Genomic DNA, 144,179 nt, shown 5'->3' on the forward strand with positions numbered 1-144,179 from the left:
AAGTTCATCATGCGAGAGAAAGTCGGAGGAGCGTTGACGAGGCCAAAAGACATGATAGTGTAATCGTATGAAACATAGCTTGTTCTGAAAGCCGTCTTGGGAATATCTTGCTCACGGATTCGAATCTGGTGATAACTCATACGGAGATCAAGCTTGGAGAATAATTGGGCACCTTTGAGTTGTTCGAACAGCTCGTTGATGTTGGGAAGTGGGTACTTGTTCTTGATAGTCTTCTTGTTCAATGGACGGTAGTCAACACAAAGTCGGTCCGTTCCATCCTTCTTCTTCACAAAAAGTACTCCACAACCCCACGGGGAAGAACTAGGTCGGATGAGACCCATTCACTCTTGAATATCGAGTTGCTTCTTCAGCTCCTTCAACTCTTCAGGTCTGAGCTTGTAAGGACGTTTGCACACCGGTTCCGTGCCAGGCTCAAGATCGATGACGAATTCAATTGGCCGGTGCGGAGGCATTCCTGGAAGCTCTTCTGGAAAGATGTCTTGATACTCGCAAACGACTGGAATTTGGGAGATGGCATCCAGTTCACCCTTATCGTTGAGAGAAAATAGACGGATTGTATTATCCTTAGCGGCAAAGACAATTACATCCTCAGACAAATGAGTTAATTGAATCTGCCTGGCTGCACAATCAAGCTGAGCCTTGTGCTTAGAAAGCCAGTCCATTCCCAGAATAAGATCAATATCCGAATTACCAAGGACCATTGGAGAAGCTAGAAACTTGAAATCACCCATCATGATAGAAATATCCGGAACCATCATACTAGAGCTCAGACGCTTAGCCGGAGAGATGACTTGCATAGCTCTAGGTAATGCCTTAGTACTAAAATTGTTCTCCGATGCAAATGGGAATGACATGAAGGATGCGACGCACCAGAGTCAAAAAGTACTTTAGCTGGAATATCGTTAACAGGAAGGTTACCCATGATGACATCTGACGAGTCCTCTGCCTGAGCTGCATTCACCATGTTGACCTTCGCGTACTTGGGGTTATGCTTGACCATAGCTGTACTTGGCGATCTCAAAGGAGGAGGAGGAGGGAGACGCGTCTGGTTGAAGAATTTGTTGGCATAGTGACCCTTCTGTTGGCACTTGTTGCATGTGACCTCTGAAAGCGTACGGTGATACGGAGCACTCGATCTTGAAGCTTGAGACGAAGTCTTGTTCTGAAAGCCAGGGTTGGGTGGGTGGGAAGATCCACTGCCACCTTTGCTCTTCTGCTGATACGACTGATGGAACGGAGGAGGAGGAAGCCAATACTTCTGCTGCTTAGCCACTTGAGTTGAGGAATAAGGAGTAGCATCTCTGACTCGCTTCTTGGATTCATCACACTTCAGTTGGGCAGCCTCTTGCTTCAATGCCATGTTGTAGAACTCATCGTACCTCAAGGGCTCAAAGAGAACAAGAACTAGCTGGATTTCTTCTCTGAGACCACCCCTGAACTGGTATATCATGCTCTTCTCGTCAGGGACGTCCTGCTTAGCAAAGTGGCCGAGCTTCTGAAACATCTTGTTATACTCGTAGACAGACATAGAGCCATGCTTCAGGTTGCGGAATTCCTCACGCTTTCTTTCAACCACGCTCTGAGGAATATGATGAGCTTTGAAGTCTTGACGAAATTCATCCCAGGTAATCACACGGCCTCCTCTCGAATCTTTGTACTGCTGAAACCATTCTACAACTTGGTCTTTGAGTTGGAAGGAACCGAACTTGACAAAGTCCTCAGGCCTGACGTTACTGCACTCGAAATGCTTGCATAAGTCCACGAGCCAATCGTCAGCATCAGTTGCCTCAACACAATTGCTGAAGGTCTTTGGCTGGTTAGCAAGGAACTGGTTGAGTGTAGCAAAGTGATTCTGATTGTTGCCCTGGTTGCCTTGGTTCGCTTGGTTGCGCTCTTCAAGAATTTGCACGATCAACTACGTGTTTGCATTGGTAGCAGCCATCACAGCTTGCCATGCCTCCGGAGGAGGAGGTGGTGGTGGCGGGTCAGGATTCGGAGTGGTGCGCGTTGGAGGAGCCATCCTGAAGAGGTTGACATCCATTAGCACATTGATAGACGAATATTGAAGCTGAACCAAACGGGTTGAAATTGCAACATATAGTCTTCACATCCGAACAAAATGAACGAATGCATTCCAATTGAAATGGTCACATATCCATAAATTGAGAAGCCACTTGGAATTTAGGTAGAGGAATAAAATCAACAAGGTACGGAGCAAGAACGAATACTCGGTAAGGATCACCCAATCTCAAACCAAATATCCGTGGTAGAAGAACTAGAGCTACAAGAATTCCCACCTATGAAACTCGCGAACCTTTCCGGTTATGCAATCAGGTGTTGGGGATACAGGGGAAGCATAATATCTCACCCAAATCTAGCAAATCCTACATCCCGCTGTATCCATCCTTCAACACATAACCGAGAAAAACTTCGGAAATCGTCTACCTCAACCTTCGAAAAGCATCCGTTATACAAGTTATGGCAATACTCCAAAACTCCCGCGCTAGTACTGGGTGGCATCGAGGTTATCTCACCAACAACTGCATAAAAGAGATTTTTGATGTCGGCAAACTAAACTCAGGTATTCCAGAACTGCAACGATAAAATTGTGACGACAACACCTCGGAGCTCAACTCCCCGGGACACTGCCACAACCCCTAAATGACAGGAGGCACCAAGAACAATGTTCTCGTCCCAAATCGATCGGAACGATTCCAAGATACCCGCGTGATCCTAAATTTTTTTAGTGAAATTTGAGAAGAGAAGAGTCAAAACTCTACGTCAGGATGCCTCACCAGAGCGATGAAGGGACTGGGGAGTAAAAAGAATTCCTAAACTCTCCGATATATAATTCCTAAATGACTCAATTTTTTTTCTAGACTCGACTCGTCCGCTAATTCGATCAAGCAATGGGGCTCCTAAGGTCGGGGAAGGCTCTGATTACCAACTTGTAACACCCTCGATGTGGCTATATCTCCTACGTGTCGAAGCACCATTTAGAGGCATAACCGCATTGAAAGCAATGTCGCAAGTAAGGTAATCTTCACAACAACCCATGTAAATAGATAATAAGGGGAAAGGTACATAGTTGGCTTACACTCGCCACGTCACACAAAGTACATAAATAGCATTACAATCATCCAATACACTCATGGTCCGACTACAGTACCAAAATAAAAGATCAACCCCAACAAGCGACACGGTCCCGATCGCCCCAACTGGGCACCACTATTGATCATCAGGGAAAGACACATAGTAACGGCGTGAGTCTTCGTCGAACTCCCACTTGAGCTCAAGCGCATCATCTGGAACGGAGTCATCGGGCCCTGCATCTGGTTTGGAAGTAATCTATGAGCCGCAAGGACTCAGCAATCTCGCACCCTCGCGATCAAGACTATTTAAGCTTATAGGTAAGGCAAGGTAAATATGTGGAGCTGCAGCAAGCGACTAGAATATATGGTGGCTAACCTGTTCGCAAAAGACAGTGAGAAGAGAAGGCAAAGCGGGAACAAAGAACTAAAGAACAACCTACGGCAAACATTAATCCAACACCGTGTTCACTTCCCGGACTCCGCCGAGAAGAGACCACCACGGTAACACACAGTTCATTCATTTTAATTAAGTTAAGGTTCAAGTTATCTACAACCGGACATTAAAAAATTCCCATCTTCCCGTAACTGCAGGCACGGCTTTCGAAAGTTCATATCCCTGCAGGGGAGTCCCAACTTATCCCATAACAAGCTCTCACGGTCAACGAAGGATATACCTTCTCCCGAGACATTCCGATCAGACTTGGCATCCCGGTTCTACAAGACACTTCGACAAGTTAAAACAAATCCAGCAACACCGTCTGAATGTGCCGACAAATCCCGATAGGAGTTGCACATATCTCGTTCTCAGGGCACACTCAGATGAGACTAGCTACGAGTAAAACCAAACCTCAAGTTGCCCCGAGGTGGCCCCGCAGGCAGCTCAGTCGGACCAATACTCAAAGGAGCACTGGCCCAGGGGGGTTTAAATAAGATGACCCTTGGTCTCCGAAAACCCAAGGGAAAAAGGCTTGGTGGCAAATGGTAAAACCAAGATTGGGCATTGCTGGAAGAGTTTTATTGAAGGCGATTTGCCAAGGGGTTCCCATTATTACCCAACCGCGTAAGGAACGCAAAATCCAGGAACATAACACCGATATGACGGAAACTAGGGCGGCAAGAGTGGAACAAAACACTAGGCAAGAGGCCGAGCCTTCCACCCTTTACCAAGTATATAGATGCATTAATATAACAAGGTAATATAGTGATATCCCAACAATAAAATAATGTTCCAACAAGGAACGATCTCCAATCTTCACCTGCAACTAGCAACGCTATAAGAGGGGCTGAGCAAAGCGGTAACATAGCCAATCAACGATTTGCTAGGACATGGTGGGTTAGAGATTTGACATGGCAATTTGGGAGGCATGACAAGCAAGTGGTAGACATCGTAGCATAGGCATAGAAAAAGAGCGAGCATCTAGCAAAGCAAAGATAGAAGTGATTTCGAGGGTATGATCATCTTGCCTGCACAGTTGTCAGAGTTGACTGGATCCTCGAAAGCAAACTCAACGGGCTCCTCGTTAGTGAACTCGTCTCCCGGCTCTAACCAAACAGGACAAACAAGCAAAAGGGACACAATCAACCATGTGCAAAGCTCAAACAACATGATGCAAACATGGTATGCTATGCGGGATGCGAAATGTGATGCATATGCAATATTTGACAAGGAATGAAAGAACCTAGCCTCAACTTGGAAATTCAAGAGTGCCACTGGAGAGGTGAGGTGATTTCGGTTGAAATCGATATAAAGAATACCGGAATCGGATGCACGGTTTGGAAATGGCAAGCTATTCAAATATGGCACCGGTCTACGATAAACAGCAAGTAGCCATATAAATGCAACAAGTTAAATATACTACAGCACTCAAACATGGCAACAAAATACATGGCAGGGATCCACTCATGATGCTTGACAAAAGATGAACACTGAGCTACGGCCAATTCATCAATGAACAGGTTCAAACAAGCATGGCAAAAATGCAAACGATAACAGGTTTCAGACTTAGTGAAATTAACACAAGCCTGGAATTTCAGATCAGGTAGCACACTTTGGAGCAAGAAAACTATATGCTACAGGAACTTAACATGGAAAAGAAAGGCATGACATGAAGCTACTCAAAGAGCTTAACAAAAGTCCCTTAGTGACCTTGAGCCAAAAGGGATCAGAAAATACAATTGCAAGCATGTGAACATGGTAAAAACATAATCAGCTCTCAGACTTAGTGAAAAACTAGAGCATGCAAATCTGTTAACGAGTAAGAAAACTATATGCTACAGGAACTTAACATGGAAAAGAAAGGCATGACATGAAGCTACTCAAAGAGCTTAACAAAAGTCCCTTAGTGACCTTGAGCCAAAAGGGATCAGAAAATACAATTGCAAGCATGTGAACATGGTAAAAACATAATCAGCTCTCAGACTTAGTGAAAAACTAGAGCATGCAAATCTGTTAACGAGTAAGAAAACTATATGCTACAGGAACTTAACATGGAAAAGAAAGGCATGACATGAAGCTACTCAAAGAGCTTAACAAAAGTCCCTTAGTGACCTTGAGCCAAAAGGGATCAGAAAATACAATTGCAAGCATGTGAACATGGTAAAAACATAATCAGCTCTCAGACTTAGTGAAAAACTAGAGCATGCAAATCTGTTAACGAGTAGGCATGTTCACGAGCTCGATGCACTCGCTACAGAGCAAGGCATGACAAACTAAGCATACACCCATTAAGAATACACATTATATAAGCTAGACATGGCAAGAACAACAATATAGAATGCACGGATCAACTACAACATCCTCAGCAAAATCGCTAACAAGTACACAATCTGCCCAGATTCACGAAATAGCAAAAGTAGAGCTCGATTGACTCAAGCTAGGCTGCTCCATAATTTCAAACAAAGAAATGGATGGATAGAGCACCACAATATTAACAAATCATCCTTACTGATCATCCTCAAAAGAGGCACGGATCACTTGGAAACAACATGAACATATGGCATATTGATAAAAACAGATCAAGGACTTAGTGGAATTTCAAAGTCCCTGAAATCAGCATTAACGAATGCACCACTTTGCAAGCTTGTGCTAGTCACCAAATATATCACAAAAATACATGGATAGCACCTCTGTAAAGATGGCAAATCATATAACAAAACACATGTAGAGCCCATGAGCATATCATGCACACAATAATCTTGGCAAAAATGACAAATAGCTATTTGGTGCAGCAGATCTGACAACTAACTCAAATAGCTCCCTTCCAACAGCATTTCGGGCATCAAGATGAGCTCAAATGAAAATGATGCAATGAGATGAAATGATGTACTCTCTGAGACGAACATTTTGATATGCTACACGCCCAAAACGGAGCTACGGTTGCGGAGTTATGATGCGTCAAACTTTGCCAAAAATACTGAAAACTGGGGACTTAGAGAAAAAATATACCCTCCGGATCTAGGGTTTACAGTTCACCCGATCCAGATCCACTGTTCACCGACGAGATCCAAGGTCGCCGGCGAGGACCTCTGTAACGCCCCGAGACCGATGTGCCAGGTGTCGTCCAGTTATTCGCTGACATTGTCTTGTCATTTGCTTGCGTGTTGCGTTTCATCATGTCATCATGTGCATTGCATCATCTTGTTTTAAAACTTGCATCCGTCCGGATTCCCCCAGTTCTGTCTGTTGTCCGTTCTGAGCCCAACCACACTCGCACGCGCCCGCGGCATGTCCGAGATAGTATTTTATAAGTGGCCGGAAAATGTTCTCGGAATGGGATGAAAGTTGGCATGTGGTGTTGTTATGTTATTAGTAGGTCGCCTGCCAAGTTTCATCGCATTCGGAGCTTGTTTGATAGCCCAACCGTGAAACTATAGCGGCATTATAGCCGGTGTAATGTCGGACGTTTTCGGTCACCGAAAACTGTTGCCGGGTCTCTCTCTCTCTCTCCCTTCTCTCCCGCAGCCCTCGGCCTTCTACACAGTCACAATCATCCCACCTAGGCCTACCTATCCCCCCCTCTCGATCGGATACATCGGTCGCGATTAGAGGATCCGAAACCCATCCTAACCCTGCCTCCGTGGCCTTTTGTCAGAATCCCTCTTTGCACAGTGCATCGATACCCTTCGCTACCATGTCCGAAACTTCCCCGAATTCGAATCTGCACGGTCTTGACTAGTGGGTCCGGAACAATCCCGAGTTATCCTAAACATCTTCCGTTCTTTGTTTAGACCACGCGAAGTCGTTCGATAAAAAATCTAGAGGCTCTAATCCCCTCTCTATTAGCCACCTACTATATATAGCGGGCAACCCCTAACAAAATCAGACCAAAACCCTAAATTTTAGGGCAATGTCCCATACATTCCCCTGCCCGCCGCCACCTACCTACCTCTTCCTCGGGATCCCTCCCGATCTCTCTCCCAACCAACCGGCTGCCTCCCTCTCCCTCATCTTGTGTGCCCGACCAACCCACACACCTCGCCTGATCTTCCCTGCCTCGGCTGTGTGACCCTTCCGGGCCGCCCGAACCTGCTGGAGTCGTCGTCGCCGACAGAAAGCCAGCAGCGCCCGGATCCAGACCGTGCATTGCACTGCTCCCTGAATCTCTCTTTCTTCGTGCCTTCTTCCTCCCCTGCCTTAATCGTCCCTGTTCGTTTGCTTCCCTGCTAGGCAACGAGCGAGCCTCGACGCCCGTCCGCCAGAGCAGTGCCTTGCCTCGACCTCGGCGGTGACCATCTGTGCTACGGCACAACGATAGGAGCTCCATTCCCCAACGCCATGGCTGCCCACGACCTGAACTCCTCCTTCACCCGCGCGTCGCCAAGGACCCGTGCAGGCCACCTCCGCTCCTCCTCTCCTCGTTCGCGTCGCCGGGATCGCGTCAAGTCCGCCACCATCTTCCTCTCTCGGGAACGAGCTCGACACCTGCGTCCTGTGCTGCCTCCTCAAACAATCATGCGCGCCGTCACGCCCTCTGCCATGGAGCTCGCCTATCAGCAGGAGCTCCCGAGCTCCTCCGCCCTGCCGTACTCTGCCATGCTTGGCCTCGTCACCACGCCGCTCCCGCGACAACCAGCCCCACCAGCGGCGCCCTTCCTTCTCACCGCCGGCAAGCCCCTCGGGTGAGCCACGCCTCACTGCCCCGTTGTCCTGCCTCACCGTCTGCTGTTCTCCCTCTCTGAACCTCCTCCTTTTCTCATGTGTACAAGAAGCTGCTCCTCACCGGTCTTCCCAGCACGTCCGCCGCCACAAGCTCCGTCGCCGCTCCGCGCCAAGTCCCTCGCCTTGCCGCCCCTTCGCCCATCGTCGGAGCTCTGTTCCAGCGCCGCGCCGCTCCTCTATTCTGTTCGAGTAGGCAACAAGCAGATCCGTTCGCGTTGACCACGCCCTCCCTCCTAGTTGATTCGTTCGCACCAAGGCCCAGCGCCAAGCCAGTCGGCCTCCAGATCCACCAAACTGGGCCACCTCCATCGACAGGCGCCAAGGCCCAGCTCCTCTGCTTCGCTCGCAGCCCAGATGCCCAGCGCCTCCTCAAGCCCAATGTGAGCAGCCCAGTCCTCCCAGATTCAACCCGTTGACGTTTTTTTTCATGATCTGCGAATTTGTCTATTTATCCAGAGTTTGCCTGTTTACAGAGAACCCCTTGTGCTTCATGCATATAATAACTTAAAAAAACGTGCATCGGTTTAAAATGATTTATATATGAAACTTGCTTAGATTTTCATCTAGTTTAATAATATGCCACTTTCACCCATGTTCAAAAATGTTTAAAATGATGTTTATTTAAATTTGCCCCTATGCCATGCTAAAATGACTTAATTCATAACTAAATTACCGTAACTCCGAATTTAATAAATTTTATATGTAAATGTGGTAGAATTTTGCCTAGTTTATCATGGTGTCATTTCTTTGCATGTTAAACAACTCAAAAATATTGTTTAGGGCAGAACATGACCTAACCTAATATATGCATATGGGGATTTATCGGATTCGTTATTTGTTATATCCGGCCCCATTTAAATTGTTTAGATGGTGTAGTTTTGTTATGCCTCACCTCTTTCCATGTTAATCAACATTTAATATTGTTGGGTACATAAACGAGATTGAACTAAATAACTTGTCGTGGTGTTTCATCAATATGCAACTCGTTGCATGTTGAGCTCCACTTAATTTGTAGGATTGCTTGTGCACTTTGCCATGTCATGCCTCTTTAATCCGGACATGCATCATACTTGTTTGTGCATCGTGCCATGCTTATGTGATGTTTGTTTACTATGTTGTTTGCTTTCTTTCGGGTGTACTTCTTCTCGGTATCTGGTAATGTCGCGTTTGTGAGGATCCGTTCGTCTACGTCCGTTTGCCTTCTTCATGGACTCGTTCTTCTTCCTTGCGGGATCTCAGGCAAGATGACCATACCCTTGAAATCACTTCTATCTTTGCTTGCTAGTTGCTCGCTCTTTTGCTATGCCTATGTTGCGATACCTACCACTTGCTTATCGTGCCTCCCATATTGATAAGCCAAGCCTCTAACCCACCATGTCCTAGCAAACCATTGTTTGGCTATGTTACCGCTTTGCTCAGCCCCTCTTATAGCGTTGTTAGTTGCAGGTGAAGATTGGAGTTTGTTCCATGTTGGAACATGGTTATTTTGCTGGGATATCACAATATCTCTTATTTAAATTAATGCATCTATATACTTGGTAAAGGGTGGAAGGCTCGGCCTTATGCCTGGTGTTTTGTTCCACTCTTGCCGCCCTAGTTTCCGTCATATCGGTGTCATGTTCCCGGATTTTGTGGTCCTTACGCGGTTGGGTTATAATGGGAACCCCTTGATAGTTCGCCTTGAATAAAACTCCTCCAGCAAGGCCCAACCTTGGTTTTACCATTTGCCACCTAGCCTTTTCCCTTGATAGGTCATCTTTATTTTTAAACCCCCGGGCCAGTGCTTGTCTAAGTGTTGGTCCAACCCAGAGCACCGTGCGGGGCCGTCCCTTTGCAACTTGGGTTACGTTGGCTCCCGTACGCTTAGCTTATCCGGTGTGCCCTGAGAACGAGATATGTGCAGCTCCTATCGGGATATGTCGGCACAGCGGGTGGTCATGCTGGACTTGTTTTACCATTGTCGAGGATGCCTTGTAACCGGGATTCCGAGTCTGATCGGGTCTTCCCGCTAGAAGGAATATCCTTCGTTGACCGTGAGAGCTTGTGATGGGCTAAGTTGGGACACCCCTGCAGGGATTTAAACTTTCGAAAGCCGTGCCCGCGGTTATGGGCAGATGGGAATTTGTTAATGTCCGGTTGTAGAAAACCTGAAGTTGACCTTAATTAAAATGCATCAACCGCGTGTGTAACCGTGATGGTCTCTTTCCGGCGGAGTCCGGGAAGTGAACACGGTGTTGGAGTTATACTTGACGTAGGTTGTTTTAGGATCACTTCTTGATCATAGTTTCTCGATCGTTCCTTGCCTTCTCTTCTCGCTCTCTTTTGCGAACAGGTTAGCCACCATATATGCTAGTCGCTTGCTGCAGCTCCACATATTACCTTTTACCAGTCCTATAAGCTTAAAGAGTCTTGATCGCGAGGGTGTGAGATTGCTGAGTCCCCATGACTCATAGATACTTTCAAAACCAGATGCAGGTGCCGAGGATACCGTGCAGATGGCGCAACCGAGCTCAAGGAGGAGCTCGTTGAAGATCTTTTCCTGTGTGTTGTTTCGTTCTAGTCGATCAGTAGTGGAGCCCGGTTGCGGTCGATCGGGAATCTTTGTAGCATTTGGGGTAGTCTTGTTTTATTTTGGTTCCGTAGTCGGACCCTGATTGTATATGGATGATGTAATTCTTTATTCATGTATTGTGTGAAGTGGCGAGTGTAAGCCAACTATGTATCTCTTTCCCTTATGTATTACATGGGTTGTGTGAAGATTACCTCATTTGCAACATTGCTTTCAATGCGGTTATGGCTCTAAGTCGTACTTCGACACGTGGGAGATATAGCCGCATCGAGGGCGTTACAACCTCCTACTCCGGCGAGGAAGGGACGCCGCTCCTGCGTGGGGGAGCCGGATTCGGCGAGAGGGAGGACGGGGGCGGTGACGGCGGTCGTCGGGCGTGGCCCTGGCGCGGCGGGCGGTGGAGAAGAAGCCCGCTGGAGCGAGGCGGCGGCAGGCCGGCGAATGGATGGCAGCGGCGGTCCGGCGCCGGCGCGGGGAGAGGAGAAGCGGCGCGGGGCGCTCGGGCGACGGTTGGCGGTTGGGCCACGGGGGCCCTCCCCGGGCCGAGCGGGCCGGCGGCGGCAGCGACCCGGCGGCGACACGTGGCGCGCAGCTAGTGGACCGGGGCGGCGGCGCGAAGCGTCCGGCCGGGTACGGACATGTCCGGCGTGGAGCGAGGCGATTTTTAGGGTTAGGGGGGAGAGAAGACCCGAGATTTTGGAGGGGGGTTCTTTAAATAGGCATAGGAGGAGCTAGGAGAGTCCAAATGAGGTGCGGTTTGCGGCCACGCGATCGTGATCGAACGCTCTAGATGATGGAGAGGGTTTTGGGCCAAATTGGAGGGGTGTTGGGATGCAATACACACAAGGCCTTCTCGGTCCCTCGGTTAACCGTTGGAGCATCAAACGAAGTCCAAATGGTACGAAACTTGACAGGCGGTCTACCGGTAGTAAACCAAGGCCGCTTGGCAAGTCTCGGTCCAATCCGGAAATGTTTAACCCCCACAAATGAAGAGAAGGTAGAAATGACCACCGGAGGAGATAGGAGCACCGGAATGCAAAATGGACAACGGGGAAAATGCTCGGATGCATGAGATGAACACGTATGTAAATGCAATGCACATGATGACATGATATGAGATGCATGACAACGACAACAACACACGGAGACAAAAACCCGAACCCATGGAAATAAAATAACTTAGCGCCGGAAACGGCAAGAGTTGGAGTACATATTAGGTAAATCACATCCGGGGTGTTACAGCATTATAAGATGATCTCTCACTAAATTTCAAGGTACAAGTGTTCTCCCTGAGTATGCACCGTTGCGAAAGTTCGTCGTGCTGAGACACCACGTGATGATCGGGTGTGATAAGCTCTACATTTACATACAACGGGTGCAAGCCAGTTTTGCACATGCAGAATACTCGGGTTAAACTTGACGAGCCTAGCATATGCAGATATGGCCTCGGAACACTAGAGACCGAAAGGTCGAGCGTGAATCGTATAGAAGATATGATCAACATATTGATGTTCACCATTCGAAACAACTCCATATCATGTGATGATCGGACATGGTTTAATTGATATGGATCATGTGATCACTTAGATGATTAGAGGGATGTCTATCTAAGTGGGAGTTCTTTAATAATTTGATTAACTGAACCTTAATTTAGCATGAACTTAGACCCTGATAGCATTTTTCATGTATATGTTGTTGTAGATAGATGGCCTGTGCTGTTGTTCCATTGAATTTTAATGCGTTCCTTGAGAAAGCAAAGTTGAAAGATGATGGTAGCAATTACACGGACTGGGTCCATAACTTGAGGATTATCCTCATTGTCGCACAGAAGAATTACGTCCTAGAAGCACTGCTAAGTGCGAAACCTGCTACTGGAGCAACACCAGATGTTACGAACGTCTAGCAGAGCAAAGCTGATGACTACGCAATAGTTCAGTGTGCCATGCTTTATGGCTTAGAACCAGGACTTCAACTACGTTTTGAACGTCATGGAGCATACGAGATGTTCTAGGAGTTGAAGTTAATATTTCAAGAAAATGCCTAGATTGAGAGATATGAAGTCTCCAATAAGCTCTACAGCTGCAAGATGGAGGGCAATAGTTTTGTCAGTGAACATATACTCAGAGTGTCTGGGTACCATAACCACTTGACTCAACTGGGAGTTAATCTTCCTATTGATAGTGTCATTGACAGAGTTCTTCAATCACTGCCACCAATCTACAAGAGCTTCGTGATGAACTATAACATGCAAGGGATGAATAAAACAATTCCCGAGCTCTTCGCAATGATAATGGTTGCGGAGGTAGAAATCAAGAAGGAGCTTCAAGTGTTGATGGTTAACAAGACCACCAGTTTCAATAAAAAGGGTAAAGGTAAGAAGAAAGGGAACTTCAAGAATAACGGCAAACAAGTTGCTGCTCAAGAGAAGAAACCCAAGTCTGGATATAAGCTTGAGACTGAGTGCTTCTACTACAAACATACTGGTCACTGGAAGCGGAACTGCCCCAAGTATTTGGTGGATAAGAAGGATGGCAAGGTGAACAAAGGTATATGTGATATACATGTTATTGATGTGTACCTTACTAATTCTCGCAGTAGTGCCTGGGTATTTGATACTGGTTCTGTTGCTAATATTTGCAACTCGAAACAGGGACTACAGATTAAGCGAAGATTGGCGAATGACCAGGTGACGATGTGTGTGGGAAATGGTTCCAAAGTCGATGTGATCGCACTCGGCAGGCTACCTCTACATCTACCTTTGGGATTAGTATGAGACCTGAATAATTGTTATCTGGATCTTGTTTGATGCGAGACGGTTATTCATTTAAATCAGAGAATAATGGTTGTTCTATTTATATGAGTAATATCTTTTATCATCATGCACCCTTAAAGAGTGGTCTATTCTTTTAGAATCTCGATAGTGGAGATACACATATTCATAGTATTGAAGCTAAAACATGCAGAGTTGATAATGATAGTGCAACTTATTTGTGGCACTGCTGTTTAGGTCATATTGGTATAAAGCGCATGAAGAAACTCCATTCTGATGGACTTTTGGAATCACTTGATTATGAATCACTTGGTACTTGCGAACCGTGCCTCATGGGCAAGATGACTAAAACGCCGTTCGCTGGAACTATGGAGCGAGCAACTGGAAATCATACATACTGATGTATGTGGTCCGATGAATATTGAGGCTCGCGGCGGGTATCGTTATTTTCTCACCTTCACAAATGATTTGAGCAGATATGGGTATATCTATTTGATGAAACATAAGGCTGAAACATTTGAAAAGTTCAAAGAATTTCAGAGTGAAGTGGAAAATCATTGTAACAAGAAAATAAAGTTTCTACGATCTGATCGTGGAGGAGAATATTTGAGTTACGAGTTCGGTCTTCATTTGAAACAATGCGAAATAGTTTCGCAACTCACGCCGCCCGAAACACCACAGCGTAATGGTGTGTCCGAACGTCGTAATCGTACTTTACTAGATATGGTGCGATCTACGGGAACACGAAGCGCAAACGAACATGATCTTCTATACCGAATTCCCCGCTGGCCATCGGGGACCTAGTGGTAAGGCCATGATCCGCAGGGGAAGGGATCACTCATTCTTCTATTGGGGACAGGTGCACGAACGGGTGATGTACGGCCGACTAGCATCACTCTCCACCTTGCTGATCAGGATCCGACAGACATTTTGGGTGATATCCCTGCGATAGTTGGTAACTTCGCATTTCCAGTTGATTTTGTTGTCGTGGAGATGTAGGATAAGAGCTTTCCTATTTTTTTGGGAGACCTTTTCTAGCAACCGCAGGGATGTCTCTTACTGATTTGCCGCTATCATTTTGGGGTTATGCTTTAGAGACGGCTGCATTCACATTAAATAGGGCACCATCTAAATCCGTTGAGACAACCTCTTATGAACTATGGTTTGGCAAGAAACCAAAGTTGTCGTTTATTAAAGTTTGGGGCTGCGATGCTTATGTGAAAAAGCTTCAACCTGATAAGCTCAAACCCAAATCGGAGAAATGTGTCTTCATAGGATACCCAAAAGAGACAGTTGGGTACACCTTCTATCACAGATCCGAAGGCAAGACTTCTGTTGCTAATAATGTATCCTTTCTAGAGAAGGAGTTTCTCTCGAAAGAAGTGAGTGGGAGGAAAGTAGAACTTGATGAGGTAACTATACCTGCTCCCTTATTGGAAAGTAGTTCATCACAGAAACTGGTTTCTATGACACCTACACCAATTAGTGAGGAAGCTAATGATGATGATCATGAAACTTCAGATCAAGTTACTACCGAACCTCGTAGGTTAACTAGAGTAAGATCCACACTAGAGTGGTACGATAATCTTGTTCTGGAAGTCATGTTACTAGACCATGATGAACCTACGAACTATGAGGCAGCGATGATGAGCCTAGATTCCGCAAAATGGCTAGAGGCCATGAAATCAGAGATGGGATCCATGTATGAGAACAAAGTGTGCACTTTGGTTGACTTGCCCGATGATCGGCAAGCCATCGAGAATAAATGGTTTGTCATGAAGAAACAGACGCCGATGGTAATGTTACTATCTACAAAGCTCGACTTGTTGCGAAAGGTTTTCGACAAGTTCAAGGAGTTGACTACGATGAGACCTTCTCACTAGTAGCGATGCTTAAGTCCGTCCGAATCATGTTAGCTATTGCTGCATTTTTATGATTATGAAATTTGGCAAATGGATATAAAGATTGCATTCCTGAATGGATTTCTGGAAGAAGATTTGTATATGATGCAACCTGAAGGTTTTATCGATCCAAAGGGTGCTAACAAAGTGTGCCAGCTCCATCGATCCATTTATGGACTTGTGCAAGCCTCTCGGAGTTGGAATAAACATTTTGATAGTGTGATCAAAGCATATGGTTTTATACAGACTTTTGGAGAAGCATGTATTTACAAGAAAGTGAGTGGGAGCTCTGTAGCATTTCTAATATTATATGTGGATGACATATTGTTAATTGCAAATGATATAGAATTTCTGGATAGCTTAAAAGGATACTTGAATAAGAGTTTTTCAATGAAAGACCTCGGTGAAGCTGCTTACATATTGGGAATCAACATCTATAGAGATAGATCAAGACGCTTAATTGGACTTTCACAACGCACATACCTTGACAAAGTTTTGAACAGTTCAAAATGGATCAGGCAAAGAAAGGATTCTTGCCTGTGTTACAAGGTGTGAAGTTGAGTAAGACTCAATGCCCGACCACTGCAGAAAATAGAGAGAAAATGAAAGATGTTCCCTATGCTTCAGCCATAGACTCTATCATGTATGCAATGATGTGTACCATACCTGATGTGTGCCTTGCTATCAGTTTAGCAGGGAGGTACAAAAGTAATCTAGGAGTGGATCCCTGGACAGCGGTCAAGAACATCCTAAAATACCTGAAAAGGACTAAGGATATGTTTCTCGTTTATGGGGGTGACAAAGAGCTCATCCTAAATGGTTACGTTAATGCAAGCTTTGACACTGATCCGGACGATTCTAAATCGCAAACCAGATATGTCTTTATATTGAACGGTGGAGCTGTTAGTTGGAGCAGTTCTAAACAAAGCGTCATGGTAGGATCTACGTGTGAAGCAGAGTACATTGCTTATTCGGAAGCAGCAAATGATGGAGTCTGGATGAATGAGTTCATATCTGATCTAGGTGTCATACCTAGTGCATCGGGTCCAATGAAAATCTTTTGTGACAATACTGGTGCAATTGCCTTGGCAAAGGAATCCAGATTTCACAAGAGAAACAAGCACATCAAGAGACGCTTCTATTCCATCCGCGATCAAGTCTAGGTGGGAGACATAGAGATTTGCAAGATACATACGGATCTGATTGTCGCAGACCCGTTGACTAATCCTCTCTCATGAGCAAAACATGATCACCACCAAGACTCCATGGGTGTTAGAATCATTACTATGTAATCTAGACTATTGACTCTAGTGCAAGTGGGAGACTGAAGGAAATATGCCCTAGAGGCAATAATAAAGTTATTATTTATTTCCTTATATCATGATAAATGTTTATTATTCATGCTAGAATTGTATTAACCAGAAACATGATACATGTGTGAGTACATAGACAAACAAATTGTCACTAGTATGCCTCTACTTGACTAGCTCGTTGATCAAAGATGGTTATGTTTCCTAACCATAGACATGAGTTATCATTTGAAAAATGGGATCACATCATTAGGAGAATGATGTGATTGACTAGACCCATTTCGTCAGCTTAGCACTTGATCGTTTTAGTTTACTACTATTGCTTTCTTCATGACTTACACATGTTCCTATGACTATGAGATTATGTAACTCACGATTACGGAAGGAACACTTTGTGTGCTACCAAACATCACACTGTAACTGGGTGATTATAAAGGTGCTCTACAAGTGTCTCCGATGGTACTTGTTGAGTTGACATAGATCAAGATTAGGATTTGTCACTCCGATTGTCAGAGAGGTATCTCTGGGCCCACGCGGTAATACACATCACTATAAGCCTTGCAAGAATTGTAACTAATGAGTTAGTTGCGGCACGATGCATTACAGAATGAGTAAAGAGACTTGCCAGTAAGGAGATTGAACTAGGTATTGAGATACCGACGATCGAATCTCGGACAAGTAACATACCGATGACAAAGGGAACAACGTATGATGTTATGCGGTTTGACCGATAATGATCTTTGTAGAATATGTGGGATCCAATATGAACATCCAGGTTCCGCTATTAGTTATTGACCGGAGATGTGTCTCGGTCATGTATAAATAGTTCTCAAACCCGTAGGGTCCACACGCTTAAAGTTCGGTGATGATCGGTATTATGAGTTTTTGTGTTTTGATGTACCGAAGGTAGTTCAGAGTCCCGGATATGATCATAGACATGACGAGGAGTCTCCAAATGGTCGAGACGTAAAGATCAATATATTGGACGACTATATTCAGACACCGGAAGTGTTCCGGGTGATTTCGGAGAAAACCGGAGTGCCGGAGAGTTACCGGAACCCCCCCCCCCCCGGAGAAATAATGGGCCTTACGGGCCATAGAGGAGAGAGAGGGCTGGCCTAGGGCAGGCCGCACGCCCCTCCCCCTCTGGTCCGAATTGCACTAGGAGAGGGGGGGCGCCCCCCCTTTCCTTGTCCCTCTCCCCCTTCCTTTCCCCCTCCTAGTAGGAGTAGGACTCTTTCCTACTCCTACTAGGAGGAGGACTCCTCCTGGCACGCCATAGATGGCCGGACGGCCTCCCCCCTTGCTCCTTTATATACAGGGGCAGGGGGGCACCTCTAGACACACAAGTTGATCATTGATCCCTTAGCCGTGTGCGGTGCCCCCCTCCACCATAATCCACCTCGATCATATCGTAGCGGTGCTTAGGCGAAGCCCTGCGTCAGTAGCAACATCATCACCGTCAACACACCTTCATGCTGACGGAACTCTCCCATGAAGCTCTGCTGGATCGGAGTTCGTGGGACGTCATCGAGCTAAACGTGTGCTGAACTCAGAGGTGCCGTGCGTCCGGTACTTGGATCGGTCGGATCGTGAAGATGTTCGACTACATCAACCGCGTTCTCATAACGCTTCCGCTTACGGTCTACGAGGGTACGTGGATGATACTCTTCCCTCTCATTGCTATGCATCACCATGATCTTGCGTGTGCATAGGAAATGTTTTGAAATTACTACGTTCCCCAACAGGTTGTACTGGCCCACGGCGCTCAACGACGCCGCCGAGCTCGTGAGGTCCTGCGAGGCATGTCAGTTCCATGCCAAACCAATCCACCATCCTGCTCAGGGCCTCTAAACCATGTCGCTCTCATGGACAATCGCGGTTTGGGGCCTGGATGTCTTGGGTCCCTTCCCCCGAGCAACCAGAGGCTACCACTACCTCTACGTCGCCGTCGACAAGTTCACCAAATGGGCGGAGGTGGAGCCCATGTGCACCATCCCGGCTGGGTCGGGCGTCAAATTCATCAAGGGCCTCTTGAGCCTCTTTGGGATCCCCAACCATATCATGACCAACAATGGCTCTCAGTTCACGAGCAACCTTTTCAAAACGTATTGTGCTAACCTTGGAACGCAGATATGCTATGCTTCGGTGGTGCGCCGACGGAGCAATGGCCAGGCCGAGCGCGCCAACGCGGAGGTCCTGAGGGGCCTCAAGGCAAGGAGCTTCAAGAAGAAACTCGAGGCCTATGGCAGGGGTTGGCCCGACGAGCTCCAGCCGTGTTGTGGTCCATCCGCACCACCGCGACCAAGCCCATGGGAGAGACCCCGTTCTTCCTCGTCAAGCATCGCTCCCCGTCGGTCCTGGCGTTTGACGAGGCACACCAAGATTCCTCACGGGGGATGGACCTCATGCTGGGGGAGGAGCGCCGCCACCAAGCCTCGCTCCATGTTGCGAGGTACCAACATGCGCTGCGGCGGTACCACTGCCGTAGCGTTCGCTGCAAGAACCTTGAGGTGGGCGACCTCGTCTTGAGGCGGGTGCTCTCCAGGGAGAGGCTTCACAAGATCTCACCCATGTGGGAGGGCCCATTCAGGGTCACCGTGTCTCCAGGCCTGGCGCCTCGGGCCTCGAAACGTAGGACGGGGTCACCATCCAGAACGGCTGGAACATCCAGCATCTCCGGAAGTTCTGTCCGGTCAAGGTCTCCGCTCGTGACACTCTGATGTAATAATGAGTTGGGGCTGTACACGCCCCTTAGTCTCCTGAGTGCCGCCCCTGGGCCTCACAGGCGGCTCCCACCTGCATCCTTGTAGAGGCCCCATGCTTCGCGCTGGTGGGAAGACAAGAAGACTATTATAGGTGCCGGACGCGGCTGTTCTTTTGCTCGTTTTCTGTAGCTGGTTTGCAACTTCATGAATGAAATTTGAAGTTTTCGCTTCTCCTTTTTGAGAGGGTTGGGAAATTTTACTCCTTGCATAGTTTTCTCTTCTAGGTCTTGCCTCAAGAGGAGTGGCAGTTGCCCGTCGCTCTTCCTTGTGCGTCTCGTGCGTGGGGGCTGGGCACTGTGTGCGCTTGAGCCCGCCCGCGAACACACCTCACCAGAGCCTCAATGTCCTGGCCTTTGACATCTTTATCCTCGCGCGGCGCTCTTGAATGAGCTCATAAGCACAAATGCCTCATTTTGAGTCCGTGCCTGCGGGCATCGCGAGGTAACATGCCAGCGGGGGCCGGCCCACGCTAGGGGGCTCGCATAGGGTGTGACATCTATGGAGGATTCCTAATCTTGCAGCCACAGGGTGCCTCCCAAGGCTCGGCAACCTCCAAATCCTCAAGAATGAGGGGCGTGCAGGAAATCCGAGTCCTGGAGAGGCACGCCTCCATGCCAAGGAAGTCTACCAGAAGCATACTAAGCTACATCACCCCCGTCATGATCAGCAGCAACATGGATATCGCGATACAATATAAAAACGATAACGGCGCAAGAGCCATAGTTCATTACATGCCCCGACAAGGCATTCTACTTTTTTCAAATGCAGGGCAAAGAAAGAAACAAAAGCAAACCACGTGACTACAATGGCTCTTAAGGCCTGGAGCCAGCGATGCCTGAGCTAAGTAGAGCCCTATTCTTGCTTCACCGGGGCGCAGTGACGACGCAGCTCTTCACTATCGCCAGTCCGAGCCTGGCGGTGCGGAGGCTCACTGTGGTCGCCGTTGCTTGTGCTCTCCCCGGAGGAGGAGCCACCACTACTGGAGGCGGCGCTACCGTTGCCAAGGGCAAGCTCACAGCCAGCGATGGTGCTGCCCCTCCTGCTATCTCCATGGTCATTGTTGCTCTCCGGGCAGCACCCCAGGCGCCGGCCGTATTCCCCGAAGACCCTTGCCGGTGTAAAAACAGCCCGATCACGGGTAGGGGCTCCCAAACTATGCATCTGAGGATGAAGGGTAACAAGGGACAAGTGTGACCCAATGTTTACCCAGGTTTGGGCCCTCTTGATGGAGGTAAAACCCTACGTCCTGCTTGATTGTATTTGAAATATGTGGGTTACAAGAGTTGATCTACCTCGAGATCGTAATCGCTAAACCCTGGCTGTCTAGCCTATGTGATTTTGATAGCCTCTACGGACTTAAACCCTCCGGTTCATATACACACCGGAGGGCCTAGGCTTTGTACAAAGTCGGTTTGTGGGGGAAGGAAATAACATATCCAGACACCAATCTTGCCATCCACGCATAGGGGAGTCCTACCCGGACACGATGGAAATTCTTCTGCTTGTATCTTCACGGCCCATCAGTCGGCCCATATCAAATAGCCCAAACACTCGAGCCCCTGAACTAGTCTTCGATGATGATGTGTTCGGCACACGGATTGTCTTCGGCATTGCAAGGTGGGTTCTTTCTCCTGAAGACTTTAAAACAACTCCCTGAACAAAGGAACTATATCGGGCTCTGTATAATTGACACAACCCTTAGCCACAAAGGCAAGATATCCAAATAAAATAGTGTCTTTTTACTGAAAACTTTTTCAGCGAAATGTCACATCTGGCCCTTTAACATTTGGATCTATTTTCATGCCTCGCGCTTCGCATTTTGAAGAATGGCCTCCATCGCCACGTCTTGTCAAAACAGACATCGTGCCTGCCCATTGCGGGATCCTCATCAATACGTTTTTGGGTAATCAAACCATGCCATTCGCACGGTCTCTTTAGGAACAGGCAAGTTTTAAGGCTTGAGAGGGGGGCGTTTGGTATTTCACCGCCTATAAAAGGGTAAAGTATCCTCCTTTTCCCCCACTCCTTTCTCCTAGCTCCTTCCTTCCCTTCCTCTGAGATCTAGCGCCCAATGTCTCAATCTTTCCCATCGCCACTAACCTCCCCATCCATGTCAGGATCTGGTTCCAAAGGCAAGTGGGAGGCCTCCACCATCACCAAGAAGGACGTCAAGGAGCTCCGAAGTGCGGGCTACCTTTCCACGGAGATCGCGCATAGGCTTCCTGCCAAAGATCTGGTGATCCCCACTCTGAAACCCAGCGAGAGGGTCGTATTCATCCCCCACTTCCAATGAGGGCTAGGGTTTCCCCTCCACCCCTCTGTCCGAAGTCTCATGCTCTACTATGGGTTAGTTTTCCATGATCTATCCCCAAGCTCCTTCCTCCACATATCAGCGTTTATCGTCGTGTGCGAGTCTCTTCTCCGTATCCCTCCACACTTCAGCCTGTGGCTCAAGGTTTTCCATCAGAAGCCGAAGGTGGTCGACGGTCAGCATGCGGACTACGGCGGGGCCATGGTAAGCAAGCTCCCTAATGCCGTCTTCCCAAAGGGTACTTTCATGTAGACAGTCAAGGTGTGGTAGCAGGAGTGGTTTTACATCACCGAACCCCGCGGTGCCAAGTGGGCGCCACACCTAACTTCAGATCCGGACCCCCTAGGAGACTCACCTCGTGGTCTGCCAAGGGCCTTAACTGGGGGGAACAACCGGAGGTGATGATGCTGCAAAAGCGCATCACCAATGTGTTGGGCAAAAATACTGGTCTCACAAACGTGATCGAGGTGATGCTCTTCCGCCGTGTCCTTCCCTGCCAACTCCAGGCCTCCCCCATGTGGGAGTTCAATCCGGAAGAGCCTCGGTCCTTGAAGCGCTTCTTCGGCACCACGCACAAAGACATATGGAAGCAGTTTCTTAATGCCCAAAAGAGTTGGTCGATGAAGACCAAAGGCATCGGACTCGACAGCGAGAACCCGGCCTCGGCAGTAAGCACAACCTCTCCGAAGACTTATTTGGCTAACGCTTCAGATGATGATGAAGATTTACATTATCCTCTTTCTGCACAGGTCTGGACGGCAAAGGCGGAATGGATCAACTGTCCGGCGCCGCTGCCGGAGAACCCGGCCACCTCCCAACTAATGCAGATGCTAGTACCGGCGTCGTACCAAGCACAAGAAAAGAAGGCCCAGAAGAAGCAGGGCAATGAGGCCAAGGGCGGCCCTTGCCACAAGGGTCCTTTGGACGCAATGTCTAGAGAGACCGAGGCCCTCTCATCCCACCAGGGAGATGAGGAAGAAGAATAAGAAGAGGAGGAGGAGGAAAGTAACTCCCCTCGTAAGGGGAGGAAGAAGAAGAGGGCGACCTTAGAAGACCTGAAGGGGGAGGCGCCCAAAAGGGGGAAGGTGATCCTCCAGGACAGTTCAGAATCAGATGCCGAACTGGTACCCAAAAGGCAGAACTACCATGGTGTTGTTTTTGTGCAGAAATACATGTTCTCGGAATGGAACGAAACTTTTTGAGGATTTTTTATACCAATAATAAGAATTTCTAGAGCCAAGACCCACCAGAGAGGGGCCCCTGGGTGGGCACAGACCACCAGGGCGCGCCCCTCCTCTCCTGGCGCGCGCAGGTGGGTTGTACCCATGTGGTGGCCCCACTGATGACCCCCTGATACTATAAATTCACATATTTCAAGAAAAAAAATCAGGGAGAAATAATTATCGCGATCCATGAGACGAAGCCACCACCAAGCCATGTTCTTTCTCGGGAGGGCAGATCTGGAGTCCGTTTTGGGCTCGGGAGAGGGGGATCTTCAATCTTCATCATAACCAACCTATCTCCATCGCCAATTCCACGATGCTCCCCACCGGGAATGAGTAATTCCTTTGTAGGATCGCTGGTGGGTGAGGAGTTGGATGAGATTCATCTGCAATTGAGTTAGTTTTGTTAGGGCCTGATCCCTAGTATCCACTATGTTCTTGGATTGATGTTGCTATGACTTTGCCATGCTTAATGCTTGTCACTTTGGGCCCGGGTGCCATGATTTCAGATCTAAACCGTTTATGAATTCATCATTATATCTATGTTTTAGATCCGATCTTGCAAGTTATAGTCACCTACTATGGTTATGATCCGGCAACCCTAGAGTGATAACAATTGGGCCCACTCCCGGTGATGACCGTAGTTTGAGGACTTCATGTATTCACTATGTGTTAAGGCTTTGTTCCGGTTCTCTATTAGAAGGAGGCCTTAATATCCCTTAGTTTCCAATATGGACCCCGCTGCCATGGGAGGGTAGGACAAAAGATGTCATGCAAGTTCTTTTAATAAATCACGTATGACTATTTACGGAATACATGCCTACATTATATCAATGAACTAGAGCTAGTGCCATATCCCCCTAGGTTATAACTGTCTCATGATGAATATCATCCAACAAGTCACCCATCCAATGCCTACAAATTTATCCTTATTGATCTTGTTGCGTTACTATTGCTATCATCACTGTTACCATTGCTATTGTCACTACTATCAAACTACATTTCTACTTATCATATTGCTGCAGATAATTAATCTCTAGGTGTGGTTGAATTAACAACTCAGTTGCTAATACCTTCAAATATTCTTTGGCTCCCCTTGTGTCCAATATATAAATTAGGGTTGAATACTCTAATCTCGAAAACTGTTGCGATCCCCTATACTTGTGGGTTATCAAGAACTTTTTCTGGCTCCGTTGCCAGGGAGCATAGCTATATTTGTTGAGTTACTTTGGATTATTATCATATTATCACTATGAAGAATCTGAAGGATCCAAATACTAAGATATTTCCCTCAAGGATGAGGGGAGGTAAGGAACTTCCATCCAGTTCTGCTTTAGATTCACCTTCTATTACGAGTAAACTTGCAACACCACCACATGCTATTAGTTCTGATATGTCGCAAGTTATTGATGATGCTACTTCTACCATGAATGATGCTTATGATGATGCTAATACCTTACTTGACAATGATGATGTGCCACTTGGTGAATTTCTTGATAAACAAATTGCTAGAGTTATACAACATGATGTTGTTGAATCTGATGATGAGCTTGAAACTGAATCTCCTGAAACACCTTCTAGAACTAGCCTTCCTAGATATGAATTGCCTAAGTTACCGGAAGGTTATGTTATGAGTGAAGAAGCAACTAGAGATATTCTCGCTTGCAATGATAAATATGATCTAGAGAAATTAATATACAAGTATAAAGAAAATTCTTTGAATGCTAGAATGAAATGTGATCCTAAGTTTGCTACTTCACCTATCTGTATTGCTGATAAGGATTATGAATTCTCTGTTGACCCAGAGTTAATTACTCTGGTTGAATCTGATCCTTTCCATGGTTATGAAACTAAAACTGTTCTGGCACATCTTACTAAGTTGAATGACATAGCTACCCTTTTTACACATGATGAGAAAACTGATTAATACTTTATCCACAAATTATTTCGTTTTTACACATGATGGTACAATACTCTCGATCCTGGTTGTGTGCGTAGTCCCCAGTATATGGTTTATTACTTCTCTAGAAAAAAATTCCTGCTCATATGAAACAAGCTGCCTTACAGGAAATATTTAACTTTGTGCAAACTAAAGAAGAGAGTATCCCACAAGCTTGGGGGAGGCTTTTCCAGTTGCTCAATGCTTTGCCTGATCATCCTCTTAGGAAAAATGAAATACTTGATATCTTCTATAATGGACTAACCGATGCTTCTAGGTAGTTCCTAGATAGTTCTGCTGATTGTGCTTCCAGGGAACGAACTATTGCTCAAGCTGAAGAATTATTGAATAACATATTGAAAAATTATGATGATTGGACTATTCTTGAACCACCGCCTAACCCTACTCTCAAGAATAGGGGTATATTATATCTCAGTCCCGAAGATATGCAATAGGCAAAGAAATCTATGAAGGAAAAAGGTATTAAAGCTGAGGATGTTAAAAATTTACCTCCTATTGAAGAAATACATGGGCTTAATACACCACCAATGCATAAGGTGGTAGACGTAAATTATCTTATGAAGTTTAATGAAAATGATAATCCTCACAATATGCATCCTAGTAAATGCCTCTATGAGTTTGAAAACTACATTAGAAAACAAGACCACTTCAATGAAAATGTTATGAAACAATTGAAATATAATTCTGATATGATTGCTCGCTTGAGTGACTTGTTATTTAGAATATCAAATGATGTTAGATGTGTTGGAAAACATGTTACTATGGTTCAAAGTCAATTAGAACAAGTTGCTAAATCTCAAAGAGAATTGCTTGATGAAATGAATCATAATATGCATGACTTTGTTGTTAGAGAAGCAACTAGAGGAGGTAAAATGACTCAGGAACCACTTATCCTGAGGGACACCCTAAAAGAATTGAACAAGATTCACAAAGATCCAACACTAGTGCACGTAACCTTCCAGGAAGAAAAAGAAAAAAGAAAAAAGATAGGACATTGCACACTCCTAGTGAACCTGAAATAGAAAAGCCTCCTAATAATGAAAATGAAACTTCAACCACTGATGCTAAAACCCAATCTGGTAATGAAAACTCACCTAGTGATAATGAAAAAGATAATGATGAGGTTCATGAAAACTCTCAACCAACAAACGATAAAGAACCAGATAATGTTATTGAGATAGAACCACCTATTGATCTTGATAACCCACCAGCTAAAAATAAAAGATATGACAAAAGATACGTCATTGCTAGAAAACATGGTAAAGAAAGAGAACCGTGGGTTCAAAAACCTATGCCTTTCCACCCAAGTCAACTAAAAAGAATAATGATGAAGAATTTGAATGCTTTGCTGAAATGCTGAGGGCAGTCTTTTTGCGTACTTGCTTGACTAATATCTTGAAAGTGCCTCCTTATGCAAAGTATATGAAAGAAATCATCACAAATAAGAGAAAAATAGTAGAAGGTGAAATCTCCACTATGCTTGCTAATTATACTTTTAAAGATGGAGTACCTAAAAAACATGGAGATCCGGGAATACCAACTATACCTTGCTCTATCAAAAAGAATTATGTGAAAATGCTTTGTGTGATTTAGGAGCTGGTGTTAGTGTTATGCCTTTCTCTTTATATAAAAGAGTTGACTTGAATAAACTCACACTACTGAAATATCTTTGCAAATGGCTAACAAATCAACTGCCATACATGTCGGTATCTGTGAGGATGTGCCCGTTGTTGTTGCTAATGTTACTATTTTGACTGACTTTGTTATACTTGAGATGCCCGAGGACGACAACATGTCGATTATCCTTGGTAGACCCTTCTTGAATACTGCAGGGGTTGTTATTGATTTAAATAAAAGCTAGATCACTTTTCATATTAATGGTAATGAGCATACGGTGCACTTTCCGAAGAAACAGTTCCAAGTGAATGGTATTAATGTTATTGAAAAATCTTCGGCAATCACTATTGGAAGTTTTCAAATACCTCAACCTACTGTCAAAAAGAAATATGAAATGCTTATTGTTGGGGAAATGCATATCCCCATAGAGGTAACCTAGTGATTTACGAAAGTTCTTTGGTTTCATGCTAATCAAAAGTGGTTGTTAATAAGACTTGATAAACGTTATTAATGAATCATTTTTGAACGGTAAGAAGTTGATGAATTTAGTAAGCACTGCTTTCTGTTCCTACCTTTTTTTTCTATTTCTTATTAGTTAAATAAAATAAAATGCCATGTTTTGTCTGTTTTCTGAATTTTCCGTGCAATAAAAAAATGACCCAAAAATAAAAGTTCTCGGAAAGCCCTGAAAATTTTATATGATTTTTCCTAAATATTTAAGATTTTTTTGGTGCAAAAATAACGAGAGGGGGTGCACCAGGTGGGAACAACCCACCTGGGCGGGCCAGCACCCCCTAGCGCGCCCTAGGGGGTTGTGGTCCCCACGTGGGCCCCCTCACTTATCTCTTCGTCCCACATTGTCACCTACCTCTAGAAAAAAATCACTCTCCCTCTCTCTCCCTAGTTCTTGGTCATTTTTCTGCCAATTTCGATCTCTTTACTCGAAGCTCCATTTCTGAAACTGCTTGGGAGATTGTTTCTTGGTATGTGACTCCACCGTTTGTCTAATTAGTTTTTGTTTTAGTGAATTATACTTTCAATAATTGGCTACTCTTGGTGCTGCTGTAGATGTGCTTGCATGTTGAATTCTTAGTGTTCTAAGTTGATTGAATGCTTGTTATGGCCTCTATGTATCCCTATGAGTAGTTTCTATCAATCTTACAAAGTTTTGTTGACAAATTTTTGTCACTCCAAAATTTATATTTCCAGAAAATTGTACGCGGACATGATAAACCTATTTGGAAGGAGTTCTTCGAGGAGATGATCCTCGGGGGCATCCTCTAGTGATAGTTCTGCCCGCCGGTCTTACGTTGAACCAAGTGAAAGTTCCACGCGAGTTGTAGCCACCAAAACATGCTTATGGCCTTGCGATGAGTATATGATGCATGTGGGCATCGAAGAGGAATTTGAGCAATATGAGCATAATTCCGGTCTCGGTCCTTACCTATCAGATAAGTGTGCACAACACCATCTTCTCACTGAATCGTTTGTCAAAGGATTTAAATATTTTCCACCTGAGTCTAGGGTGTCTTTATGCTTTATGATGAGCCATTTACTATTCCACTAGAAAATTTTGCTTACCATTGCAAACTTCCATTTTGGGATTCGCTTGATGAGCCAGCAAAGGTTAAGTATGAGACCTTCATGACTAGCCTTTGCTATGGTGAAAATAGGGGAGTAAGACAAGGAATAATAAAGAGCATTCACTTTCCCGCAATTCAGTACCTTGCATTATTTAACAGGAAATGCATAGTAGGCAAGCAAGACTGTAGCATACTTTGTTCGCCAGACTTGAGCCTCGTTCACACCGCTCTCACTGGTGAAAGGAATTATAACCTTGGAGCGATTGTTGCACGTAGACTTCAGCATAACGCCAAAAGTGGCTGGTTCTATGGTGGAATTTATGCCACACATTTAGCACGAGGACTTGGTGTTTCGCTGTTGCCCTTTGATCCTATCCTTCCCACTCGGTATTTAGATTTTGATGCTTTAAAAGAGCATAAGATTCTCTTGGGAAGGGCTAATAACATCACTTACACTTTGTTGTTTAACCAATCACATGTTGTGGACACATATTTGCCCCACCCGCTCTCTTTTACTATCACATCAAGGAAAGATATTTTGTTCTTGAGAGCGAGCCCGAGCTCACAACGCAGTAGTGTCGGCGGCACGACGTGCTGAGGCCTCCACACTGAGGGCCTCCGTGAGCTACCATGCCGTCTACTACACTCCAGGCAACTGATTCACTACCAAGTTAGTCCAAAAGCCTAAGCTTGGGGGAGTACGTGTTCTCACCGACTTTATATTCATGTTCACATATCATTCCATTTGTCGGTGTTCACACTTTTTCATTGTATCACCCATGCTATTTTAGTGTGTTTCTGTGAAATGTTTTTCTTTTATTCGAGTTGTACCGGGGAGAAGACAACAATGAAAATGTTGAGTGGATCTCATATGAATAACTGTTGAACTAATAAGAGCCCATTTTACCTTGTCTTCTCCTGCCGAATAATTTTTTTTGCAGATTCCAGCTTAGTCCATGGCACTCTTGCACTATTATTATTTTCGTATCATTCAGTCGTGCAAGTGAAAGGAAATAATGACTACATTCTATGAACTGGCCATGGCAAAGAGAAACTGGTATGAACTCGACTTGTCCTGTCTGTGTAAATATGTTTAACCTAGTGCCCATGCTTCAGCCCATTATGATTAAGCATGTTTTCAATGACAATTAGAGATTATATTTTTTCATGCCATGCATAAGTAGCTGGGAGTTAATAATGATTTATCTTGGATATCAACATAGCGTTAAAATGATTGTGATGTAGTATGATGATATGGTATCCTCCTCTAATTGTTCGAGTGGCTTGACTTGGTATATGTTCATGCATGTAGTTGAATGAAAACCAACATATCCTCTCTAATGTTTATGTTCATGGTGTTCATATCTTAGTCATGCTAGTGTCCAATGTTACTTATGCATAATGCCTGGTCATGATTGCTATTGCTCTCTAGCTGGCCGCTTCCCAACCTTAAAATTGCTAGCCTTCGCCTATACTAAGTGGGGATTCTGCATGTACATCAAAAACCATGAACCCAAATTTATTCCAGATGAGTCCACCATACCTACCTATATGCGGTATTACCCTGCCGTCCTAAGTAAATTTGCATGTGCCACCTCTAAAAACTTCTAAAAAATATCCGTTTTGTGTTCCTGGATCATTCATGGAACGATAGGTGGTGGTCGATATCTTCCATGCTAAGCATGTTATCCTCAGGTCAAGTGTTTATTCACTCTCCATCGCACGAGGAAATGGGCGGTAATAGGGATGCCTAGTCCCAAACTGAAAAATACAAAAAGAGTTCATCTCTTACATAATCAAACAAAAATTCCCAATGGAGCCAAAACCTTTACTTTCCGCTTGGGAACCACCACTAGCATACTTAGCATGGAAGATGTCGATAACTGATGGTCGTGAAGTGAATAAGAAGGGTGCATGTCTCAAAATATCATTTATCTCCGTTTTAAAAATTGAGCTCTGGCACCTCTGCAAATCACTGCTTCCCTCTGCGAAGGGACTTTCTATTTACTTTTATGTTGTGTCATCACCTTCTAGAAACAAGCGCCAGAAACTGAGTGGAGCACAGTGGTCATGATTTATGCATTGTGTATAGCTAATGTTGGGTGCATCATGACTGGATCTTTTCTACCATGGATTACTATGTTTAGTCGTTGCTTGAACTTCGGAGGTGCTCTGCATTTATGTTTTGCGGTCGCACAAAGGTCTAGCGAGATACCATTATTGTCATATTATATCATGCTTGTTTTGACAACGTGTTGCTGTTTGAGATATCTTATTATTGCTCGCTAGCTAATTATGTCATATATATGAATCATTATAATCTTTGAGAGTTATTGTTGACATGGTTAGTTATAATGTTGAATGAAAACCTGGGTATTGTTTAAGCTTATTCATGCACACAAGAGCAAAAGAGTTCGTAAAAGTTTTTCTTTCTCACTTTCAGTTTATCAACTGAATTGCTTGAGGACAAGCAAAGGTTTAAGCTTGGGGGAGTTGATACGTCTCCAACATATCTACTTTTTCTCACCCTTTCCTCTTTTTTGGACTCTAATTTGCATGATTTGAATGAAACTAACCCCGGACTGACGTTGTTTTCAACAGAACTACCATGGTGTTGTTTTTGTGTAGAAATAAAAGTTCTCAGAATGGAACAAAACTTTTTGAGGATTTTTATAGCAATAATAAGAATTTCTGGAGCCAAGACCCACCAGAGTGGGCCCCTGGGTGGGCACAACCCACCAAGGCGCGCACCCCCTCTCCTGGCCCCGCTGATGACCCCCTAATACTATAAATTCACATATTCCAAAAAAAATCAGGGAGAAAGAATTATCGCGATCCACAAGACGGAGCTGCCGCCAAGCCCTATTCTTCCTTGGGAGGGCAGATCTGGAGTCCGTTTGGGGCTCCGTAGAGGGGGATTTTCGATCTTCGTCATCACAAACCTATCTCCATCGCCAATTCCATGATGCTCCCCATCGGGAGTGAGTAATTCCTTCGTAGGCTCGCTGGTCGGTGAGGAGTTGGATGAGATTCATCATGTAATCGAGTTAGTTTTGTTAGGGCCTGATCCCTAATATCCACTATGTTGTTAGAGATTGATGTCGCTATGATTTTGCCATGCTTAATGCTAGTCACTTTGGGCCCGGGTGCCGTGATTTCCGATTTGAACCATTTATGAATTCATCATTATATCCATGTTTTAGATCCGATCTTGCAAGTTATAGTCACCTACTACGGTTATGATCTGGCAACCCTGGAGTGACAACAACCGGGCCAACTCCTGGTGATGACCATAGTTTGAGGAGTTCATATATTCACTATGTGTTAGTGCTTTGTTCTGGTTCTCTATTAAAAGGTGGCCTTAATATCCCTTAGTTTCCAATATGGACCCCACTGCCACGGGAGGGTAGGAAAAAAGATGTCATGCAAGTTCTTTTAATAAAGCATGTATGACTATTTACGGAATACATGCCTACATTATATCGATGAACTAGAGCTACTGCCGTATCGCCCTAGGTTATAACTGTCTCCTGATGAATATCATCCCACAAGTCACCGATCCAATGCCTACGAATTTATCCTTATTAATCTTGGTGCGTTACTATTGCTGTCATCATTTTTACTGTTACTACTGTGACTACTATCAAAACTATCAAACTACTTTGCTACTGATCATATTGCTGCAGATAATTAATCTCCAGGTGTGGTTGAATTGACAACTCAACTGCTAATACCTTCGAATATTCTTTGGCTCCCCTTGTGTCGAATCTGTAAATTTGGGTTGAATACTCTACCCTCAAAAACTGTTGCGATCCCCTATACTGGTGGGTTATTAGTTAATACCTCGGCTCTGGGATTAGGCGAACAACCCCCTATGAAGGAGGGGGAGGAGCATCAGCTCCAGCGGCGACCTCCACTAATCCAGAGGCGCCGAACGATCTAGAGGAAGCACTGCAAGGTGCTTCCGTCATAGAGGAGCACGACACCCTGATGGGTGTGGTGGTGGAGAAGGTTTAGTATGCCAACAGCAGACTGAATGAAGCTTTACCAGCCTACTGACAGGCTTCGAGGTATGCAACGTAATGCTCTAAAGGCTTTTCCATATATAGAGGAATATACCTATATACAAATAGTAGCCCCTAAGGCTTTATCCGGTGTAAAAGAGACCGGACAAAGGATCCACATAGGATTCGGGAAAGCTAACATACCTATCTGTTTGTAACAGGCTTCCCTGTTGGCAGCAACCGCCTAGGCCGCAGAGGTTTTCGAACTCAATCGGAAGCTTAAGGTGGCCGATGAAGAAATCGACTACATTAATAAGTGGTTCAATGAGACGCAAGGTATGAGTATAGTGTTAAAAGTTTAGTTGTATATCATAACTGATAGCTATATTCAGAGGTTAAGAACCTCAAAGGCGCCCTTTCCTAGGCCAAAAAGGAGGCGGAGGCGAATAAGGAAGCTGCTGACAAAGCGGCTGCCGATCTAAAGACCGAACAGGCCGCCGACCGCCGACCTGAAGCTAGGGTAGCCGAAGTTGACCCAGAACTGAAAGATGCCATCAGCAAGTTCGAAGATTTGGTGGAGAAGGCATCGGCCTTGGCGACCGAACTCGCCAAGGCTCTCAATGATGCCAAGGAGGCACTGGTTGAATCCCGAAGTGCTCGTGAGGAGATCCATCAAGTAAAGCAGATAGTGGCTGGTAAGGCCTTTCTTTGACAGAGTATTTTTGGAGGTCAGAGGTATGCTTTGCTCACATGAGTCTGGAGTTCTCCATATGCGTGTGCGGATCTTGCGAGGAGCGCCGTTGATGCCGTGCAGTTCTTCTGAGCCTAGGAGGGTAACTCTACCGAGAAGTTGTTCTGGTCGCAGTATCTTGCGTTGGAGCACCCGACACCCCTGAACAACCAGCTGAAGCAGCTGATTCAGCTGCATAGGGTGGCCGGTTTGGCCATGAAGGATCTAATAGTCCATCTTTGGCCGGCCAAACCCATTCCCAGTAGCTACTTCAGTTTGGTGAGGCGGCTCGTTGATGCGTTACCTCGGATTGATGCCGTGAAGCGCTCAGCCTACATATAAGGTGCCCAGATGGCCTTCGCCCGCGTCAAGATGCAATGGGCAAAGATGAGGGCCACCGACATGGCGACCGCAGGCCCGCCCGAAGGCATGGATCATCAAAAGCCGGAGAGATACTTCGATGATTTCCTAGATGGTGCCCGAATATTAGAGGACCAATGCTTAAAGGACGTCATATTTGATTAGATGTGTGCAGGTTGTAAAAACTATGTTATGAACCCACTCTTGTAATATATATGGCCCTTATATCTAAAGTTATTTTCCTCCTGTGCGGCCGTTTAATTCTGGAAGTTTGTCATTCGTTGGCTTTAGCCCCCGCATAGATACTACGGGGGTGTTCAGCATAGCATCTTACCACACTTTATCCAACATCTTGGTCTGTGAAGGAGGTGTCTGCGAGGTGAACCAGGAAATCAGACTATGAGGCTTTATTACTTTCACTTAGCCATAGGAGTTTGACGGTGGGGCTAAGTACTAGCCCTTTGTGCATGTGCGGCAATCCAAACTAGGGTGCCTTTTCCACGTGGTTGGATGATGACCAGCCCCTCATATAACACGACGTAAATCACTAATGATTTGTAGTAAGTCACCGAATCGCCGACCAGCTTTGGCTTTATCATGACAGCAGATTTCGGCTTTCTGTACTAAAGTATTTGACCGAATGAACCAGAAATACAATCGCAGTAGTTCTCCCTTTACTACGTTAGCCGAACGAGCGGAACATAAGGTGGTAAGCATAGGAGCCGGGCAACCCAACTATAGACCAAAGACATGATTCGAAGCCGATGCATATAGTGCAATATTCGGGACGCCGAAGAGTACCCTACAGGTGTTCGGACTTGAAAACGTGCGGAGCGGCATACAGCCCTCGGCGTTAAGACCGGACTAAAGCACGCGTGGCAATCTGAAGTAAGGAAGGAATGCAGATGAGAAAAGAAGTCAGTACCAAACAAAAGTGGTGACCAACGGTTTCCTTTATATCCTGTATATTACGTCAAGACGTGCTATTACATATAATGCCATGAATATCAAGGCTATTTTACATGCCGAGAGTTTACACAAGGGAAAGTTTTACAGATGGCTATGTGAAAAAAAGTTAGTGGCTTTAAAGATTGTAATGATGCCCTGCTGCACGTCTGCGTCGTTTCTACTTGGTGAGAAATCCCTTGAGAGGAGGAGTTGATGGTCGTCTATAAGAAATGGAGCTTGGAGAGGAGCCCCTGTAAAACCGTAAAAGTAGGTAGGTTTTAATGAACCTGTAGTGAAAGAAAAAAGAAAAAAGAAAGGGAGAAAGAAGGTTAAGGTCCGAATAGGGTCAAGCCGCACATTAGACCCTTTTCGCAGTATGCCTCTGGCGCTTCCCAATGTATTTTAAGTGCGTAATTATGCACACGCGGTACGTATGACGAAACCTTATAGGGTGATCAGCGGAGGCTGAACTGCTATTTAAGCGCTGGATCGAACTCACTTGGTAGTGTCAGGGGTCTTGATGACCGTTGAATTGTTCAGCTTGATTAGGCCATTCTGTACCTCGGCCGCTAGGGCCGCAGTGTGCTCCTTAGTACAGACAGAGCGCTCCATATTTCCATTAACTATGATAACGCCGCGCGGTCCGGGCATTTAGAGTTTTAATTAAGTATAATGCGGGACTGGATTAAACTAGAGAAAGCAGTTTCTCCAAGCAGCGCGTGATAACCACTCCAAAAAGGGATGATGTCGAAGGTCTAGTCTTTGCTTCGGAAGTTGTCCGGAGAACCGAAGACTACTTCCAATGTTAGGGAGCCCGTACAGTGAGCCTCCACACTGGGAATAACTCCTTTGAAGGTAGTATTTCTGGGCTTGATTCTTGACAGGTCAATACCCATCTTATGGACAGTGTCTTGATAGATCAGGTTCAGACTGCTGCCACCGTCCATAAGGACTCTTGTGAGATGGTATCCATCGATGATGGGGTTGAGTACCAGGGCCGCCGAACCTCCATAAAGGATACTAGTTGGGTGGTCCCTTCGATTGAAGGTGATCGGACAAGCCGACCATGGGTTGAATTTTGGGGCGACAGGCTCTACGGCATAGACGTTCCTTAGTGCGCGCTTGCACTCCGTCTTTGGGATATGCGTGACATATATCATGTTCACTGTTTTCACCTTGGGGGGAAACTTCTTCTGTCCCCCTGTATTCGGAGGGAGGGTCTCATCATCATCCTCGCTTTGAGGCCCTTTCCCCTTGTGTTTGGTAATTAATTCACCGGCCTGTTTAAAAACCCAGCAGTTTCTGTTGGTGTCTTTTGCAGGCTTGTTAGGGGTGCCATAAATCTGGCAAGGTCTATCTAGTATTTTCCAAGTTGGATGGACCGTCTCTATTTCCTTTGAATGCTTCTTCCGCTAACCGGGTTTGGAGCCGCTAAATCTGGCATTTACCGTTGTATCCTCAGTTCCTTTGTTGTTGTTCCGACGTTTGTTCTTGTTACGTTGTGGCCTTCCACTGCCATCCCTGGCTTCGGAGGTGCTGGGGTCACTGGTGCTGTTGCTTCTACCAGCCAACTAGCTATCTTCACCCGCGCAGAAGCGGGTCATAAGTGCAGTATGAGCTACCATAGTTTTTGGCTTTTCCTGACCGAGGTGTCGGGCCAGCCATTCGTCACAGATGCTGTGTTTAAAGGCCGCTAAGGCTTCGGCGGTCGAACAGTCGACGGTTTGTTTTTTTAATTAAGAACCGAGTCTAGAGTTTGCGGGCTGACTCTCCAGGTTGTTGGACTATGTGGCTAGGGTCATCAGCGTCCGGTGGCCAGACATAAGTTCCTTGGAAGTTGTCTTGAAAAGCATCCTCCAAGTCCTCCCAGCCTCCTATGGAATTCTTTGGGAGGCTATTCAACCAGTTTTGTGCCAGTCCTTTTAGCTTTCGGGGAAGGAATTTGATGTCGTGGAGATCATCTCCGCGAGCCATGTGAATGTGGAGAAGAAAATCTTCAATCCATATGGCGGGATCTGTTGTTTCATCATATGCCTCAATGTTTATGGGTTTAAACCCTTCCAGAAACTGGTGCTGCATTACCTCATCGGTGACACAAAAGGGGTGTGCAGCACCTCTATATCGGGCAACATCACGACGGAGATCGTATGGCATCCGTGTTCCGTTCTCGTCCCGAACTTGGTTATTCTTGTCATGCCAGGCTTGATGGCCGTCTTCTCGTGTTGGAGCACGACCCTTGATCCATAAATTGATCTAGTCTGGCCAGCTCTATTTTAAGGAAATATGCCCCAGAGGCAATAATAAACTTGTTATTTTATAATTCCTTATATCACGACGAATGTTTATTATTCATGCTAGAATTGTATTAACCGTAAACTTGATACATGTGTCGATACATAAACAAAACACCGTGTCCCTAGTAAGCCTCTACTAGACTAGCTCATTAATCAAAGATGGTTAAGTTTCCTAACCATGGACATGAGTTGTCATTTGATAACGGGATCACATCATTGAGTGAATGATGTGATGGACAAGACCCATCTGTTAGCTTAGCATTATGATCGTTTAGTTTTATTGCTATTGCTTTCTTCGCGACTTATACATATTCCTCTGACTATGAGATTATACAACTCCTGAATACCAGAGGACCACATTGTGTGCTATCAAACATAACAACGTAACTGTGTGATTATAAAGATGCTCTACAGATGTCTCCGAAGGTGTTTGTTGTGCTAGCATAGATCAAGATTAGGATTTTTCACTCCGTGTATCAGAGAGGTATCTCTAGGCCCTCTCGGTAATGCACATCACTATAAGCCTTGCAAGAAATGTGACTATTGATTTAGTTCCAGGATGATGCATTACGGATCGAGTAAAGAGACTTGCCGGTAACGAGATTGAACTAGGTATGATGATACCGACGATCGAATCTCGGGCAAGTAACATACCGATGACAAAGGGAATGACGTATGTTGTTATGCGGTTTGAACGACAAAGATCTTCCTAGAATATGTAGGAACCAATATGAGGATCCAGTTTCCAATATTGGTTAGTGACCGGAGATGTGTCTCGATCATGTCTACATAGTTCTCAAACCCGTAGGGTCCGCATGCTTAACGTTCGATGACGATTTGTATTATGAGTTATGTGTTTTGGTGACCGAAGTTTGTTCGGAGTCCCGGATAAGATCAGGAACATGACGAGGAGTCTTGAAATGGTCGAGAGGTAAAGATTGATATATTGGAAGGTAGTATTCAGACACCGGAACGGTTCCAGAGTGTATCTGGTACATATCGGAGTACCGGAGGGGTTACCGGAACCCCCCGGGGAAAGATATGGGCCATATGTGACATAGGAGGGAGGCTAACTGGCCCAGAAGGGGCTGGTGTGCCCCCCACAAGGGTTGCGGCCGAATTGGACCAGGGAAGGGGGCGCCACCCCCCTTTCCTTCTCCTACTCCCTCTCCTCCCCCTTTCCCCCTCCATGAGAAGGAAAAGAAGGGGGGCCGAATCCTACTAGGACTGGGAGTCCTAGTAGGACTCCCACCTTATGGTGCGGTGCCTAGGGCCGGCCTCCTCCCTCTCCCTCCTTTATATACGTGGGAAGGGCACCCTTGGATACACAACAGTTCTTTCTTAGCCGTGTTCGGTGCCCCCCTCCACAGTTTATTCCTCCGGTCATATTGTCATAGTGCTTAGGCGAAGCCCTGCGCGGATCACATCACCATCACCATCACCACGCCGTCGTGCTGAGAAACTCTCCCTCGAAACTCTACTTGATCAAGAATTCTAGGGACGTCATCGAGCTGAACGTGTGCTGAACATGGAGGTGTCATATGTTCGGTACTTGTATCGGTTGGATCATGTAGACGTTCGACTACATCAACCGCGTTAACCTAACGCTTCCGTTTTCGGTCTACGAGGGTACGTGGACACACTCTTCCCTCTCGTTTCTATGCTTCTACTAGATAGATCTTGCGTGATCGTAGGAAATTTTTTGAAATTGCATCCTACGTTCCCCAACACTATTGTCCAGGTCCACACGTAACTCGTACGTGTAGCCTGGTGTTGCTGCCTCTTTTCCTCTACGGCGAGGTGGCAAGGGCTGGTGTTCAGCATAATTGGCTGCTTTGTTCCGTCCACGTGGTGGTCGGTCCGGTTCGTCAGCATGATTATATCTTGATGGTATTGGCTCAAGGGCCTTGTCGTCGAATTGTGGTAGTAGCCTACGCTTCGGGTAGCTCTTTGTTGGGCGCTCGACGCCGTGTTCTTCGGCCGCCAGGAACTTGGTCCATCTGTCGTTGAGTGTATCTTGTTCGGCTTGAAGTTGTTGTTGTTTCTTTTTCAGGCTCCTTGCCGTGGCGATGAGCTGTCGCTTGAAGCGTTCTTGTTCGAGGGGTTCCTCTGGCATGATGAAATCTTCATTGCCGAGGCTGACATCCTCTTCGGAGGCGGGTAAGTAATTACTGTCTTCCGAATCCTCATGATCAGCGTGTTCGGGGCTGTATTAGCTGTCGGTGTTCTGGGAACGGGGGTCCCCAGACTTGCCTCCCTGCGGCCCACAGCGTGGCTCCACCAGCGGCCCTGTAAGACCCATCTTCACCAGCAAACACTCAAGACCCTCACGAGGGGCCGAGACTCGCGAGGCGGACCACGCAAGACCTCCTCAGGGGCAGCCTCACCAGGCTGGCTCGCGAGGGGCGAAGAGATCAAGGCACAAGACACCTCGCGATGTTCCTGTGACGCAAGCCATGACGACTGGAGCCAGGAAGGCACCAGGCAGGTGCTAGGCGGGCGTCAGCGCTCGCAGTGTCCTCGTTTCCTCTTTGGCGCTAAAGGGGCAAGCGCAGGCGAGGAGTCTCGAGGCATCAGGCAAAGGTTTCCATATCGGTGCAACAAGACCAAGACCAGCAGGACGGAGGTCACCGTGGAGCCCAAGACGGCGTCATCACTAGAGCCTTTGGTAGGCGAAGACTACTTTTGTCAGGATAGCTTGTACTAGTTGTCTCCCTTCCAATTTGGCCATTGTGGGATCCCTGCCCGCTCAATATTTGGGAACAGGACCAGGACCTCTATAAATAGGACTAGCCACCACCATAGGGAGGCATCTGATTCAAACTCGGATCACCCCGAACCACACAAGTTCATCAAGCACAAGAACACCTCTCCTCAGGAGGCAGTTCTTCCTCAGCCCAAGAGGCAATCCACCACAGCACACTGGAGTAGGGTATTACACCACAACGGTGGCCCGAACTAGTATAAATCTTGTGTCTCGTGTTCTTTGGGTTTGTCAAGCTAGGCCGTGAGATCATAGAGTGTGCGAGCTAGAGAGGGGGAGAAATCTTAGTGTGCATCCCATTGTTCGAACCTCAAGTGTTTCGCTAGAACCTGAAATCCGACATTTGGCGCGCCAGGTAGGGGTGCGCCGGAGCTTCTCTTCCCCCTGTTGATGCACCGACGCTCTGTGGTCCCGATGTCCAGCGACCCAAGGATCGACGCCGACCGCTGGGCAGCTTGGTCAGCCCAGGCGGCGCCGTCTGCCCAAGAAGACATCAACCCAGTGCCCCAGGCGGCGCGCGCACAGCCAAGCGCCACGGGTCACGGGTGGTGCAGTCAAACGCCATCCACGCTCACTCCACAACATGTGCGGGCGGCCGCTAGGGCCTCAGGCCACGCGGCGGCCATGGCGCCACACACCCGACGGGAACAAGAAAACATGGGGGCCGCACTCACAGTGGATCGGGAGCTGCTGCGATGCCGGTTGATGGAGAGCGGCCGGGATGCATTGCTGGAGCGTGTCGCCGAGCTGCTGCATGCCGTAGCCTCGGGAGCACCGCCCTTCTCCTCCTTGCTCATGCCTCAGGCCACGACCGGATCGCATGGCGGTCCTCGCCGCGCTAGCGCACCCCCAGGTGCGCCAGGGGGCTTCATCAACACCGCCGCGACCAGAAGCGCTGGACGCCCACTCGCGCCCGCGCCACCTCATATGAGCACAGGCACGAGCATTGCCACCCGCGGCCTCGGCGGAGTGCCACCCTACCACCCTCAGGGCAGCGCAACGTGGAGCGTGGGGCACTTCGGCGAGGTCTTCGGGGAGGCGGCCGCGGAGGCCTACATGCCCCGCATGACAGACCAGGAGTATGCACTGGAAGATGACCCTGGCTCGTTCCTCGAGCCAGGCTGGGATGAGGAGGCGTTGGAAGCTGAGGCCTTCCAGGAGCTCCGCGGGCGCTCCGTGAGCCTCACCAACCATGTCGGCGACGACAGCTATAGGGTACTACTAATCTCTCAGGAGCATGCTTATGCTAACCATGGGTCGTAGGCGGACCAGGTGATAACGGCGGACGGTGTCCCCAGCTCAACGGCCTCCATCCTACCAGTAGGAGGGCACTGGGGGTGCAGGGGAGAGGCCGGGAGCCAGGCCCCTCCCCGCATCACGCGGAGCAAGGCGCCCCCTGGAGGTAGGTCCTCTGTGGGGGAGGTGCTGGTGATCCTTCCCTTGGCAGAGGACCCGTGGTCGCCGAGGGCGCCGCTGGCGTCCCTTTGCCCCTTGGCTACGTCCTGGTTTCTGGTCGAACCAACGGTGGTCGAGGGTGGCGCAAGGTGGGGCCCACGTCTGGCGATATGAAGTAAGGCTCATGCCTGTGAAGATCTCCGCTCGTGACACTCTCATGTAATAATGAGTGGGGCTGTACATGCCCTGGAGTCTCAGGAGTGCCGCCCTTGGGCCTCGGGGGCTCCCTCCCATGCCTAGTGGCAACACTTAGCTCCGCGCTGGTGAGAAGACAAGAAGACTAGACTAGGTGCTGGACACGGCCATTTGCACTTAACCTCTTTTATGTAGCCCTGTTTCTGGCTTTGGATTTAAGTTGAAGTCGAATTTTCATTGCTATGCGCGGGGGGTGACTTTTCTCGTTTGTTCGGTTTCTTGCCATCTAGTTCCTTGCCCCGACTCGGAGTTTGCACCTGCTGCCTCCCCCCTCGCGGGTCCCTCACGAGTGGGGGCTGGGCGCGGCACGCGCGTGCTACACGCATGCCCTTCCATGGCTGGCGATTGCTCCTCGTGAGGCCCTCTTGGATGGATCGTCAGGCCCCTCAGGAGCTCACGACCACATGAGCTGGCCGTGAGCCGGTCCTAACTAAGGTAAATTTCAGCAGTAAGCTCACGGGAAGACTCATGGGCCCATAAAAACACATCTTCAGCTTGGCCTAATGAACGCTCTGACTAGAGCAACCACATTGTCCTCTACCCAGCGCGCGAGGTTGCCCCGAATGGCCTCGGGAACAGGGCCAATGGCAGCATCGAAGTCAAAGTTGCGGTAGGTGTTCTGGAGCTGGCTGAAGACATGGGAGAACGCGCCCTTGAGCAGGCCGCGACTCCTCTCCTCGACAAGCACGTGAGCCTTCTCGGATTGATTCTCCAGGCGTGTCACCGTGTCGGTGAAGAAAAGGAGGTGGCTGGCGTAGTCGTTCGAGTGGGGATGAGGTGCATTTTCGTCGCAGATGGCGCACAACACCTTGTTGGCTCTAACCCTGAGGTTTTGGAGCATGGGGGCGTCCTCTCGCTCTAGTGTCCGCCGCCGGAGCGTTTCCTCCCTACTCTGCCACGCAGAGCATTCGGCGCCGGTGACCCGCTGCTGAAGGGAAGACACCTCGGCATGAGCGGAAGCCAGCCAGCTTGCACTAAGGACAGTGTGGCTGGGGCGGCATTCTCGCGATGTTCCACTTCGTCCAACCCTGAACTAAGGGCATTAGTCCTGCCCACAACATCGGCTTCCACAAGCTTCAACTTCAGGTCGTACCTGCCCACAAGATCTGCGCGAGCCTCGGCCACCCGGTGGTCGACTTCTTCTTGGGCCTTGGCCTCGCGTGCACCGACAGCATCCTCAGCTTGGGCAATCTGGCGCTCTCTCGTCTCCAACCGCTCAAGCTCAAGGCTGCGCTCCGCGGCTTCCAGTGCCAGCACTTCCTCGCGCCTCAGGACCTCTTCCTTCTCAGCAGGCCTCCCCTTCATCGACGCTATGGCGGCCTTGCGTGCCTCCACTTGCTGCTCCAAAGAGGCGCTCTAGGCTTGGAGCTCCCACACGCGCTTCTCTGTGATCTCGCGGCGTCGATCAGCTTCCCGGGCTTCTTCCAAGGCTCGGGCGCAAGCTTCATGTGAGGTCGCAAGAGACGCCTCGGCCTTCGCGTTATCAAGCTTGCGTTGGTGGCGCCCGAGGCTGACGACCACCTTCAGTTTATGCCACTCTTCCACCAGCCGAAGGCCCTCAGTTTCAATGCGTGCATCTACATCCGCGAGCTCCCCGTCAATGCGGCTCATCGCGCCCATCGCCTCCCGGAGGAGCTCGTGGCGGATGACGCTCCGTTCATGCGCAAACTTGAGCACGCGACCGACTCCGTCCTCCACAGCGGGTGCCTTCGACGGGATCCGAAGTGGCTCGCCCCCTTCCCGCAGGGGGCTAGGGGCTGGCGGCCCTCCAGTCGCCGACTAGGCTTCGGCGGGAGCCCGGTCGGGTTGGGGCTCGCTCACCGAAGAAGGAACCAAGACCGAAGCCATCCGGCCGCCGTCTATAACCAGAGGAGGAGCCTTGGGCACGCTCATCACACCCCCGACGAGGCCACGAAGAAGAGATGGCAGGAGCATGGGCTCAAGGCGCTAGGCTGGCGTGTCTGCTTCTCCAGCCGACCTCGCGACGGGGGTGGCATGCTGGCCTGGGACATTCAAGGCCAGTGGGGGATCTGAGGCAGGAGGAGGTTGCTTCCCGAGGGGCTTCGCAGCCTTAGCAGATGGGATCCTGAGGAGCCATCGTCAGGAAGGGAAGCAGCACTCAAGAAATTACAAACATAAGATAGGGCCCACATCGGCAGGGAATGGCGCTGGAGTGGGGCGACGCGGCGTTGGAGGAACTCCATCATCACCATGGGCGCGGTCAAGCCAAGGTCTTTCAACCTCCTCAGCCGGAGCTAGACGAAGGCAAGGCGGGGGCTCGTATGCTTCTCGTGAGCCCAACCAGAGCTGGGAACGGCAGGCGCAGACGGAGGCGAGAGCAATGGGTTGAGCACTCCGACATCCACATACACCCACTGCGTCCGGAACCCGCTCGCAGACAGCGGGAGCTCAAAGTCAATCCTTGAGCCGGCCGTCGCCACCACGGCCTAGAAGCTCAAGCACCTCGAGCATTGTCGGGGGTCGGTCAGGTGCAACGAGAAGAAATGGCGCAGAAGGGCCACAGAGGGGGCGATGCCCACCATGGCCTCACTGACAAAGGTGAAGAAAGCAAGAAGAGCGATAGATTCGGGATCTAAGTGTAGTAGATGAATCTGGTAATGGGAAAACACGGCGTTGAAGAAAGTGGAGAAGGGGGGATCAGACTGGCCCACAGGGCATCAACGAAGACCTGGACGTCGGTGGCTGCTCTGTTGATAGACACTCGGGACACCGGCCAGGCTGCCGTCTACCCACATTCATTGAACCTGGTGGCGAGCGCAAGGCAGACCTTGTCCATGGCTTCCTCATTGAGCACCCACGATCGGCTGACGGCGGGCTCGACGGCAGGAGGCGGGTTGGCTAAGGACACGGGCTTCTTCCCTTTCTCCATCTGGTTCGGCGCCATGATGACGGGGAGGATTGAGCTTAGGTTGGATTGGGAGATGAAGCTGAAGTTCGCGGAAGCGAAGGAGTCAGGGGTGCATTGCCAGCAACGGGGGAATAACTGTGTGGGACACCGTCGCTGCCTAGCCAGGAGGATATCAAGGCTACATGGGGAAGCGGGGCCGCCCACGTCCAATCAATCGCCACATGTCAAGCAGGGCCGCAAGCTGTTGGGGCCCGCGGCGCCTCGAAGCCAAGGGAGAGCGCGCCTTGGGCCCGGGGGATACTGTCGGCGTTCTGGGAACGGGGGTCCCCATACTTGCCTACCTGCGGCCCGCAGCGTGGCCCCACCAGCAGCCCTCTACAGCCCATCTTCACAAGCAAACAGTCAGGACCCTCGCGAAGGACCGAGGCTCGCGAGGCGGACCATGCAAGACCTCCTCAGGGGCAGCCTCACCAGGCTGGCTCGCGAGGGGAGGAGAGATCAAGGCACGGGACACCTCGTGAGGTTTCTGTGACGCAAGCCATGACGACTGGAGCCAGGTGGGTGCTAGGCGGGCGTCCGCGCTCGCAGTGTCCTCGTTTCCTCTTTAGTGCTAAAGGGGCAAGCGCGGGCGAGGAGTCCCGAGGTATCATGCAAAGGTTTCCATATCGGTGCAACAAAACCAAGACCAGTAGGACGGCAAGACGGAGGTCACTATGGAGCCCAAGACGGCGTCATCACTAGAGCCTTTGGCACGCGAAGACTACTTTTGTCAGGATAGCTTGTACTAGTTGCCTCCCTTCGAATTTGGCCATTGTGGGATCCCTTCCCTCTCAATATTTGCGAAGAGGACCAGGGCCTCTATAAATAGGACTAGCCACCACCGTAGGGAGGCCTCTGATTCAGACCCGGATCACCCTGAACCACACAAGTTCATAAAGCATGAACACCTCTCCTAAGGAGGCGGTTCTTCCCTTGTAACTGTTCTTCCTCAGCCCAAGAGGCAATCCACCACACCACACTGGAGTAGTGTATTACACCACAACGGTGGCCCGAACTAGTATAAATCTTGTGTCTCGTGTTCTTTGGGTTCATCAAGCTTGGCTGTGAGATCGTAGAGTGTGCGAGCTAGAGAGGGGTAGAGATCTTAGTGCACACCCCAGTGTTCGAACCTCAAGGGTTTTGCCGGAACCCAAAATCTGACATTGGCCTTCTTCCCTTTCATCTTGCTTAAATGCAGGCTTGACTGGTTGGTCGGCGTCTTCAGAATTCTCCAAAATGTCATTGTCCCTAGTGTCGGTGTTGCTTTCTTTCTCCCGACGCGATCGTGAGCGGCCCCGCTGACGTTGGCGCGTTGGTTGTGCTTCGACGGGCTTGTCCTCAATTGGATCTTGAGTGCCCTCATCGTCCTTCTTTTCGGGTGTATCCATCATGTACATGTCGTATGTAGAAGTGGCCGTCCAACACCAGGTGATAGGTGGGTTTTGGCCTGGTTCGGCTCCGACATCATCATCCATACCGTCGATGTCTTCGGAGGCGTAGTCTAGCATGTCAGTTAGGTCCTCGACAGTGGCTATTAAGTGGGTGGTGGGTGGGACACAAAATTCCCCGCTCTCAGCCCCTAGTTCAGGCTGGGCGTAGTTCGGAAGTGACACTTCCGAGATGGCGAGAGATTGCATTAAGTCCAGAGCCTCATTTAGGAGCGAAAGCTAGACGGTTTGCTGAGGACCCGCGGAGCTGGGTCCAGTAATCACCACTTGACCGAGCTCGGTAGACGCATACCTCGAGAGTTCCGAGTTGAAATCCAGAGATGAGTCCAGCTTCCCTATGACAGGGAGGATCCTGTTGGACTCTAGGCCCGCTGATAGCATGGTCACGTCTGGGTCTCCGGCAGGGGAGAGCCTTGTGGGGTTTGTCGTCCCATCTTGGGATGGAGTGGCCTACTCCGGATCTAAGGCCAGGGTAGGTACGAGGGTCGTTCCTTGAGCAGAATCTGATGGTGGATCCCACAGGCTTCCTTCATGTAGATGAGGAGCGGCGGTCGATGCCGAGAACCCTTCGAAGATCAAATCTCCTTGAATATCAGCGATTTAATTCAAGCTTCCAAACCTGATCTGGTGACCAGGGGCGTAGATGTCAATCTACTCAAGGCGACCAGTTGAATTGGTATGCAGAGCGAAACCGCCAAATACAAAAAGTTGACCAGGGAGAAAAGTCTCCCTGGAAACAGCAACTTCGCCGATGTAACACCCACGATGCGGCTATATCTGCCACGTGTCGGAGCACGACTTAGAGGCATAACCGCATTGTAGGCATGTCGCAAGAGGGGTAATTTTTACATATCCCATGTACTGAATAAGAAAGAGGTACAGAGTTGGCTTACAATTGCCACTTCACACAATACATAAATATAGCTTACATCAACTAGATACAATCAAGGTCCGACTATGGAACCAAAATAAAGACAACCCCAAATGCATAATATCCCTGATCGCCCCAACGGGGCTCCTCTACTGATCGTCTGGAAAAGAAACGTAGTAACGTCCTGAGTCCTCATCGAACTCCCACTTGAGTTCAGTCGCATCCCCTAGAATGGTATCATCGGCACCTGCATCTGGTTTGGAAGTAATATGTGAGTCACGGGGACTCAGCAATCTCACACCCTCGCGATCAAGACTATTTAAGCTTATGGGTAGGGAAAAGTATGTGAGGTGGAGCTACAGCAGGAACTAGCATATATGGTGGCTAACTTACGCAAACGAGAGCGAGAAGAGAAGGCAAAGCACGTTCGAGAATCTATGACCAAGAAGTGATCCTAGAACTAGACCGTGTTCTCTTCCTAGACTCCGCCGAAAAGAGACCATTACGGTTACACACGCGGTTGATCCATTTTAATTAAGTTAAGTTTCAGTTTCTCTAGATCCGAATATTAACAAAATCCCATCTGCCCATAACCACGGGCACGACTTTCGAAAGTTCAAATCCCTGCAGGGGTGTCCCAACTTAGCCCATCACAAGCTCTCATGGTCAACGAAGGATATTCCTTCTCCTAGGACGATCCGATCAGACTCGGAATCCCGGTTACAAGACATTTCGACAATGGTAAAACAAGAGCAGCAAAGCCGCCCGATGTGCCGACAAATCCCGATAGGAGTCGCACGTATGTCGTTCTCAGGGCACACCGGATGAACACTACGTACAACTAAAAGCAACCCTCAAGTTTCCCCGAGGTGGCGCAAGTGGCTCTGTTTTGGACCAACACTTAGAGGAGCACTGGCCCGGGGGTTTAAAATAAAGATGACCCTTGAGTCCGCGCAACCCAAGGGAAAAAGGCTTAGGTGGCAAATGGTAAAACCCAGGTTGGGCCTTGCTGGAGGAGTTTTATTCAAGGCGAACTGTCAAGGGGTTCCCATTATAACCCAACCGCGTAAGGAACGCAAAATCAAGGAACATAACACCGGGATGACGGAAACTAGGGCGGCAAGAGTGGAACAAAACACCAGGCATAAGGCCGAGCCTTCCACCCTTTACCAAGTATATAGATGCATTAAAGTAGACAAGGTATAATAATGATATCCCAACAATAATCATGTTCACCTGCAACTAACAACGCTATAAGAGGGGTTGAGCAAAGTGGTAACATAGCCAAACAACGGTTTGCTAGGACAAGGTGGGTTAGAGGTTTGGCATGGAAATATGGGAGGCATGATAAAGCATGTGGTAGGTATCGCGGCATAGGCATAGCAATAGAGCGAGAAACTAGCAAGCAAAGATAGAAGTGATTTCGAGGGTATGGTCATCTTGCCTGCAAAGTTCTCCGAGTTGACATAACCTTGATCCTCGTAAGCGTACTCAATGGATTCCTCGATCACGTACTCGTATCCCGGCTCTACCCGAGGCAAGAACACAAGCAAGGGAAACACAATCAACCATGGTGCAATGCACAAGCAACATGATGCAAAACATGGCATGATATGCAGGATGTAATATGCAATGCATATGCGTGCTCCGGAAGGAAAAGATTGAACCAGGCCTCAACTTGGCAAACCAAGAGCGCCGCTGGAAAGATGAGTTCATTTCGGAGGAAATCGATATAAAGATCACCGGAATCAGATGCACGGTTTGCAAATGGAAGCAAAACAATAATGGCACAAATCTGCGATTAACAGCACGATGCCACCTAAAATGCAACAAGGAACTAAGCTACTGCACTCTAACATAGCAACAAAGCACATCGCAGTGATCCACTCAAGATGCTTGACAAAAGATGAACACTGAGCTACGGCTAATTCACACAATAGCAGAATCAAACAAGCATGGCAAAAGAGCAAAAGATATCAGGTTCACAGACTTAGTGAAAATAACATGTCAGGAATTAACATGAGGGAGCAATGTTCAGATCAAGATAACAACATGCTACATGTACATATCATGGAAAATCAAGGCATGGCATGAAACTACTCAAAGCATATAACAAAAGTCCCTTACTGACCATAAGCCAAAAAGGATCAGAAGATATGATGGCACCCATGTAAACATAGCAAGTTTCGTTAACAAATTCACACATAGCAGAAAACTGGGCATGGCATAAACAGAGTTACGTAGGCATGTTTGCGAGCTCGATGCACTCACCACAAGGCATTGCATGACAAACTAAGCATACACCCAGCAAGAAGATACGTTCAAGAAGCTAACCATGGCAAGAACCATCTCATAGTATGCAAAGAACAACTACAACAACATTGGCAAAATTGATTAACATGTAAACAATCTGCCAGGAATATTTTATAGCAAAAGTAGGGCTAGATTGAGTCATGCTAGGGTACTCCATAATTGCAAACAAAGACATGGATGGATAGAACATAACAATATCTCAAAATCACCCTTACTGAACATGCTCAAATGAGACATGGATCACTCTGTAGCAACATGAATACAAGGCATAAAAATAACATCAGGGAAATGACTTAGAAGGATTTCTAAGTCTCTGAAATCAGCAACATCACGAGTGCTAATTTGCATTCTTGTTCTAGTAACCACATTGATGACAAAAATACATGGCATACACCCCTGTAAAGATGGCATGGCATAGCCCAAAACACATGTAGGGCTCAAGTTCATAGGAGGCACACAATAATCATGGCAAAAATGACAAATGCCCATAATCTGTTAAGAAACAGAAACTAACATTTTATAGCACTCTTGCAACAGCATTTAGGGCATCAAGATGGACTCAAACAAGCATGGTGCAATGGAACAAAAAGAAGGGGACAACCTAACGAACAATTTGATATAGTGCACGCCCAAAACGGAGCTACAATGACAAAGATATGATGCGATGAACAGAGCTATATAATATGCAAAAAAATGACTTAGAGAGGAAATTGGGTCAACCCTAATGTCCAGATCTGGATCGGGGCACGGAAGCCGAGGCAGCCGAGATCCTCGCCGGAGCTGAGGGGCGCGGTGGCCGGAGTCGAGGGAGGCGGCCACGGGGCGGCGGATGCCGGTGGGCTGCTGCGGTGGGCGGCCGCGGTCGCCGGGCGGCGAGGCGGAGGTCGGCGAGCGAGGCGGCGGAGGCCGGCGAGCGGCGCGGGGGTCAGGCGCCCGCGGGCGGTAGCGGCAGCGTCCTGGGCCCAGGTGGGCCGCGGGACGAGGAGGCGGTGGCTGGCGACAGAGCTCCACGTGTCGCTCGGTGAGTGGCTGCAGGCGGCGTCGGGATTTGTTCGGAGGCGCCCGGACACGTCCGGCGGCGCGGAGGGGAGAGGGAGCTAGGGTTTGGACCCGAATTGCGGAGGGGGAGGCCTATTTATAAATTCTGGGAGCTAGGAGAGTCCAAATGAGGTGCGGTTTCCGGCCACGCGATCGTGATCGAACGACCGAGAGGATGGAGGGGGTTTGGATGGGTTTTGGGCCACTTTGGAGAGGTGTGGGGCTGCAACACACATGAGGCCTTTACGGTTCCTCGGTTAACCATTGGAGTATCAAACGAACTCCAAATGACACGAAACATGACAGGCGGTCTACCGGTAGTGAACCAAGGCCGCTTGGCAAGTCTCGGCCCAATCCGAGAACGTTTAACACTCGCACACGAAAAGAGGCAAAAGGGGGTGCCGGAGGACGTAGGAGTGCCGGAACGCAAAACAGACAACAAGGAAAATGCTCGGATGCATGAGACGAACACGTATGCGAAAGTGATGCACATGATGACATGATATGAGATGCATCACATGGACCAAATGGAAAATGAAGACAAAACCCAACCATGAGGAAATAACATAACTTAGAGCCGAAAATTGCAAGAGTTGGAATACAAATATGGCAAGTTACATATGAGGCATTACAACACTCCACCACTACGAAAGGATCTCATCCCGAGATCTAGGACTGGAAAAATTCTGAGTATTCATAACGGAGGTGGTCCTCACGCTCCCAGGTGGCTTCACGGTCGGAATGATGCGACCACTTCACTTTCAGGAATTTGATAGACTTGTCGCGAGTCTTGCGCTCAGTTTCTTCAAGAATAGCAATGGGATGCCCATGATAAGACAGGTCTTCTTGGAGATCAATCTCTTCGAATTTAATGGTGCGGTCAGGAGTCTTGAAACACTTGCGAAGCTGAGACACGTGAAACACGTCATGCACATTTGCAAAGTTGGATGGAAGCTCAAGTTGATAGGCGAGATCGCCTCTTTTGCCAATGATCCTGAAAGGACCCACGTATCTAGGGGCAAGCTTCCCTTTGATACCGAAGCGACGAGTACCTTTCATTGGAGAGACGCGGAGGTAGACATTGTCTCCAATCTCAAAATCCAAGTCACGATGCTTGCTATCATAGTCACTCTTTTGACGCAATTGCGCGGCTGTGATCAAGTCATTGCCAAGAAGTTGGCGTTCACCAGTCTTGTACCAATTAAGAGGAGTACGACACTTTCTGCCATAGAGAATCTCGAATGGGGCCTTGCCTGAACTCGCTTGGAAGTTGTTGTTGTAGGAGAACTCGGCATATGGAAGACAATCTTCCCACTTCATACTGAAAGAAATGACACATGCCCTAAGCATATCTTTAAGAATTTGATTTACTCGCTCGACTTGTCCACTAGTTTGAGGATGAAAGGCTGTGCTGAAGAGAATTTGGTGCCCATGGCCTTCTTGAAAGAATCCCAAAACTTAGAAGTGAAGATGCTTCCACGATCTGAAGATATCAACTGCGTAATGTCGTGTAGGGAGACAATCCTGGAGGTACATAGCTCTGACAACTGAGCTGCTGTGATAGATTCTTTGATAGGAAGAAAATGAGCCACTTTAGTGAGCTTGTCGATGACAACGAAGATAGCATCATCGCCACGCTTGGACTTGGGAAATCCAGTCACGAAGTCCATCTCAATATGGTCAAACTTCCATTCTAGAATGGCAAGAGGTTGGACGAGACCAGCTGGTCGTTGGTGTTCTGCTTTCACTCTTCTGAAGACATCACATTCATTTACGAACTAAGCAATCTCGCGCTTCATTCGAGTCCACTAATACAAATGCTTGAGGTCATGGTACATCTTTGTACTTCCAGGATGAATATAAAGGAGTGAATTGTGAGCCTCTTTCATAATGACTTTACGAAGGTCACCCTTAGGAACAACAATGCGATGCTCGAAGAATAGAGTATCCTTGTCATCAAGGTGATATCACTTGTACTTGGGTTGGCTCTTGGCAATCCCAATCTTCACCTTCTTCACCATAGCATCATGATGTTGAGCCTCACGAATCTAATCTTCCAACGTAGGAAAGACTTGGAGGTTGGCAAGGAATCCTTGAGGAACAACTTGGAGATTAAGTTTGCAGAAAGCTTCACAAAGATCCGGTTGGAAGGGCTTGAGAATCAAACTATTGCAGTAAGCCTTCCTGCTCAAAGCGTCTGCAATGACATTGGCCTTGCCTGGAGTATATTCAATACTCGGATTATACTCTTGAATCATTTCGACCCGACAAGTCTGCCTGAGGTTGAGGTTGGGCTGAGTGATGATGTACTTGCGACTCTTATGATCAGTGAAGATGTCCACTTTTCTTCCCAACAAGAGATGTCTCCATGTTAGAAGAGCATGGACAACTGCTGCCAACTCGAGGTCATGAGTGGGGTAGTTCTTTTCATTGGGCTTCAGCTGGAGAGAGGTATAGGACACAACTTTCTTCTCTTGCACTAACACAGCACCGATACCTTGAAGGGAAGCATCACAGAAAACCTCGAATGGTTTGGATTCATCAGGACGAGTCAGAACTTGAGCTGTGACTAACTTCTCTTTGAGGGTGTTGAAAGCGACGTCACATTCAGGCGTCCATACATACTTCACATGCTTCTGGAGGAGGTTGGAAAGAGGCTTCACAATCTTAGAGAAATTCACAATGAATCTTGACAATAGCTTGCGAGCCCAAGGAAGTTGCAAAGTTGCTTCACATTCTGAGGCGGTTCCCAATTCACAATTGTAGACACCTTCTCAGGATTAATAGCTATGCCCTTGGCGGAGATGATATGCCCAAGGTAGAGAACCTCATCGAGCCAAAACTCGCACTTTGAAAACTTCGCATAGAACTGATGTTCTCTGAGTTTGTTCGGCACCAATCTCAAGTGCTTGGCATGATCCTCCTTGTTCTTGGAAAAAACCAAAATGTCATCGAGATAGACCAAGATGAAGTCATTTGTGTAAGTGTTGAAGATGAAGTTCATCATGCGAGAGAATGTTGGAGGAGCATTGACAAGGCCGAAAGACATGACAGTGTATTCATAGGAACCATAGCTTGTTCTGAATGCTGTCTTGGGGATATCTTGTTCACGAATGCGAATCTGATGATAGCCCATACGGAGGTTAATCTTGGAGAATACTTGAGCACCCTTGAGTTGTTCGAAAATCTCATTGATGTTGGGAAGTGGGTACTTGTTCTTTATGGTATTCTTGTTCAATGGATGGTAGTTGACACAAAGTTGGTCCGTTCCATCCTTATTTTTACAAAAAGAACACCACAACCCCATGGAGAAGAACTTGGTCGGATGAGACCCATATGCTCTTGTATATTGAGTTGTTTCTTCAGCTCCTTCAACACTTCTGGTCCAAGCTTGCAAGGAAGTTTGCAAACAGGTTCTGTGTCAGGCTCAAGATCAATGACGAATTCAACTGGCCGGTGAGCAGGCATTCCTGGAAGCTCTTCTAGAAAGACGTCTTGATATTCACAAACGACTGGAATCTGAGAGATGGCATTCAACTCGCCCTTCTCGGTCAAAGAAAACAGTCGAATGGTATCATCACGAGCCTGGCAGCACAATCAAGCTGAGCCTTGTGCTTAGAAAGCCAGTCCATGCTGAGAATTAGATCAATATCCGAGTTACCCAGAACAATTGGAGAGGATAAATACTTATAGTCGCCTGTCACAGCCCTAGAATTTGATTGCAAATAGTTGCACAAGCATCCATGCATCATGTATAAAATTCTTTGAAAGTTGAAATGGGGATTGTTGAAACCCTAGCACCAGATCAAGTCAAATAGGTTCAACCTAAAATAATCTTCAATGAATCCAAAATGCCTTTGAAAATGTTCATTATTTTTGTTAAAGGTGAAAACCTCTGCCAAAAATGATGCAAATATTTTTAGGCCACTCTGGATATTTGAACTAATTCATAAAGTATTTGAATTGGGGCATTTAATTGCTATAAATATTATTAAATGCTCCAGTAGTTCTGGAAATAGCTAAGGGCCTGTGAGAAAGTTCAGTTATTGCCCATAATTAATTTCAGGATTTATAGAAATGATTTGGTGTTTTTGCTAAATCAAAAACAAATTGCAAAAGTAGAAAACAGAAACAAATGGAAAGGCAGAAGACTTACCTGGTTCAACTTACCTAGCGCCCAGCTGGCCCAACACTGTGCAACCCAGCCAGCGCAGTGCCTTCTTCAACCTTCTGCCAGAAGGCGAGGCAACTGCATGGAGAGCGCACAGCTGAGCTGTGCCAGCTCCTGCTTGCCGCCTCCTGCTTCCCCCTCGCCTCAACCGATGCCACGCGACCTCGAGCTCTTTTCCGTCCTCACACTCCCCCTCGAGCTCTTTTCCGTCCTCTACTCCCCCTCCCGAGCACAATCCAGCGAGCTCGTCGCTGCCGACTGAAAGTGCATTATATCGACTAGAGGGGGGTGAATAGGCTATTTTTATGAAAGTCTTCAAAACATGGAAGTTTCGAAGACAAACGATAGAAATAAACCTATTACCATGCAGCGGAAGGTAGACTACACTAGGCAAACCATAGTCAAGTATTCAATGAAGTGAAAACATAATGACTAATAGCAGCTAGGTAGTTAGGATCAGGTAGGAAGATATTAAGAAGCCAATCAGAACAAGCAGTCACTCAGTGAAGACAAAAGGTAGTGCAATCATACGATGACTTAACAAGGACCAACAGTAAGTAAAGGGAAGGGAAGGATGAAACCAGTGACTTGTTGAAGACAATGATGTGTTGGACCACTTCCAGTTGTTGTGACAACTGTACGTCTGGTTAGGGCGGCTAGGTATTTAAACCTGAGGACACATAGTCCCGGACACCCAGTCCTGAACACGCAGCTCAGGACACCCAGTCCTCACCGTATTCCCCTTGAGCTAAGGTCACACAGACCTCGCCCAATCACTCTGGTAAGTCTTCAAGGTAGACTCCCAAACCTTCATAGACTTCGTTCACCGGCGATCCATAATGACTCTTGGATGCTCAGAACGTGACGCCTAACCGGCTGGAGGATTCACAGTCCTCAAGTGTAATAAGTCTTCTGATCACACAGACAAGAAGACTTAAGTGATGCCTAACACTCTTTGGCTCTGGGTGGTTAGGGCTTAATCCTCGCAAGGAATTCTCTCTCAAAGGCTTCGAGGTGGGTTGCTCTCAAACGACAAAATTCGTACTCTAACTCTGAGCAGCCAACCGTTTATGGTTGTAGGGGGTGGGCTATTTATAGCCACTAGGCAACCCGACCTGATTTGTCCGAAATGACCCTGGGTCACTAAGGAACTGACACGTGTTCCAATGGTCAGATTTCAAACACACACGGAAACTTTACTTGGGCTACAAGCAAAGCTGACTTGTCCGACTCTGGACAAGATTCGCTCTCATAGTATTCACTTGAAGACATAGGTTTTGGTTAAGCATCACTTCAGTCATTCTGACTGGTTCTCTTGGACCCCACTTAACAGTACGGTGGTTCCTGTGACTCAACAAAGAAGAAGAAGAACTACGAAAGATCTAAGTCTTCAAGGTCCATAGGCTTCATGCGATGTCTTCTCTTTTCATAGTCTTCAATGTCTTCATATATTTTTAGGGGTCATCTCTGGTAGGAAAACCGAAGCAATGAGGGACTTCTACCTGTGTTATCCTGCAATTCTCACAAACACATTAGTCCCTCAACTAGGTTTGTCGTCAATACTCCAAAACCAACTAGGGGTGGCACTAGATGCACTTACAATCTCCCCCTTTTTGGTGATTGATGACAAACTAGTTGAAGTTTTCAACGGGGAATATGATATGTGAAATTGTAAAGGACAAGGAATTGTCTTCATAAGTTACAAGGGCTCCCCCTGAAGATGTGAATATAAGTAATTTGCTTTTGGAATGCAAATGCACATGGCAGGTTGTACTCGTGGAGATCCTCTTGAACTTATGATGACAATTCATTATGCATGTGAAGGTATGTGAAGATAATGACATGCATAATGGAAAATGGACGTCTGCAAAATGATCTAAGCGCGGAATTTATCGTCGCACATGCGGAATTTATCATCGCATCACAAAGTGGCAAATAAGTAGCAGACGACCATCGAGTTTAAGTGTTACAACTCAATTAACCAAATGAATCAAAACAAGAGTTGTAAACACTAGGCAAAATATAAAGCAACCGCCCATGTGGACCCGCTTGAAGACTATCGAACTCATATGCTTCTCCCCCTTTTGTCAGTAAGGACCAAAAAGGTTTGAAGACATAGAGCATCTACTCATTCCCATGAAGAGTAGGTGAAGAAGCAGGGTCGTCGGTGGTGTTCGGCGGTGCAGAAGAACTTGGAGCAGTGTCGAAGCGTGCTGAAGGAGGCGGTGGTGAAGTAGCATCGTCTTCGTCCTCGATCACTCTGGCATTCATAGTTGCCGCAGAGGAAGAGAACTCGGAGTCTTCAAGAGATGCAGGTCGTCGCAGCACTGCCCTTCGAGGAGGTGTGGAGTCAAACTTGAAGCGTTTAGAGAATCCATCCTCGTGAAGATCATCTTCAGAGCACATAAGCGTCAGCCCTTTCCATGTGCGTCGAGAGGTTTCATGGGAAACAAAGGCATTCTTGGTGGCAAGATTGCGAATGCGGTTAACATCCACCAAGAGGCTTTGCATTTGGCACTTCAGCCAGTCATGATGCCTATCATGTTTCTGATTAAGAGCCACCAGAAGCTCTCAGTCATTGTCGGTGTCAAAACCGGCGGATCTCGGGTAGGGGGTCCCGAACTGTGCGTCTAGGCCGGATGGTAACAGGAGGCAAGGAACATGATGTTTTACCCAGGTTCGGGCCCTCTTGATGGAGGTAAAACCCTACGTCCTGCTTGATTAATATTGATGATATGGGTAGTACAAGAGTAGATCTACCACGAGATCAAGGAGGCTAAACCCTAAAAGCTAGCCTATGGTATGATTGTTGTATGATGAAGTTGTCCTATGTACTAAAGCCCTCCAGTTTATATAGACACCGGAGAGGGTTAGGGTTACACAAAGTCGGTTACAATGGTAGGAGATCTTGAATATCCGCATCGCCAAGCTTGCCTTCCACGCCAAGGAATGTCCCATCCGGACACATGACGAAGTCTTCAATCTTGTATCTTCATAGTCCTGGAGTCCGGCTGAAGGTATAGTCCGACTACCCGAACACCCCCTAATCCAGGACTCCCTCAGTAGCCCCTGAACCAGGCTTCAATGACGACGAGTCCGGCGTGTAGATTGTCTTCGGCATTGCAAGGCAGGTTCCTCCTCCAAATTCTTCATAAAAGTTTGTAAACACCAAGAGTAGTGTACGGCTCTACAAAATAAGTTTCCACATATTGCCACAGAGAGAATAATATTAACACAAATCTAATCCGCTGACATATTCCACAGCGTGACATCACACTACGGCCAAGCCTTTATTCGAATTGTTTTCACTTTTCCACCTCAGCGTGTTTTGCGAGGCGGTTTCCTTGGCACGTCTTGTCAAAGCAGAGATCGTGTCCCCTTTATTTACGGGATTCTCATCAACACGGACGTGGGTAACCCAATCGTGCCCGTTAGCATGTCTTCTCCATTAAAGGCGAGTCCCAAACGGTTACGGGGAGGGCTCCTGGTATTCAACCTCTTATAAAGAGATCAAGGCCTTACTCCTTTTCTCCAATCTCAAAACAAGTTCGCCCGTCACCTCGAGTTCCAACACCCTAGGCTCCAGATTCCAGGCGCTTCGGACCTTCAACAATGTCCGGTTCCGTCCTTCAAGGCCGATGGATGCCCTCCTTCGTCACGGAGGAGGACGTGCTAAAGTTGAGAGAGGCTAAGTTCTTCACCGCCAAATTTTTGCATAGGTTGCTTGCTCAAAGGCAGGCTATTCCCAGTCCCCAGCCCGGTGAGAGCGTAGCGTTCATGTCGCACTTCCTTCGGGGGTTAGGCTTCCCGATGGATCCCTTCGTGAGGGGGCTGATGTTCTATTATGGGCTGGAATTTCATGACTTAGCTCCGGAGTCCATCCTCCACATTTCCTCATTCATGGTTGTGTGCGAAGCGTTCCTCCGTGTTACTCCTCACTTCGGATTATGGCTCAAGACTTTTGGAGTGGAGCCGAAGATGATCGAGGGATGGCACGCAGAGTGCGGAGGCGCTGTCATAAGTAAGAATGCTGATGCTCCAAGGCCCGAGGGCTCCTTTCAAGAGGAGCTCGGCTTGTGGCAACGAGAGTGGTTCTATATCACCGCTCCCAGGAGCGCCAAGTGGGTGGCGCCTCCTGCCTTTTGCTCGGGTCCCCCACCACGGCTAGCATCATGGGTCAACAAAGGATTAGATTGGGGGTTATCCAAAGACGTGCCCTTGTTGCAGGTCCGCATTAGGGATCTCTTAGAAAGAGACCTCAACCTGGTCAAGGTGACGCAGGTCATGCTGATTCGCCGAACACTGCCCGACAAACGTCGCTCCCTTCGTCTGTGGGAGTTTAATCCGGAGGGACCACGAGCTCTCCAGCATTTTATGGGAGCAACGCCCATGGAGATGTATAAAATGTTCTTTGGATCACAAGCAATGTGTCCGGATTTGACCGAGGACGCAGGTTTAAGCTGCAATCGCCCGGATACTCAAGTAAGTAACCTTGTGCCTGGACTCGCTATCCGTAAAATTGTCATAAATTCGTCCCTAAAAGAGCTGTCCTTTTAAACAGGAGTGGATAGCGAAGGCAAAGCTGATCAGGTGTCCGGCTCCCCTTCCTGAGACCAGGCCGGATCCCGTGCTAGTCAGGATGTTGAAGATCGTGCCTTTGGAGGGAAGTGAGGGGGAGGACAAGGAAACTATGGCCTCCTCGAAGGAGGCTGCTCCGAAGGGAAGAACCGACAATTCCTCTCCTAAGGGGAAGAAGAGGGCCGCCTCTGACAACCCGGAGATCATGGCCTCAAAGCGGGGGAAAAAGTCCTCGTCAGAGGGTCCGACGCCGGGGAGATCCTCGGCCGAACTACGCCCTCAAAGGGATCAGCCCTCCAGCGAGCCGTAAGTAGAGAAAGATTTTCCTTTGGAGGGATGAGAGAAATCCTTGCTTTTTATCTGAGAAGATTAATCGAAATTTTACTTTGTAGCTCGGACCTCAGCCCTTCTCAGCAGAGCTCGTCTTTGGGGGATCTTCTTCCGGAGATGATGGAGAGTGGAACGCCTCCCCCTGCCGTACCTCCTGGAGAGGCGGGCGACCTTGAGGTGTCTTCGCGGAGGGTTTCTCTGAATCCGGTAGGGGTGGAAGGTAGCCATATGTCCCCCCAAGGTTCTCCGCGTCCGGCCTTCGATGGAGGTCATAGGACGAGTCCGGCACCGTGCATTGATGGGTACGGTGATTGGAAGGATTTCGTCCGTGGAAAGCGGATTGCATGAGGCCGTCAGAAGTTTGCTGACGGGTTTTGAGGTACGTTTGATAATGTACTTCTTTGTCAGTTGCACATAAACAAGATGCGCCCTGTGTAGATAGTAGCCCCTGAGACTCTGTGCGCTGTCAAAATTGACGGAGCGCAGAGGATCATAATCCCAGGTCTAAAATGTCACCTTTGTATACAGGTGGCGAAGTGTCCGGAATCGAGCCGAACTGATGATTTTGCCGAACTAAAGCGGCAACTTGACGTGGCAGATGCCGACATCGCGCTCCTCAACGAGCAGCTTGATGAGGCTCAAGGTATGCAATTCCTCGGGCGGCATCTGGTAAGAGGAGCTTTATGCTAGTATCTTACAATGTGTGTGCTTGACGCAGATGGTGCGGCCGCCGTGGAGAGTCTTCGGGCAGAACTTGCCCGAGCTAAGGAACAAGCCAGGAAAAGTGATGCGGCTGCTGAGAAGGCCCTTGAAGAGCTGAGAGCCGAACAGGGTGTTCACTGCCGAAGCAAGGAGATGGCCATGATGGCCGTGAAGTTAAAAAGTGCTGCTGACCGTTGCAAGTTTCTTGAGAAAGAAGACCGGGCGAGACAGACGGACTTATAGAAGGACGTTGCTGATGCCAAGGACGCTCGCTCTGCGATGAGAGCTGCGAAGGAGGAGCTGCGTCAGGCCGGACAGATTGCGGCTGGAAAGCCCTTTATGCTGCGGAGGAAGTTTTGCGATCCGAAGTTTGCTCCGTTGGACCAGATGTGGAGTGCGGAGGACACCTATATGGCTTTGGCAGCGAGTGCTGCTGATGCGACCGAATATTTTCGAGATCAAGAAGATCGCGAAGTGGAAAGGCTTTTCTCGTCGCAGTTCCAGAATCCAGAGCGTCCACTGGCAGTGGACGATCGTCTGGCTCAATGGGCGAAGCTGAATAGATTGTCCGGACTCGCCATGAAGTATGTCATGGGTCATCTGTGGCCGGGGAGATCGGAGCCAAAGAGTTATTTCAGCTTGGTGCAGCAATTCCTTGACGCAGTGCCACGTATCAATGCGATGAAGAGGTCAGCATGCATAGAGGGCGCACGGATGGCTCTTGCCCGTGTCAAGACATACTGGGCAGAGATGGAGACCACCGTTGTTGCATCCTGAGATTCGGAAAAAGCCGAGTACCCTCCGAGCACTATTTTCAGGAAGTCCTTGAAGGCGCTCGTGTAATAGAGACGCAGTGCTCGAACGATGCTATGTTCTGATAGCATATGTAATTATAAAGCAATATTTTGAGGAATTGTAGTAGCCTTTTATACTTGTGCCTTCAAGTATTTGGAACACCTCCCGTGCGGCCGTGTTAAGATATATATACAAAATCTGAAAGATTGCAGTCGTTGGCTTCAGCCCCCACGCACATAGTGCGGGGGTGCTCGCAGAAGGCGCATTTTCACACTTAATCCAACGTCTTGGTCCTACAAAGGAGGTGATAGCGCAGAGAGCTAGGCAACCAGACTATAATGCTTTAACACTTTCACATAGCCATAGGAGCTTGACAATGGGACTATTTAGGTAGCCCCTGGTGGCGACTGCGCTCGCCCGAATTCGGGGCGCGTATGTGCCTGGCCGGGAAACGGCCCTTCGTTAATGCGGAGGAATCCTACAGATTCCAGAGAGTCATCGAGTGGTTGACCAGTCTCATGCCATATCATGACAGTGGGTTTTCGGCTTTCTCTACTGAGGTGCTCGCCTGGCCGAACCAGGGCACAACCGCAGTAGTTCTCTTGGTGCCGCCTTAGCCGATAGAGCGGAACGTAAGGCGGCCGAACACAGGAGCCGGGCAACCCAACATTTGACCAAAATCATGACTCGGAGCTGATGCATATAAGGCCAAACTCGCGACGCCGAACACTCCCTAAGGTATTCGGTCTTTCTGAGAGCGGGCGAGGTAACGCTCTGAGGAAGAAGCCCCTAGTGTCCAGGTATGCGCAAGAATTCTGACGTGGCCACATGCCAAGATGCCAGCCTCCTCCTTGGTCATAGAACCAGGGGATGTGTATCAACAAGAGACAGTAAGAAAGGTTTACGCAGGGTCTTAATCTGAAAAGAATCCTTGGAACGGGTCCTTACTGCACGTCTGCGCCTGTGTCTCCGTTGTGCCGTATCCTGGACGGGCGCAGCATGACGTTCATCTATAAAAAGAGAGCAACTAAGTTGAAAAAGGGGCGTGCCGAACAAAAGTTATATGAAATAAAGAAAGTGTAAAGTAAAATATGAAAAACTGAGCTTTATTGTCTCTTATTTTATACGTGTGAAGCCCCTAGTGCAGGGGTATATGGCCACTAAGCCTTTATCAATGATACTTTTGTGCCGGACTCATCTATCCGTGTCCGTGGTCTTAATGACCTGTTCCGATGTTCTGGCTGGTGAAGCCATTGTATTGTGGGGCTGTTAAAGTGGCCGCACAATCCTCCGCTTGGGGGAGGTGTTCTCACTGCTTCCCCTTTAAGGAGATGATGCCGTGTGGACCGGGCATCTTAAGCGTAAGAGATGCATAATGCAGTATTGCGTTAAAGCGGGTGAAAGCTTCGCGTCCCAGTAGTGCTTGATAGCGACTTGAGAATGGGACGATGTGGAAAGTCAGCTTTTCACGACGGAAGTTATCAGCAGAGCTGAAAATAACCTCGAGCCGGAGAAAACCCATGCAATGGGTGTCCGGACCTGGCGTTACTCCTTGAAAGGAGGTTTTGCTGTGGCGAATTCTTTTTGGGTCGATCCCCATGTGGCGGATTGAGTCCTGATATATCAGGTTGAGTCCGCTGCCACCGTCCATAAGGACATTTGAAAACTAGAGTCCGCCAATTATTGGATCGAGTACCAGGGCAGTCCAGCCTGGGTTCCTGACACTTCTAGAATAATCTAGATGATCGAAGATGAATGGTTTTGACAACCAGTGGCGGGATTCCTTTGGGATAGGCCGTGGGGTGCGTACCTTTATGGGCACCGCACGTTTTGTTATGTGGAGTAAGTTTACTGTTTTTACTTCTTGTGGGAAATTCTTTTGTTTCCTGGTACTCTGCTTTGGGGTTCGTCCTCGTCTTCGCTTGGTGTGTCGAGCCCCTTGTGTTCGGCGTTGAGTCTGCCGGATTGTTTGAAAACTCAACAATCTCTGTGGGTATGGTTAGCAGGCTTTCCGGGAGTGTTGTGTATTTGACATATCCTATCCAAGATTTTATTTAGGTTGGATAGGTCGTCCCTGTTATCTTGGAGGGGCGGTTTTTTTTGATTCTGTCGTGAGCTTTTGAATCCGGCGTTGACTGCCGTGCTCTTCGTACTTTTTTCCTTAGTCCAGCGACGATCCTTATTGCGTCACGGTTTTCCGTTTCCATCCCTAGTTTCGGATGTACTTGGGTCATTGGTGCTGCATCTTGCCAACCAGCTATCCTCTCCTGCGCAAAAGCGGGTCATGAGTCTTGTTAATGCGGCCATTGTTCTTGGCTTTTCTTGGCCGAGGTGTCTGGCGAGCCATTTGTCTTGGACATTATGCCTGAAAGCCGCTAAGGCTTCAGCGTCCGGACAGTCGACTATTTGATTCTTTTTAGTAAGAAATCTATTCCAGAATTGCCGAGCTGACTCTCCGGGCTGTTGAGTTATGTGACTAAGATCATCTGCATCAGGAGGGCGGACATAGGTCCCTTGAAAATTTGCTCGGAAAGCGTCCTCGAGCTCTTCCCAACTTCCGATTGTGTTTTCAGGAAGGCTTTTGAGCGAATGCCAGGCTGGCCCTTTAAGCTTGAGGGGTAAGTATTTTATGGCGTGGAGGTCATCTCCTCTAGCCATATGTATGTGGAGGATATAATCCTCGATCCAGACTCTAGGGTCTGTTGTTCCATCATATGCCTCCATGTTTACGGGTTTGAATTCCGCTGGAAATTCATAATCCAGGACCTCATCGGTGAAACATAGGGGGTGTGCGGCACCCCTGTATTTGGGTGTGCCGGATTCTGATAATGGCTTTACTGCATTGCTTACGAGAGCTTGCTTTCTTGGCCCGTAAATGGACCTGGATGGGCCATGATGCGAATCCTTAAGTGGGTCGCATGCCGGCTTAAGTGCGGCGCTGCTTGCCGCTTTATGCTGGCCATGGGGTCGTCTATCCAACCATGTGGCTTTCTCACTTTTGGAATGCGAGGGCTCTAAGGCCTCCTCGTCGAATTCAGGCAGTAGCTTTCTCTTCGAATAGCTTTTAGTGCGGCGACTATCGCCGTATTTGTTTGCAGTATTGATTACTTTACTCCATCTGATCCTGAGTGCATCTTCCGCAGTTTTTAGCTTCCGCTTCTGCTTTTTCAGGCTGTGTGCGGTTGCAACGAGCCGTTTGTGGAGGTTCTTCTGCTTCGTGGGCTTGTCCGGCGTAGGGTCGTCCAGAATGCCATTTTCGCCGGGGGAGGGATGTTCGGTTTCTCTATCTGGGTTGTCCTGTTGGGACGGTTGCTCTAAGGCATGATCGTCGTCTACCGGCTCATCCTGCTCTATGGCTGGGTCTTTATCGAGGCGGGGCTTGGGTTGGCGTTTACGCCAACGCTTTGATTGTTTTTCGAGAGATCGATCCCTCTTTCCATCCCTGTTTTCCTCGTTGTTGCTTCCTTTAGGGGTATCCACCGTGTACACATCGTGAGATGAGGTGGCTATCCAATACCCTATAGGCGTTGGTTCTTGGTTGTCTCCTGCATCGTCGTCCATACTGTCGATGTCTTCGGAGTCGAAGTCGAGCATGTCGGTTAAGTCATCGACAGTGGCTACGAAGTGGGTGGTGGGTGGGTTTTGAATTTCTTCATCATCCGAATCCCATCCTTGCTGACCGTAGTCCGGCTAGGGCTCTCCTGATAAAGAGGGAGACTTTAGCGAATTCAGGATGTCGTCGACGGGCGAGTGCTGAAAGATATCTGCGGCGGTGAACTCCATTATCGGCGGCCAATCGGATTCGATCGGCAGGGGCACGGGGGGATTGGAGTTCGGAAAGGAATTCAGCTCCTCGGAGTCACGGGCCATGCGGAGTGCGGGGCTGGAGTTCGGCTCGATCGCCTCTGAGATCGCAGCCCCTGAGGCAGCGTCCAACCGCTGATCCTCGATCGGCGCAGTAGGCTCCGAATCAATGGTCGGAACCGATGCGTGTGCGGCCTCCAAGGCGCTGTTCGGCGACAGAGCTATATCATGCCCATCGAGCCAGTGCAGCGCGCTTGGCTGTGGCTCGAATCCGTCGAAGATCAAGTCCCCGCGGATGTCAGCCGTGTAGTTTAGGCTTCCAAACCTGACCTGATGGCCAGGGGCGTAGCTTTTGATCTGCTCAAGGTGGCCAAGCGACTTCGCCCGCAGTGCAAAGCCGCCGAAGACGAAGATCTGTCCGGGGAGAAAAGTCTCACCCTGGACTACATCGTTGTTGATGATCAAAGGAGCCATCGGGCCTAAAGGCGACGACACAGAGGAACTCTTAATGAAAGCACCAATGTCGGTGTCAAAACCGGCAGATCTCGGGTAGGGGGTCCCGAACTATGCGTCTAGGCCGGATGGTAACAGGAGGCAAGGAACACGGTGTTTTACCCAGGTTCGGTCCCTCTTGATGGAGGTAAAACCCTACGTCCTGCTTGATTAATATTGATGATATGGGTAGTACAAGAGTAGATCTACCACGAGATCAAGGAGGCTAAACCCTAAAAGCTAGCCTATGGTATGATTGTTGTATGATGAAGTTGTCCTACGGACTAAAACCCTCCGGTTTATATAGACACCGGAGAGGGTTAGGGTTACACAAAGTCGATTACAATGGTAGGAGATCTTGAATATCCGCATCGCCAAGCTTGCCTTCCACGCCAAGGAAAGTCCCATCCGGACAAGGGACGAAGTCTTCAATCTTGTATCTTCATAGTCCCGGAGTCCGGTTGAAGGTATAGTCCGGCTACCCGAACACCCCCTAATCCAGGACTCCCTCAGTCATTGAGAACACGAGATCGCTTCTTGGGTCGTTGGGCAATAGTGCTTTGGGTGGCTTCAGTAAGGGCACGATGAGGTGCACGTGTAGTTCCAGCCAGAGGATAAACACGAGTGACTGCTTCAACTCCTTCAATGTTCTGAGAGAAACTTTGATGCTCGGCATTCTGAAGAGTAAGAGGCTCCTTGGCAGGCTCAGGATAAATGGCTTCAACGGACATATCCACATCAGGCAAAAAGATCCAATGATTGCGAGCAGATGGCTGATATGAGATAGCGGAGTGGAGTTTAATCAGCCGCATTATCCATGGAGCGTAGAACTTCAAGCCAAAAAGATCAGAGCCTGATGCAGCAAGTTGGCGGATGAAAAAGTCCTGTGCATTGAAGCATTTGCCATGAAGAATATAGAAGACCAAAGTCTTCATTGCAACTTCCAGCTTGGCATGTGGAGAATGTCCTTTGATGGACCAGAGAGTTTGCCTTATGATGTGATAAATAGTCCTTGGCAGATACTCAAGGTCTTCAACAAGGAACTCCTTAGGATATGCCGCATCTTGTGGCAAGGGCTTCATCATACTGAGCATCTAACTCATGTTTGGTTTAGGCTTCTGAAAGATGCTCTCCATAGCTTCACTGTGAAGCTGACAGCCAGGTTTGTAGAGATCGCCAGGAGTGGGCAGACCAGTGAGCTCAATGATATCAAAGGCTTTGGCTTCATGATGAACATTTTCTGTCATCCACTCCAGGACCCAAGTCTTCGGATCTCTGTTGTACCCACGGATGTGAAGTGTGGCATAGAATTGGAGCAGCAACTCTTCATTCCAGTGCTCTTGGTCGGTGACAAACGGCAACAATCCAACCTCTTTGAAGAAAGCCAGAGCTTCTTCCAGACAGGGCAGACCAGCTATTGCTTCGGTGTCAAGACGCTTATGTGGGAAGATGCGACCTTGATTGTACAGAATGCAGGAGTAATAGCTTCGCTTCAGATAGCTCCAGAACCGATCAGAAGATATTCTTTCCCTTGAGTAGGGGTTCTTGGAGCTATTGAAGAAAGTGTTGTCTGCTTTGAAGCCATTGACATCGAAGGATCCAAGTGTTGATGCAGGACCCGGAAACCTGGGAAAACTTGGAATTGGCTTCTGTACCTGAGGCCTATGCTCAACATGATAGTCAAACTGAGGACCAACAACAGGCGCAAGATCAGAAGTAGTAGCATCATTGGCTTCGCTTACTCCTAGTTCTTGGGTTGGTGGAGGATCCACATTTGCTTCAGCCATGACAGCGTCAGTGGCTTCATTGGTGTTGGTGGTGACAGCCTCAAGATTCTCAACCTCCACTTGATGAGCTGGAGGGTCGGTCACAGTCATCTTCTCCTCGAGAACAGCTTCTTGGTGAGACGGGGGTGCGGCAACTCTTGGGGTTTCTCCTTCGTCGGCTGATGCAGCCGCAATGTCTTCAGCAGCTTTAGCTTCAGACTCAGAGACTGGAGGCCTTGGTCCTTTGTGAAGCCTGCGTAACGCTGGCGATGCCTGTGGAGTTGGAGTTGGCTGGGCCTCAAAGTCATCTTCCTCTTGTGCTTGTGGGTGATCAGCCCATGATGCATCCTAAGCAATTGGCTTCAGAGGACGACCAATGCTGATGAGCTCACTGTGCGTAAGCACAGGCGATGATACCTGTTGGTGCTCGATCTCAGGAAGAAGTGCATCATCTTCAACATGGTCATGGTGACCAATGTCTTCAGCAGCGGTGGGATCACCTGCTGGAAAGTCATCAGCTTCACCTGTTGGTGCTCTTGATGTTCAGCGTCAGGATGAACCATGGAGATGGGTTCAACAATTAAGGGCTCTGTGGGAGCAGCCCGTTCCTTCTTGGTCTTCCGCTTCTTCTTGGAGGGAGCAGCATCAGAGGCTTCAGAATGTTTCCTCTTTCTGGCTTCAACCTCGGCAATCCTCGTCTTCTTCAGTTCTGAAGCGGTTGACCTGGCCTTTGGCTTCGAGCCAGTCATGCTAGTTGGGAAGACAATGGGATCTGCTTCCTGCCTTGGTGCGTTGGGTTCGGCCACAGTGGGCTTCTTCTTCTGCTTAGCAGCCATCCTGGGATCAATGCCTGGACGCCGAAGGGCGTTGGGCTTCTCAGCCTCGTTGTAGCCTTGCACACACTTGTCAGCCAGGCTCTTCATGCGCTCACGAGAACCTTGAGCTTCTGCACATTTCTTGAGAAAGGCTTCTTTGAGCTCGTGCATCATAATCTTGAAGTTTTTCACCTCTTACACGCTGAGCTTGGCCAATGCTTCTTGAACTGAGCTTTCTCAAAGTCAATCTTTTGCTTCAGTTCGACGATACGCTGAGCTAGAGTTAGCTCTGAAGCAATGGCGCCATGGAAGGCGACACTGAGGCCAATTGGAAGTTGCAGATCTTCAAAGCTAAGGTTGGGCATGTCAGACCACTCAACAATGAAGTTGTGGATGATTGCCACGTCAAAGAGAGGCAGATCATTGAAGATTCTGCTTCTTCTTTGCTCTTGATCATTTGTTCAAGAGCATCATCTGCAAGATCTTCATCACTTGACAGGTCGATGGCATCGTTGCGCAGAATAGCAGCAGCTGTCAATTCTTGGCCGGTGTGTGGCAGAGGCATCTTGACTTTCTGGGGCTTGGAGATGTGTGACAAATCTTCAGACTGCACACTGTCTTCAGGAGGTGCAGTAGCCAGTGGCTTCGCCCGTGAGATTTTTGGTGCAGAGGCAGGCTTTGAATCTTTAGGCTACTTCAACTTCTTTGGCTTCGACGCTGTAGGCGCTTCATCTGATTCAGCGTCATCTGCAGGCTCATTCACGGCTGTCCCTTGAACCACGATATGAGTGATGAGACCTTCCAAGTTGTAGAAGGGCCCAAGAAGATTGGGTTCAGCTTCGCGAGTGCCATCAGCACGGGGAGTAGAGGGACCAGGGTTGAAGTCTAATCCCAAAGTCTTCTTGTTCTGCGTTGCAGAATTCTGGGCAAACTGGAAGTTGCGCTTGAACAAATTGTCGTCACGACAGCATAGCAGTGACGATGGGTCAGCATCCGCAGGCTGTGGTCCATGGACCATGCAGGGATAGAAGCCTTGTTCAATGGCTTCATCTTTGGACCTGAGTTGAAGATTTTTGTAGAGGATGTCTCCCCATGGTCGCTTGATGGCATTCTTTTCAGCATATTCCTTTGTCACAAATCTGTACTTGAACCACTGTTCTGCCCAGTATCGTCGAATCCATTGGATTCGTGTCTTGCGCTGATTATAATCCTCTTCAGGATCTGTCTTGTACAGCTCTGAGAGGTCATCGGGCAGATCTCTTGATGTTTCTCCTCGACGCTTTCTGCCACCCTTCCTTGCTGATTTCTCTGAAGCCATGAACTTTAAACTGAATGGCTTCAATACGTTCAAAGGCTTCAAAGGCTTTCGCTTGCTGGACAAACAGGAACTGGCTTCGGGAGAATTTATGTGATACTGTGAGAATTCTGCAAATGAATGCAGACTATGAGAACCAAGGGATTCTCCCACAGACATGTACCTGTGACACCATTAAGGTGCGAGGGAAGGGGAAGAGGTCATATGCATTCTTAGAAGATTTTGAAGATAAATCAGTTTAGAAGACATTGACCTCATCGTGCGAAGACATTCACTCATAGATAAGGAGTTGGTTCCAGATTTGTACGAATCCATGGATCAGTACAAGTGAGGAATCTAACTACTTTGTGAAGCATAAGTGAATATACTAGGCATATTATGAGATGCAGTATGAAATAGATCCAACTTGTGTGAACAGAAACTGCTTGTGGTAGAAAGTGACGAATCTATAGGATCAAAGGGGCCGTAAAAAGGAAGTTTTATTTACCACACGAAGAACTGCTAGACGGAGTGGAAGAGGAGGCCGAGCAGTCCGATCGTCCGTGCCCTAACTTGGCGACGGAGGACACTTACGGCGACGGCGGAGCAGACGATGTCCGCGGTCGGCGTGAAGATGGCGTCGGAGAGGTTGCGGCAGCTAAGCGCTTCGTCGCCGGCGTCGTCGAGGGCTAGCGGTGGTGCTAGGGTTCGTGCGAGAGCGAAAGAAGAGATAATGACTGTGGTGTGGTGCGTATTTATAGGGACAGGGGCAGCTCAGTGTTATTACATAGGTGCCCCTGGCGATTCACATCTGAGGAACACGTGGCCATCATGCAGCATATCGGAGGTTGTTCCATGTCCCACGCACGCCAGGATTGTCGGGTGGTCGTTCCCACTTCTCCGGGTTTCAGGTGAAGGAATTAGCATTGAAAGTGGACGTAATGTTTGTCTCTGTATCTTATGCTGACAAGGATGCAGAGAAGACATTTGACAGGTTCAAAAGAATGCATATGATTTGGAGAGATAGAGTTTGAGATAGAAAGCATAGAGAGGTTAGGGTCCGATCACATTCACTTAGTTCAAAAGATTCAACAAGAAGACATAGCTATAAGTGAATGCTGTAGAGGACAGAACACTAGTATATATAGTGAAGATAATCATGAATACATGTTGAGATTGAAGCCAAACCAAATGTGAATACATAGCAAATGTAACGCCATGAGTGAAACACTTCAAACAGAACATTTGGTGGTGGCGTTACCCACCGTATAGGAAGTATTAGACCCAGACACGGCGCACAATTATCATGGCGCTCCAAAGTCAAATTCCTCATTAATGTATTCACACTTAGAATGCATGTCTTCATTAATTGAAGATATACTTTACTTCGTGTGTTGCACATCTAAGTCATCAATATGCATAAGTGTTAGGATGTGTGCCTGATCACAGGATATTTGAGGATTCCAATAGCTCACACTGTAACTTGCAAAATCTCTTCTCATCCAAGGGCTTGGTGAAGATATCTGCCAATTGCTCTTCAGTGTTGACGTGTATGATATCAATGTCTTCCTTCACAACATGATCTCTGAGAAAGTGATGACGAATCTCAATGTGCTTTGTCTTCGAGTGATGAACTGGGTTGTTGGCAATCTTGATGGCGCTTTCGTTGTCGCAGTAGAGTGGAAATTGCTTCAGATGAATGCCATAGTCTTTGAGTGTTTGCTTCATCCACAGAAGCTGAGCGCAGCAAGATCCAGCAGCAATGTATTCAGATTCAGCAGTGGAGAGAGATACACAATTCTGCTTCTTTGAAGACCAACATACAAGTGATCGTCCCAGAAAATGACATGTGCGTGATGTAGACTTGCGATCCACCTTGTCACCAGCATAATCAGCATCCGAGAATCCAACCAGATCAAACTCTGAGCCCTTTGGATACCATAATCCTAGAGTTGGGGTGTGAGCCAAATATCAAAGAATTCACTTCACAACTAAGTGATGCGATTCCTTTGGTGCCGCTTGGAATCGAGCACACATGCAAACACTAAGCATAATATCTGGCCTAGATGCACATAGATGAAGTAAAGAACCAATCATGGAGCGGTATACCTTTTGATCGAACTCTTTACCATTGTCGTCGGGACCCAGATGATGTTTGGCTGGCATTGGCGTTGTGAAGCCTTTGCAGTCTTGCATACCGAACTTCTTCAGGCAATCTTTGAAATACTTCTCTTGAGATATGAAGATGTCGTTGCGTTGCTGTCGTATTTGAAGACCGAGGAAGAACTTCAGCTCTCCCATTATGGACATCTGATATTGCTCTTGCATCATATATCCAAACTCTTCACTGTATTTCTGATTGGTGCAGCCGAAGATAATGTCATCCACATATATTTGGCACACAAACAGTTCACCATCATATGTCTTCATGAAGAGAGTGGGGTCGAGGGAGCCAGGTGTGAAGCCTTTGCTCTTCAGGAAGTATTTGAGTGTGTCATACCAAGCCCGAGGGGCTTGTTTGAGGCCATACAGTGCCTTGTTGAGCTTGTATACAATGTCAGGATGTTTTGGATCTTCAAAGCCAGGAGGTTGTGCAACATACACTTCTTCAATCTTGCCATTGAGAAACGCGCTCTTCACATCCATTTGATATAGAAGTATGTTATGATGATTTGCATAGGCCAGCAGTACGTGTATGGCTTCAAGTCGAGCCACAGGAGCAAATGTTTCATCGAAGTCAATCCCTTCCACTTGAGTATATCCTTGAGCAATGAGACGAGCTTTGTTTTTGACAACTTGACCATGCTCATCTTGCTTGTTGCGGTATATCCATTTGGTGCCTATTATATTGTGCTTCCGAGGATCAGGACGCTTAACCAGTTCCCATACATTATTCAGCTCAAACTGTTGAAGCTCTTGTTGCATAGCTTGAATCCATTCAGGTTCCATGAAGGCTTCTTCAACTTTCTTGGGTTCTATTATTGAGACGAATGCGAAGTGCCCACAGAAATTTGCTAGCTGTGTTTCCCTTGAACAAGTGAGCGGACCGGGTGCATTGATGCTATCAATTATTCTCTCAATCTGCACTTCATTGGCAACACGAGGATGTACAGGGCGAAGATTTTGATCTTGCTGATGATTGTCATTGTTAGAAGGATTGTCTTCAGGCTGAGCATTGTCTTCAGGTTGATCAGGTGCGGAGATGATAAGTTCCTCTTCAGGTTGATCTTAAGAGGGTATGATTTCTCCAGTTCCCATAAGTTTGATTGATTCGCTGGATGGAACTTCATCTAGCACATTTGGCAGGTGCTTTCTTTGTGAACTGTTAGTCTCATCGAACCGCACATCCACTGTTTCAACCACTTTATAATGAAAGAGATTGAAGATTCTATAGGAGTGCGAATCCTTTCCATATCCAAGCATAAAACCCTCATGTGCTTTTGGTGCAAATTTTGAACTATGATGTGGATCCTTGATCCAGCACCTGGCACCAAATGCTCTGAAGTAACTGACATTTGGCTTCTTGCTAGTAAGGAGCTCATAAGATGTCTTGTTCAGAAGCTTGTGAAGATAAACACGGTTGATTGTATGACATGCAGTATCAATGGCTTCAGGCCAGAATTTCCTTGGAGTCTTGTATTCATCTAGCATCATTTGGGCCATCCCAATGAGTGTTCTGTTCTTGCGTTTGACGACGCCATTCTGCTGTGGCGTGTACGGAGCTGAGAATTCATGTGTGATGCCCAAAGTATCAAGATATGTATCAAGGCCAGTGTTCTTGAATTCAGTGCCATTGTCACTTCTGATGTGCTTTATCTTGGCGCCATAGTTGTTCATTGCTCGATTGGCGAAGCGTCTGAAGACATCCTGCACTTCAATCTTGTAGAGGATTATGTGCACCCAAGTATATCTAGAATAATCATCAACAATGACAAAGCCATAGAGACAAGCAGTAGTAGTAAGAGTTGAGTAATGAGTGGGACCGAAGAGATCCATGTGGAGCAGTTCGAAGGGTCGAGTTATTGTCATGATTGTCTTCGAGGGATGCTTGGCCCTCGTCATCTTTCTTGCTTCACAGGCACCGCATAAGTGATCTTTCTTGAACTTGATGCCCTTGATGCCTATGACATGCTTCTTCTTTGCAAGGGTGTGGAGGTTCCTCATGACAGCATGCCCTAGCCTCCGATGCCAGAGCCAGCATTCTGAAGCTTTTGCTAGAAGACATACGGCAAGCTGTGGTCCTGCTGAGAAATCTACCACGTACAAATCATCTTTCCGATACCCTTCAAACACTAGAGACTTGTCAGATTCCATTAGAACAAGGCAACAATATTTTCCAAACATCACGATCATGTTTAAATCACAAAGCATTGAGACAGACATTAAGTTGAAACCAAGGGATTCAACAAGCATGACTTTATCCATGTGTTGATCCTTTGAGATTGCAACTCTACCTAGACCCAATACCTTACTTTTACCAGTGTCAGCAAATGTGATGTGACTCTTGTCGGATGGACGTAAGGCTGACTCCATAAGAAGGCTTCTTTTGCCAGTCATGTGATTGGTACACCCACTATCAATAATCCATTCTGAAGCAGCTGGTGTCGTACCCTATAGTGCAGTTGGGGGGATAGGCTTCACGAAGAGAATTGTGAAGCAAAAACATTTGACGAACCAGTGGGTTATGAAAGCTTAGATCGAGATTTGGACTGATAGGGCGAGTAGCAAGCGATTCAGGAACGAAGTACATAATAAGACCATTTGGGCATTTGATCTTGCGCCCTAGAAGATGTTTAATGTCCCCAACAATAGCGTCAGACGATTTTGGTTTTCTGCTGGAGACCCTTCCTTGCAAGAGAGTTAAGCTTTCTTAGCCACCCAAATCTTCAAGGGTGGCTTAGAAGCAATAAGTCTAAGTGCAGCATCTGAGAACTTTGGCTTTGGAGCCCTAGAAAAAAGTCTTGCGGGAGGACAATAGTACTCATAAGAATAAGCAGAATAGTTCTTGGTCTTATGAACATGGCGGTTTGATGAACCGCGCTCATATTCATAGGCCTGAGTATGGCTTCCCTTCAAAACATTTGCGTTAGTGCGACTCAGGTGAGTCCTCTGTCTGTAGGATGCCTTTGGACCGTATGAAGACTGTGGTCTGGGGTTTGTCTTCTTCACTTGTGGTGTCATGATGACATTCACAGGAAGATTCTCCAAACACCTTTTCAGCACCCAGATCTTCTTCATAGGCGGTCCATTCCTGAAGTTAGTACCAATATACCTGGAAAATACTTCACCATTCTGATTCTTAAACAGTTTTTAGTTTGCATCAAAGGATTCATCAATAACAATGGGGTTAGCACAAGTGAAGTCAGATAGAGTGGATGGATCTGCTGAAGGTTCCTTTACAGCAACCCATGTGGTTTTGGGGTACTGTTCAGGTTTCCAGTAAGAGCCATCAGCATTCATTTTCCTTTCGAACCCAACACCTTCTTTCCTAGGGTTTCGGTTCAGGATCTGCCTTTTGAGGACATCACATAGTGTCTGATGCCCTTTGAGACTTTTGTACATCCCTATTTCAAGCAATGTCTTCAACCTAGCATTCTCATCAGCAATAGCAGTGGTATCCTCAGTAGAGGGGTTAGTTCCCACATCAACAGTTGAAGATATTTCAACAGTAACAGCAGTAGAACATTTAGCAACAGAAGTAGCATTATCACGCTCAATGCATTTAAGGCATGGTGGTTCAAATCCTTCCTGAGCTGAACTGATCTGTTCGGTGCGAAGCGACTCGTTTTCTTTTTGAAGATCTTCATGAGCCGCTCTCAATTTCTCAAGATCTTGCTTCCTTCGAAGATAATCATAGGAAAGCCTTTCATGAGCTGTTGAGAGCGTTTCATGACGACTTTCAAGTTCCTCATACTTAACGTGAAGATTTTTTATGTCTTCAATTAAGGACTGAGATTGAGTCATTTCAGCGTCTAACAGATCATCGCTTTTGTCTAACATTTTTTGAATGTGTTCCATGGTTTTCTATTGTTTAGTTGCAATTTTAGCGAGTGTTTTGTAGCTGGGTTTGGACCCACAATCAGAGTCATCGTCACTAGATGTTTGATAGTGAGTAGTGCGTGTGTTTACCTTGGCACCGCATGCCATGAAGCAGTAGGTAGGAGCGGAGTAGTCCTTGTCATTTGCATCGGTGTCGGTTATGGAGTCATTGTCTTTAGTGTTGAAGATGGACTTGGCAACGTATGCTGTAGCCAGACTCGCAATGCCAGAATCGGACTCCTCCTCAGACTCCACCTCCGCCTCCTCAGAAGCGGACTCCTCCTCTGAATCCATTTCCTTGCCAACAAACGCACGTGCCTTGCCAGACGAGCTCTTCTTGTGTGATGAAGACTTGGAGGAAGACTTGGAAGAAGACTTTGAGTATTTCTTCTTCTTCTTGTCGTCGGAGTCATACTCCTTGCTCTTCTTCTTGTTGTTCTCATTGTCCCAATGCAGACACTCAGAGATGTAGTGGCCAGGTTTCTTGCACTTGTGGCATGATCTTTTCTTGTAGTCATGAGCAGAAGCTTCATCATTCCTTGAGCTTGATCGTGAAGACTTTCTGAAGCCTTTCTTCTTGGTGAGTTTTTGGAACTTCTTCACAAGCATAGCGAGCTCCTTTCCAATGTCTTCAGGATCATCAGAACTGCTATCAGATTCTTCTTTAGATGTGGAGACAGCTTTTGCCTTCAAGGCACGAGTTCGCCCATAGTTGGGACCGTAGATGTCTCTTTTCTCAGAAAGCTGAAACTCGTGTGTGTTGAGCCTCTCAAGTATGTCAGACAGATCGAGTGTCTTGAAGTCCAGACGTTCTCGAATCATTAGGGCTAGGGTGTCAAATGAGCTGTCAAGTGATCTCAGGAGTGTCTTGACGACTTCATGCTTTGTGATCTCAGTGGCACCGAGAGCTTGAAGCTCATTTGTGATGTCCGTGAGTCGATCAAACGTGAGCTAGACATTCTCATTGTCATTTCTCTTGAAGCGGTTGAAGAGGTTGCGAAGGACACTGATTCTCTGATATCTCTGGGTTGAGACGCCTTCGTTGACCTTGGAGAGCCAGTCCCAGACTAGCTTAGATGTTTCCAAAGCACTCACGCGGCCATACTGTCCTTTGGCAAGATGACCACAGATGATATTCTTGGCAGTAGAGTCCGGTTGAACAAACTTATTGACGTCAGCAGCAGTGACACCTTCTCCAGCCTTGGGAACGCCGTTCTTGACAACATACCATAGGTCGATGTCAATGGCTTCAAGATGCATGCGCATCTTATTCTTCCAGTAGGGATATTCAGTTCCATCAAAGATGGGGCACGTAGCGGAGACTTTAATTATCCCTGCAGTCGACATAGCTAAAACTACAGGTGGTCAAACCGAATCGCACAGAACAAGGGAGTACCTTGCTCTGATACCAATTGAAAGTGCGTTATATCGACTAGAGGGGGGGTGAATAGGCGATTTTTATGAAAGTCTTCAAAATGCGGAAGTTTCGAAGACAAACGATAGAAATAAACCTATTACCATGCAGCGGAAGGTAGACTACACTAGGCAAACCATAGTCAAGTATTCAATGAAGTGAAAGCACAATGACTAATAGCAGCTAGGTAGTAAGGATCAGGTAGGAAGATATTAAGAAGCCAATCAGAACAAGCAGTCGCTCAGTGAAGACAAAAGGTATCCAATCATACGATGAGTTCACAAGGACCAACAGTAAGTAAAGGGAAGGGAAGGATAAAACCAGTGACTCGTTAAAGACAATGATTTGTTGGACTAGTTCCAGTTGCTGTGACAACTGTACGTCTGGTTAGGGCGGCTAGGTATTTAAACCTGAGGACACACAGTCCCGGACACCCAGTCCTGAACACGCAGCTCAGGACACCCAGTCCTCACCGTATTCCCCTTGAGCTAAGGTCACACAGACCTCGCCCAATCACTCTGGTAAGTCTTCAAGGTAGACTCCCAAACCTTCACAGACTTCGTTCACCGGCGATCCACAATGACTCTTGGATGCTCAGAACGTGACGCCTAACCGGCTGGAGGATTCACAGTCCTCAAGTGTAATAAGTCTTCTGATCACACTGACAAGAAGACTTAAGTGATGCCTAACACTCTTTGGCTCTGGGTGGTTAGGGCTTAATCCTCGCAAGGAATTCTCTCTCAAAGGCTTCGAGGTGGGTTGCTCTCAAACGACAAAAGTCGTACTCTAACTCTGAGCAGCCAACCATTTATGGTTGTAGGGGGTGGGCTATTTATAGCCACTAGGCAACCCGACCTGATTTGTCCTAAATGACCCTGGGTCACTAAGGAACTGACACGTGTTCCAACGGTCAGATTTCAAACACACACAGCAACTTTACTTGGGCTACAAGCAAAGCTGACTTGTCCGACTCTGGATAAGATTCGCTCTCATAGTCTTCACTCGAAGACACAGGTTTTGGTTAAGCATCACTTCAGTCATTCTGACTGGTTCTCTTGGACCCCACTTAACAGTACGGTGGTTCCTATGACTCAACAAAGAAGAAGAAGAAGAACTACGAAAAATCTAAGTCTTCGAGCTCCATAGGCTTCATGCGATGTCTTCTCTTGTCATAGTCTTCAATGTCTTCATATATTTTTAGGGGTCATCTCTGGTAGGAAAACCGAATCAATGAGGGACTTCTACCTGTGTTATCCTGCAATTCTCACAAACACATTAGTCCCTCAACTAGGTTTGTCGTCAATACTCCAAAACCAACTAGGGGTGGCACTAGATGAACTTACACCGACGCCGTTTACCGCGGCCACAGCCACCCCCCGGGCCCCACTGCCGTCCCCAAGAGCTCCGCCCCGACCTCTTCTTTGCCTCCGCCGAGCCAAATGACACTGGAGCGCCCCGCAGCGCCGCCATCGCCGTTGTCTTCGTCCTCTGCACCGACAATCGTTGTCCTCGATTTGCAGCAACCTGAGAGCGCCCGACCTTGCCGACAACCCCATTGGACGCGCTGTGAGCACCCGCGTCGTCTCCCCCTTCTCCCTTGGTCGCGCTCGCCCTCTAGGCCGTAGCCCCGCCATGACCGAAAGCTTGCTCGCCGCCATCCATGTCGCTGCCGTGGCGAGAGCCCACGCACGTCGCATCCGAGGACGCTAACGTCCTCAGCACACTCCCAGGAGCCCAAAACTGCCGTCTGTTCGACCTCGCATGCACCGTAGCGTCTTAGCCGTCGAGCCCGTACTCCGGCCGCCGCCGCGAGCTCATTCTAGGCGAGCCCCGGCCACCCCAGCTGCTACCGCCTGTTGCAATGGATGCGCTCGAGTCCTGGCGTTCCGTAGCTGCAATGTCGGTTTTGGTCACTGCTGGTGAACTCCGGCAAAGCCGACGTGGCACCACCATTACCACTAATTGCGCTCTAATTAACCCCCATAGCCACTGACCGGTGGGCCCAGCTCCTCTAACGTTTTTGGTTAGGTTTAACTAAAGTCACTAATTATGACTAAACCTATGACACGTGGGTCCTAGCGTCAGGTTTGACCTGGGCAGACGCTATTCACCTAATGACATCACACTGACGTCAGGCTGACGCAGTAAATCATTTTCTAGATTAATAATAATCCAGGAAATTCCAGAAAATAGTATAAACTTCTAAAAATCATATAAATTCAACCATAACTCCAAATGAAACAAATTATATATGAAAAATGATCAGAAAAATCCAAAGAATCTGTTTATGGCATTTTCATGCATGTTAGAGCAACTTATATCCTTTGTTTAGGACAATTAAAGTAAATGACATTTAAGAAAGCACATATGGAGTTTGAATTTGAACCTAGTGTTCAAACCAACTCCATTTAACTTGTTGCTAGTTGCATTAGGCCAATCAACAGCATATTGCCATGTCACATTCATGCATCATATTGTTGCATTGCATTGATTGTGTCCTTCTCTGTTTGCCGGTAACTGTCCCCTCTCAGTCGACGATGTTTCCGACGACGTGATCGATGACATCGATGAAGAACTATATTATCTTCAGAAGTGCCAGGCAAGCAAAACCCCCTTGTTCATTCCGATACAATCCCACTCTCTCGCTCCTGCTCTATTTTACTGCATTAGGACAACTACGTTTCAACTGCTACATGCTGCGGTAGCTGAACCCCTTTCCTGTGCATGACCTGTCATTGCCACAGTAAATAGATGAAACCCACTAGCATGAGTAGGAGTTGTTTGAGCCCTGATGTGCCTACTCATTCATGCTTGTTTGTCATGCCTCCTACTAATTAGAGTTGAGTCAACTCCGATTCATCGTGGATGAATTGGAATGTGGTGAACATGTCCTACTGTTGAGAGCTAAGTGTGTGAACACGATTTGGTAAAGGTAGTGGTGAGAGGCCATGTAGGAGTACATGGTGGGTTGTCTCATTGCAGCCGTCCTCTGGAACTGAGCTCTGTGTTTGTGATCCATGAACATCTACTACCATGCATTGGAATGCTTAAGTGCCCCTCTCGACTTATTAATCAACCTGATCTCTGTCCAGGAGTTGCAACTAGTTTCTGGTGTTTGTAGGTTGTGTTAGTAGTCTACCAAGTGGCACTCGGTACAGGTGGGCTTGGGACAGACTAGGCACAGTGGCACGGTGTACCAAGTGGCACCCGGATGGTGGACTTGGGAACCCTGCTCACATCGTTTGGGGCCATGAGCGACACCCCGGCCGGATCTCCTTGCGGATGGAACCCGAATAGGCGATAAACCTGGACTAGAGACTTGTTGGTTAGTCAGGTCGTGGCCGACTCCCTCGCCAGGCTTCCGCTTGAAGGTTGCCGAGATACACGATGTGTACATGGTGGTAAGTGGCAAGAGCGTGTGTGAAGAAGTACACCCCTGCAAGGTTTTCATTATCTATTCGAATAGCCAGATTCCTCAGATATGGAAACTTGGACCCCTTGCATAGTTCATAGACAAGTGAAAGTGGATACTCTAAAATGCGCAAGATAAATGTGAGTGCTATGGATGGCGTTCTCGCAGGGAGACGGGAGCGGATCCATAGTGGTGTATTGGTATGGTGAATTTGTGGACTCGTGTGCGCCACCTCAAAAGTGTTACTTGCAGTCGTAGTTCAGGATAGCCACTGAGTCAAAGCTGGCTTGCTGTAGTTAAACTCCACCACCCCTTTGTTGATACCGATGCATATGTAGATAGTTCTGATGTAAGTCTTGCTGGGTACATTTGTACTCACGTTTGCTTATTTTATGTTTTGCAGAGAGACTTCAGTTTCGCTAGTATTTCCGCGTGGACTTCGATGTTTTGCTTGTTACCTCAGCTACGATCTTGTGCCCTCGATAGGATCTTGTGGATAGTCAGGCTTCTCAGCCTTTTTCATTTTTAGATGTTTGTAGTCAGACATGTTAAGCTTCTGCGTGTGCTTTGACTTGTATGCTCTGAATGTTGGGTCATGAGACCCATGTTTGTAATATCTTGGCTCCTCTGAGCCTAATGAATAAATACTCTGAGTCATAGAGTCTTGTTGTGATGCCATGTTGTGTTGCACATATTGAGTATATTGTGTGTATGATTGAAATGCTTGGTATGTGTGGGATCCGACGACCTAGTTGTTTGTCCTTAGTAGCCTCTCTTATGGGGAAATGTAGTCTTGTGCTTCCATGAACCATAGTAGTCCGCTACAGCCCGGTTCACTGGAGTCCTGCTAGCCCAGCACTACTGCTCCGGAACACTTGATTGGCCGGCATGTGATTCACTTCATTCCTGTGTCTGTCCCTTCGGGCAAATGTCACGCGGTGACATCCAGAGTCCTGCCTAGCCTGCTACAGCCTGGTTCACCGGAGTCCTGTTAGCCCAGTGCTATAGCCCAGATTCGCACGCTGCTGACTGACATGCTCAATGTTGATTCATGTATGCCTGTCCCCGTAAGTTAGTGCCACTTTGGGTTCACGACTAGTCATGTCGGCCGGGATTCTTTGTCATATGGATGCTAGCGACACTATCATATACGTGAGCCAAAAGGCGCAAACGGTCCCGGGCCAGGTAAGGTGGCGCCCGTGGGAATACCGTGCGTGAGGCCACAAAGTGATATGATGTGTTACATGCTAGATCGATGATTGCCTGTAGGATTACCAAGACAAGCTGGGCGAAGTCGTGTCTAGAAATGCTTTAGTTATGTAAGGGAATTGATTGTGGATGGGAACGTAAGGCTCTTTTTACTCCTTACCCTCATGACCTTGTGATCTGAGTTATCTTATCTTTTTCTACGGGGTTAAGAACAAGGCTTCTCTTCTATCTCTCAGGATGACATGTTACTAAAGCGTAATTGCTTCGGATTGTTGGATTTAAGCCCCAATTCAGTTTCTACTACTTCCGTGTGTTCATAGTTGGTCTCGGAACCTTGATATTGTGTTGATAAGTGGTTATGCCACCAATTTGCAGGATGTCTCAAATCTGTTTGAGCATTTACAGCCGTTATGCTGTCCGTGTCATCCCAGGTTTCCAAACAGTCTGATGCATCTGCAAATCCCTTCCTCCCGTTCCCGATGTCCTTTTGGGCCAGATTAAGCACACTAATCGGTGAGTTGAGGTACTCTATTGCCTCCACATATATGTTGGAGTTGTTATTATGACACTAGGGTATCTTAGAGTTAGTAATCTAGCCATGTTTGGTGTTACTAGTGTGATGATTCTGGCCACCATTCTCGAAAGCATCTCGTGATGTTATTTAGTTAGTAGGTATTCTACTCCTGGGTTTTGAACCCGAGATTCACCCTACTTCATGTTGTTAGTATTTGCTAGTTCCCTTCAGATATTAGTAACCTTGTGATAGTCCTCGAGGCCCGTGGTATATCGTTCTTCCAATACCATGAGCCAATATGGCAGAAGTTCTTTTGAACCAAAAGATCACAACCAGAGTGCTCTTGATGAGTTCTTCATTCTATATTGTGACTCTGCCAATTTTATCTCTCCGCATGGGTTATCCGGAAGAAACCTGTTGGACTTAGTTCGACATACTAATCTATGCATCCACAACTCAAAATGTTATATGTTCCTTCAGTTGTTACTCTTCACTTGTATTCCGACCATTGTCTATCATTCGATAGTCAAGAGTATGTGTGCAATCATGTTCATCGATGGCTACTATTCTTGTGGTCTGTCAAGCCGTTCTGGTTCAGAATGACTAGGAGAAACAAAACTCCAGTACCTCATCCATATCCAGGATTGGGTCAAAGTAGTTGTATTTCATAGATCAAAATGTCAATCCAGCTTTTGCTTTGTTCTACCTTGGAGTGTTACCACCTTTATGTTAGTAATGTCATGAGAATTGCACCGCCTCCTATGAACTCTTGACGCAGTGATACTTCTCTCCATCATTATTCATTCCTCGGTCACGTGTTGTTGTAACCGGAATACCGACGAGTGAACCATGATGTGTGAAATCAATACTCCTAGCAACAGTTGCTTGGTAGTTATGGACATTATTATCATTCTTAGCGTGTTGGTTATCGAATCACTATTCTAGGATTGATCGTGCTACCTTGTCCTTATTTCTGGTGCACTCTTCGATCTTGGTGTTAGGATTGAATTCCTTGCTTATTTGATCATACCGTCTTGCCCTGAAAAGCAAGATTGTTCTTGAGCTTAGTGACATATCGGTGGTACGTGATTTTCTGAAGATCTTCTCGGAAGTGTTACCTGGTTGTCCCTTGACCGCCATGTTGGGTTCGTGATCAAATTGGTTTTCTTATAAATCACCCCTTCTCCAAGAATCTGTGTTGGATATCCATGAGCTAGTTGGTTGAGCTAGACAACAACTTGGAGAGTTGGAAGGTAAAACTTTTCTTACCTTAGTTCATCTCTAAGGGATATCTTCTGTGTGTACGTGTTGAAGAAAGATGATATCTCCATCGATTGGTCCTCGTGATCAGTTGTTGGATCTATTGCATTGTCAAAAGTTTGACTTGAGTATGGGCTATTGTCAAGTCAAATCAGAACCAACGATGTTCGTAATGTTGTCTTACTCATGGTTGATCCCTCGAGCATACACCATTACATCTTTTGGTCTGACCAATGCTATCATCGTGTTCACATGATGGTGGAAGTCCAGTGATATGGAAATTCTGATGAGTTGATGTTGAGCCCATCAGCAGCATTTTGTCTCCCCCATGATTCATGTTGAACATTATACTAGTGTTGGAAACTTTATAAGCATTGCCCTCATGTCCCGTTCATGAAGCATATGTCCGGTTGAAAGATGTGACTTCCTCTAATTCATGTGCATCTGATGCAAGTTGCCACCATGGATTTGAGAAAGCTTGTTTTGCTTCCTTTGGAATCATCCCAAGTTATTCATGCATGTGCGAAGTATTCTATGGTTTGATAGGCTCGCTACCTCCAGTCCATATGTGTCCCTAGCACACCAAGCCACTGACTGATTTGTTCTAGGAGAAGGAGTTAAGTGCTAATCCATGGTAATGCACAAGACTTCGTTATTCGCAATGATGGTTCCCAACCAGAACTCGCTAGTGTTTTATTATAAGACTACCATGTGGCCATGCGTGTCTGGGATAGCGTGTTCACATGTTGTAGCAGAACCAGCTCATGCTCTGGAGCTTGCTATCATAGTTCATCTCCCGAGAATCTCGCAATGTCATCTCGTCGATTATTGTTGCAAACTTCCATTTTCTTTCTAGACTCGATGAGTCTAGAATATCCTGACACCAACCAGATCTGAATCTCAGGCAGATGTGATGGTTGGGACATTTTCCCAAGAGCTATAATATTGGTCAGTCAGTAACCGGTAAAGTGGATGACGTGGCCAACACACCCGACCAGAAGACCTATTATTGTAGTATCTTGTTTGAAGAAGTTGGCCACTTCCCCATAAGGATCTCGTAGACTTTATTCCAATAGTAGTTCCTTATGGATTTTTCTGTTTCCGAAGTCTGACCTTTTATTTGATGTCCTAGATACCAAACCATATCAATAAATGGGTTATGCTAGCAAATCAAGGAGAACATTGGAAGCGGAGTGCTAAATGTCTCTCGGTCGATCATCCAGATTTTGATCCCTTGGCCTCGCTAAGGTGAAATCTGAGAAAGTGTTATCTTTCTTTGCATATGCATCCTCCACCATTGTTCATCATGGTAGTATATTGTGTTTCCAGGATCCTTGACATGGATATTGGTAAAACTTGTTGAATATGGGAATGCTCAAGTTCTTGAGAGCACACGCAATCACTAGGATTTATCGTCGGCATTAATTGGGATCTACTCTCAGTTTCCTCGGTCATGCTATAACCTTTCCAATAGTGGAATCTCTCTCTACTATTGGGTTTCTCCCCAGTTACTTGGATCATTCCTAGCATTTGCATTTTGTTCCCAGCTTGCATCGCCGTTGTACCAATTTCCCATGGGCTGCCCTCTCGGTAATTGTTGTTCCGGATCATCTTCAAAAGTGGTCCTACCATGGATCGCATCCATCTCCGATGATAAGCAAAACCATCCATTGCGTTGTCTTCAACAAGGTAGTCCACATCATCCGTTCTAGTCTGAGTATGCCATTCTTTCCGACTTCTTCAAACGATCGGTTGTGAATTGCCCTAGGCTGGTATAGAGAGTTTCATTAGTCATTGTATCAAAAGTAATTCTTTTGCCAATTAGGGGAATATTTCTGCGAGTCACCTTCCCTAAGGTGCCATTATCGAATCATGGCAGATAACTCCTCGTTATCTTGAAACCATGCACCATCTTATTCAGCGTGGAATTGTGCTTATCAACTTGAATCTTTGTTCTCTGTTTCACTCCATCCCTTTGATGTATGTTTCGTGTCTTAGCTCGAGAGATGTTGTACATCTCATTCTGTGAGTTGATCGTCAGTTGCTCGATCTTCATGAAGATTGATTCTTCTAGAGTTTTCCCTTTCTTCTCGTTGTCATGCTGGCTGGAGTTCTCAGAACAAGATGTCAAGACAAGGATGATGATCGAATCAACGTTCTTATGAAGTGCAACCTAGATCGTGAAGTTTGTGTTAGCATTGTGCCTCCCTATCTTCTTACCTCACGTCTTGAATCTTGGGGCGAGATTCTTGTTTAGTGGGGGTGAGTTGTCACAGCCCTAGAATTTGATTGCAAATAGTTGCACAAGCATCCATGCATCATGTCTAAAATTCTTTGAAAGTTGAAATGGGGATTGTTGAAACCCTAGCACCAGATCAAGTCAAATAGGTTCAACCTAAAATAATCTTCAATGAATCCAAAATGCCTTTGAAAATGTTCATTATTTTTGTTAAAGGTGAAAACCTCTGCCAAAAATGATGAAAATATTTTTAGGCCATTCTGGATATTTGAACTAATTAATAAAGTATTTGAATTGGGGCATTTAATTGCTATAAATATTATTAAATGCTCCAGCAATTCTGGAAATAGCTAAGGGCCTGTGAGAAAGTTCAGTTATTGCCCATAATTAATTTCAGGATTTATAGAAATGATTTGGTGTTTTTGCTAAATCAAAAATAAATTGCAACAGTAGAAAACATAAACAACTGGAAAGGCAGAAGACTTACCTGGGTCAACTTACCTGGCACCCAGCCGGCCCAACATTGTGCAGCCCTGCCAGCGTAGCGCCTTCATCAACCTTCTGCCAGAAGGCGAGGCAGCTGCGTGGAGAGCGCACAGCCGAGCTGCGCTAGCTCTTGCTTGTCGCCTCCTGCTACCCCCTCGCCTCTACCGATGCCACGCGACCCCCTGGGTCTCTCACACTCCCCCACGAGCTCTTTCCCTTCCTCTGCTCCCCCTCCCAAGCGCAACCGAGCGAGCTCGTCGCCGCCGACGCCGTTTACCGCGGCCACAGCCACCCCCCTTGCCCCTCTGTCGTCCCCAAGAGCTCCGCCCCGACCTCTTCTTTGTCTCCGCCGAGCCAAATACGCCGGAGCGCCCCGCAGTGCCGCCATCGCCGTTGTCTTCGTCCTCTGCACCGACAGTCATCGTCGTCGATTCGCAGCAACCCGACCGTGCCCGACCTCGCCGACGACGCCATCGGACGCGCTGTGAGCACCCGCGTCGTCTCCCCCTTCTCCCTTGGTCGCGCTCGCCCTCTAGGCCGTAGCCCCGACATGACCGAAAGCTTGCTCGCCGCCATCCATGTCGCTGCCGTGGCGAGAGCCCACGCACGTCGCATCCGAGGACGCTAACGTCCTCAGCACACTCCCAGGAGCCCAGAACTGCCGTCCGTTTGACCTCGCATGCACCATAGTGTCTTAGCCGTCGAGCCCGTACTCCGGCCGCCGCCGCGAGCTCATTCTAGGCGAGCCCCGGCCACCCCAGCTGCTGCCGCCTGTTGCAATGGATGCGCTCAAGTCCTGGCGTTCCGTAGCTGCAACCGGCGCTCAAAACCATTCCCCGTAGCGTATTTCTGCGGCGTCTCCGTCGTTGGTTTTGGTCACCGCCGGTGAACTCCGGCGAAGCCAACGTGGCGCCACCATTACCCACTAATTGTGCTCTAATTAACCCCGATAGCCACTGACCAGTGGGCCCAACTCCTCTAACGTTTTTGCTTAGGTTGAACTAAAGTCACTAATTATGATTGAACCTATGACACGTGGGTCCCAGCGTCAGGTTTGACCTGGGCTGATGCTGTTGACCTGCTGACGTCACACTGACGTCGGGCTGATGCAGTAAATCATTTTCTGGATTAATAATATTCCAGGAAATTCCATAACATAGTATAAACTTCTAAAAATCATAGAAATTCAACCATAACTCCAAATGAAACAAATTATATATGAAAAATGATCAGAAAAATCCAAAGAATCTGTTTATGGCATTTTCATGCATGTTAGAGCAACTTATATCCTCTGTTTAGGACAATTCAAGTAAATGACATTTAAGAAAGCACATATGGAGTTTGAATTTGAACCTAGTGTTCAAACCAACTCCATTTAACTTGTTGCTAGTTGCATTAGGCCAATCAACAGCATATTGCCATGTCACATTCATGCATCATATTGTTGCATTGCATTGATTGTGTCCTTCTTTGTTTGCCGGTAACTGTCCCCTCTCAGTCGACGATGTTTCCGATGACGTGATCGATGACATCGATGAAGAACTATATTATCTTCAGAAGTGCCAGGCAAGCAAAACCCCCTTGTTCATTCCGATACAATCCCACTCTCTCGCTCCTGCTCTATTTTACTGCATTAGGACAACTACGTTTCAACTGCTACATGTTGCGGTAGCTGAACCCCTTTCCTGTGCATGAGCTGTCATTGCCACAGTAAATAGATGAAACCCACTAGCATTAGTAGGAGTTGTTTGAGCCCTGATGTGCCTACTCATTCATGCTTGTTTGTCATGCCTCCTACTACTTAGAGTTGAGTCAAGTCCGATTCATCGTGGGTGAATTGGAATGTGGTGAACATGCCTACTGTTGAGAGCTAAGTGTGTGAACACGATTTGGTAAAGGTAGTGGTGAGAGGCCATGTAGGAGTACATGGTGGGTTGTCTCATTGCAGCCGTCCTCAGGAACTGAGCTCTGTGTTTGTGATCCATGAACATCTACTACCATGCATTGGAATGCTTAAGTGCCCCTCTCGACTTATTAATCAACCTGATCTCTATCCAGGAGTTGCAACTAGTTTCTGGTGTTTGTAGGTTGTGTTAGTAGTCTACCAAGTGGCACCCGGTACAGGTGGGCTTGGGACAGACTAGGTACAGTGGAACGGTGTACCAAGTGGCACCTGGATGGTGGGCTTGGGAACCCTGCTCACATTGTTTGGGGCCGTGAGCGACACCCGGCCGGATCTCCTTGCGGATGGAACCCGAATAGGCGATAAACCTGGACTAGAGACTTGTTGGTTAGTCAGGTCATGGCCGACTCCCTCGCCAGGCTTCCGCTTGAAGGTTGCCGAGATACACGATGTATACATGGTGGTAAGTGGTGAGAGCGTGTGTGAAGAAGTACACCCCTGCAAGGTTTTCATTATCTATTCGAATAGCCGGATTCCTCGGATATGGAAACTTGGACCCCTTGCATAGTTCATAGACAAGTGAAAGTGGATACTCTAAAATGCATAAGATAAGTGTGAGTGCGATGGATTGCGTTCTCGCAGGGAGACGGGAGCGGATCCATAGTGGTGTATTGGTATGGTGAATTTGTGGACTCGTGTGCGCCACCTCAAAAGTGTTACTTGCAGTCGTAGTTCAGGATAGCCACTGAGTCAAAGCTGGCTTGCTGTAGTTAAACTCCACCACCCTTTGTTGATACCGATACATATGTAGATAGTTCTGATGTAAGTCTTGCTGGGTACATTTGTACTCACGTTTGCTTATTTTATGTTTTGCAAAGAGACTTCAGTCTCGCTAGTAGTTCCGCGTGGACTTCAATGTTAAGCTTGTTACGTCAGCTACGATCTTGTGCCCTCGACAGGATCTTGTAGATAGTCAGGCTTCTCAGCCTTTTTCATTTGTAGATGTCTGTATTCAGACATGTTAAGCTTCCGCGTGTGCTTTGACTTGTATGCTCTGAATGTTGGGTCATGAGACCCATGTTTGTAATATCTTGGCTCCTCGGAGCCTCATGAATAAATACTCTGAGTCATAGAGTCTTCTTGTGATGCCATGTTGTATTGCACATATTGAGCATATTGTGTGTATGATTGAAATGCTTGGTATGTGTGGGATCCGACAACCTAGTTGTTTGTCCTTAGTAGCCTCTCTTATGGGGAAATGTAGTCTTGTGCCTCCATGAGCCATAGTAGTCCGCTACAGCCCGGTTCACCGGAGTCCTGCTAGCCCAGCACTACTGCTCCGGAACACTTGACTGGCCGGCATGTGATTCAATTTGTTCCTGTGTCTGTCCCTTCGGAGAAATGTCACGTGGTGACATCCGGAGTCCTGCCTAGCCTGCTACAGCCCGGTTCACCGGAGTCCTGTTAGCCCAGTGCTACAACCCGGATTCGCAAGCTGCTGATCGACATGCTCGATGTTGTTTCATGTATGCCTGTCCCCGTAAGTTAGTGCCACTTTGGGTTCAGGACTAGTCATGTCGGCCCGGGTTCTTTGTCATATGGATGCTAGCGACACTATCATATATGTGAGCCAAAAGGCCCAAATGGTCCCGGGCCAGGTAAGGTGGCACCCATGGGAATACTGTGCGTGAGGCCGCAAAGTGATATGATGTGTTACATGCTAGATCGATGTGACTTGGAATCGGGGTCCTGACATCACCCATCTTGATAGAAACATCCGGGACGCAATTGTTAGATGTCATTTGCTTGCCTGGGGACACGATCTTCAATGGGAAAGTAATCTTTTCGGTCACAAGCTCATGCTTGGCAACAAAAGGTCTTGAAATGAAAGAAAGCAATGCACCAGTATCAAAAAGAACTTTTGCAGGAATATCGTTAACAAGAAGGTTACCCATGATCACTTCTAAAGAGTCCTCTGCCTGAGCCGCGTTCATCATGTTGACCTTGACATGCTTGGGATTATGCTTGACCACTGCATTGCTGGCAGATCTCGCAGGAGGAGGCGGCGGAAGACGCCTCTGGTTGAAGCATTTGTTTGCATAGTGACCCTTCTGCTGACACTTGTTGCACGTAACCTCGAAGAGTTGCCGGTGATACGGAGTACTTGACCTTGGAGCATGAGATGAAGCTTTGTTCTGAAAGCCTGGGTTGGGTGGGTGGGAAGATCCATTGCCACCTTTGCTCTTCTGCTGATAAGGCTGATGGAACGGAGGAGGAGGAGGCAACCAGTACTTTTGCTGCTTAGCTTCCACTTGAGTTGAAGAAGAAGGAGTTGCATCCCTGACTCTCTTCTTGGAAGCATCGCACTTGAGCTGAGCAACCTCTTGCTTTAATGCCATGTTGTAGAACTCATCATACTTTTTAGGCTCAAAAAGCACGAGGGCTAGTTGCAGATCTTCTCTGAGGCCACCTCTAAATTGATAAATCATGCTCTTCTCGTCAGGGGCGTCTTGCTTGGCGAAGCGAGCGAGCCTCTGGAACAGGATGTTGTATTGGTAAACAGACAAGCCACCTTACTTCAGATTGCGGAACTCCTCACACTTACTCTCAACAACACTCGGAGGAATGTGGTGAGCTTTGAAGTCTTGGCGGAAATCATCCCAGGTAATCACACGACCTCCTCTGGAATCTTTGTATTGTTGATACCACTCAGCAACTCGGTCTTTGAGTTGGAACGAAGCAAATTTGACAAAGTCCTCAGGCCTGACGTTGCTACACTCAAAATGTTTGCAGATATCCACGAGCCAATCATCATCGTTTGTGGCCTCGACACAGTTACTGAAAGACTTCGGCTGGTTGGCGAGGAACTGGTTGAGGGTAGCAACCTGATTTTGATTGTTGCCATTGCCTTGATTTCCTTGGTTGCGCTCTTGCAAGAGTTGCATAATCAACTGCGTGTTGGCATTCGTAGCGGCCATCACAGCTTGCCATGCCTCCGGAGGTGGAGGTGGTGGCGGTGGTTCCGGATTCTGACGCGTTGGAGGAGCCATCCTGAAGAGGGTGACATCTGTTAGCATCTTGAAAGACATATATTCATGCTGAATCAAATGGATCGAAATTGCAACATATAGCCTTAACATTCGAACAATAATGAACGAATGAATTCCAAATTAAATGATCACACTTCCATGAAGTTGAGAAGCCACTTAGATAAAGGTAGAATAATAAAACAACAAGGTACGGATATGAACAAATACTTGGTCAGGATTACCCAATCACGAACCAAATATCCGCGGAAGAAATACTAGAGCTTCATGAATTCCCACCTATGAAACTCCCGAAACTTTCCAGTTATGCAATCAGGTGTTGGGGATACAGGGGAAGCATAATATCTCACCCAAAACTAGCAAATCCTACATCCAGCTGTATCCATCCTTCAACATGTAACCAAGAAACCTTCGGAAATCAATTACTTCAACCTTCGAAAATCATCCGTTATACGAGTTATGGCAATACTCCCGAACTCCCGCCCCAGTACTGGGTGGCGTCGAGGTTATCTCACCAACAACAGCATAAAAGAGATTTTCGATGTCGGCGAAACTCAGGTATTCCAGAACTGCAATGATAAAATTGTGATGACAACACCTCGGAGCTCAACTCCCCGGGACACTGCCACAACCCCTAAATGTCAGGAGGCACCAAGAACAATGTTCTCGTCACAAAACCATCGAAACGATTCCAAGATACCCGCATGATCCTAAATTTTTTTAGTGAAATTTGAGAAGAGAAGAGTCAAAACTCTACGTCAGAATGCCTCACCAGAGCGACGAAGGGACTGGGAAGTTAAAAGAATCCTACTCTCCGATATATATAATCCTATAAGACTCAAAACATTTTTCTAGACTCAACAACGCCAGTGATTCGATCAAGCAGGGGGCTCCTAAGTCGGGGAAGGCTCTGATTACCAACTTGTAACACCACGATGCGGCTATATCTCCCACGTGTCGGAGCACGACTTATAGGCATAACTGCATTATAGGCATGTCGCAAGAGGGGTAATCTTTACACATCCCATGTACTGAATAAGAAAGAGGTACAGAGTTGGCTTACAATCGCCACTTCACACAATACATAAATATAGCATTACATCATCCACATACAATCAAGGTCCGACTACGGAACCAAAATAAAGACAACCCCAAATGCATAAGATCCCCGATCGCCCCAACTGGGCTCCTCTACTAATCGTCTGGAAAAGAAACATAGTAACGTCCTGAGTCCTCATCGAACTCCCACTTGAGTTCAGTCACATCCCCTGGAATGGTATCATCGGCACATGCATCTGGTTTGGAAGTAATCTGTGAGTCACGGAGACTCAGCAATCTCACACCCTCGCGATCAAGACTATTTAAGCTTATGGGTAGGGAAAAGTATGTGAGGTGGAGCTGCAGCAAGCACTAGCATATATGGTGGCTAACTTACGCAAATGAGAGCGATAAGAGAAGGCAAAGCACGTTCGAGAATCTATGACCAAGAAGTGATCCTAGAACTACTTACGTTCAAGCATAACACAAGACCGTGTTCTTTTCCCGGACTCCACCGAAAAGATACCATCACGGTTACACACGCGGTTGATCCATTTTAATTAAGTTAAGTTTCAGGTTCTCTACAATCGGATATTAACAAAATCCCATCTGCCCATAACCGCGGGCATGGCTTCCGAAAGTTCAAAACCCTGCAGGGGTGTCCCATCTTAGCCCATCACAAGCTCTCACGGTCAACGAAGGATATTCCTTCTCCCGGGACGATCCGATCAGACTCGGAATCCCGATTACAAGACATTTCGACAATGGTAAAGCAAGACCAGCAAAGCCGCCCAATGCGCCGATAAATCCCGATAGGAATCGCATGTATCTTGTTCTCATGGCACACCGGATGAACACTACATACAACTAAAACCATCCCTCAAGTTTCCCCGAGGTGGCACTGCAAGTGGCTCTGTTATGGACCAACACTCAGGAGCACTAGCCCGGGGGTTTAAAATAAAGACGACCCTTGAGTCCGCGCAACCCAAGGGAAAAAGGCTTAGGTGGCAAATGGTAAAACCAAGGTTGGGCCTTGCTGGAGGAGTTTTATTCAAGGCGAACTGTCAAGGGGTTCCCATTATAACCCAACCGCGTAAGGAACGCAAAATCAAGGAACATAACACTGGTATGATGGAAACTAGGGTGGCAAGAGTGGAACAAAACACCAGGCATAAGGCCGAGCCTTCCACCCTTTACCAAGTATATATATGCATTAAAGTAGACAAGGTATAATAATGATATCCCAACAATAATCATGTTCCAACAAGGAACAAACTCCAATCTTCACCTGCAACTAACAACGCTATAAGAGGGGCTGAGCAAAGCGGTAACATAGCCAAACAACTGTTTGCTAGGACAAGGTGGGTTAGAGGTTTGACATGGCAATATGGGAGGCATGATAAAGCATGTGGTAGGTGTCGCGGCATAGGCATAGCAATAGAGCGAGCAACTAGCAAGCAAAGATAGAAGTGATTTCGAGGGTATGGTCATCTTGCCTGCAAAGTTCTCTGAGTTGACGTAAGCTTGATCCTTGTAAGTGTACTCAACGGGTTCCTCGATCATGTACTCGTCTCCCATCTCTACCCAAGGCAATAACACAAGCAAGGGAAACACAATCAACCACGGTGCAATGCACAAGCAATATGATGCAAAACGTGGCATGATATGGAGAATGTAATATGCAATGCATATGCGTGCTCCGGAAGGAAAAGATTGAACCAGGCCTCAACTTGGCAAACCAAGAGCGCCGCTGGAAAGATGAGTTGATTTCGGTCGAAATCGATATAAAGATCACCGGAATCAGATGCACGGTTTGCAAATGGCAATCAAAACAATAATGGCACAAATCTGCGATTAACAGCATGATGCCAGCTAAAATGCAATAAGAAACTAAGCTACTGCACTCTAACATAGCAACAAAGCACATGGAAATGATCCACTCAAGATTCTTGACAAAAGATGAACACTGAGCTACGGCTAATTCACACAATAGAAGGATCAAAAAAGCATGGCAAAAGAGCAAAAGATATCAGGTTCACAGACTTGGTGAAAATAACATGTCAGGAATTAACATCAGGAAGCAATGTTTAGAGCAAGATAACAACATGCTACAGGTACATATCATGGCAAAGCAAGGCATGGCATGAAACTACTCAAAGCATATAACAAAAGTCCCTTACTGACCATAAGCCAAACATGATCAGAAGATATGATGGCACCCATGTAAACATAGCAAGTTTCGTTAACATATTTAGACTTAGCAGAAAACTAGGCATGGCATAAACAGAGTTATGTATGCATGTTTGCGAGCTTGATGCACTCACCACAAGGCATTGCATGACAAACTAAGCATACACCCAGCAATAAGACATGTTCAAGAAGCTAACCATGGCAAGAACCATCTCAGAGCATGCAAGGAACAACTACAACAACCTTCGCAAAATTGATTAACATGTAAACAATCTGCCAGGAATATTTTATAGCAAAAGTAGAGCAAGATTGAGTCATGATAGGGTACTCCATAATTGCAAACAAAGATATGGATGTATAGAACAGAACAATATCTCAAAATCACCTTACTGAACATGCTCAAAAGAGGCATGGATCACTCTGTAGCAACATAAATACAAGGCATAAAAATAACATCAGGGAAATGACTTAGAAGAATTCTAAGTCCCTGAAATCAGCAACATCACGAGGGCTAATTTGCATGCTTGTGCTAGTCACCACATTCATCACAAAAATACATGGCATACACCCCTGTAAAGATGGCATGGCATAGCTCAAAACACGTGTAGGGCTCAAGTTCATAGGAGGCACACAATAATCATGGCAAAAATGACAAATGCACATAATTTGTTAAGAAATAGAAACTAACATTTTATAGCACTCTTGCAACAGCATTTAGGGCATCAAGATGGACTCAAACAAGCATGGTGCAATGGAACAAAAAGAAGAGGACAACCTAGTGAACAATTTGATATATTGCACGCCCAAAACGGAGATATGATGCGATGAACAGAGATATATAATATGCAGAAAAATGACTTAGAGAGGAAATTGGGTCAACCCTAATGTCCAGATCTGGATCGGGGCGCGGAAGCTGAGGCAGCCGAGATCCTCGCCGGAGCTGAGGGGCGCGGTGGCCGGAGTCGAGGGAGGCGGCCACGGGCCGGCGGAGGCCGGTGGGCTGCTGCGGCGGGCGGCCGCGGTCGCTGAGCGGCGAGGCGGAGGTCAGCGGGCGAGGCGGCGTAGGCCGGCGAGCGGCGCGGGGCTTGGGCGCCCGCTGGCGGCGGCGGCGGCGTCCCGGGCCGGGAGCGCCCGATCAGGGCCCCGGTGGGCCGCGGGACGAGGAGGCGGCGGCTGGCGGCGGATCACCATGTGTCGCACGTTGAGTGGCTGTAGGTGGCGGCGGGATTTGTCCGGCGGCGCCCGGACATGTCCGGCAGCGCGGAGGGGAGAGGGAGCTAGGGTTTGGACCCGAATTTCGGAGGGGGAGGCCTATTTATAGATTCTGGGAGCTAGGAGAGTCCAAATGAGGTGCAGTTTCCGGCCACGCGATCGTGATCGAACGACCGAGAGGATGGAGTGGGTTTGCATGGGTTTTGGGCCACTTTGGAGAGGTGTTGGGCTGCAACACACACGAGGCCTTTACGGTTCCTCCGTTAACCGTTGGAGTATCAAACGAACTCCAAATGACACGAAACATGACAGGCTGTCTACCGGTAGTGAACCAAGGCCACTTGGCAAGTCTCGGTCCAATCCGAGAATGTTTAACACTCGCACACGAAAAGAGGCAAAAGGGGGCGCCAGAGGACGTAGGAGTGCCGGAACGCAAAACGTACAATGGAAAATGCTCGGATGCATGAGACGAACACGTATGCGAATGCGATGCACATGATGACATGATATGAGATGATGACATGGACAAAATGCAAAACAAAGACAAAACCCAACCACGAGGAAATAACATAACTTAGAGCCGAAAATGGCAAGAGTTGGAGTACAAATATTGCAAGTTACATACGGGGCGTTACAGCCGATCACAAGCTGAGCCATCGATCCGTCTGTTGACGACACAGTGGAACTCTCAGTGATAGCACCAAAGTCAGTGTAACAACTTATTGATCTAGGGTAGGGGGTCCCGAACTATGCGCCTGAGAATCAAGGGTAACAAGGGACAAGTGGGACACAATGTTTACCCAGATTCGGGCCGTCTTGATGGAGGTAAAAACCTACGTCCTTCTTGATTGTATTTCATGAATATAGGGGTTACAAGAGTTAAACTACCTCGAGATCCTAATGGCTAAACCCTAGCTGTCTGGCCTATGAAAATTCTGATAGCCTCTACGGACATAAACCCTCCGGTTTATATACACACCGGAGGGGCCTAGGGTATGTACAGAGTCGGTTTGTGGGGGAAGGAAATAACATATCCGGACACCAATCTAGCCATCCACGCATAGGGGAGTCCTACCTGGACATGAGGGAAAGTCTTCTGCTTGTATCTTCACGGCCCATCAGTCCGACCCATATCAAATAGCCTGGACACCAAAGGACCCCCTAATCCAGGACTCCCTCAACCCTCACGTAGAGGGTCGTGGAGCCGCCGTACTTGAAGTGGAGGCTGCACCTCCCATACAAGTCGCGCGCATGGGCAAACGACTTCAACCCGCGGTTCAGGAACACGTTGTCGGCGGCGGTTACCTCGACCACCCACTACTAGGAAAAAGCTTATAGACAGAGCAATAGTAGTAGCGTGGGATTGGAAGCCGCGCTACTACTATTTAGTAGTAGCGCGGGTAAAAACAGTGCGCTACTACGGGTCTACTGTTCCCACACTACTACTAAATATCCCCTCAGGACAGCTTATAGTAGTAGCGAGGGGTATAGAAGCCCCGCTACTACTATTTTCTAGTAATAGCGCGGCCTGCAATTCCCACGCTACGACTATAAATCGACGGGACCAGCCAATGTGCCGCACCGCACGGCAACCTAAGCGTGAGTTATCTCCCCTGTCCCTTGCCCCTCCCCCTCCACCGCCCAGAGCAAACGACGCGAGCTCCCTCCCTCCATCGCGTAGCTTCCTCTCCTCTTCCTCTCCATCCGCCTCCGCTCCACGCGCCCGAACTAACCAACTAGAGTGAGCTCCCCTCCCCTTCCCGCCGCTGGCGACCGGAGGCTCCCCCGCGCACGCGCCCTCCCCGCCGTCGCCTCCCCGTCCCGCGGCTCCATCCCGTGGCCCGTCGCCGGCGAGCCGCCGGCTGCGAGGAAGAAAGCAGGCGCGGCGCTCGGCACACCACTGGTTCAGGGCTCCTGAGTCTGCATTGCATGAAGAGAACTGAATGATGGTAGTTCAGTACAAACCCATACACAGTAAGGAGGTTCCTTCAACTGCCCAACAATGCTGTATTTATGAAATCATATCTAGACTGTTGTTTCCTAAGTTTATTACTCAACTTACATTAAACTGTACTTTGCTTTGAAAACTTTTTGGCTGCTATCAGAATCAAGTTGGCACTTTTCAAAACCGAAAGTCATAGCGATTTTGTTATGCAAGTAACTTGATATAGCATCTGCTGCATTTGGGTGGAGTTGTGGTTGTTAACAAACATGCTATGTGATCTACAGTAAACAGTAACTCATATGTATTTTTCACTCTTAGGACATCATGTTTTTCATTTGATATACAGAAATTAACTTCCATCCCTCTCTTCATCTATTTCCTCGAAGTCCCTAGACGTCTTTCTCAAGTGTCCTCTTCCTGCAACCAAGCAGGCTGTTAATCCCAACAACAGAATTTACAACAAGAAGCTTGAGTGATGTATTTCCTGAATGCCTTCGTATTTTTCAGTTAGTTCTAGAGGGATCAGTTACTAGTTTGTAGCATTAGAGAATTGTGAAGCGAAGGACAGAAATCATGGATTAAGAATAGAAGATGGTATTGAGTATTCACACAATTAATATAACCATGTGATATAATCATGGACCATCATTCAGTTCTAAAGAAGTTCAGTAATTGTGTACGTCCCATTCTGTAAATAAAATATTTTACAAAAAAATTAGATACAACAACCTGATATTTGTTTTCTTTTTCACAAGAAGCTATTTTTGGCCTACATGAAGGGATGCATGCTCTTCATCTTGCAAGTATGACTCATTCTCGCATTCTTACTTCGCCTTTGCTTCCTGAAATTTTAAGATAAATTGTAAGTACTCATTATCATGTTCTTAAGAAAAGCTACTGTTTTTTGATTGAGTTATAGTGTTTTCTCTGACCTATGTATAGTGTCAATAAAAATCTAAATTACAAGATGGAGATACATTTTTTGGTGGCATCTTACATCACAGTAATTTACAACCAAGAAGGCCTACAAATTTCTTTGATAGCAACGATAATGCATAGCTGCAGATTTTGTCGAATACACATATGTATTTTGTATGCATGAAAAATACTAGGGTCAAATAGAATAACAAGTAAATCATTCATTTTGTCTTCATATTTACTTGAAGGACTGCATGTTCTTCATCTTTGTATGCCCCATGTATTTGCTTGTAAGTTTCAATAGTGTCATCTATCTAGTCTGATTTATACACTACATTCCTAAGCTGAAATATTTTTTGTAACTGAAATATATAGTTTGAGTTTCATCCCATTATTTGTCACTTTTTAACTGAATATCTTTTTGTAACTGAAATATACGTGCACTTACAATTCATGTCTCATAGGGTTTCTTTGTAACTGAAATATAAGCTCTATCCACTAAGCATTTCTTCACCCTTGGACAAATTTGCACAAATGGACTGTGTATTACACTCCGAGTGCTTCTTTTTGTTATGGATGGTTCGGTCTATGAACCTTGTGATCAATGTTTGATTTCATATTGCTCTCTCGTTGTCCTTTGCTGCATTTGATGGACTTGTAAACTATCTCTGAAGCACAAAATTTGACCATGGAGATGACTAACAAGGCTTCTATGTCTTATGCTCTATTTGTTAGTGAAAAATGTTCCACCTTGACCGACCGAATTAAGAGGGACTAGAATGGGGAAGGACCTCTGCTGTATCACGATGGAACTAGTTACTTGAATGTGAATGGCCAACTGCATTCGAGCTATCTTTTAATCTTACTATGCTTTTGCATTATCTTCTTCAGTGAGAAGTTGTTATATGCTAGAAGACTAGCTTCAAACTCAATTTAGAACAGACCTAAATGCATTCTTTATCCTGTAGTTAATTTGGACATGCCACTTTCTGGCTTGCTCATAAATATCTTGGCTATTTTGACCCTCAAGCCATCCATTAGTCCTATGCTGCTGTAGCAATGCACCTGATTTTTATTCTACCAGTTAATTCAAAAAATGTCTCTAGATATATGCTTCATCCACTTACTGCATATGACATCTCCCTATATTTTTCTGAACCATTTAACTGATATTTGCTCCAGTCCAAAATTATATGTTTATGTTTATTGCCTTTTTTAGTGTGTTGATATTTGAAAGGGAATAGGGCAACGTGTTGCACTCTTGCTTTTGTTAGAGCACTATATTTTATTGTTAACCATGCTATGGTCCAAACTCCTTTTTATTATGCTGATATGATATTGCTCATCTTTTGTTTTCTGTACTGATGCCTCCTGTATTTAGAGTAAAAATATTCTTAATTTAGTGTTTCTTGAACATGGCCAGGGCAATGTATAAAATCTACTCTGGAGAGTTGACAGAGGGAGCACATGCTAAGTTGACTTTTTCCTACGGATTTGCTTATCGTGAAAATGCTTGCAAGGATGCAAAGGGAGCAGATCATTTGGAGATATGCCAATGTTTGGTGTTTTTATGCATTTTGGTTTGCTTGTAACTGTGTTTGCACTAGCTGGGAGTAAGTGCCTTGGCAAGAAGTGTAGGTGTTTTATTTGAAGGCCTGAAAACCATGACAATTCTGTATGCTCTTACAGGATGTGCTCTAATGCCGCTGGTTTATTATAAATCCTGGATTAGTAATGATGTTAATGATGCTGGTTTATTGCAAATATGTGTTTGTTTAGTTGTTGGAATTGTATCAATACAATGGAATTGATGGCTTTTATTTTTTTAATTCGTAATTAGTTAGCAGTAATGTGGGAAAAACCAAACACGCTACTACTACTTTGTTAGTAGTAGCATGGGTTTGAAACCGGGCTACTACTAACTTTTTAGTAGTAGCTTGGGGAAAAACCTGCCGCGCTACTACTAACATTTTAGTAGTAGCGTGGGTTTGCACCTGCGCTACTACTAACTATTAGTTGTAGCACGATACTAGTAGCGCGCGTACCCGCGCTGCTAGTAGCCATTTTACGCGTGCTGCTAGTAGCCTTTTTCCTAGTAGTGACCACCCATGAGGCCATGTTGTAGCAGCCGTCAAAGAAGCACGGAAGCTAGAACCAAATGCCAGCGGGCCTCTCCGACCACACCATGAACTCCGGGGGCGTGTTGGCCGAGTGGGAGCGCGGGCGCGGCGGCCAAACGGCTACCGCATGCCTTCCCCCATCGCTAGGGCCGCGGCAGCTCCAGCCGCGGGAAGAAGCATCACCGCAGCTCCCGAAGGCGGCGCCCACCTTCGAAGGGGCGCGTCCGCGCCCTCGAGGAGCCACCACCGGCATAGCGGCGTGCTTGCGGGGCCGCCCGCTGTCGTGGTTCTAAGTCTGATAGTAGATTAGGGGGTACATAATAGGAGGCAAGATCCTAGCTACGATGAAGTTGTGCACGCAAGATTTACGAGTTCAGGCCCTTCGTGGAGGAAGTAACAGCCCTACGTCTCGGTGCCCTGAGGCGGTTGACTGGATTATGCGTGAAGTTACAGGGGGTGAGATCCCTTGTCTCAGTGGAGGGGTTGGCTTATATAGAGTGCACCAGGACCCCAACCAGCCCACGTTACAAGGAGTTCAATGTACATAAAGGTGAGGCGTTACTGGTAACGCGAGCAATAAAGTCATATAGATGATCATTAACACTACCAAGTGAACGACACTATGGAGTGAATGCCTGACCATTGCCATCCTGAGTAAGTTTAGATCTTTTGTACTCCGAGCGGTTTCTTGTACGGTCAAGTGATGGTGTACTGGTTGAATGTAATCGAGATATCCGAGTGGAGTTGTTGGTCGAGTGGGTTGCACTCTGAGGTGATTCCAGTCGGTGGAAATTACTATGCTTTGAATGATGTTGATCTTTGGGTAGTGTCCTTGGGAAGGGCATCTAGGTCAGGTCCATTACCCTACCCTAGGTACATGTCATCGTCATTAGCCCCCGAATGGATCGAAGTCCGAGGAAAGGAAGAGGTTGGAGGTAGTTCCGACTCAATTTTTATGCTCTAGAGGCATCTTGCTTGAGAAGGTGAACTATTTTTGAAACTTCAACCTTATTTTCAGTCGCCTTGATCCATTCAGAACCTGTCGAGTGAACTTATACTGGAACGCCTCGAGTGTTGGAGAGGAACGAAATCTTTGGCGTGATTGACCGCGCTGCCATCCCCGGATCTCATAGGATTCAGAATTTGGGGAAGCGCGCGGGACAGAGTGCGCCGTGTTAATCAGGACGTATTAGGCAAGGGCGCCTTGATTTCCATGCTACCTTTTTCGCCACATACTGAGCGCGCGGCTGTTGTGGGATTTGACAAGATTTCTTGGGCCCACATTTCAGCCACTCGGAAACAGCCAAATAAAAGACTCTGCGGCCGGTGAATCTGCACAGCGTTCCCCATTCTCTTTCTCCTCCCTCTGTTTCCACATCTCGCCCTCCGCCACTCTCAACACCACCGCACCACCTTGTGCGCAGTCCACGGCGATGGGGAAGGACAAGACGGCGACGATGGCGGCAAAGCCGAAAGGGAAGTAGATGAGTCAGGGGGATCCTCCTCGAGGTCCGGCCTGCCGCCCGGTTGGATCCAGGGCGACTGGATCCGCTCCACGATCCAGCTGGAGGCCGTGGAGGATGTTACCTCGGGAGGTTTGATTGCTCATGAATCGTGGGGGCTCCCCGGCAACGAGACCGACCCACAGCTGCAGGAGGGTGAGTGTGTCCTCCTTGGGACTCACATCTACCGCGGATTCTCTCTGCCTCCTCATCCTTTTTCCAGGGCTTTCTGAACTTCTTCGGAGCTTAGCTTCATCACTTTTCCCCCAACACCATCACGTATCTAGCTGCGTTGTTTCCATGTGCGAAAATTTCTTGGGCTGTCGACCGCGTTGGGGTCTCTTCAAACATATCTTCACGTGTCGCTCTCAATCAGTGAAAAAAGCTAATCTGAACGATGAGAAGAATCACGTGATCCAGATGTGTGGAGGCCTAGGTATCCAGACGAGGAGCAAAAGTGCCTTTCTAGCCGTAATCATTCCCGAGTCAGTTAGAGGGTGGCAGTCGACCTGGTCCTACTGGAAGGACCAGCCGACACCTGGTCTCCCTCCCTTCTCCATGGAATGAGTCTAGCAATCCACTTCCTTGAAAGTAACCCCAGCAGAGAGAGCGGAGGTGAACATGCTGATGGAGCGAGTAGTCCAATTGGTTCGGGATGGCATGACTGGTATGGACCAGCCAGAACTGTTCCTCAGTCGACGCGTCCAGCCGCTCCAGGCCCGCGATTATCCTATGTGGATGTATTCAGGCATTGAGGACACCACTCGGATCCACCCAGAGGACATCATCGAGGAGATAGTGGAGCTGTGGTTGTAGGGCATCACCGGGAACAAAGATAACACCCGGGGGTCCAGAAGAGTTCAACCATTCTACGCTGGTCATGAACATGAAATGGTCTGTCTTTTCCTATAGACTACTTCATTGTCAAGTGCTTGTCTATCGAGTTCTTCTCTGTCAAGTGCTTCTTCATTGTGATTTGTAACTGCCTTCATGCCCGACTGACGTCTATGTTAATCTTTGCCTTGTAGGTCTACATTGATACGTATTCAATGCCCAATGGAGATCAGGACTAGGAGGGAGAGGCGAGTGGGGGCGAAAGCACCGATTGGAGATCCGATGACGAGGACATGGAGGAGAGTGAGGATTCAAGCGACGGCGAGGAGGTCGACTCTCCGCCTCGTACTGAAAGACGCTCCGAGCAGATCCATGACCTTGAGAGTATTCGCGGTAAGGCAGATGCGCAAACCTCAAAGCACACTCGGACTTCCTCTCCCGTCCCGACTAAGAAGGCGCTAAAGCAGCCCAAGATTGCTGCTCCTAAGCCTCGGAAGACTCTGCCCAAGATCAAGATCGATGTTCCTGTCGCCTCCGGGTAAGTGTTTTGTTTTCTCCTTTGATACAATGATTTCTTAAGAAGACGTCAACTCGCTTTCTTGCTTCACTGAGTGAATTCGGGAAATTGCAGTGCTGCTACTTCTGGGACCTCAGTGGACATTTAGAGGAATGAGGATGATGCAAAAAATGGAAGATGCGGCCACCTCCAGAGCATGCGTGACTCTGCTATCTTGCTTCCACTCTATTAATTGCCTTGCAGGTCGACTGATAAATTGCGGTCTAAACCCTTGCAGCACCACAGCATGTGATTGAACTTCCAGATGATGATGAAGAAGTTCCACTGAGGCCTTTGGGAAGGAGAGGTAGGAGCTCGAGCAGGAAAGCGCCGATCGGCAAGACAACCCAAATGACATCAGTGCCCGAGCTAGTGGTCCAACAGACTAGAGATCTCAATCGGGCTTCCGTCACTTTTGCTGATCCTGTGTCGACTGAACTCCCATCAGCGTCAACTTCTCAAGACCCTGCTTCATCTGTTCAACCTCATGCCTCAGGCCCTCAAGTTGCTGCTGTCGGATCATGGGTTCTGGCAAAACCCTTAAGGTTCGAACACTGGGGTGCGCACAAAGATCTCCCCACTATCGATTCATGTCCTAATTAGCTAAGATCTCATGAACTAACTCGATGAACTCGCAACACAAAGGGCACAAGATTTATACTGGTTCGGGCCACCGTTGTGGTGTAATACCCTACTCCAGTGTGGTGGTGATGGATTGCCTCTTGGGCTGACGATGAACAGTACAAGGGGAAGAACAGCCTCTTGAAGTTCAGGTGTTCTTGTGCTACGTGGCCAAGGATGTGGTGGCCCCAATCTCCGATCTCCGCTCTTCTAGGGTCGATGCTAGTCCTATTTATAGAGGCCCCTGGTCCTCTCCACAAATATTGAGCGGGAAGGGAGCCAACAACGGTCAAATTGAAAGGGGACAGCTAGTACAAGCTATCCTGACAAAAGAAGTCTTCGCCTGCCAAAGGCTCTGGTGGTGACGCCGTCTTGGGTTCCACGGTGACCTCCGTCTTGCCATCTTTCTAGTCTTGGTTTTGTTGCACCAATATCGAAACCTTTGCTTGATGCCTCGGTACTCCGCGCCTGCGCTTGCTCCCTTAGCACCAAAGAGGAAACAAGGACGCTATGCGAGCATGCGCCTGCCTGGCGCCCTCCTTGTCTCAATCGTCATGGCTTACGTCATGCGAATCTCGCGAGGTTTGCCTGGCCTTGAACTCTCCACCCCTCACGAGCCCGCCTAGTGAGGCCACTCCTGAGGAGGTCTCTTGTCATCCGCCTCGCGAGGCTTGTCCCCTCGCGAGGGTCTTGATTCCTTGTTGATGAAGATGGGCCGTACATGCCTTCTTAGAGAAGCCATGTCGTGGGCCGCAGGCAGGCAAGTCTGGGGACCCCCGTTCCCAGAAAGCCGATAGTAGCCCCCGGGTGCAAGGCACGCTCGGGCTTGGCTTCGAGGCGAAGCGAAAGGTAATGTGCGGAGCGTCGCGGGCCCTAATAGCCTGTAGCCTTGGTCGATGCGTGGCGGTTGATTGGACGTGGGTGTCTCCGCTTCCCCATGCTGCCTCGGCAACTGCCTGACTTGATAAGTCCCTGTGACATGCAAGGAATATCATCATTACCTATGATCTTGGTGGTGCTAGTTGGCCTTCTACTGGTATAAATGGGAGGGGGGCGGAGCCCCCATCGCCCATCTTTCCTCTGCCTCTCCCGCTTCTTCTCCTTCCTTGCTTCTCTCCTTGCTTGGGCAGACATGGCGCCGTTGAGGAGGTTCACCACCGCACATAAGGGGAAGACCCCTCGCGAGGGGCCCGGCTCTCCAGTGCCCAAGCGTGGATGCGGCCGTCCCCGCAAGCACACCGCAACCCCCGCCGCGGTCCGTGGTGGTGCTGCTTCGCAGGGCAGGGGTTGCTCCGGTTGTGGCGGCCCCGTTGATGAAGGGAGACATTCTGTGGTCGCACGGCCTCCCGGCCCACACTTCCACTCGGCGGAGATGCTGCCGGAGTTCGTCATCTGGTCAGAGAACCCAGCCGGCAACTGGCTTCAGCTCCCGCACTTCTTCGCCGACGAGCTGCCGGCCTCAGGTCCTAGCGGGCTTTGGCTACAGGAAGACGGCTGCTGCAGCAGGGCTTCCTGGGTTGTGGTCGAGGTCTCCGCCAGGGGCAATGTATCTCTGGCCCGCGGTTGGCAGACGTTCGCCTGCGCGCGCTGCCTAGGCAGGCGGTGCACCCTTCACTTGAAGTACGACGGCGACGCGACCCTCTATGTGAGGGTGTTTGGGGAAGATGGTCGCTGCGTCGGGTCCTGCCCCGAGGTGAACGACGGTGAGGAGGTGCTCGGCATTGGCGATGGCCGCGATGAGGATGAGGGCGAACTCGCCCTTGGTGCCAACCGCATCTCATCCAGCTATGGCAGCTCTTCCCCCAGCGACAGCTCCGGCAGTGGAGGCTATGACCGGCCGCCACGCCGCCGTGCCCGCTTCGAAGATGGTGGCGGGTAGTCTCATTGCCACGCCTCCATGAAGCGCGAGGAGGGGTCTGGCTGAGCTGAGGAGGGCGCTGGGGCCTGCGCGCGTGGGCCGCTATAGGCGCTGCTTCCATTTTGTTCTTCTTTTCCTTCCTGCATCAGAAACAAACCAAAATGGGCCCGAAGGGGCGTGTATGGAACTATGATCTCAATCGTTATGTTAGGTTTTCCATTCATGTGCCGTGTCGCAACATCGTCGTTTTATGTAGGGATAACTTAGCTCGACTTGTTTTGAGTGGCCTCCTCCTCATGAGGCGCTTGCTTCCTAGTGCCTGCCAAGGCCTCCTTGACCTGATATGCGCTTAGGAACTGCAAAAACTTCGTCAAGAGGTTTATCGCTCACGCGTGGCTTCGTCATATGCGCCGCTGTCCTTGACTCGGTGCTTTGCGTTGCTTCGCGTCACGATACACGTGGGACACGGAAGAGGTGCGCCAACTTGTGGGCTCGAAAGAGGGTGCCTCGCGAAAAGATAGAAGGAGGAAGCTCATGATGGTACCTGTTCAGCCCCCTCGCGAGGGACGTGAGGGAGAGTATAGGTCGACCAAAGAGGCAAAGGCAGAAACAGAGGCGGAAAGTGATAAAACTGGACCAACAAGAGACACCAAAAAGCAAATTTCAATTAAAAGAGGGGTGAGCCAACTTCGGAACGCAAATGAAAAGCCGCGCCCGGCACCTAGTCTAGTCTTCGACGTCTTCTCACCAACGCAGAGCTAAGTGCTGCCACTCAGCCTGGGAGGGAGCCCCCGAGGCCCAAGGGCGGCTCTCCTAAGGCTCCGGGGCATGTACAAACCCACTCATTATTATGTGAGAGTGTCACAGGCGGCGATTCTTCACAGGCACGGGGCCTTGCTTCACATGCACTGGGCCTTTCTTCACAGGCACCAGGCCTTGCTTCACATGCACTGGGCCTTTCTTCACAGGCAACGGGCCTTCTTTACAGGGACTAGGCCTTTCTTCACAGGCACCGGGCCTTCTTCACAGGCACTAGGCCTTTCTTCACGGGTAGAACTTCCGGAGGTGTTTGATGTTCCAGGCGTTTTGGACGGGTACCCCGCCCTGCATCTCCAGGCACACGGCACCAGGCCTGGAGACATGGACGACCTTGAACGGGCCCTCCCACATGGGTGAGAGCTTATGCAGCCCCTCCCTGTAGAGCACCCGCGTTAGGACGAGGTCACCCACCTCAAGAGTCCTGGAGCGGACGCTGCGATAGTGGTACTGCCGTAGCGCCTGCTGGTATCTTGCCGCCCATAGTGCAGCCTCGCGGCGACATTCCTCCCTCGGCACGTGGTCCATCCCCCGCGTGGCGTCCTGCTGCGTCTCATCAAACGCCAGGACCCATGCGGAGCGATGCTTGACCTCGTGAGGGAGGACTGCTTCTGCTCCGTAGACGCAGAAGAACGGGGTTTCGCCCGTTGGCTTGGTAGCGGTGGTGCATATCGACCACAACACGGACTGGAGCTCATCGTGCCAGCCCCTCCTGCAGGCTTCGAGCTTCTTCTTGAATGTCCTGGTCTTGAGGCCCCTCAGGACCGTCACATTGGCGCGTTTGGCCTGGCCATTGATCCCGGGGTGTGCTACTGAGGCGTAGCAGATCTGTGTTCCAAAGTTAGCACAATATGACTTGAAGAGATTACTAGTGAACTGCGAGCCGTTATCGATGATGATGCGGTTGGGGACCCCAAAACGACTCAAGAGGCCCTTGATGAACTTGACCGCAGAGCCAGCTAGGATGGCACGGATGGCTTCAACCTCCGGCCACTTAGTAAACTTGTCGAGGGCGACGTAGAGGTATCGATAGCCCAGGCGCCCGAGGGAATGGGCCCAGAATATCCAGCCCCCAGACCGCGAACGACCACGAGAGTGGAATGGTCTGGAGGCCCTGAGCTGGCTGATGGATCTGCATGGCATGGAATTGGCAGGGCTCGCAGGACTTCACCAGCTCAGCCGCGTAGTTGAGCGTTGTAGGCCAGTAATATCCTCTTCGGAATGCCTTGCCGACGAGGGTTCGCGATGACGAGTGGTGCCCATAGTCCCCTCCGTGTATGCCAGCTATCCGCTCTTTCCCCTGTTCCCTTGAGATACAATGTATTGAAACGTCATTTGGTCGCTTCCTATATAACTCACCGTCCTGGATGCAGTATGTTGTGGCCTGATTGGCCACGCGCTCTGCGCCCTCCTCCTTCTTTGTCAATGCCCCTTGCATCAGGTATTCCTTGAATTCCTCGGTCTAGTATCCCTCCTGGAGCTCGAGCGTAAGGAGTAGGCGCTCTCCTGAGGTCGGGCCACGGGCTGGGGCTCCTGTGGCAGGAGGTTGTGGGAGTTCCTCCCGAGGCTGAGATGTTCTTGAAAGTGGTGGCGTTGGTGATGGCTTGAAGAGCCGCTCCTCGAAGACGACTGGTTCCTAGGGCTATCGCTTGGATGCTCTTATGGCAATGTTGTCGGCTTCCTTGTTAGTGCCACAGGGCATGTGCTGCAAATCCAGGCCCAGAAATTGCTTCTCCATCTTGCACACCTCCGCGAGGTATGCTTCCATGTGCTCGTCCTTCGGCTCGTATACCTTGTTGGAGAAGTTGACGAGGAGCTATGAGTCGCCCCTGATAGTGAGACGCTTCACCCCCAGCGCCGCCGCAACCTTCAAGCCGGCTATGAGGCCCTCGTATTCTGCAATGTTGTTGGAGACCTTCTCGCCCTACTGGAAGCAGAGCTGCATGGCGTAGTAGATCTTGTCCTGAGTGGGCGAGATGAGTACTGCTCCAGACCCCGCTATTAGGCGCCTCGCTTCCCGGTGAGAGGGACTGGTCTTCGCTTTCTTCAAGCGCCGTGGCGTCTATCCATTCTGCCACGAAATTAGCGAGCGCAGCCCCCTTGATGACCCTGGTAGTATTGAACTCCAGCTGGAATGCTTGCAACTTGATGTTCCATTCAGCAACTCTTCCGGCATAGTTGGGGCTCCTGAGCACTCTCTCCAATTGTTAAGCTGAGACAACCCTGATGGGGTGGCCCTGGAAGTAGTGCCGTAGCTTTCGCGAGGCCACTAGGAGCGCGAGTAGGAGCTTCTGAGGCATGGGGTACCGCGCTCTTGCATCCCGCAACACCGTGCTGACGAAGTATACCGGGTGCTCGATGAGGGTAGGCGTGCTGATGAGGTTCGCGTCTTCTAGAAGCCGGGGTGCCTCCTGAGGAGGTAGAGCCCCCGACGCTTGGTGGCTTGCCGAAGTCTTCGCGAGCTTGGGGGCGTCGTCCTGCCGAGCCTGATCCTCTGCCACTGCTGCTGCAGCCCTTGTGGCGCCCTTCTGGTCTTGCATCGTCTCTGCTGGAGGCATGGTACAGCGCGATGCGCCCTTGGCTTGGTGTTCTTCCCGAACCATCACCAGAGTCGCGCTGGCTGAGTGCGGGGTGGTGGCAAGATAGAGCACTAGGGGCTCGTGAGGTTGTGGCGCTGCCATCACTGTAGGGCTGGTCAGGTATCTCTTGAGATCTTGAAAAGCTTGGTCGGCATCAAGGGTCCACTTGAACGGGCCCTTCTTTTTCATCAGCTTGAAGAAGGGTAGGGCGCGCTCTCCTAGCTTGGAGATGAAGCGCCCCAACGCATTCACCCAACTAGCCAATTTCTGTATTTCCTTGAGGGTCTCTGGTGGACTCATGTCTTCAATGGCTTTGACCTTCTCTGGGTTGGCCTCAATCCCCCTGTGGGACACCAGGAAACCCAGCAGCTTGCCGGAAGGGACGCCAAACACGCATTTCTTCTGATTGAGCCACAAGTTCACCTGGCGAAGGCTTTCAAAGGTCTCCTCTAGGTCTTGGATCAAGGTCCCCGCCTCCCGATACTTCACCACGATGTCGTCAACGTAGGCTTCAGCGTTTCTCCCGAGCTGCCGCCCTAAGGCGATGTGCATGAGTCGCTGGAAGGTTGTGCCCGTGTTGCGCAGCCCGAACGTCATGCAAGTGTAGCATTACAACCCACACGGGGTTAGGAAGGCCGTCTTCTCCACATCTTCTACCGCCATCTTGATGTGGTGATATCTTGAGAACGCATCCAGGAAGCATAGCAAGTCGCACTAGGCGGTGGAGTCGACGATCTGGTCGATGCGTGGAAGCGGGAACGGATCTTCGTGGAAGGCCTTGTTGAGGTTGGTGAAGTCGACGCACATCCGCTCCTTCCCGCCTTTCTTGGGGATGACGATGGGGTTCGCTAGCCTTTCGGGGTACCGAACCTCGCGAATGACACCCGCAGCCTTCAACTTGCGGGTTTCTTGGACGTTGAAAGCTTGCTTCTCCGTGGACTGCCGCCTTGCCTTCTACTTCACAGGGCGTACATTGGGGCACACCTTCAGGTGGTGCTCTATTACCTCTCTTGGGACCCCTACCAGCTGATCGGGCTCCCAGGCGAACACTCCCTTGTTTGTAGGCAAAAACTTCACTAGCGCCTCCTCCTGAGCAGGCTCGAGGTTGGCGCCTATGGTAAAGGTTGCCCCTGAGGACCCATCCTCCTCTACAAACACTTGCTTGGTTTCTGCCTTGTCCTGAGTGAAGAACTGCTTCTTCTTGGTTGGTGCGGCTCTCTTGGCCTTGGAGGTATCCACGTCGGCGGGTCGTGCTGTCGCGACGACCTTGAGGGCAAGCTTGAGCACCGCCAGGGCCTCCTTGGCGTCCCCCTTGATGGTGAGGACACCCTGGCTCCCTGGCATCTTCATGAGATTGTAAGCAGGATGGGTTGCTACCATGAACTAGGCCACAGCTGGGTACCCGAGGATGCCATTGTATGGGAGGCCAATGCGGGCGATGTCGAAGTCGATGAGCTCGGTGTGGTAGTTGTCACGCGTGCCGAAGGTCACGGGAAGGCGGATCTACCCCGGGGAGCGAGCGGGGCCTCTGCCAACCCCCGAGAAGGGATTGCTGGGGCGTAGCCGCTCGATCGGTACGTGAAGGAGGCTGAAAGCCTTGACGGAGAGGACATTGAGGCCGGCGCCGCCGTCAACGAGCGTCTTAGTGACAGATACGTGGCAGATGGTGGGCGCGCACAGCATCGGGAGTGCAACCGAGCCGACGATGGAGGTGAGATGATCCTCCAAGTAGAAGGTGAGGTCGGCCTCAGGTGCGGCCCAGCCCGGCGGGGCCCTCGGGCATTTGGAAGCGGCGCTGATCTGGTGAACATATGACTTGACATGCCAATCTGAGGGTGGTGCTTGCGAACCGCCAAGAAGAGCTGCGATGATGGGGGCCTCCGGTTACCCGAAGCGAGCGATGAAGAGGTTGCATAGCTTCTCCCAGGTGGCGACAGAAGACTCCGGCAAGTGGAGGAGCCAGGCGCGCGGCGCGCCTACAGGGGCCATTGGGAACTAGTTGGCCATGATCTTGCCATCGCCCCCGGCATCCAGGACAGCCTCCTTGTATGCTAATAGGAAAGCCGATGGGTCCGCCACGCCGTCGTAGCGCGGCGGAATCTCCGGCTTGAACTTGGGTGGCCACTGCACCTGCCGCAAGGTGGGGGCAAGGGCTCGGAGCCCCCGAGTGCCGCCGTGAGCATAGATAGATCCAGCTGGAGGGGCGCCCGCCATGGGGAGCGGGCCTTGAGATAGTGGAGCGCGAGTCGATAGAAGGAAGACTCTGGCGCAACCCTACCTGGCGCGCCAAATGTCGGATCACGGGTTCCGGCAAAACCCTTAAGGTTCGAACACTAGGATGCATGCGAAGATCTCCCCCCTATCGATCCAAGTCCTAACTTAGCTAATATCTCACGAACTAACTCGACGAACTCGCAACACAAAGGACACAAGATTTATACTGGTTCGGGCCACCGTTGTGGTGTAATACCCTACTCTAGTGTGGTGGTGGTGGATTTCCTCTTGGGATGATGATGAACAGTACAAGGGGATGAACAACCTCCTGAAGTTGAGGTGTTCTTGTGCTTGGTGGCCAAGGATGTGGCGGCTCCAATCTCCGATCGACCCTCTTCTAGGGTGGTGGCTAGTACTATTTACAGAGGCCCTGGTCCTCTCCCCAAATATTGAGCGGGAAGGGAGCCAACAACAGCCAATTTGAAAGGGGACAGCTAGTACTAGCTATCCTGACAAAAGAAGTCTTCCCCTGCCAAAGTCTCTGATGGTGACGCCGTCTTGGGCCCCACGGTGACCTCCATCTTGCCGTCCTTCTAGTCTTGGTCTCATTGCACCAATATGGAAACCTTTGCTTGATGCCTCGATACTCCGCGCCTGCGCTTGCCCTCGTAGCACCAAAGTGAAACAAGGACACTGAACGCGCTGGCGCCCGCCTAGCGCCTGCCTGGTCTCAATCGTCATGGCTTACGTCACGCAAACCTCGCGAGGTTTGCCTGGCCTTGAACTCTCCGCCCCTCATGAGCCAGCCTAGTGAGACCGCTCCTGAGGAGGTCTCGTGTCGTCCGCCTCGCGAGGCTTGGCCCCTCGCGAGGGTCTTGATTCCTTGTTGATGAAGATGGGCCGTACATGCTTTCTTAGCGAAGCCACGCCGTAGGCCGCAGGCAGGCAAGTCTGAGACCCGCATTCCCAGAACACCGATAGCTGCTACTTTTCCACCGTCTCGCTGTTCATCACCCATCAAGTTCAGGAGGATCAGGTAAAGTGCTCCTAAGTAAGCTATATGCCAAGCAGGCTTGATGATGGAGCGGATGAAGATGGTGCATGAGACCAGCCAAGCTGCCTATGATGCCAGTGCAGCTCTCCAAGCCAATATCCCGGGTTGTTGATTTCTGACTGACCCTCCAACTTGATGCTTGAGAACTGCTATTTTCTTATTCGTAAGATGTCTGTGGATGATCATTTTCACACTTTCAAACTTCATGGGCGTCTGTTCACCCACTGGGTGCGTTCTTTTATTACACAATTTTCTTCTCTTGAATCGACGTCGAGTGAACTTTCGAATTAGTGAGAGCACGCAGAGTGCACCCGCTGGGTGTAGTCCCCAAGACCGCCGTCATATGTTTGATTCAGCGGGGGTCTTAAATATCTTTTGATAAAAAATCCACTCGGTCTTGAATGGATCCTGTTGAGTGAATTCTCAAACCAGTGGGGGCATGCCATGTGCACCCACTCGGTATAGTCCCCGAGACCACGGTCGACTGCGGGCAGTCAGTCATGGTCTGCGACATATTTTTTAGCGACTGGACTGACCAAGTTGAGTACATGTGGGGGCACGCCAAGTGCACCCACTGGGTGTAGCCCCCGAGACTACTGTTGAATGTTTGATTCTGTAGTAGTCTTAGAATTCTTTCCACTCGGAAGAAAATAATATTTGATTCAGTCCACTGATATATCTTACTGACTTCAGAAATCCTGTGAGCACATATCCCAATTTGCTGAATTTGAGAGGAAGCAGATCCAGCTCAATCTTGACTTGGAGTTAGCCAAGCAGAACTTGCAGAAGGTGAAAGATGAAATAGCTCGTATAGAAGGTAAAAACTCGTCGACTGTGAGATTGGGCTGTCTCCGGGTCATCTCCTCATTCCCCTTTCTGAACTGAGTGTTGTTTGTTATATATATTTTTTAGAGAAAATGAGGCAGGCTCTGGCACAAAAGAACCTTGATCTTGCCGCAGCACAGAACGAGGCTCCGGAGAAAACATCGCTTGCCAACAAGAACTTGACTTCAGTCGGGGCGTTAGAGGAAGACAACGCCAAGCTGAACACAGCTTTTGCCGAAGCCAACAAAGAAGTGACCCATCTGAAGATGGACAAAGTAACCTTGAATGACAAGATTGAAGATCTCTCTCGGAAGAGAAATGACCTAGAGGCTTATTTGAGGGGACTCGCCAAGAAGTTGTTCCTCATGCTAGAAGGTATTTTCTCCTAGTCGACTGGTTTCACTTACAGCTGTTGGTTCTCCAGACCATTCTTTGACTCGTCATTTTGTTGTGCAGAGTTTTGCCAGAACATTGAAGAGGAAACTGGACGGATCGAGACGAACTTGGTCCCCATCAACTCTCCCATTCGGGATGAAGCCGCCATGAACGTGCTCCGACTGGAATCTCATCTCGCCGGTGTCGTGGATTATCTGGCTCGACTGAAGGTGGCGGTTTCTCGAGTCGACACAGCACTCTCGCCAAAGGAGAGCTTCCAGAATGACCTCGAGTCTCTGATGACTCGACTCAACGAGATTCCCGACTGAGTGCCGAAATGGAAGAAGTCTTCCGCCTGATGTGGTGCTAATGTGGCTCTATGCCTGGTCCGTGTCCATTGCAAGGAGGCCAAGGAAGAGAAACTGGCAGCGCTCAAAGTCAGCAACACCAAACATCGCCAGTTTCAGTCCTTCATGGAGACCTTCATTGATGTGGCCACTCGCATTGCAGACAAAATCGACTTGGACAAGTTTATCGAGCCAGCCAGTCCTCCCCTAGAGGAGTGAACAAACTTTAAGTCTTAATTCAATTTGCGTTAGAATGCCGAGTGATTTTGTAACCGTTAAAACTCCTTCGGGCCGGATGCCTGAGCACTTTTATCTGCGGTTCTGAACTTTGAGATTTATTTGAACTTTGTTGTTTTTGAATCTCTTGACTCTGAGTGGAACTTGATTCTTCAGTCTGAATTGTTACTGACTCTGTGATGCAGCTCTGTCGAGTGGACCATGGACAAGGGCACTTGGTGTTGTCCATGACCTGCACCTCGTCGTCCTTGCGGATCGAGATGGAGCGGACGTTATACTTGTGTCATAGCTCCGTCGAGTGGGGCGTGGACAAGAGCACTTGGGGCTGTGCACGACCTTCACCTCATCGTCCTTGCAGATCGGGATGAAGAAGATGTTATACTTGTGTCGCAGCTCCGTCGAGTGGGTCGTGGACAAGGGCACTTGGTGCTGTTTACGACCTGCACCTCGTCGTCCTTGTGGATCGGGATGGAGTGGGCGTTACACTTTTGTCACAGCTCCGTTGAGTGGGTCGTGGACAAGAGCACTTGGTGTTGTGCACGACCTGCATCTCGTCGTCCATGCAGATCAGGATGGAGCGGACGTTATACTTGTGTCGCAGCTCCGTCGAGTGGGTCGTGGACAAGGGCACTTGGTGTTGTGCACGACCTGCACCTCGTCATCCTTGCGGATCAGGATGGTTTTTAACTCAGGCGAGTACGAGAGTGCAGCTAATCCTCTGAGTGGGAGGATTGCTCTCCACTCGGTAGGATTTAGGAAACTTAGGCGAGTACGGGACTACAGCTAATCCCCCGAGTGGGAGGATTGCTCTCCAATCAGTAGGATTTTTTAAACTTATGCGAGTACGGGACTGGAGCTAAGCCCCGAGTGGGAGGATTGCTCTCCACTTGGTAGGATTTTTTAAACTTACGCGAGTACGGGACTGCAGCTAAGCCCCCGAGTGGGAGGATTTCTCTCCACTCGGTAGGATTTTTTAAACTTAGGCGAGCACGGGACTACAGCTAAGCCCCCGAGTGGAAGGATTGCTCTCCACTCGGTAGGATTTTTTAAACTTATGAGAGCACGGGACTACAGCTAAGATCCTAAGTGGGAGGATTGCTCTCCACTCGGTAGGATTTTTTAAACTTAGGCGAGCACGGGACTACAACTAAGCCCCCAAGTGGGAGGATTGTTCTCCACTCGGTAGGATTGTTTAAACTTAGGTGAGTATGGGACTGCAGCTAAGCCCTGAGTGGGAGGATTGCTCTTCACTCGGTAGGATTTTAAAACATAGGTGAGTACGAGACTGCAGCTAAGCCCCTGAGTGGGAGGATTGCTCTCCACTCGGTAGGATTTTTTAAACTTAGGAGAGTACCGGACTGCAGCTAAGCCCCCGAGTGGGAGGAGTGCTCTCCACTCGGTAGGATTTTTAAAATTTAGGCGAGTACGGGACTGCAGCTAAGCCCCGAATGGTAGGATTGCTCTCCACTTGGTAGGATTTCTTAAACTTAGGCGAGTACGGGACTGCAGCTAAGCCGCCGAGTGGCAGGATTGCTCTCCACTCTATAGGATCTTTTAAACTTAGGCGAGTACGGGACTGCAGCTAAGCCACTGAGTGGGAGGATTGCTCTCCACTCGGTAGGATGTTTTAAACTTAGGCAAGTACGAGTCTGCAGCTAAGCCACCCACTGGGGGATTTTTAACAGACAACTTGACAGGATAATAATCATTAAGGCACCACAAAAATCTTTTTTTTGATAAGCAAAATGAATGATTCTTATTACAACTCGCGGACCCGAGTGCTTAAGTGTTAAAAGGGCGGAGAAGATCCGTGTTCCTGGCACGTGGCTCATCTTTCTTGTGTTCCACATTATAAAGGTGATAAGCTCCATTGTGGAGCACCTTGCTGATGATGAAGGGACCTTCCCAAGAAGGAGGAAGCTTGTGAGGTCGTTGCTGATCCACTCGGAGTACTAGGTCTCCTTCCTGAAATGCTCGACCTCTCACGTTTCTGGCATGGAATCGACAGAGGTCTTGCTGATAAATGGTCGACCGGATCAAAGCCATCTCTCTCTTTGTCCAGGAGGTCGACACCATCTTGCTGATCTTGCTCTGCTTCGGCTTCTGAGAAAAGTTCTGCTCGGGGCGCGTTGTGGAGCAAGTCACTTGGCAGCACATCTTCAGCCCCATATACCATGAAGAAGGGGGTCCGGCTGGTCGACCGATTTGGCGTTGTTCCCAATCCCCAAAGGACAGAAGGCAATTCGTCTACCCAAGCGCCTGCTGCATGCTTGAGGTCACGCATCAACCAGGGTTTCAGCCCTTGGAGGATTAAACCATTTGCTCTCTTTGCCAGTCCATTCTACTGTGGATGCTTGACAGACGCGTAGTCGACCCGAGTACCCTGGGAAGCGCAGAATGCTCTGAACTCATCAGAATCGAAGTTGGATACATTATCCGTGATAATACTGTAAGGGAATCCATATCTTAACATCAACTCTCTGATAAAACTGATGGTAGTTCTTGAGTTGAGATTGTTGATAGGCTTGGCTTCGATCCACTTAGTGAACTTGTCGACTGCTACTAGTAAATGAGTGAAACCACTTCTTCTAGTCCTCAGGGGTCCAATCATATCCAACCCCCAAACAGCGAATGGCCAGACGAGTGGAATGGTCTTCAAAGGTGAAGCAGGCTTGTGAGACATGTTGGAATAGAACTTGCAGCCCTCACACTTGTCGACTATTTCTTTTGCCAGTAAAAACCTACTCGGTATGCTTTGGCCATGATTGTCTGAGAGGACGCATGGTGACCACAGGTCCCTGAGTGGATATCATTGAGGATCATTCGACCTTCCTCTAGGGTAATGCATCTTGAGCAACTCCAGTCACACTCTCCCTGTACAGTCAACCACCTATCGTAGTGAAGGCTTTGGATCGATGGACGATCTGATGGGGCTCATCCTCATCCTCTGGAAGTTCTTTTCTCAGAATATATGCAACATATGGCACCATCCAATCTGGGGTGATAACCAAAACCTCCATGATCAGGTCGATCATGACTGGAATTTCAACCTCAGTCGAGTCGGTGGAAATTTTCGATTGTGGGGGCTTTTTCGTGAAAGGATCCTCTTGAACTAACGGAGTCTAGAGATGTTCCAAAAACATATTGCTGGGAATAGACTCGCGCTTGGAACCTATCTTCGCCAAATCATCAGCTGCTTGATTCTTAACTCGGGGTATGTGGTGTAGCTCTAACCCCTCGAACTTCTTTTCCAACTTCCTCACTACATTGCAATAGCCAGTCATAGCTGGCATCCTGATATCCCATTCCTTCATCACTTGATTGACCACCAAATCTGAGTCGCCATAAACCATCAGGCGGCGGACGCCGAGTGAAATGGCCATACGCAACCCGTACAGAAGTGCCTCATATTCAGCCTCATTGTTGGAGGAATCAAAGTGAATTTGGAGAACATAACTGAGTTTTTCGTCTCGTGGGGATACTAGGACCACCCCAGTACCAGAATCATTCAGCATCTTGGACCCGTCAAAGAACATAGTCCAATGTTCCGAATGAACTTGAGTCGGTTGTTGTTGCTCACTCCACTCGGCGAGAAAATCTTCTATTGCTTGGGACTTGACTCCTTCCTTTGACTCAAACATGATATCGAACGGAAGGAGTTCAATCACCCACTTAGCCACTCGACCAGTTGCATCTCTGTTGTTCAAATTTTTTGATAATGGAGCTTCACTGACAACTAAAACCAAGTGATCTGAGAAGTAATGTGCAAGTGGGTCGCTCCGCAGACGGGGAGCGCCTCGACGTCGAGGGGTGCTTCCTGAAGCCAAGCGGAGTCGTCGGCAATGAAAACAAGTGCACCGAGACGGATCTCGCGACCCTCAATCAAACCTCCGCCGGAAACCATGATGATAGGACTCGGAGAAATCACAACTTCACCGGAAGTCGCTAAGACACCTGCTCCAAGGTGAGCGCCAACTGTCGTGGTTCTAAGTCTGACAGTAGATTAGGGGGTACGTAAGAGGAGGCCAGATGCTAGCTATGATGAATTTGTGCACGCAAAATTTACGAGTTCAGGCCCTTCATGGAGGAAGTAACATCCCTACGTCTCGGTGCCCTGAGGCGGTCCACTGGATTATGCATGAGGTTACAGGGGGTGTGAACCCTTGTCTCGGCGGAGGGGGTGGCTTACATAGAGTGTGCCAGGACCCCAGCTAGCCCACATTACAAGGAGTTCAATGTACATAAAGGTGAGACGTTACTGGTAACACCAGCGATAAAGCTATATAAATGATCATTAACACTATGGAGTGAACGACACTACGGAGTGAATGCCTGACCATTGCCATCCTGGGTGACTTTCGATATTCTGTACTCCGAGTGGTTTCTTGTATAGTCGAGTGATGGTGTACTCGTCGAATGGAATTGGGCTATCCGAGTGGAGTTGTTGGTGAAGTGGGTTGCACTCTGAGGTGATTCCAGTCGGTGGAAATTACTGTGCTTTGAATGATGCTGATCTTTGGGTAGTGTCCTTGGGAAGGGCGTCTAGGTTAGGCCCATTACCCTACCCTAGGTACATGCCATTGTCACCCGCGGCCTCTCTTGGGTGGCGATGAGCCTGGCCCCTCCTTTTGAGCTTTCCCTTTTTCGCAGCGGAAAGCCTCCTAACTGGCGCCATGACTGCTTTGGCAAGACGGTGGACATAGAGTAAGAAGATGGAGCAAGCGACGAGAAGATGAAGATGAGTTGGGGGCTCTGCCCCCTCTCCCATTTATAGCTAGAGGGAGGCCGACTGCCGGCTTCCACGATTCCGAGTAATGATGGTTTTTACTGCATGTAGCAGGCAGTTGTCAAGTCGGGAAGTTGCCGAGGTGGCATGGGGAAGTGGAGACGCCCATGTCCCATCAAGCATGAAGGAAATATGCCCTAGAGGCAATAATAAAGTTGTTATTTTATATTTCCTTATATCATGATAAATGTTTATTATTCATGCTAGAATTGTACTAACCAGAAACTTGATACATGTGTGGATAGATAGACAAAACACTGTGTCCCAAGTAAGCCTCTACTAGACTAGCTTGTTAATGAAAGATGGTTAAGTTTCCTAACCATAGACATGTGTTGTGATTTTATGAATGGGATCACATCATTAGGAGAATGATGTGATGGACAAGACCCATCCATTTGCTTAGCATATTGATCATTTTGTGTTATTGCTATTGCTTTTTTCATGTCAAATACATGTTCCTTTAACTATGAGATTATGCATCTCCCGGTTACTGGAGGAATACCTTGTGTGCTATCAAACGTCACAACGTAACTGGGTGATTATAAAGATGCTCTACAGGTATCTCTGAAGGTGTTTGTTGGGTTGGCATAGATCGAGATTAGGATTTGTCACTCCGAGTATCGGAGAGGTATCTCTGGGCCCTCTCAGTAATACACATCATAAGAAGCCTTGCAAGGAAAGTGACTAAGGAGTTGTTTGCAAGATGATGTATTACGGAACGAGTAAAGAGACTTGCTGGTAACGAGATGGAAATAGGTATAGAGATACCGACGATCGAATCTCGGGCATGTAACATACTGACAGACAAAGGGAATTACGTATGTTGTCATAAAGGTTCAACCGATAAAATATCTTCGTGTAATATGTAGGATTTAATATGGGCATCCAGGTCCTGCTATTGGTAATTGACTCGTGAGATGTCTCGGTCATGACTACATAATTCCCGAACCCGCAGGGTCGCACGCTTAACGTTCGTTGACGCTAAAGTAGTATTGGGATATTTGATGAGTGGTATCCAAATGTTGTTCTGAGTCCTGGATGAGATCCCGGACATCACTGGGAGTCTCAAAATGGTTGAGAGGTAAAGATTTATATATGGGAAGTCATATTTTGGGTTCCGGAAAAATGTGCAGTTTTTTCGATATTGTACCCGAAAGCTTCTGGAATTTTCAGGAGGATTCCAGAGGGGTCCGGAAGTCTACAAGTGGGTCCACCATGACCCAAGGGCTAGAATTTGTAATGGGGAGCCCCCCTGGCCTTATTGATCTAGGCGCACCATGTCCTCAAAATCCTATGTGGCTAGGGAAGGCAAAAAGGCAGGAGGACTTGGAGTCCAAGTTCTCTCCCCCTTAGCTGCACCCTACGGCTTGGAGGGGCTGTTTCCCACGCCCCTCCACCTATATACAGAGGGGTGGGGCGCCCCAAGAGGACACACCGTGCCCTTGGTGCCCCTCTCTGTCCCGTTACTCCGTAGTTCCACTGCCACGTCCCGGCCAGGCTTAGCGAAGTTTTGTCGGTATGCCACCACCACCATGACCAGCACGCCATCGTGTTGGTTGTGATACCATCTACTTCTCCTCTCTCGCTTGCTGGATCAAGAAGGAGATGTCATTGAGCCACACATGTGCTAAACTGGGAGGTGTCGTCCATTCGACACTAGATCAGTTGGATCATGATCGGATCGTGAAGAGTACGACTACATCAACCGCAATGTTAAACGCTTTTGCTTACGGTCCATGAGGGATGTAGACACACTCTCCCCTCTCATTGCTATGCATCTCCATGGATAGATCATTGATGTGCGTAGAAATTTTTGTTTTCCATGCAACATTTCTCAAAAGTGGCATCTGAGCCAGATCTATGCGTAGATGATATGCATGAGTAGAGCACAAAGAGTTGTGGGCGTTGATCGTCATACTGCTTACCACCAATGTATTATTTTGATTCGGTGGTATTGTTGGATGAAGCGGCCCGGCCATCCTTACATGACCACGTTCATGAGACCGGTTCGACCGACAGACATGCTACTAGTTTTGCATAAAGGTGGCTGGCGGTTGTATGTTTCTCCAACTTTAGTTGAATCGAATTTGACTGCGGCTGGTCCTTATTGAAGGTTAAAACAACAAACTTGACAAATCACCATTGTGGTTTTGATGCGTAGGTAAGAACGATTCTAGCTAGAAGCCCGTAGCAGCCACGTAAAACTTGCAACAACAAAGTAGAGGATGTCTAACTTGTTTTTGCAGGGCATGTTGTGATGTGATATGGTCAAGACATGATGTGATAAATGTCATTGTATGAGATGATCATGTTTTGTAAGACATCTAACAACCGGTAGGAGCCTTATGGTTGTCTCTTTATTGTATGAAATGCAAATGCCATGTAATTGCTTTACTTTATCACCATGCGTTAGCGATAGTTGTAGAAGCAATAGTTGGCGGGACGACCATGATGCTATGATGGAGATCAAGGTGTCACGTCGGTGACGATGGAAATCATGACGATGCTTTGGAGATGGAGATCAAAAGCACAAGATGATGATGGCCATATCGTGTCACATATTTTGATTGCATGTGATGTTTATCTTATATGCATCTTATTTTGCTTAGAACAACGGTAGCATTATAAGATGATCCCTTAACTAAATTTCAAGGTATAAGTATTCTCCCCGAGTATGCATTATTGCGACAGTTCATCGTGCTGAGACACCATGTGATGATCGGGTGTGATAGACTCTACGTTCACATACAATGGGTGCAAGACAGTTTTGTACATGCAGAATACTCGGGTTAAACTTGACGAGCCTGGCATGTACAGACATGGCCTCATAACACTGGAGACCAAAAGGTCAAGCGTGAATAATATAGTAGATATGATCAACATAGAGATGTTCACCATTAATGACTACTCCATCTCACGTGATGATTGGACATGGTTTTGTTGATTTGGATCACGTATCATTTAGATGACTCGAGGGATGTCTGTCAAAGTGGTAATTGAACTTAATCAACATTGATCCACAGAAAGCTAAGCCGCCCAGCCCCGCTTAGCTGGTTCAAGAAACCGAAGATGTCATAGTTACTGGGACGACTTTCACAGCACCAGGTAACCCCACCATCTTGTCCAAGCATAGAGCCAAAGAGGAATTCTCCGCTGTTAACAAAGGCAAGTGGAAACTGGATCCGGAGATCTGCGCTCAATTCAACTCCCAAGAGATTCACGCGGGTTACTTGAATCACCTCCACACCAGCCATGACTTTGAAGCCGGCTTGTTTAATCTCATGAAAGATCATTTTGAGGTTAGCAAAAAACTTGTCCCATACAAATGTATATCTGTCAGCCGCCAAGTCTACTATATATGATAAACTTGAATATGCTATAGAATTTAAATATCCTTGTTGACCTTGATATCCATGTCATAGCATGTTAGAATCGCATAATAACACAAGTAGCCCCTAAGGTCCGACTTTTGCTGAATAGCTAAAGCCGGGACTTTAATATTGTAGTTTCTCAAATTCACATATGTAGCTCCCAAGGGCTGGCTTAAACTGAGAAGTTAAGCTGGGACTTCAAATAATAGTGCTCTAGTTTGCACCTGTAGAACCCAAGGGCCGGCTTAGTAAGCATGGCTAAGCTGGGACATATCACCATAATTATGAACAAAATCCAAATATGTAGCTGCCATGAGCCGGCTTTAATCATCATGGCTAAGCCGGGTCATGAAATATTTGTCTTCAAAAAAGAGCAATATGCATTAGCCCCCAAGTGCGAAGTAAAATACTTATATTGTGAATTACAGGATAACACAGGTAGTAGTCCCTCATTGATTCGGTTTATCTACCGGAGATGACCCCTAAAAATGTATGAAGACATTGAAGACAATGGTGGTATGTGAAGATATTCACATTGAAGACTATGACAAGAGAAGACATTGCGTGAAGACTATGGGGCGCGAAGACTTAGTTGTTTCGTTGTCTCCTTTTCTTCTTTGTTGCGTCATAGGAACCACCGTACTGTTAAGTGGGGTCCAAGTGAACAAAGTCAGAGTGACTGAAGTGATGCTCAACCAAAATCCTATATCTTCGAGCAAAGACAATGAGAGCAAATCTTATCCAGAGCTGGATAAGTTAGCTTTGCTTGTAGCCCAAGTAAAGTTGTCGCGTGTGTTTGAAATCTGACCATTGGAACACGTGTCCGTTCCTTAGTGACCCAGGGTCATTTCAGAAAAATCAAGTCGGGTTGCCTAGTGGCTATAAATAGCCCACCCCCTACAACCATAAACGGTTGGCTGCTCAGAGTTAGTGTACGGCTTTTGTCGTTTGAGAGCAACCCACCTCGAAGCCTTTGAGAGAGAATTCCTTGCGAGGATAAAGCCCTAACCACCCACAGCCAAAGAGTGTTAGGCATCACTGACGTCTTCCTGTCTGTGTGATCTGAAGACTTATTACACTTGAGGACTGTGAATCCTCCAGCCGGTTAGGCGTCGTGTTCTGAGCATCCAAGAGTCATTGTGGATCGCCGGTGAACGAAGTCTGTGAAGGTTTGGGAGTATACCTTGAAGACTTACCAGAGTGATTGGGCGAGGACTGGGTGTCCTTAGCTCAAGGGGAATAAGGTGAAGACGCAGTCTTCTGAGTTGAATCTCAGCCTCCCTAACCAGACATACAGTTGTCACAGCAACTGGAACTGGTCCAACAAATCATTGTCTTCAACGAGCCACTGGTTTCGTCCTTCCCATTCCTTTACTTACTATTGGCCCTGGTGAAGTCATTGTATGATTGCATTATCTTTTGTCTTCACTAAGTAACTGATTGTTGTGATTGGCTTCACACTATCTTCCTACCTGATCTATACTGCCTAGCTGCTATTAGTCATTGTGCTTTCACTTCATTGAATACTTGACTATGGCTTTCTTAGTGTAGTCTACCTTCCGCTGCATGGTAATAGGTTTATTTCTATCTTTTGTCTTCGAAACTTCCATGTTTTGAAGACTTTCATGAAAATCGCCTATTCACCCCCCCTCTAGTCTATCACTAGCACTTTCAATTGGTATCAGAGCAAGGTACTCCCTTGTTCTGTGTGATTCGGTTTAACCACCTGGAGTTTTAGCTACGTCGACTGCAGGGATAATCAAAGTCTCCGCTGCGTGCCCAGTCTTCGATGGAACTGAATATCCCTACTAGAAGAATAAGATGCGCATGCATCTTGAAGCCATTGATGTAGACCTATGGTATGTCGTCAAGAATGGCGTTCCCAAGGCTGGTGAAGGTGTCACCGCTGTTGATGTCAAGAAGTTCGTTCAACTGGACTCCACTACCAAGAACATCATCTGTGGTCATCTGACCAAAGGACAGTATGGCCATGTGAGTGCTTTGGAAACATCTAAGCTAGTCTGGGACTGGCTCTCCAAGGTCAACGAAGGCGTCTCAACCCAGAGAGATCAGAGAATCAGTGTCCTTCGCAACCTCTTCAACCGCTTCAAGAGAAATGACAATGAGAATGTCTAGCTCACGTTCGATCGACTCACTGACATCACAAATGAGCTTCAAGCCCTCGGCGCTACTGACATCACCAAGCATGAAGTCGTCAAGACACTCCTGAGATCACTTGATAGCTCGTTTGACACCCTAGCCCTGATGATTCAAGAACGTCCTGACTTCAAGACACTCGATCCGTCTGACATACTTGAGAGTCTCAACACACATGAGTTTCAGCTTTCTGAGAAAAGAGACATCTATGGTCCCAACTATGGGAGAACTCGTGCCTTGAAGGCAAAAGCTGTCTCCTCATCTGAAGAAGAATCTGACAGCAGTTCTGATGATCCTGAAGACATTGGAAAGGAGCTTGCTATGCTTGTGAAGAAGTTCCAAAAATTCACCAAGAAGAAAGGCTTCAGAAAGTCTTCACGATCAAGCTCAAGGAATGATGAAGCTTCTGCTCATGACTACAAGAAGAGAACATGCCACAAGTGCAAGAACCCTGGCCACTACATCTCTGAGTGTCCGCAGTGGGACAATGAGAACAACAAGAAGAAGAAGAGCAAGGATTATGATTCTGACGACAAGAAGAAGAAGAAATACTCAAAGTCTTCTTCCAAGTCTTCCTCAAAGTCTTCATCACACAACAAGAGCTCATCTGGCAAGGCCCGCGCATTTGTCGGCAATGAAATGGATTCAGAGGGCGAGTCTGCTTCTGAGGAGGCAGAGGTGGAGTCTGAGGAGGAGTCCGATTCTGGCATTGCAAGTCTGGCTACAGCCTACGTTGCAAAGTCCATCTTCAATACTGAAGATAATGGCTCCGTCACCAACGCCGATGCTAATGACAAGGACAACTCCACTCCCACCTACTGCTTCATGGCACGTGGTGCCAAGGTAAACTCACGCGCCACTCACTATCAAACATCAAGTGAAGATGACTCTGATTGTGTTTCCAAACCCAGCTACAAAACACTTGCTAAAATTGCAACTGAACAACAGAAAGCTATGGAACATATTCAAAAACTATTAGACAAAAGCGATGACCTGTTAGACGCTGAAATGACTCGATCTCAGTCCTTAATTGAAGACATAAAAAATCTTCATGTTAAGTATGAGGAACTTGAAAGTCGTCATGAAACGCTCTCAACAACTCATGAAAAGCTTTCCTATGATTATCTTCAAAGGAAGCAAGATCTTGAGAAATTGAAAGCGGCTCATGAAGATCTTCAAAATGAAAACGAGTCACTTCGTGACAAACAGATCAGTTCCGCTCAGGAAGGATTTGAACCACCATGTCTTAAATGCATTGAGCATGATAACGCTACTTTTGTTGCTGAATGTTCTACTGCTGCTACTGTTGCAATATCTTCAACTGTTGATGTGGTAACTAACCCCTCTGCTGAGGATGCCACTGCTATTGCTGATGAGAATGCTAGGTTGAATACATTGCTTGAAACAGGGATGTTCAAAAGTCTCAAAGGGCATCAGACACTATGTGATGTCCTCAAAAGGCAGATCCTGAACCGAAACCCTAGGAAAGAGGGTGTTGGGTTCGAAAGGAAAATGAATGCTGATGGCTCTTACTGGAAACCTGAGCAGTACCCCAAAACCACATGGGTTGCTGCAAAGGAACCTTCAGCGGATCCATCCACCCTATCTGGCTTCACTTGTGCTAATCCCATTGTTATTGATGAATCCTTTGATGCAAACTATAAACTATTTAAGAATCAGAATGGTGAAGTGTTTGCCAGGTATATTGGTACTAACTGCAGGAATGGACCTCCTATGAAGAAAGTCTGGGTGCCGAAAAGATTTTTGGAGAATCTTCCTATGAATGTCGTCATGACACCACACATGAAGAAGACAAACCCCAGACCACAGGCCTCATACGGTCCAAAGGCTTCATATAGACAGAGGACTCACCTGAGTCGCACTAACGCAAATGTTTTGTAGGGAAACCTTACTCAGGCCTATGAATACAAGCGTGCTTCATCAAACCGCCATGTTCATAAAACCAAGAACTACTCTGCTTATTCTTATGAGTACTATTGTCCACCTACGAGACTTTTTGCTAGGGCTCCGAAGCCAAAGTTCTCAGATGCTACACTTAGACTCATTGCTTCGAAGCCACCGTTGAAGATGTGGGTGGCTAAGAAAGCTTAACTTTCTTTTGCAGGGAAAGGTCTCCAGCCGAAAACCAAAATCGTCTGAAGCTATTGCTGGGGACCTTAAACATCTTGTAGGGCGCAAGATCAAATGCCCAAATGGTCTTATTATGTATTTTGTTCCTGAGTCGCTTGCTACTTGCCCTATCAGTCCTAACCTTGATCTAAGCTTTCATAATCCACTTGCTCGTAAAATGTTTATGCTTCACAATTCTCTTCGTGAAGCCTATCCCCCTAACTGCACTGTAGGGTACGACACCAGCTGCTTCAGAATGGATTATTGATAGTGGGTGTACTAATCACATGACTGGCAAGCGAAGTCTTCTTATGGACTCAACCTTACGCCCATCTGACAGAAGTCACATCACATTTGCTGACACTGGTAAAAGCAAGGTATTGGGTCTAGGTAGAGTTGCAATATCAAGGGATCAACACATGGATAAAGTCATGCTTGTTCAATCCCTTGGTTTCAACTTAATGTTTGTCTCAATGCTTTGCGATTTAAACATGATTGTGATGTTTGGAAAATATCGTTTCCTCGTTCTAATGGAATCTGACAAGTCTCTAGTTTTTGAAGGGTATCAGAAAGATGATTTGTACATGGTAGATTTCTCAGAAGGATCACAACTTGCCGTATGTCTTCTAGCAAAAGCTTCAGAATGCTGGCTCTGGCATCGGAGGCTAGGGCATGTGGGCATGAGGAACTTGCACACTCTTGCAAGAAAGAAGCATGTCATAGGCATCGAGGGCGTCAAGTTCAAGAAGGATCACTTATGCGGTGCTTGTGAAGCAGGAAAGATGACGAGGGCCAAGCATCCCTCGAAGACAATCATGACAGCGACTCAACCCTTCGAACTGCTCCACATGGACCTTTTCGGTCCCACTCGTTACTCAACTCTTACTACTACTGCTTGTCTCTATGGCTTTGTCATTGTTGATGATTATTCAAGAAAGTTGATGAAGCCTTCATGGAACCTGAATGGATTCAAGCTATGCAAGAAGAGCTTCAACAGTTTGAGCTGAATAATGTATCGGAACTGGTTAAGCGTCTTGATCCTCGTAAGCACAATATAATAGGCACTAAATGGATATATCGCAACAAGCAAGATGAGCATGGTCAAGTTGTCAGAAACAAAGCTCATCTCGTTGCTCAAGGATACACTCAAGTTGAAGGGATTGACTTCGATGAAACATTTGCTCCTGTGGCTAGGCTTGAAGCCATACGCATACCGCTGGCCTATGCAAATCATCATAACATTCTTCTGCATCAAATGGATGTGAAGAGCGCTTTTCTCAATGACAAGATTGAAGAAGAAGTGTATGTTGCACAACCGCCTGGCTTTGCAGATCCAAAACATCCTGACATGGTGTACAAGCTCAATAAGGCACTGTATGGCCTCAAACAAGCCCCTCGGGCTTGGTATGACACACTCAAAGACTTCCTGAAGAGCAAAGGCTTCAAACCTGGTTCCCTCAACCCCACTCTCTTCACGAAGACATATGATGGTGAATTGTTTGTGTGCCAAATATATGTGGATGACATTATCCTCGGCTGCACGAATCAGAAATATAGTGATGAGTTTGGATACATGATGCAAGAGCAATATCAGATGTCCATGATGGGAGAGTTGAAGTTCTTCCTTGGTCTTCAAATACGTCAGCAACGCAACGGCATCTTTATATCTCAAGAGAAATACCTCAAAGATTGCCTGAAGAAATTTGGGATGAAAGATTGTAAAGGCTTCACGACGCCAATGCATCTAGGTCCGGTTCCAAGCGGCACCAAAGGAACCGACGACAATGGTAAAGAGTTCGATCAAAAGGTATACCGCTCCATGATTGGTTCTTTGCTTTTTTTATGTGCATCTAGGCCAGATATCATGCTTAGTGTTTGCATGTGTGCCCGGTTCCAAGCGGCACCAAAGGAATCACATCACTTAGCTGTGAAGCGAATTCTTAGATATTTGGCTCACACCCCAACACTAGGATTATGGTATCCAAAGGGCTCAGAGTTTGATCTAGTTGGATTCTCGGATGCTGATTATGCTGGTGACAAGGTGGATCACAATTCTACATCAGGCACATGTCATTTTCTGGGACGATCACTTGTATGTTGGTCTTCAAAGAAGCAGAACTGTGTATGTCTCTCCACTGCTGAATCTGAGTACATTGCTGCTGGATCTTGCTGCGCTCAGCTTCTATGGATGAAGCAAACACTCAAAGACTATGGCATTCATCTGAAGCATGTGCCACTCTACTGCGACAAGGAAAGCACTATCAAGATTGCCAACAACCCAGTTCAGCACTCGAAGACAAAGCACATTGAAATTCGTCATCACTTTCTCAGAGATCATGTTATGAAGGAAGATATTGATATCATACACGTCAACACTGAAGAGCAATTGGCAGATATCTTCACCAAGCCCTTGGATGAGAAGAGGTTTTGCAAGTTACGGTGTGAGCTAAATATCTTGGAATCCTCAAATGTCTTGTGATCAGGCACACATCCTAACACTTAAGCATGATGATGACTTAGATGTGCAACACACGAAGTAAAGTATATCTTCAATCAATGAAGACTTACATTCTGAGTGTGAATACATTAACGTGGAATTTTACTTCGGAGCGCCACGATAATTGTGCGCCGTGTCTGGGTCTAATACTTCCTATACGGTGGCTAACGCCACCACCAAATTCTTCTGTTTGAAGTGTTTACTCATGGCGTTACATTTGCTATGTCTTCACATTTGGTTTGTCTTCAATTTCAACTTGTCTTCATGATTATCTTCACTATGTTGATTTGATTGTCTTCTGATATATACATATTAGTATTCTGTCCTCTACAGCATTCACTTATAGCTATGTCTTCCTTGTTGAATCTTTTGAATTAAGTGAATGTGATCGGACCCTAATCTCTCTATGCTTTCTATCTCAAACTCTATATGTCCAAATCATATGCATTCTATTGAAACTGTCGAATGTCTTCTCCGCGTCCTTGTAATCAGAAGATACAGAGACAAACATTAAGTCTGTTTTAAATGCTCTATCCTTATTGCCTGAAATCTGGAGAAGCCGGAACTACCATCTGACAGTTCGGGCGGGCGTGGGAACGTGGGACAACTCCGAGTATTTTGCATGCTCGCCACGTGTCCCTCAGATGTGAACCGCCAGGGGCACCTGCGTAATTACGCTGTGTCGCATACTTCCTTATAAATACATGTCCCTGCGGTCAAGAAAACCTTCTTCCACCTCTCCACCTCATCAAAACCCTAGCGCCACCGCTAGCTCTCGACGACGCCGGCGACGAAGCGCTTAGCTGCCGCGACTTCACCGACGCCGTCCTCACGCCGGCCGCGGTCATCGTCCTCTCCGCCACCGTCGTAGGTGTCCTCCGTCGCCAAGTTAGGGCATGGTGGATTGAACTGCTCGGTCTCCTACTCTTCCCATATAGCAGTTCATTGTGTGGTAAATAAAACTCTCTTTTTACCATCTTTTTGATCCTAAAAGATTCATCCTGTTTACCGAAAGTGGTTTCTGCCTACTCAATGTTAGATCTATCTTGTCTGCATCTCATATAATGCCTAGTATATTCACTTAAGCTTCATAACGAGTTAGATTCCTCACTTGTACCTATTCCTGGATTCGTACAAATATGGAACCAACTTCAAACACATAAGTGAATGTCTTTGCACCATGAGGTCAATGTCTTCAAACTGATTTATCTTCAAAATCTTCTGAGAATGCATATGACCTCTCCCCTTCCCTCGCATCTCTAATGCTGTCACAGGTACATGTCCGTGGGAGAATCCCTTGGTTCTCATAGTCTGCATTCGTTTGCAGAATTCTTACAGCATCACATTAACTCTCCCTAAGCCAGTTCCTGTTTGACGAGCAAGCAGAAGCCTTTGAAGCCTTTGAACGTGTTGAAGCCATTCAGTTTGAAGTTCATGTCTACAGAGAAATCAGCAAGAAAGGGTGGCAGACAGCATCGAGGGGGAACATCAAGAGATCTGCTTGATGAACTCTCAGAGCTGTACAAGACAGATCCAGAAGAGAATTACAATCAGCGCAAGACACGAATCCAATGGATTCGAAAATATTGGGCCGAACAATGGTTTAAATACAAGTTTGTGACCCAGGAGTATGCTGAGAAGAATTCCATCAAGAGTCCTTGGGGTGACATTCTCTTCCGAAGCCTTCCACCCAAGATTAGAGTTGAAGCTATTGCTCAGGGTTTCTATCCCTGTATGTTCCGTGGACCACAGCCTGAAAATGCCGACCCATCATCAGTGCTCTGGTGTCGTGACGATAATCTCTTCAAGCGCAACTTCCAGCACGCAAAGGCATCGGCCAAGGAAAACAAGAATTCATTGGGACTAGACTTCAACCCTGGTCCTTCTTCTCCCCGGGCTGACGGCACACGCGATGCTGAACCCAATATCGTCGGACCTTTCTACAACCTTGATGGCCTTATCACTCACATTTCTGTTCAAGGTGCCAAAGTGGATCATTCTGATGATGATGCCGACACTGATGAAGCCCCAGCTCCTACTCCAAAGCCGCAGAAGCAAAAGAAGGCTAAAGCTTCAAAGTCAGCTGCTCCTCCAAAAGCTTCACGTGCGAAGCCACTGGCTACTGCACCTCCTGAAGACAGTGTGCAGTCTGAAGATCTATCACGTATCTCCAAGAAGACGAAGATGAAAAAGAATACTGATCAGGCATTGACCCCTGCTGCCATTTTGCGAGACGAACACATTGATCTGTCTAGTGATGAAGATCTTGCAGATGACGCTCTTGAGCAATTGATTAAGAGCAAGGAAGAATAAGAAATCGTTAATGATTTGCCTCTCTTTGACGTGGCAATCCTCCACAACTTCATTGATGAGTGGTTTGAAACCCCCAATCTCAGCTTTGAAGATCTGCAACTTCCAATTGGCCTCAGCGTCTCTTTCACTGGCGTCATTGCTTCTGAGCTAGCTCTAGCTCAGCGAATCGTTGAACTGAAGCACAAGATCGACTATGAGAAAGCTCAGTTCAAGAAGCACATGGAAAAGCTCAGCGTGCAAGATGTCAAAAACTTCAAGGTTATGTTGCACGAGCTCAAGGAAGCTTTTCTCAAGAAACAAGAAGAAGCTAAAAGTTCTCGTGAGTGCATGAAGAGTCTGGCTGACAAGTGCGTGCAAGCCTACAATCAAGCTGAGAAGCGCAGGGCTCTTGGGCATCCTAGCATTGACCCCAGAATGGCTGCAAAGAAGAAGAAGCCATCGACTGACAAATCTGCACCTTCAAGGCGGGAAGAACCTCGCATTGTCTTCCCAAGCAGCATGTCTGGCTCGAAGCCGAAGGTCAAGTCAACCTCTTCAGAACTCAAGAAGACAAGGGCTGCCGAGGCTGAAGCCAGAAAGAGGAAAAATCCTGAAGCTTCTGATGTCGCTCCCTCCAAGAAGAAGCGCAAAACCAAGAAAGATCGGGCTGCTCCCACAGAGTGCCTTGTTGTCGAGCCCATCTCGGTTGCTCATCCCGACTCTTTGCATCAAGAACGATGAATGGTAGTTCATGAGCCTGCTTCCGCAGAGGCTCCTGAAGCTGATGACATTCCAGCAGTTGACCCCACCGCTGCTGAAGACATTGGTCACCATGACAATGTTGATGATGATGTAGTTCTTCCTCAGATCGAGTACAACTTGGTATCATCGCCTGTTCTCACGAACAGCAAACTCATCAGCATTGGTCTTGACACTGAAGCCATAACTGGTCTGCCCTGTTTGGAAGAAGCGCTGGATTGCTTCAGAGAGTCTGGCTTGTTGCAGTTCGTCATTGACAAGGAGCATTGGAACGAAGAATTGCTGCTCCAATTCTATGCCACTCTTCATATTCGTGGCTACAACAAGGATCCGAAGACTTGGGTCCTCGAGTGGATGACAAGCAATGTTCATCATGAAGCCAAAGCCTTTGATGTCATTGAGCTCACTGGCCAGCCCACTCCAGGTGATCTTTATGAACCTGGTTGTCAGCTTCACCGTGCCGCTATGGAAAGCATTTTTCACAAGCCTAAACCCAACATGAGTCAGATGCTTAGCATGATGAAGCCTTTGCCTCCCGATGCTGAATATCCTAAGGAGTTCTTTGTCGAAGACCTTGAGTATCTGCCACATACTATCTATCACATTATAAGGTGAACTCTCTCACCCATCAAAGGACATTCTCCACATGCAAAGCTTGAAGGTGCAATGAAGACTTTGGTCTTCCATATTCTTCACGGCAAAAGCTTCAATGCATAAGACTTCTTCATCCGCCAACTTGCTGCATCAGGATCTGATCTCTTTGGCGTGAAGTTTTATGCTCCATGGATTATGCGTCTGATCAAACTACACTCAGTTGTCACCTATCAGCCCTCTGCTCGCAATCATCTGATTTTTCTGCCTGACGTTGATATGTCAGTTGAAGCCATCTATCCAGAGCCTGCCAAGGAGCCCCTTAGTCTTCAAAATGCTGATAATCAAAGCTTCTCACAACACATTGAAGGAGTCCCAGCAGTCACTCATGTTTATCCTCTGGCTGGTACTACCCGTGCACCTCATCGTGCCCTCACTGAAGCCACTGAAAGCACCATTGCACAATGGCCTAAGAAGTGATCTCGTGTTCTCAATGACCGAGAGCTTCTGGTTGCCCTTCATCAGAAACAGGATAAGCATCATGACTAGCTGAAGCGCCAAATGCAAGGCCTCTTCGTGGACGTAAACAGGATTCGCAACCTTGCCACAAAGAATGCCTTTGTCGCCCATGAAACTTGTGGGCGTACATGGAAAGGGCTGACGCTGAAGATGATCTTCAAGATGATGGCTTCTCTGAACGCTTCAAGTTCGACTCAGCACCTCCGAGAAGGACTGTGCTGCGGCATACTCCGTCTCTTGAAGACTCTGAGTTCTCCTCCTTTGCTGCAACACTGAATGCACGTGTCATCGATGATGAAGACGATGCTACTTCACCACCTTCTGCGCGAATCGACATTGCACCAAGTTCGTCTGCACCGCCAACCAACACCTACGACCCTGCTGCTTCACCAACTCCTCATGGGAACGAGTAGGTGCTCTATGTCTTCAAACCTTCTTGGTCCTTACTGACAAAAGGGGGAGAAGCATATGAGTTTGATAGTCTTCAAGCGGGTCCATACGGGCGGTGGTTTTATATTTTGCCTAGTGTTTAGAACTCTCGCTTTTTGATACATTTGGTTCTTTGAGTTGTAACACTTAAACTTGATGGTCGTCCGCTACTTATTTGCTATTCTATGATGCGATGATAAATTCCGCATGTGCGTGATAACTTCCGCACTTAGGTCATTCTACGAACATCCATTTTTCATTATGCATGTCATTATCTTCACATACTTTTCATGCATGATGAATTGTCGTCATAAGTTGAAGAGGATCTCCACAAGTACAACCTGCCATGTGCATTTGCATTCCAAAAGCAAATTACTTATATGCAAATCTTCAGGGGGAGCCTTTGCCACTTATGAAGACAATACCTAAATGCTTTAAATTTCACATACTTTTATCCCCGTTGAAAACTTCAACCAGTTTGTCATCAATCACCAAAAAGGGGGAGATTGTAAGTGCATCTAGTGCCACCCCTAGTTGGTTTTGGAGTATTGACGACAAAACTGGTTGAGGGACTAATGTGTTTGTGAGAATTACAGGATAACACAGGTAGTAGTCCCTCATTGATTCAGTTTATCTACCGGAGATGACCCCTAAAAAATGTATGAAGACATTGAAGACAATGGTGGTATGTGAAGATATTCACATTGAAGACTATGACAAGAGAAGACATTGCGTGAAGACTATGGGGCGCGAAGACTTAGTTGTTTCGTTGTCTCCTTTTCTTATTTGTTGGGTCATAGGAACCACCGTACTGTTAAGTGGGGTCCAAGTGAACAAAGTCAGAGTGACTGAAGTGATGCTCAACCAAAATCCTATGTCTTCAAGCGAAGACAATGAGAGCAAATCTTATCCAGAGATGGATAAGTCAGCTTTGCATGTAGCCCAAGTAAAGTTGTAGCGTGTGTTTGAAATCTGACCGTTGGAACATGTGTCAGTTCCTTAGTAACCTAGGGTCATTTCAGACAAATCAGGTCGGGTTGCCTAGTGGCTATAAATAGCCCACCCCCTACAACCATAAACGGTTGGCTGCTCAGAGTTAGTGTACGGCTTTTGTCGTTTGAGAGCAACCCACCTTGAAGCCTTTGAGAGAGAATTCCTTGCGAGGATAAAGCCCTAACCACCCAGAACCAAAGAGTGTTAGGCATCACTCAAGTCTTCCTGTCTGTGTGATCTGAAGACTTATTACACTTGAGGACTGTGAATCCTCCAGCCAGTTAGGCGTCGCGTTCTGAGCATCCAAGAGTCATTGTGGATCGCCGGTGAACGAAGTCTGTGAAGGTTTGGGAGTCTACCTTGAAGACTTACCAGAGTGATTGGGTGAGGACTGGGTGTCCTTAGCTCAAGGGGAATAAGGTGAAGACGCAGTCTTCTGAGTTGAGTCTCAGCCTCCCTAACCAGACGTACAGTTGTCACAGCAACTCGAACTGGTCCAACAAATCATTGTCTTCAACGAGCCACTGGTTTCGTCCTTCCCATTCCTTTAGTAACTGTTGGCCCTGGTGAAGTCATTGTATGATTGCATTATCTTTTGTCTTCACTGAGTAACTGATTGTTGTGATTGGCTTCACACTATCTTCCTACCTGATCTATACTGCCTAACTGCTATTAGTCATTGTGCTTTCACTTCATTGAATACTTGACTATGGCTTGCTTAGTGTAGTCTACCTTCTGCTGCATGGTAATAGGTTTATTTCTATCGTTTGTCTTCAAAACTTCCATGTTTTTAAGACTTTCATATAAATCGCCTATTCACCCCCCCTCTAGTCCATCACTAGCACTTTCAGCTGTATATACCCTTGTCGAGCAGTTGTACATTGGTGCTCAACGGGCTATTTCTGCTGCCTTGCATAAGAAACAAGCACCTTCCCTCATCAAGGAAGTGCTGGGGAGGTTGTCTGTGCTACCACAAAGGGTGGAAGAATTAAAGCGATCAGCCTCCAGAGCCAGTGCCTTCACTTCTTTGATCCGGGCAAAGGCATGGCAAGCTGAACTTGACCCGGAAGAGATAGCAACCGGTTGTTCCAGTTTAAAAGAGGATGGGTCTCCCTTTAGCGCTGATGAGCAAGAGAGATGCGTCCTTGGGCAAGCAAATTGGTTGAGGAAACTGATATCTCCAAATATCACCCGGTTTATGATGCTGAAAATGCCAAAGTGAAGGCACCGGTTCATCAGGCCATGGACCTTATCCCACGAACACGTAAGCACAGCTTCACTCCTGACATTGACCCGTCAACCCTTGTAGATGATGAAGCTGTTTTCAAAGCTTTGACTAGGATTGATTATTCATCGCCTAACTTCCAGACAACGGAGGAAGAAGAAGAGCAAGTGCAAGATGACCCAGAAGCCTCAACCCGCAAAGACCAGGAGTCCTGACCCATGAGCCGGTTTACCAGCCACAACATTTGGATGCCATGTGTCTCAAAACACTTATTCTTTTGGGCCACATGACGCCTTGTAATAGGCTAGTTGAAAACAATGATCTACCATGTCGTCATGCATGTTTATTTGCGTAACACTTTTGAACCGCCGGTCTGATGTTGAAGATCTTCCACTTATGCTTATAATATCATCAATCATGTAGTCCGTACTTACCATATTCCCTACACACAAGCAGATAACATGTACCCTGGTGGTTTACCCAAGGGCGGGTCATAATGCCCCATATAAAATTGTTGGTGACTGTATGGTCCTTAACCAGGGCGGGTTATGAAAACCTCACATATTCGTGGAACAAGTAAGTAACATACATGTGCTATTTATTCATACTTCTAGCTTACCACGCCATAGGCAGCAAGGGTAACAACCCCAAGACTTAGAGCACAATGCCCAAAGTGCATAATCAAATCATACTCACGATTTATCATCCAAAGCCAAGCCGGGTTATCAAAACTTTGGATATACTCAAATATGAGTCATAAAGATCAGGCCTACATGGCCTGAATCATTTTTAAACCATATACCAATATGGCACAAAAGATGGACCCAAAAATATTCAAAGAAAAAACAAAATCAGACAAGACAAAGGCCTTCATAGGCTGCCAGGACTCAATATCAAGTGCTCTTCAAGGGCCGCACGACCACTGATTTAATCCCTAATTCCAGCCTGTAAGCCGGGCCTCACATGACCATTCTCCATTTTAACCTTGAGAAGTTTAGGGTCTTTGTAAGATTGACTGTAAAGAGTACGACAAGTCATTCCAGGATTACCTGGTCGGAGTGGCAGGCATATAAAGGCAGGATAATCCAGATTTTTGCTGAATACACCTGGCATCCAAGCCATTCAAAAGGGTAAATATAGCTATGTTCATTGAACAGGAAGCCCCCAAGTGACCTTTAACAAGCCATCAAGGCTGGTTACCTATGTTTGAACTACTCATTATAGCAAGTTCTCTTTCGCAACCATTCAATGTGAGCAAAAAATCCCCCAAGTTATTTGCAACAAGGCATACAAGCCGGTTCAAAGGGTAATCATAGCTATGCTCAGTGAGCAGGAAGCCCACATGTTTTTTGTAACAAGGCGTGCAAGCCGGATCAAGAGGGTTATCATAGCTATGCTCAATGAGCAGGAAGTCCCCAAGTGATCTTATGAATTGACAATAAAGACTCGGATTCTCAGAAATGAAACGATAGAGGCCTTGAATTATCAGGGATGCCGGCTTCATTATACTAATCGTAATATATACATTGGTCGAAGTATGTACATCACAAGAGCCGGTGGCTCAGGTGTAATAAGGCCGAAGATGAGCAATATCCCACGGCCGACCGGTCTCCTCCTCCGATGTGCATGAGCCCTTGTGGTCTCAAATATCAATAAGTTCGTATGACCCGTTTGTTTAGATTCTTGCTGACCACAGAGGGCCCTTCCCAAGGTGGGGATAACTTGTGCATGTCTGTTTGATCCTGGATGACCCAGAGTACCAAATCACCTTCTTGAAAGGTCCGGGTTTTAACCCGGTGGCTATGATAACGACGCAGATCTTGTTGGTAAATCTCCGAATGAGCCGCCACAAGGTCATGCTCCTCATCCAGAAGGTCAAGAGCATCCTGACGTGCTTTCTAATTATCAGCTTCAACATAAGCCAACACATGGGGCGAGTTGTGACGGATGTCTTTAGGCAAAACCGCGTCTGCTCTGTAAACCATGAAGAAAGGCGTGTAACCCATAGATCTGTCGGGGTCAGTATTGATACTCCACAGCACTGAGGGCAACTCCTCCACCCAACAACCTGGCATCCTCTACAAAGGGACCGTAAGCCGGGGCCTTATGCCTCTCAATATTTCTTGATTGGCTCTTTCAGCTTGACCATTGGACTGGGGGTGGGCCACAGATGAAACATCAAGACGGATATGTTCACGTTGACAAAATTCTTTCATAGCACCTTTAAACATATTATTTCCATTATCAGTGATGATGCTGTGAGGATAACCAAAATGGAAAATCACTTTTTTGATGAATTGAACCGGCATTGCCGCATCACACTTGCTGACCGGCTCTACCTCAACCCACTTTGTAAACTTGTCAAACAAGGATAACCAAAATGGAAAATAACTTTTTTGATGAATTGAACCGGTAGTGCCGCATCACACTTGTTGACCGGCTCTACCTCAACCCACTTTGTAAACTTGTCAACCGCCACCAAGAGGTGAGTCTGTTGGTCCTTGGATCTTTTAAACAGTCTGACCATATCCAGCCCCCAGAATGCAAATGGCCAAGTAGTTGGAATCATCCTCAATTCTTGAGCCGGCACATGAGCTCATCTTCAAAATTTCTCACAACCATCACATTTGCTGACCAAATCCCCTGCATCAGCATGAGCCGTCAGCCAATAGAACCCATAACGATAAGCCTTAGCCACGAGAGAGTTAGAGACGGCATGATGGCCACAACATCCTTCATGAATCTCTCGTAGAATATCATGGCCCTTCTCAGGACAAACACAATGTTGAAACGCCCCTGTGACACTGCATCGGTGCAAGTCTCCATTGACAATAGTCATTGACTTAGACCGCTGGGTTATCTTCCTGGCCAAAGTTTCATCTTCAAGTAACTCACCCAGAGTCATATAATCCAAATATGGAACTGTCCAATCCGTAATAGCATGAAGAGCCGCCACCAATTGTGCCTCCGGGTTAGGAACAACAAGATCTTCCTCCGTAAGCAATTTAACTGAAGGATTATGCAAAATATCAATGAAAAAAATAGGTGGTACCGGCTTACGCTGGGACCCTAGCTGGCTTAAAGCATCAGCCGCCTCATTTTTTCTGCGGTCAACATGTTCAACTTGATAACCTTTGAAATGACTAGCAATATTATCAACCTCTTGGTGATAAGCCGCCATTAGTGGATCTTTGGAATCCCAAGTTCGTGAAACTTGCCGAGACACCAAATCTGAGTCGCCAAAACACCTTACCCGGCTTAGATTCATCACTTTAGCCATCAGAAGACCATGGAGCAAGGCTTCATACTCAGCTGCATTATTAGTACAAGGGATCATTAAGCCCCCGAGCCTTCCAACTGCCTGGATCCATCAAAGTGAATAGTCCAATATGTGCTATCCGGCTTCTCCTCAGGCATCTGCAACTCTGTCTAGTCATTGATGAAATCCACAAGTGCTTGAGACTTGATAGCTGTCCGAGGCATATACTTCATACCATGGGGTCCAAGCTCAATCGCCCACTTGGCCACCCGACCTGTGGCTTCTCTGTTTTGAATAATATTGCCTAAAGGAGCAGAACTAACCACAGTGATGGGACGACCAAGGAAATAATGTTTCAACTTACGGCTAGCCATGAACACACCATAAACCAGCTTCTGCCAATGTGGGTATCTCTGTTTAGATTCAATGAGTACCTCACTGACATAATAAACCGGCCGCTGAACTGGATGTTCTTTGCCTCATTCTTTCCTTTCCACAACAACCGCTACACTGGCGGCTCTGCTATTAGCAGCGACATATAACAGCAAGGTCTCCTTATCAATAGGAGTTGCAAGGATCGGTAGCTCGTCCAACTGCTTTTTCAACGCCTCAAACGCCAGATTGGCAGCATCACCCCAGACAAAGTGATCTTTTTTCTTCATCATCTGATACAGAGGGATAGCCGTTTCGCCCAAACGGCTTATAAACCGGCTTAAGGCCGCAATACGACCTGCCAAATGTTGGACATCATTAATACATGCCGGTTTAACCAAAGAAGTGATAGCCTTGATTTTCTCTGGGTTAGCTCCAATGCCTCTTTCAGAAACCAAAAAAACCCAAGAGCTTGCCTGCTGGCACACCAAAGACACACTTGGCCGGGTTAAGCATCATCTTGTAGAACCGGAGATTGTCAAAGGTCTCTTTCAGATCGTCTATCAAGGTATCCTTTTTCCTGGATTTCACAATAATATTGTAACGCCCCGAATCTGATGCGCCAGGTGTCTTCTAGTTATTCGTCATCACTGCCATGTCATTTGCTTGAGTGTTGCATCTTGACATGCATGTGCATCTTGACATGTCATCTTGACATGCCATGTCATTTGCTTGCGTGTTGCATATTGACATGTCATCATGTCCTGATAGTATTTATATATCTATGTTGTAGATCAATAGATCGCGATATAGCTCCTATATATATATTTATATGTTCCTAGAGAAAAGTTTAAAGATGATAGTAGCATGATACGGACTGGGTCCGTAATTTGAGGATTATCCTTGTTGCTGCACAGAAGAATTATGTCCTTGATGCACCGATAGGTGATAGACCTATTGCATGAGCAGATGTAGACGTTATGAACGTTTTGCAAGCTCGATATGATGACTACTTGATAGTTTAGTGCGCCATGCTTTACGGCTTACAACCGGGACATAAAAAAATTTGAATGCCATGGAGCATATGAGATGTTCCAAGAACTGAAAATTAGAATTTCAGATTGATGCCTGTGTCGAGAGGTATGAGACCTCTTGTCGCGGGATATCCATGACCAGCTATGGGAGTAGGAGGCCCCTTGCTGGTTCGACAGGGGGACGTCGCGTTGCGCAAAGAGCAGACTAGTGCAAGGCAGCATGGCAGAGAACACACAAGCAATTTACCCAGCTTGGGGCTGCTGCGAGGTGTAAGACCCTACTCCTGCTTTAGTGGATTGATGGTGGAATGGGAATGGTGGAGCACAATACACTTGCCCGGCAGGGGTTGCCGTAGGGCAGCAGCGACTATGCGTGTATTGGTTTGTTGGTTCGTCAACTTCCCAACCCTTTCTACCGGTGTCGTGGGCCTCCTTTTATAGATCAAGGGGTCACCACAATGGCATAGTAGTCATTATCCACTGATATGATAGTGAACCATGCTATCATACCTAACTCTGCGAGCTGATAGGGTGCATTAAATGCACTACTTAGTGTCACATCACTGGTTGCCCAGCAAGGCTTGCCGGGCTATCTTGCCAGCTCTGCACCTGTTCTCTTGACACGTCACAGGATGAGTGTCATCTGTGGGTTTCTTCTGTAGGAAATGGCTGCCATGTGGCAAATGGCTGCCACTTAATCACCCTGCGTCTTGACACCGCACTGATTGACGATGTGGGTCGTGCTTGAGTGGTTGGTGCGGTGGTTCTGCCCCCGCGAGCCCCGTCAGACCTTGCCGTGGTGCCTGGTTTGCCTACTTCTGGTGGTGGCCTCGTCCCTTGCTAGGCTCGCCTGCTCGACAAGGGAGGCCCTTCTCTTGTTGATATATTGCTCCACTGGCTTGACCTTGGTTCCTCTGAGCTGTATGTTGGTTCTTCAAATCTCTTTGTCCCTCAATCTCTGACTTAAGCTGGTCCTTCAATCTTGTTCTTGTGCCTGTGCATAGTCTAGGCAATGGACCGATGGTTTGTTGCACTGACAGAAGCCCCCGGGCCTGCCCCAAACGCGCCGCTGAGCGTCGTCGAGGTAGGCCCTGATAAGTGCACTGGCAGAGTTGCTGAAGAGGCTGCCCCCTTGAGGTTTCCATTGCTGCTTCATTAGCCTTGATTTCGGGCCAGTTTCTGGTTTCCTCGCACATGGTGTAAAGCCAATAGTGGTGGGGGCGCTCCAGTGATGGCACGTGAATGACTTTAACGCATGGGGTAGAAACTGCCAATTTACACTTCCTACAACGCGCCCTTATCCTTGGACACATATGCTACATGCATCATGCGGGGTAGGTAACGGTGGCGCGCGGCGCGGGGAGCATCTTTGAGAGGGTCCGTCCGCCTTGAATTGGCAGAGGAGGGCGGAGGAGGACAGAGGAAACAGACTTGTGTTGGAGCACTACGGTTGATACAGGGTTCCAGTTCATCGGGAGGGTTGTGGCATAGAGCAAAACTGGAGTCCACAAGATACTATTCATCTCCACCGTCAACCTCCTCCAGCCACCACGGGCTACTGTTCATCCACCGTCGACCTCCTCCAGCCTCCACTTGCTACTGTTCATCCACGGGCTCCTGTTCATCCAGCCTCCACCGCGCGCTCCTCCACCGGCTACTATTCAACCATCCCTCTCCACGGGGGTCCGGTTCAACAACCCCTCCATGGGCTACTGTTCATCCAACCCTCCACCGGCTACTGTTCAGTCATCCCTCCACCGGCTACTATTCAACCAGACCTCCACAGGGTCTTGTTCATCCAGCCCTCCATGGGGTCCTGTTCATTCACCGGCTCAATCGATCGGGCTACTGTTCATCCAGCAGCAACGGCCTCTACTACCACGGGTTCCTGTTCATCCAACCCCCACCAGGAACTGTTCATCCAAACCCCCCAACAACGCTCACTATTCATCCAAAGGCAACTTCGAGTATAATTCGGTGTTAATAATTCTTAATGCTTGTGGTGCATTATTCGGTGTTAATAATGCTTAATGCTTTCTTATGAGATTATTCATTTCTTTGCGGGCCTTAATTTTGCACCAAGTATGACCTCTACTGGTGCATCCAAAATTCTTTAAACCAGTTTTGCCACATGAGTCCACTATATCTACCTATCTGCGGTATTCTTTTGCTGTTCTAAGCGAATTTGCATGTGCCATCTCTAATTTTCAAAATAAACTTCTCTTTTGTGTATTTCTTTCAATCGCGGAGCGGTGAGGGGTGGCTAACATTTTCCATGCTAGATGTGTTATTCTCAAGATGAGTGTTTATTCACTTGTCATTGCACGAGAGTAAGGCAAAGGTATTAGGGATGCCCAGTCCCAAAATGAAAAAAGAAATCAATTTACTTTATGTTGTCAAATAATAAATTCCTTGGAAAGTGTTGGTATGGAGAGCACCCGTGGATACGGTTAGCCATGGAAAGTGAAAGTTATGGTGGAAAAAGGAATGAACTTTATTTTCTATTTGGGAACCGCCTATGATATATCTATGCATGGAAAGTATTGGGAACTCTAAGACGTTTTCGTTGGTGGGATGGATTCACCTCCCAAAATGTTTTTATCTAAATTTTTTTGCTTTGAGCTCTGGCACCACCACAAATCCCTACTTCACTCTGCGAAGGGACTTTCTTTTACTTTATGCAATTTTTATTTTGAAATTTGAGTCTCCATCTTCTCTTATAAAAAGCACAACTAGGAGGCAATACGATCGTGCTCAAGTATTGGGTGTAGTTAATATTCGAGTATGTTTCATGAATGGATCAATGTTTGAGCATGATGGGCTAGGGATAACTTCTTTTAGCATTGATATTTTGAAACATGGTTGCTTGTTTATATGCTTGAGTATCTAAATTGTTATGGCAAAATTAGACTATTGCTTTGAATCACATAAATGTCCATGCTATAAAGAAAAGAATATGATATGACTTGATGAACAACACTCCACATCAAAAATTCTGTTTTTATCACTTACCTACTCGAGGACGAGTAGGAGTTAAGCTTGGGGATGCTGATACGTCTCCAACGTATCTATAATTTTTGATTGTTCCATGCTGTTTTATTATCAATCATGGATGTTTTATAATCATTTTATAGTCATTTTATATCATGGTGCCCATTCCATGTTTTTTACGTTGCAGAAAATCAATATCAAACGGAGTCCAAATGCCACGAAACTTTACGGAAAACCAATATCGAACGGAGTGCAATGGGCCTAGTTGCACCTAGGGGGTGCCCCTAGGGGGGCACAACCCACCAGGGCGCCCTAGGAAGCCCTGGCGCGCCTCGGTGGGTTGTGCCCACCTCGGGTGCCCCCGGACCGCCTCTTTGCTCTATAAATACCCAAATATTCCCGAAACCATAGGGGACTCGACAAAATATTCATCCAGCCGCCGCAGAGTCCAGAATCACCCTATCCAATCTAGACACCATCACGGAGGGGTTCACCACTTCCATTGGTGCCTCTCCGATGATGTGTGAGTATTTCTTTCTAAACCTTTGGGTCCGTAGTTACTAGCTAGATGGCTTCATCTCTCTCTTAATTCTCAACACAATGGTCTCTTGGAGATCCATATGATGTAACTCTTTTGCGGTGTATTTGTTGGGATTGATGAACTTCGAGTTTATGATCAAATCTATGTTTTTATATCCATGAAAGTATTTGAGTTTTTTTGATATCTTTTATGCATGATCTCTTATAGCCTCGTATTTCTTCTCCAGTATTTGGGTTTTCTCTGGCCAACTCAATATATTTATCTTGCAATGGGAAGAGGTGCCCGGTAGTGGGCTCCATCTTACGGTGCTTGATCCCAGTGAGAGAAAGGGAACTGACACGTATGTATCGTTGCCACTAAGGATAAAAAGACGAGATCCATATATACCGCCATATAGATAAACGGATCTTGTCTACATCATGTCACCATTCTTATTGCATTACTCCATTTTTCCATGAACTTAATACACTAGATGCATGCTGGATAGCAGTCGATGTGTGGAGTAATAGTAGTAGATGCAGGCAGGAGTCGGTCTACTAATCTTAGACGTGATGCCTATGTAATGATCATTGCCTGTATATTGTCATAATTATTTGAAGTTCTATCAATTTCCCAACAGTAATTTGTTTACCCACCGTTTCAGAGAAGCCACTAGTGAAACCTACGGCCCCCGGGTTTTATTTCTCGTATATTTGCCATGGCGATCTACTTTTGCCTTTAATTTTATTTTTAGATCTATTAAACCAAAAATACAAAAATACTTTGCTGCACTTTATTTTATTTGCGATCTATTTATTCAATCTATTACAACCTTTTTACCATCACGCACCGATTTCTAGCGCTGTTACCCGAAAGGGATTGACAACCCCTTTAACACGTCGGGTTGCGAGGTGTTGTTATTTGTGTGCGGGGGCTGTTTACGTTGTGTTGCTTGGTTCTCCTACTGGTTCGATAACCTTGGTTTCATAACTGAGGGAAATACCTACTGCTACTGTGCTACATCACTCCTCCCTCTCCGGGGAAATACCGACGTAGGTCCAGCTGCCATCACCGTCCTGGCAAGGATCTTGCCGGAGGTCCAGCTTGCCCTCTGTCTTTTGGTCTCTGGCTT

Source organism: Triticum urartu, chromosome 4 (assembly GCF_003073215.2).
Source record: "Triticum urartu cultivar G1812 chromosome 4, Tu2.1, whole genome shotgun sequence".
Classification (NCBI taxonomy): Eukaryota; Viridiplantae; Streptophyta; class Magnoliopsida; order Poales; family Poaceae; genus Triticum; species Triticum urartu.